At 45.2% G+C, this 140,058-nt stretch overlaps 4 protein-coding genes across 5 annotated transcripts; 3 read left to right on the top strand and 1 right to left on the bottom strand.

Moving 5' to 3' along the window:
- Positions 1-16,284: 16,284 nt before the first annotated feature.
- On the bottom strand, positions 16,285-19,116 carry Il5 (interleukin 5). Its single transcript, XM_075941821.1, has 4 exons — positions 18,979-19,116; positions 18,457-18,489; positions 16,461-16,589; positions 16,285-16,383 (listed from the first exon to the last, which is right to left on the bottom strand). The coding sequence occupies exons 1-4, from the start codon at positions 19,114-19,116 to the stop codon at positions 16,285-16,287; spliced, it is 399 nt and encodes a 132-aa protein (XP_075797936.1).
- Positions 19,117-33,565: 14,449 nt separating this feature from the next.
- Positions 33,566-92,140, top strand: Rad50 (RAD50 double strand break repair protein). Of its 2 annotated transcripts, XM_075992637.1 has the most exons (25): positions 33,566-33,969; positions 34,786-34,869; positions 39,258-39,409; positions 41,634-41,819; positions 42,258-42,462; positions 45,324-45,452; positions 45,677-45,842; positions 46,566-46,759; positions 47,456-47,662; positions 48,996-49,178; positions 50,794-50,951; positions 53,421-53,596; positions 54,653-54,890; positions 58,382-58,571; positions 59,212-59,338; positions 59,639-59,832; positions 61,450-61,560; positions 62,573-62,665; positions 62,739-62,852; positions 67,679-67,806; positions 69,700-69,924; positions 87,172-87,257; positions 87,772-87,914; positions 90,103-90,236; positions 91,674-92,140. In XM_075992637.1, exons 1-25 carry the CDS (start codon positions 33,841-33,843, stop codon positions 91,849-91,851), a joined length of 3,930 nt encoding a protein of 1,309 aa, XP_075848752.1. In that variant the 5' UTR covers positions 33,566-33,840; the 3' UTR covers positions 91,852-92,140. The 2 variants fall into 2 exon arrangements, with proteins under 2 accessions (XP_075848752.1, XP_075848753.1); XM_075992638.1 differs by lacking the exons at positions 53,421-53,596; positions 54,653-54,890 and having other exon boundaries at positions 33,568-33,969.
- Positions 92,141-108,496: 16,356 nt separating this feature from the next.
- Il13 (interleukin 13) lies at positions 108,497-111,094 on the top strand. The gene is made up of 4 exons (XM_075941822.1): positions 108,497-108,658; positions 109,966-110,019; positions 110,605-110,709; positions 110,996-111,094. The coding sequence occupies exons 1-4, from the start codon at positions 108,512-108,514 to the stop codon at positions 111,092-111,094; spliced, it is 405 nt and encodes a 134-aa protein (XP_075797937.1). The 5' UTR covers positions 108,497-108,511.
- Positions 111,095-128,065: 16,971 nt separating this feature from the next.
- Il4 (interleukin 4) lies at positions 128,066-134,749 on the top strand. The gene is made up of 4 exons (XM_075941823.1): positions 128,066-128,197; positions 128,461-128,511; positions 133,310-133,462; positions 134,639-134,749. The coding sequence occupies exons 1-4, from the start codon at positions 128,066-128,068 to the stop codon at positions 134,747-134,749; spliced, it is 447 nt and encodes a 148-aa protein (XP_075797938.1).
- Positions 134,750-140,058: the final 5,309 nt, after the last annotated feature.

Raw genomic sequence — 140,058 nt, forward strand, 5'->3', positions numbered from 1 at the left:
AAACTGCTCCGCTGGCCCTGCTAAGCACATCCAACTGAGCAGAACATTCTCAAGCCGCCACACCGGTGGTTCCAGGAGATCCTTTGTCTAACAACATAGAACAAATTGTTTCAATCAACTGAACTGCAACCTTCGAAACCTCAGTCTCCCCTGCTACCTCACCCCTGACACACCTACCTCTCACGTGATGTAATTAAATATAATGCCGAGGGCTAGGGAGTGTATGACCGGTGGTATACATGTGCGAAGCCCTGGGTTTAATACTGAACATCCAAAAAGATGCTACAGATAAAATATGAGATAGACAGAAAATCTGAGTACAGTGTGGCCTTTAGTTAAGTGGGGATGATACTCTAGTTGAATAATTCTGTTTAAATCTGAAATCATCCCAGAGTTTAAAAACTTTACTTAGGCCTGGAGAGATGGTTAAGAGCCTTGGCTGCTCTTCCAAAGGACCCGGGTTTCATTCTATTCTCAGCACCCACCCTTTGGCTCACTGTGGTCTATAAATCCCAATTCCAGGGGATCCAATGTCCTCTTCTGGCCTTCTATGGTACTAGGCATACAGACATACATGCAGACAAAAATATTCATATGAATAAAATAATAAAATTCTAGATATTTATTTAAGTGGGAAATGATGGTATATACCTGTAATCCCAGCATTTGGGAAGCAGGAAGAGTCAGATATTTTGACCAGCTGACATCGTGTTCAAGACCAGCGTGGATGACATGAGACCCTGCTTTGAGGAGGTGGGGGGCTCCTGGCTAGGCTTTCTCTAGAGCACATGCTGGGCTGAAATTCTGGGTCACAGGGTGCTTGCACCTGAAATGGTTGCTACTAGGAACTGGCTTTCAAAAGTACCAGTTTATTCCCTCGGGTGATGTGTCAGAATTCCTTTTATTTCACATCTGGGCAGATGGGTAGTATCTGACTTTTTGATTTCTTCCAGTCAGGTGGGTGGGAAGTGTTATCTCCCTGTGGTTTAATTTTGCATTTCCCTGGCAACTAACTCAGTGTGCATCTCTTCCTGTGTTTACTGACCATTTGCATTTCCTGTTCTGAGCAATGCTGACTCATGCCTTTTACTCTTTTTTTCTTCTTGAGTGGGTTATGTATCTTTTTTCTGATTAGTTAGGAGAACTTCGTGGTGATGCTTTCTGGAAACTGATCCATTGTCTTTAATATTTTTCCTAGCTTGTGGCACATCTTCACAAATACCAGACTGGATGATGTTGATGGGGTGATCTTTTCCTTCATAGTCTGAACTGGGAGGGCTTCCCCCTATTAATCCCTCCATGGGGTTGGACTGCCTGCTTCTCCAGCACTCTCAGCTCTCTTTAGCCTCTCCTTGGTCCTCGGAGGTAGACCTCAGTGGATAAAATTAATGAGTTCTTTTCCTTTTTAGACTCCTTGTTTATTTATTTAGTGTGTAAGCACTCTACATGTATATCTGCAAGCCAGAAGAAGGCATCATGGTAACCACCTATTATAGATGGTTGTAAGCCATGGTGGCTGGGAATTGAACTCAGGACCTCTGGAAGAGCAGCCAGGGCTCTTAACTGCTGAGCCATCTCTCCAGCCCCCTTAGATTCCTTTTTTAATTATGTTTACTTAGCCCGGTGTTGGAGGGCATGTGTGCCACAGCACACAACTGGAGGTCCACAGTTGGTTCTCCTGCTTTGCCATGTGGATAGGGGGGTCATCAGATTCAACAGCAAACACCTTTGTTCACTGAACCATTTCACAGCCCCGTTGTGGAAGAGTTCTTTGTCCATAGATTTGGCACTGGGTTGGCCAGCACTGAGCAGTGATTAAAGGGTGGGAGGAACATGGAGTCAGGATGCTTATCTTGACTCCTTCTTGTAAACCGAGACTGCTGTTTCGTTCCCGGCTGCCCAGACCCAAATAAGCACATAGAAACTATATTAATTATAACACTGCTTGGCCTATTAGCTCAGGATTCTTATTAACTAACTTTCACATCTTAAATTAACTCATTTCTATTAACCTATATATTACCTTAAGGCTGAGACTACCTGTAAGTTTCCAGGGTCTGTCTCCTTCAGCAGCTACATGGTATCTCTCTGACTCTGCCTACTCTCTCTCATCTCTTCCAGCCTGGCTATATTCTGCCCTGCCATAGGCCAAAGTAGCTTTATTCATTAACCAATAAAGACAACACATATACAGAAGGACATCCCACATCATCTCCCCTTTTCTATCTAAATAAAAAAGGTTTTAACTTTAACATAGTAAAATTACATGTACAAAACAGTTATCAAGCAAGAATTATAGTTACAATATTTAGTCCACATATATTTGGCAAAGTAAAGAAAATACTCTATCATCTAGCCTATCTTTGTGAGTCTTTTACATCTAGTTTATTCTTTATCATAACTAAGGAAAACTATAACTATAACTATCTTCAACTCTTCAAACACCTCAGAAGGATATATTACCTAAGTAAACAGGAAGTGCATTGTAAGCAACTTCCAAAGTTCTAGAATTGACAGAGACATCTTGCTGCCTAGATAGTCACCCAAAGTTCTTCTGTAATGTTGGGGCATCCATCTTCCGCCTACAGGCTCATAGTATTCAGATTTTTCCATAAAGCAGGAAATTTAAAGATTTGTTCTGCCTTGTAAGGACAAAGTTTATCAGTTGTTTTCTTCTATGTCCTGCAGAATGCCTGGCAGTTTCTTTTCTTTTCTTTTTTAAAGGGGATGTTTTGAGACAGGGTTTCTCTGTAGCTTTGAGGCCTGTCCTAGAACAAGTTCTTGTAGACCAGGCTGGCCTCCAACTCACAGAGATCTGTCTGCCTCTGCCTCCCAAGTGCTGGGATTAAAGGTGTGCGCCACCACTGCCCAGCCTGTCTGACAGTTTCTTCTGTGAAGCAGGAACCCTGAAGGACCATTCCATCTTTTGGAAGGTTTATCAATCATCACTTTTATGTGGGTCCTGCATGTCCAGTTCATATGGCATATCATTAAGCAGTCCAGGCAAGAGCAGTTTCTTGCCCAAATGTCTAGCCTTGTCACATTGAAGGCAAATTCCATAACGAGTTTCTTTAATGCTATCAACCTCTCTGAAGTAGATTGATGCTGCCAGGAGACGTGTCTCACTTTTCAGAAAAGTTTAAGTTCTTAAAACATAAATGCCATATTCTGTAGGTCTTTGAAGTGTTGATTATCTATCTAATTGAAATCTCTCTCTCTCTCTCTCTCTCTCTCTCTCTCTATCTATCTATCTATATATAAAACCTAACTAACATGACTAAAAGTTTGATTGTTATAAATGACTATCTATTAATCTGTATTTCTTAATTTTACATTATATTTTTTAATGAGCTGCACAAACATAATACCTTAAACAAGAGCAGAAATACATATACACAGTGTAACAAAATTGACCTTAGTTTGTATTAATAGACCAAGATCCATACCAATGTAAAGTATTCATTTATATCATATTCCCCAATATTATTTTTTTTAGAAATTCACCATGACCATTATGATATATAATTAACCCCTTTAAAATGAAAATAAACATTTATAAACAATCATTTTGGGAATTTGGGTATAGTTTTCTCCAAACTGCTTCCTGCTATTTGCTGGGTGAAGTATTTTTAGGGTTCATGGAGACCTTTCAGGGGATCTCCTTCCATCAAATCATATTAGCCTAGAAGGAATCTACAGGTTCTCTTCTTCTGTGGAAACAAAAACAGAACCTATTTTCCAAAGTAACATATCCTTAGACTCAAATTTTGAAGTCAAGATACCTTTAAAATGTATATGTTGGTTTAACTTAGCAATCCTAGAATCAAATGTTTCTCTGTAGTTACAGTCAAAAAATTCAAAGAAAACACAATAATATACATAATCCAAACTCTGTGTGTTTTCCATTTTTACGTAGCTTTTTTACTCTATTGTTTTTTAATATTTTCTTTACTCCTTTAATTTATATCTATACTCTTATTTTTTAAAACTATTTACCTTTTATAACTGTCTATACTCTTTTCCCTCTCATTCCCAAGCCTACATACATTTTTAAACACACTGTGACCCATTTATAGGTTCGTTTCTTTCTGAATCTGTCTTTATTGCCTATCTGTAATCATTTTCTGATCAGGAGCACTTTTTTTTAATATTTAAGGCTAAGCAGGCATGACTAGGACTAATTCCATGGCCCTGCCTGTTTGTTTCATCCTGTCCAAGCCACTGCTAGCCATGCTCACCACCCTAAATCCAGGGACACAGCAGGTCTATGTCACCATTAAGCAACTAGTAGCATGCTGCTCACAAACCCTATTTAAATGCTCAGCCTCCTGAAAGAGTCAGAGCTGTTCGTGCTGCCAGCATGAACCAGGAAGCCACCTCTCAAAGAAGCCACACAGTTTTTGCGGCTAATGCCAAGTCAGGACACCTTCTCTTAAAGGAGCCATGCCTCTGCTTGCCACTGGCAAACAGAGTCTATCTGGAAAAAAGATGCAGCTACCAAGAAGCTGCACTTGGCTCCCATTTTTGTGGGTCTAGAAGCCTTCTTGTTTTTCTTAACCCTTTTTTTAGGTCTAATGTGGATCCATGCCCCAGACTGTGGGTGTCATTTTGTAAACAGAGACTTCCCTTTTGTTCCTGGCTGCCCAGACCTGAATAATCACACAGAAACTATATTAATTATAACTGCTTGGCCTATTAGCTCAGGATTCTTATTAATCAACTCTTACATCTTAAATTAACCCATTTCTATTAATCTATGTATCACCGCAAAGCTGTGGTCTACTGGTAAGTATCTGATGTCTAACTCCTTTGGCAGCTACATGGTGTCTCTCTGACTCTACCTACTCTCTTTCTATATCTCTTCCAGCCTGGCTATATTCTACCCTGCCATAGGCAAAAACAGTTTTATTCATTAACCAATAAAAGCAACGCATATACAGAAGGATATCCCACATCACCTCCTCCTCCTCGTGAAGTCATTGCAGGCTGTCCAGGTGTCTTAATTGGAAGTCCCAGTATCACAAAGTGCCCCTCCATACATAACTCTCCATACCCCTGAGTCTCAGAAGTAAATGCCTCATCTGGTACCACTCCTGTGGCTACTAGCTCCAGACAGGTTTCTTTCCCTACATCCTGGTCTCATTTTTAGGAATTCCCTCATTAACTACTCTCTCAAGGTATTCTGTGAGATGGCTCGTCCCGATGTCAACTTGACGCAACCTAGAATCACCTGAAAAGGGAGCCTCAATGTGGAACCTTCCAGTGCCTGGCCTGTGGCCATGCTGACCTGGGGGTTGTCCTGATCATCTTCATTGATGTGGGAAGATGCAGCCTGAAAGTGTCAGCACAAGTTTTGAGCTCTCCACTGTAGACTGGAAGTTAGCTGAGTACTAAGCATGCATGCATTCATTTCTCTCTGCTCTTAAAAAAAATGGTTCTTTGAGAATTTCCAACAATGGTGTTTTGCTCATATTCAACCCTCCCCAAACTCATTTCAGATCCGCCCCTTTGCGTACCCACCTGATTTGTATTTGTTTTTTGTTTTGTTTTGATTTGCTCTTCAACCCATCAAGTCTAGTTTGTGCTGTCCATATACTCTTGGATATGTGGCCCTCCACTGACACATGGCCGACCCACCAGGGGCTACATTCTTGCAGAACACTGACTCTTCATCTCCCAACGCCTATCAGTTGCCAGTAGTTCCTCTGTTAGAGGTGGGACTTGGTGCGGATCAGCTCTCCATGCTGAAGGTTGGTCAGGCTTGGGTTTGCACAGGTCTAGTGCATACTGTCACAATTGCTGAGTTCATACGTAGCTGTCCTACTGTCTCTGTGCTTCCTTGGAATCACCCACTACCTCTGGGGCTTATGCTCCTTCCACTTCCTCTTCTGTAATGATCTCTGATCCTTGGGGAGGGATGTATGATATAGATGCCCCATGTAAGGCTGAGCATCCCACAGTCTCTCCTCTCTACACCTTGACCAGTTGTGGATCTCTGTGTTAATCTCCAACTATTGCCAATATAAGTTTCTGGAGAGCTGAGAGATGCATTGTATAGGAATAATGGTAAGTCATTAGGAGTCAGTTTAATGCTATGTTTGTGAATAGATGGGTCATAGTCCCTACTCTCATTCTGCTAAGTAGACAGTATTAACCTGGCCGTCTCTCCTCTTGACTGGATGTGGCATGACGAGTTATTCCTGTTGCCTTGACGTCTCTGCAGTGATGGACCGTAACCTGGACTGTGAAGGAAAATAAACCCTTTCTCCCATGGCTTCCTTTCGGTCAGCTCATTTTGTCACAGCAGAGGAAATGAAACTGAGACATCCAGTGTAAAGTTTCTAGTCGTGTCTTGCCAGGAATGCTCACCCAGAGGGCAACATGTGGGAGCTGTCTCTCTATCATGTGGGAACCCAGGATTGAACTTCGGTTATCAAGCTTGGTGGCCAGCCCCGGAGCCATATCACCAACCCCATCTCCCTCTTACTATGTCATCATTCTGGTGATTCTTCTTCTCTAGAAAACCCTGACACAGGAAGTAAGACTATAAAAGGACATCAGATGTCATCAGGGAATTTCAAGTAAAAGCCAGAGACCACTATACACTTATTGGAATGGCCCAGATCCCAAATCCTGCCAACACCAGATTCTGGTGACGATGTACACCAAGCAGAAACTCTCATTCGTTGCCGGTGTTGATGCAGTGTGGTGCAGGGAACGGTGGGCAGTTTCTTGCAGAACTAAGCAGGCTTTCATCAAACTCCACAGAGTGTGCTCTTTGTTTTCTATCCAAAGGAGGGGGAAATGTACATCGATTGAAAAACCTGTGTATGGATGTTCATAGAGGCCTCATTTATAATGTCCAAACCTGAAAGCAATCACAATGTCTGCTCAGTGGATGGATACCCGCCATGGGACATCCAGTCCACAGAATGTTAAGTTCAGTGTTTAAAAGGATACCTGCTCAACTATGTTCATAGCAGCGTCATTCATAATAGCCAGAACCTGGACACAACCTAGATGCCCCTCAACCGAAGAATGGATAAATAAAATGTGGTACATATATACAATAGAGTATTACATAGTTGTTAAGAAATAATAACTTCATGAAATTTGCAGGCAAATGGATGGAGCTAGAAAAAAATCATCCTGAGTGAGGTAACCCAGACCCAGAAAGACAAACATGGTGTGTACTCACTCATACGTGGACACTAGATGTAAAGCAAAGGATAACCAGGTTACAACCCACAGCTCCAGAGAAGCTAGGTAATGAGGACCCTAAGAGGGACTCATGGATCCCCCCTAGGAAGGGGAAATAGATGAGATCTGCGTAAACTGGGGGTAGGGGTGGTAGAGGGGAGGGATTGAGGATGAGAACATGAGGGAATGGGATGGTTGATTTAGGGGAGGGACAGAGTGGGGGAGCAATGAAAGAGAGATCTTGATAGCGGGAGCCACTATGGGGTTAGGCAGAAACCAGGTGCTAGGGAGATTTCCAGGAATCCACACGGATGACCCCAGCTAAGACTCCTAGCAATAGTGGAGAGGGCGCCTAAAGTGGCCTTCCCTGTAATCAGATTGGTGACTACCCCAACTGTAATCATAGAGTCTTCATCCAGTAACTGAGGGAAGCAGATGCAGAGATCCACTGGTAGTCCAGTCAAAGAGAGAGAGGAAGGATTATATGAGCAAGGCGGGGGCAGGAGGGAATCTGTCAAGATCATGAGGGGGAACTCCGCAGAGACAGCCAACCCAAGCTCGTGGGAATTCAACAGCTGGGGAGCCTGCATGGGACCGAGCTAAGCCCTCTGCATGTGGCTGATAGTTGTGTAGTTTAGTCTGTTTGAGAGGCCCCTGGCAAGGGGACCAGGATTTATCCCTGGTGCATGAACTGTCTTTGCCTTGCTCAGCCTTGATACCAGGGAGAGGGGCTTGGTCCTGCCTCGACTTAATGTGCCAGGCTTTGTTGACTCCCCATGGGAGGCCTTACACTTTTGGAGGAGCGGATGGGGGTTGGGGAAAAGATGGGGGTGGTGGGAGGAGGGGAGGGAAGAGGAACTGTGGTGGTATGTAAAATGAATAAAAAATTTTTAGGAAATGGCTGGGTGGTGGTGGCGCATGCCTTTAATCCCAGCACTCAGGAGGCAGAGGCAGGCGGATCTCTGTGAGTTTGAGGCCAGGCTGATCTACAGAGCTAGTTCCAGGACAGACCCCAAAGCTACAGAGAAACCCAGTCTCAAAAAACCAACCAACCAACCAACCAAATAAACAAAAACTAGACTAGGCCTGGGGCAAGGCCTCGCTATGTAAAGTGCCTGCCTGGAAAGCACGAGGAGCTGAGCACCTGAGCACCCACGTGTAAAAACCGGGCAAAGCTGGCACACATCTGTAACCTCAGTGCTGAGGGGACGGGGTTGGGGGAGGAGTAAGGGATTGCTGGGCAGCAAATGTTACACAATGGTGAGCTCCAATCAGTGAGTTTAGTGAGTGACCTTGACTCAAAAAGTAATTGAGGAGCAGTAGAGGAAGGCACTCAGTGTTGACCTCTGGCCCCTGCACACACACATGCATGCATGTACATATGCACACACTACACACAGAGAAGAAATAAGAGACACTGGAGATGTATCTCGGTGGTAGAATGCTGACCTAGCATGTTCAAGGTCTTGAGTTCTTTTTTTTTTAATATTTATTTATTATGTATACAATATTCTGTCTGCATGTATGTCTGCAGGCCAGAAGAGGGCACCAGACCTCATTACAGATGGTTGTGAGCCACCATGTGGTTGCTGGGAATTGAACTCAGGACCTTTGGAAGAGGAGGCAATGCTCTTAACCTCTGAGCCATCTCTCCAGCCCCAAGGTCTTGAGTTCTTATCCTGGGAAGGCAGGAGAGGGGACAAGGGGAGCAAGGTCAAGGCCAGTCTGGGCTATATAGAAAAACCCTGTCTAAACACACACACACACACACACACACACACAGCCCAAATATGAATCACTAGTGAAAAGGACCAACCTGACAAGTCTCTATGTGCATCATTCTGGAAACATTAAAGCTGTCAGCACAGTGCAATAGCGGTAGTTGTCAGTGCTTGGGGACAGGCAGGAATGAGTAGGCAGGGCACAGGAGGTTTCTGGGTCAGTGAAATGACTGGGTGTGATTACAGCAGTGGTAACCTGTTATTACACATTGTGGGTCTCTGGGTTTTGTGGGTCTCTCTACCCATGGAATGTGCACCACCCAAAGGGATGCAGTAAACCATGAACTTGGAGTGTTAATTATGGGCCAACGTTGGGTCAACAGTTGACAGTGGGCAGGAAAATACAACTATCAGGGCTGGGGAGAAGGCTTAGCTGTTAAGAGAGCTTGCTGATCATATAAAGACCCAAGTCTGTTTCCCAGCACCACATTGGGTGTTTCTACAACCACCCGTAACTCTAGCTCCTGGGAATCTGATGCCTCTTCTAGCCTCTGTTGGCACCTACACTTAAGCACGCATACCTTTACACAGACACATAACATATACATAAATACAAAAGAAAAATCTTGGGCCTGGAGAGATGACTCAGTGGTTAAGAAACCCTCTTAACCTTTTGCAGAGGACCTAGGTTTGATTCCTAGCACCCACATGGCAATTCTCAACTGTCCATAACTCAGGTTCTAAGGGGATCTGACACCCTCTCTGGCTTCTGTGGGCATCAGGTATGCATAACGTGGAGGCAAAGCACACATAAGAAATAAAATGCACATTTCAAAGAGACAGCTGTTCCAGAACAGGTAGAATGGTATACAAAAAGGCACAAAGGGATCTGGAGATGCAGCGTGGTTGATAGAGTGTTTGCCCAGCATGCCTGGAGCCCTGGGTTCAATTCCTAGCATGCCACGAACCAGGTGTGATGGTCTCAGAGGTCTCAGCGCTCAGAAGGTGGATCAATAATTCAAGGTTGCCCTTAGCTATATTAAGAATTCAAGGGCTAGAGAGATGATAGCTCAGTGGTTAAGAGCACTGGCTGCTCTTCCAGAGGTTTTGAGTTCAATTTCCAGCAACCACATGGTGGCTCACAACCATCTATAGTGGATTCTAATGTCCTCTTCTGGCCTGCAGGTGTACATGCGGAACATTCATACATAAAATATAAATAAATAAAATTTAAATAAAAAGAACTTGAGGCTAACCTGGGCTACATGAGAAGGTGTAAAAAAAGGCAGAGGTATGAAAATTCATGGAGTGTTCTAGAAAGTCATTATTCCTACTGAGCAGTAATTCTTCAATAACTATTTTCTACCTAGAATGTGTATTCATAGGTGATTTTCCATCAAAATTTTTTGAGAGATGTATTTTTAATTTATTTATTTATTATATATATGATATTCTGCCTACATGGATCCCTGTGGGACAGAAGAGGGCACCAGATCTCATTACAGATGGTTTTGAGCCACTATGTGGTTGCTAGGAATCGAACTTAGGACCTTTGGAAGAGCAGCCACTGCTCTTATCCTCTGAGCCATCTTCCCAGCCCCCTGAGAGATATATTTATCTTCCCCAAATATTACATTTTCTGAGACAAAGCTTCATGATGTAACTTAGGTTGGCCTCAAACTCACTGTGTAGCTCAGACTGACCTAAATTTCAGTCTTCCCTCTTCAGCCTCCTGATGCTGAAATTACAGGCATGTGCCATGTCTCCCATCTAATATTGCAAACTGTTGCTTCATTTCTTTAAATTCTTTTAGATTTATTTATTTTACGTGTATGAAATTCTTGCCTGTGTGTGCGCGCACCACATGCATTCCTGGTGCCTGCCAAAGACAGAAAATGTGGTGACCCAGTATGAGGAAGACATGTCTTACATTCTCAGAGACTGGGACTTTTGCTGGACCTCACAGCTGAAGTCACTTAAGACTTAAGTCTGCTAGCAGGGAATGGTGGCACACACCTTTAATCCCAGTACTTGAGAGGCAGAGGCAGGCAGATCTTTGAGTCTGACGATAGCCTGGTCTACAGAGGGAGTTCCAGGGCAACTAGGGCTACACAGAGAAGCCCTGTTTCAGGGAGAAAAACAAGACCGAATGAAGCCCTTTGTTAGGGACAGACACACAACGGATGCAGAGACAGATTCACAAGTCAGTCCTTAGGCAGGCACAGGTCAGACTCATGCAACAGACAGGAGATGGAAGATACAGAGATGAAGAAGCAGGGAATTTAACTCAGTACTCATTCTTGGTCACATGACTCCAAGGGGAAGCTCTTTCGTTTCTTTTATTAATGTGATCCTGATACTCCGTTGGTGACTCAGGGTTACTCACTAATGTGCTTAATCCTTGCAAGCAAACCGTTTTCTGGCAGCCTCCAACCTGGAGTTAGAGATGGCTGTGAGCCACGTGGACCGGAACTCAGGTCCTCTGTCGGCACGAGTGCTCTTAACCACTAAGCCATCACTTCAGACCCTGGTTTGTGTCTTTGAGATGGGTCTCTTCCTATATCTTAGGCTGCTTTGAACTTGAAGTCATCTTCCTATCTCAGCTTTCCAAGTGTGTACCGCCATGCCTAGCTAACAGTTCGCCTTTTTAAATAAAAGAATGAAGGCAGTCAATGGAGAAAACTTGCTATAGTTTGGACTTAAAATGTTCAACCAGAGGCCCAGGCTTACCCCAAACTGCGGTGCTATTAGAACACTTTGGGACTTTTCAAAGGCGGGAACTATGGAGGAAGTTGGATCACTGCAGGCTTGTCCTTGAAGAGGATTGTAGAATCTCACCCTTCTTTCTCTTTCTGTTTCCCTGCCACCATGAGGTAAACATGAGGTCCCGTGCACCGCTACAATGATGTGCCCCGCTACAGACCCAAACAGGGTCAATCAAGCAAGGGCTAATGCCTGCAAAACTGCGACCCTAAACAAACACTTCAGTTGTAAAGTTAGTTACCTCGGTATTTGTTACAGTAACAACAGAAAAACCAATCTCAAGTCTTTAGGTTCATCCTCAGTACAATCGCTCCTCTTGATAAGGCAGGCCTGTGACCCAGGTACCAGAAGCCTGAGACAGAAAGATGGCGATTTCAAGACCTGTCTGAACTACACAGTGAGTTCAAAGGTAGCCTGGGCAATTTAGTGTGACCATTGTCTTAAGAAATTAAAATAAGCAATAATAATTTCTTTATAATTTTATAAGAAATTTTTATAAAATTTTATAAAACAACTTATAAGACAGTCATAAAATAAGAAATTAAAAAGAGCCGGGTGGTGGTGGCGCACGCCTTTAATCCCAGCACTCGGGAGGCAGAGGCAGACAGAGGCAGGCGGACCTCTGTGAGTTCAAGGCCAGCCTGGTCTACAAGAGCTAGTTCCAGGACAGGCTCCAAAGCCACAGAGAAACCCTGTTTCGAAAAACTAAAAAAATATAAAGAAAGAAAGAAATTAAAAAAAGAGCTGGGAATATAGCTCAGTGATCGAAAGTGTCTGAGGTGTGCAAGGAAAAGCAAGCAAATACAGTTAATAGCACACCAGAATATTCTCTCTCTCTCTCTCTCTCTCTCTCTCTCTCTCTCTCTCTCTCTCTCTCTTTCTCTCTCTCTCTCTCTCTCTCTCACACACACACACACACACACACACACCTGGAGAGGTCCTGAATATCAACTAGAGTACATGTAGCATATTATATAAACAAAGCAACAACTACACTTGCTACTCATGACCAGGAAGCATTGCTTTAAGCATTACCTCTTTAATGGGGCATGGTGGTTCATGCTTATAATTCCAACAACTTGGCAGTCCAAGGCAGGAGAATCAGGAGTTTGAGACCAAGTCCAAAAAGTACCCTGGACCCTGCATACTAAAGTCGCACTGATGCAAGAGTAGCATGACTTTTTTGGAGGGGTGGTAACCAACAGTGGTTTCTGATCATATTGAAGGCACGCTCTACAGGGGAGAATGCATTGTTTGGCACTGTAACTCTAGTCAGAAGCCCATGGACCCCGGAAGTCATAGAACCTTCTGTTGTTTTACTAAATGGTCACGTTGTCAAACTGCCTTCTATGCTTGTATGTATGTTTCTACCACAGAGTAGTGTTGTTTTTATCTGTCATCGGAGAAGCTCTTTTGTTGTAGTAATGCAGAGTCCTAACTGCTCAATGTGCTGAGAATAAGTGGCTGTGTGTGTTCATCCCTGAATGAGACACCTGTAACACACACACACGCACACACACATCAAAGCTTAAGGAACAAGATGAAGGTATGTTCATCCCTAACAAGACACCTGTAACACACACACACACATGCACACACATCAAAGCTTAAGGAACAAGGTGAAGGTGTGTTCATCCCTAACAAGACACCTGTAACACACACACGTGCACACACACACACGCACACGCACACACACACAAAGCTTAAGGAACAAGATGAAGGTGTGTTCATCCCTAACGAGACACCTGTAACACACACACACACACACACACACACGCGCGCGCGCGTGTGCGCGCGCACAAAGCTTAAGGAACAAGATGAAAGAGGGGGCGGCAAGAATGTGGGCGCCGGAGACTGTGGAGGAGTACAGGGAAATGCTCTCTTCTGGATATGACACTGCCAGCGTCCTCGACCTCACAGCAGGACTGGGTTATCTGCACACCATCAAGCCAATCAGAGTTTCAGCATGAGTGAGGAGGGAAACTCGCAAGGCTCCTCTCCTAGCCGAGGGTCTGTTGGCGGCTGTTGGGGGAGGGAGAACAAATTTTCTTTGGGGATGTGGCCACTGGCAGGTGGCCCATACCTATAAGCACTGGGGCAGCACTAACAGGACTCAGCGAGTTAAAAAAGAAGAGGGGGAAGATTTGAAATTGGGAGGAGGACATGCGGGGGAGCCCAGCAGGAGTCTGAGCGGGAGTAGGTATGACCAAAATATATTACATAGAGGTATGAAATTCTCAAGGAAAAATATTATATTGAAAAATAAAATTGAACATGTAAGTAAGCATATAAATAAATATACCTTTATTTTATCACAATTTAAAAAGCCAAGTACATGCTTGAAAAAAAAATACTAAGGAGCTGGGAGTTACTTCCGTGGGTAAGGGTGCTTGCCGGGTAACCCTGAGGACCAGAGTTTGAGTCTCTAGCAACCGCATAAAAAGCCAGACATGGCCATGCCTGCCTGTAACAACAAAGGGGCTAACTGAGCAGAGACAGAGGGTTCACTGGGGCTTGCTGGCTGCCAGTCTAGCCAAAAATGGGAAACTCTATGCTCAGCAAGAGACTCTGTCTCAAAGGAAGGAGGTGGAGTGATGGAGAACAACACCCAGCATCTTTCTCCGGCCCCCACAGGCCCATGTACATACAACACGTATGCTCAGACATTTCGTGCTGTAAGAAATGGGATGAAGAGCTGGAGCTGAGATATAATACAAAAATGTTCCTATTTGAAAGAAAAGGAACAAGGTTCCTGGGCAGAGTTCACCATCATATGACCTGGGAAGGAGCTTGAACAGTATTAGGCCACAGAGGTTTTTATGCCCAGCAGTGACATGGGGACTCAGTAACTCTTGTAACTGGAATTGGGGAGACACAACACTCAGCTTTGCGGGGAGGGAGAACTTCCCCCCGGGCACAAAGCCATCAACAAAAACATTTCTAGTTTCCTTCGAGAACTGGGCTTGAAACTGATTAGCCAAATTCTCAGTAGTTGGAAGAAATTAAACTATGGGTTCCCAAACCTGCCCCATCTCAGGGTAAGCTTTAACACACATTTTAATTCCGAAGGACCCATATATATATTCTCTCTCTCTCTCTCTCTCTCTCTCTCTCTCTCTCTCTCTCTCTCTCTCTCTCTCTCTGAAAGCGGAGGCCAGACGTCAACCTCAGGTGTCCTTCCTCAGGATACCATCCACCTTGCTTTTTGAGACAGGATCTCTCATTGATCCAGAACTCACCAATTCATCTAGGTTGGAAGACTAGAGAGCCCCAGAGATGCGCCCATCTCTGCCTCCCAGAGCTGGGATTACACGCGTGCCCCCACCATACCCTCCTTTCTGCAGTGCGTGCACAGCGAGTACTTCACCAGCGGAGCCGTTTCCCCATTCGTTCATCCTCTCATTCATTCCTTTGCTCTTAAACTCACTCATCTAGTCATACAGTTTGCGCAGGGAGATCCAGGCTCAGTCCCAGCCCCTGTCCCAGCTCCTAATATCTCTACCAAGTCCTGCTGGGTCACTTCCACCTTTGGAACTCCCAGAAACTCTAAGGAGCTCGGGTGCTCAGCCAGCATGTCCTCAGACCCTCCTCTGAACATCATGCAGGGACACTGTATGCCTCCAGCATTAGAAAAGACAAGTAGCAAACTGGTTGAGAGTCGCACCTTTCGCTTTATTAGAATATCGCATAAATTGCAATAAATATTAACTTACTGAATCCTTAAACACATCATAAATAATATGGACATCTTACAGAATTAAATAAAAGCAAACATCTATTTTTCCTGGAGTAAACTAGAGGGAGACTTCTTCAGTGACCCAGAAGCCTGAATCACATCGCAAGCATTTGGTGCTTTCTGCTTGTGTGGGCTCCTAAAGTTGCAGTATACACAAAGCATTTACTTTGCTTCCAAAGTTCAGTTACACCGAAAAGCAAGGTCCAACATGTGGTTGGCTCTCATTCTCACTGCACTGAGATGGCCTTTTCCTTCTCCAGTATCTGGCTACTCCAGGCACAGAAGGACGATCCTGACACAATCGGGTTCATACATAAGAACATAAGAAAAGTTAACCTCATAAAAATTGGTAGTAGAAGTGGGGTTTCTGGAGACTGGAGAGAACAGCAGGGAGTTGAGGAGAGGCTGGTAATGGGCACCACCCTGAAGTTAGTCAGGAGCAGGAAGCCCTGGTGTGGTAGTCCCCACCAAGAGAGCTACCGTCTATCTCAGACGGCCAGGAGAAAGGATGTTGGAGTGTGGAGGGGTGTGATCCTCCTGCTTCTAAATGGATCAGAGTCACCCTTGACTATACACTGAGTCTCCAGAAAGGGGGGGAGGGCTAGGGAATGTAGCTCAGTTGAGCCCAGCCTGAACTACACCAGTTTCTGTTACACATATACGAGAAGAACGTTAAATATTTGGTTATATGCAAATGATCAGTATTTGAGAACATAGATAGGTTTAACTTGACTGCATGATGTAATTATGAGTGGAAACAGTGTGTGGTAACCCTTCAGTTTTCAATCTTGTGGCTTTTATGCATCAGTTTTAAAAAACTAACTGCAAATCAAATCTGAAGTCCCGTCTTCACGGAGTCCTGTCTCAGTCTTCCATTGTCCACTCCGTGCTCAGCACACCAAGAAACTCCTGCAGGTAATCCAAGAACTGCCGTGTTCTCCGCCTCTCCTCGCTACACTGCTCCTGTGAAAAGAACAGACTGTCATCAGCTCCTGGGGAAGCAGGTGCCGCCAGACCCGCAGGAATCCTGGGAAACTTACTTTCTGGCGGTCAATGTATTTCTTTATTAACGACAAGTTTTGGAATAGCGTTTCCACGGTACCGCCACGGACAGTCTGATTCTTCAGCATGTCTAGCCCCTGGAAGATTTCTCCAATGCACAGCTGGTGCTGAAAGAGGAAGGTTATCAAAAGCCAATGGAACAAGGTGAAGCACCAACTGTATCAGTCAGCCCACAAAGTACACATAGTTCAAAATATCATGCTATATGCAAGGAATGCTTGCAACTAAAATGCATCAGTGTTTTTTTTTTTTAAAAAGAGGAGATCATTGGAGACTTAGTGGGGTTTATCTGTGTCTGTAATCCCAGTATTCAGGAGGTGGAGGTAAGAGGGTCAAGACCAAGACTAGCCCCTGATACGCAGTTTGAGGACAACCAGTGCTGTTGGGTCTGTTTCAAAAAGAAAAATCAAAACCAAAGTTAGGCTTTGATCTGGAGAGATGGCTCAGTGGTTACGGTCATTGACTGCTCTTGCAGACGACCTGGGTTCAGTTCCTTGCACCCTTGTGGTGGCTCATAACCATCTGAGTCCTGGGACTAAAGGTGAGTGGCCCCATACCCAGCCCAATATTTCTTTTGAATTCCTAGAAAGGCTGGTGATTCCTTTCTATTTAGAATAATGAAACAATGTATTTTACACTAGAATAATATATATATATATATATACACACAAATGTATACAATATCATTACATAGTCATATTCATTTAACCATGTAGAAGTTACTAATAGAGGGATTCATTATACTTTTTATGTCTACCAATCATTGCCTAAGAATATAGCCCTCTGAGCTGGCGAGGTGGCTCAATGGTTAAGAGCACTTGATGCTCTTGCTGAGGACACAGGTTCAGTTCCCAGCACCCACGTGGTGACTCACAACCATCTGTAGTTCCAGTCCCAGGCCATCCGATGCCCAATTAGCTTTTGGGGGCACCAGACACATGTGTGGAACATATACATATATGCAGGCAAAATATTCATACACATAAAATAAAAATAAATAAAAGGAATCTAACCCTAAATTATATTTTTAAGTTATCTCTCAGAAAGATTTTAGAGTGGGCTGGGTCTGGAACTCACTGCCAGAGAGCTTATCCTGCACACAGGCCCTGGGCTGATCCTCAGTTATACGAATCAAGAAAAAGAAAATAAAGAAAGGCACTGGGGTGAAGAAAATAATAGGCAGAACCAAACAGAGCCTAGCAGGACCTCTTGCCAAGTGTGGAATCGGGCAGAGAATCTTTGATGTGAGGCTTAGTTAGCTGGAGGGCTGGCAGCTTCACTTGACCACATACATAACAGATTCTGCTAGCTCAAAGTCATTCCTGATATTGATTGGTTAATGGCTTTTGGGTGTCTCAGAGCCCAGGCTGGCCTCTGGCTTAACATCTGGCAGTGAATGACCTTGAACCTCTGGTCCTCCTGCTCCCATTTTCCACTTGCTGATATTACAGACATGCACTACCATGCCTAGTTTATGGGGTGCTGAAGAATGAACCCAAAGCTTTGTGTATATTAGACACTCTATTAATGGAGCTATATCTCCAACCCTCTCATGTTTGTTTGTTTGTTTGTTTTTGGTACAGGTTCTGGTTGTGTAATCCAGGTAGGTTTTGAATTTATATTGCCGAAGCTGGCCTCAGACCCGTGCTGCCCTTGCCTCGGCTCTCAAGTGCTGAGATTCTGTCCCCTTAGCCTTCATATTTATAAGCACATGCCTCCACATTCACCCATATAACAAATGTCAAAGGAAATCAGACAGTTTTAACTGAAAACAAACGATTAGCTAAATGTGGTGGCCCAGGCCTGTGGCCCAGCTACTTGTGCTGGGGCAAGAGGATCACTCGAACCCCGGAGCTTGGAAGCTGGCGAGATGCCCACCCAGATACAACACCACAAAGCAAGAAGCAAATGACTTGTAGATTAGTGTGTGGAGTGGACTTATTCATGCAATCATGGCGCTGAAACATAACTTACATTTTTATGAGTAGGAACAGGAAGCCTCACCGTCTGCAATAAAGAGAATATAAGGTCATTTCTAAAGCATTTGCGGCTGTTTTAATACCGCGCTTGCTCTGACACTCTAATCCCTTGTGCACTAACACACTCATAATTGCATTATGTATAGCAGATCTTTATGTGTGGGAATGAACTGCCATAAATTATTAATGCTTTTTTTTAAAAAAAAACTTTTTTGAGTTATGGTCTCACTGTGTAGCTCTGGCTGGCCCGGAACTTGCTGTGTAGACCAAGCTAGCCTTGAAATCACAAAGATCCACCTGCCTCTGCCTCTGAATGCTGGCATTAAAGGCAGCAGCCACCACACCCAGCTATTAAGCATTTTTAAGACCTCATAGAGGTGGGAGACAGAGGCAAGAGGATCTCCTAGGAACTGGGACAGCTTGGTCTACACAGCAAGTTTGAGGTCAGTCAGGGCTGCATAGCAAGACCCTATCTTGAAAAGCAAACCAAACCGCAGAAATAAAAGTCGTCCTTTACCTCATTGCTTGTTAGGAGAGCTCGGTGCATGGATAGTTGTATCAAGGTCTCTTTCACCACCGTGCTCATGGGAATCTCCATAGCGGTAGTCCAGACACAGGCGAGAGTTAGAACACTCCAGTGCAGAAGCACCCTCATGATTCTGAAGCCTTCAGCGTCGGCCTTTAGCAAAGGAAGAGTGCAGAGCAGGGCTGCATCCCCAAGCAATTTATTCTCTCTTTGAGGAAATGAATAATTTCTAACAATCAGATAGACGATGCCTAATAAAGGCAAGTAGCAAAACTCATTGTTTCCAATCCCTTCCTTGGGTCTTCAGAGAAAAATGCATTTTTTTCCTCATCCTAGTCAACATCTCTACCCCTACCCCTGTTTAAAAAGCATTTTTTATGTCAAAAGAAAATTAGTTTCTATGACCTTGATCCACACTGATAGGAATATTGGGAATGTCTCCCTGGGTGTGACGATGCACACCAGTGGGTGTGGGAGGTACAATCAGGAGGATCAGGAGATGAGGGGCATCCTTGGCTGCCCAGCAAATGTGAGGTCAGCCTGGAACACATGAGACCCTGTTTCAAGCCACCGAAGAGCAAAGGGGATCTTCTCAGTTGAACTAAACTCCACTGGCTGAAGCTGGAATTATCCGTGCTTCAGAACTGGAAATACTCTGGGGAAGACACTGATTAAAGAGTCCGGCGGAGTGAAGTTACACGGTGTAGGTTTTTGATCAACATTCTGTGTGTTCTCGATAACCAAAAGTCTAACTCAACCCGGGGGGAAGATAAGCAGAAGGCTTGTTGGTTCCTATAACAGACAGTGCAGGGCAGAGGCTCCTTCCTGTGCTGCTCTGGTGGCTCAAACTTGACCCAGTTTTTAAGCAACTCTCTGTGGGGGTCCCAGGGTGATATCAAGACTCCTGGCTTTCTCTCTCTTGTCGCATGCAGCAGGAAGAATCAAGCTTTGCTTTTCCTTTCCCTTCCTTCTTTCTTTCATGTGTGGTGTGGGTTTATTGTCCACTCCTGCAGTGTTTCCTGAGCACTGGAGGTCATGATCTAGATTCCCCCTTTGGGGAATGAGCATTCAACAGTCACTCATTCTCAGGTCCTTGACCAGTTATAAGTCTCTACAGTTATAACTGGCCACTTTAAAGAGAAGTGTCCCTGACCAGCCTGACTACGTGGCCCAAACTGTCCATGACCGTCTGCTCCTGGGGCCTCAGCCTCCCGAGCCCTGTGTCAGGCATGCCCCGCTGCCCCTACCTCCAGTGGTTCTTTTTCTCCTTGTTCAATCAAAACAATTCAGTCTAGGCTGCCCTCCCTGGTTTCAAGGTGCAGAGAAATCAAACTGGAACCGAGTTGAAAACTTTCTCCCAGCTGGCTAGCACTCATAGGACTGGGAAGTATTCTGTTGGCTCCGGAGGGAGAGTTGTATCAACAGTCTTACTGATGGGTCCTGTTTGCACAGGCCAACCGACCAAGCAAGTTGTACCCTCCGGCGTACCAGTGGTAAGCCTGTTACGAGCAACCGGTAGCTTAGTGAGTAGATTTGAGGCCCCTCTTCAGGAAGGAATGCACAGGAAGCCTGGTCTAAAGCTTCCAGCTGGGTGATAGGTCTGAGCAGGGAAAGTGGTGCTGTTGTTTTGTTAAATGGATATGATATACTTGTCAAATTGTCTTCTAAGGACCTATGCGTATCCCGTAGATCAGTGCTGCTGTCAGGCTGGTCAGGGACACTTCTCTTTAAGGTGGCCAGTTATAATTGTAGAGACCCATAACTGGTCAAGGCGCTGAGAATGAGTGACTGTTGAATGCTCATTCCCCAAAGGGGGAATCTAGATCATGACCTCCAGCGCTCAGGAAACACTGCAGGAATGGACAAGAAGGAATGGACAAAATGTGAGTGTTTGAGGAAGTGGTAGAAGCTGTGTGGAATGCTGATGTCTGGGCATTGTGTAGCTGTAGTGATCACCTGCACTAGATTGGGTACATCAACATCCTATCGTGGAGGAGAGAGAGGCTCCTGGGGCCGCACCTGAGGATGTAGACGCTGTTGCAGTTAAAGGTTGATGGGTCACGAAGAGCTGAGTTCTTCAGTGATATCGCATCTGGCAAGGTGCCTGTGATCCTATTAGTAGCCCTAAAGAAAGACTATCACCAGAAGGGAACCGGAAGACAGGAAGGAGTGTTGTTTGGAAAGGGGAGAGGATTGGGAACAAGGGAAATGGGGTAGGTTTGGCTGATGCATCATCTAAGTGTATAAAAATGTCATAATGGAATCCATTACTGTGTATAACTGATTAATGCTAACAGAAACATGGATTAAAAACAAAAAAACATTTCAGTCTCTAGCAAAACATGGTGCCTAAGATCTATAACCCTGGTATTTGGGAATTTGAAGCAGGAGGATTAGGATTTCAAGGCCAACCTCAGCTACATAGTGAATTTGAGCCTGCATAGGTTGCATGAGGCTCTGTCTAGAACCCAAAAGCGCAAAACTCAAATAACAATAGCATTCAAACAACCCAACCTCTGGAAAGAGGAGGGAACTAGTGGGAAGAAGGAAGGAGATGAGAAAGGAAGACGTACAGACGATCAAGAACATTATAAACATGTAAGAAAATATCACAACGAAACCCCTTATTTTATACAATTAACATCCAGCAATGAAATAAAGGGAGAAACTCGGAAAGGAGGGTCATGTGTTCACCATGGACCTGTGACTAAGCCTGTGGGATACACTGCTTGTCCTTCGTGGGCGAGAAGCAGACATCATCCCTCCCAAACCATACAGCTGAGCATCGTGGTAGCTCAGGTCCATTGTAAGAGGTTTGTAGATGCTGGGAAAGAAACAAATATATCACAAACAGCAACGTGTGGGCACATCGCCTCTCCTGTATGTCCCCCGAGACTGAGCAGTCCTTTCATATCGAGGGTTGGCTGTGCATGAATATGTGTCATCAGGGGAATCAGTCTTTTGATCCTTAGGCTTAGATCCGTAATCCCACAACCAAACACAAATTCTTTTTTTAAAAAAAAATAACTTATTTTTATTTTGTGTGTACTGGTGTGTTTCTGTGCCTAATCTTGGAATTATAGACAGGTGTGAGCTGCCATGTGGATGCTGGGAATCGAACCTGGGTCCCCTGGAAGAGCAACCGGTGCTCTTCACCACTGAGCCATCTCTCCAGCCAGCCACAAACACAAATTCTTAGGCAGGATCCTTTTTTAAAGCAGCATATAGCCATCTGTGCAGTGTGTGTGTGTGTGTGTGTGTGTGTGTGTGTGTGTGTGTTACATTTTCATGTATTTGGGCTCCTGGCTAGACGTGTCTGAGATGAACACTTGAGAGACATTTTCCTTGTGTTGTGGGAGAGATACTGGCTCACTTCATCAACCCTGTAAGCAGTGAAGTAGGGACCACAGTGGGCCTAAAATGATGATCTCAAAACCCAAGCTTAGCTCTCTCAGGCCCTGACTTTCCCCCAGAGGTTAAGAGACAATAATTTTATTTCCCTTCTGATGCCTTCTGACTGCACTGAGAAAGTGTGGGCTTAGATGAAGGCTTCTGGGGAATTGCCGAATAATTTGCAATTGTAGCAACTTCTACAAGCTTTCTGAGTGATTCAACCCCATGATACAGTTGCACAGGCTGTGGAGGGAGTAGCAGATTGAAAAGTCCACACGTTAGCCATAAAGTAAGCAGGGAAAACACAGCAACAGCTCACCCATAAAGTAAGCAGGGAAAACACAGCAACAGCTCACCGTTTCTAGGGAAGTTAATATTAGCTGGCTTTGAAAAGGATGACATGGGAAAGGCTATGTTTTCAAAATGAAGGTGATAAGGTCGACATTGAAGTGTGACACAGGTCATCTGTCCCAAGTGGACCCTCAGCTGCAGCTCAGCTATTGCCATATGACTTCCATGGGTTCATGTTTCCAGACACTCAGTTTTAAAAAGAAACTCAAGCTGGGTGGTGATGGCACACACCTTTAATCCCAGCACTCAGGAGTCAGAGACAGGCAGATCTCTGAGTTTGAGGCCAGCCTGATCTACAAGAGCTAGTTCCAGGACAGCCAGAGATGTTACACAGAGAACTCCTGTTCTCAAAAAACCAAAACGAACCAACCAACCAAGCAACAACAACAACAACAACAAAAATACCCCAAAAACCTAAAACCTCACTTACTGTGCAGATGCTGATTCCCTACTTAGAAAAAATATTTCCTGTTCAAAACTATATATTTTTTTTGTTCATTTGCTTGTTTGAGATATCCCAGACTGGTTGTGAGCTTGCTGTGTATTCCTTAAACTCCTGATCCCCGTCTCTGTCTGCTGAATGTTGAATGACAGGTGTGTGCTGCCTTGGGGGCTCAACACGTTATTTATTTATTTTTAATTGTAAAGAAATACACTGTAACTTGAAATGTTTCATCTTAGCTAGTAAGTATTGGGTCCAGAAGTATATGCAAAAACAAAAGCAAAACAAAACAGACTTGTCATCTTGCAAAACAGAAGAAACTCTGTATCTGTTGTCAGAAATCCTACCAGCCCCGCCAGTCACCCTTCTGCTTTCTGATTCCCCTGGCTCCACTACAGCCCGATCATACACTGTTGTCTTTGGTGACTTGTCTAGTGCATCTGACTTCAGTCCATCGGTGTTCTAGCACGTGTGAGAATTATCTGCCCTGCTAATTAACACTCCAATCCTGTTGCTTGTCCATCTTTCTGCTGATGGATGCTCACGTTTCTTCCCTCTTTTTTAAAAAAATTTATTTCATGTGCATACACCTGTGTGTGTGTGTGTGTGTGTGTGTGTGTGTGTGTGTGTGTGTGTCTGAATATGTGTTGTACACCACATATTTGCAGGTTCTCATAGAGCCTGGACAGGGATATCAGCTTCCTTGGAACTGGAATTACAGGAAGTTGTCATCTGCTTGACATGGGTGTTGGGAATTGAACCTGGGTCCTCTTTAAAAACAGCAAATGCTCTTAACCACTGAGCAATCTCTCCAGCCCCAGCCATCTCTCTGGCCCCCCTTCCCTCTCTTGACTGTTGTGTATGTACGTGTGTAAAATATTTTTCTTTTCTTTTTCAGATATAGGGTTTTGTGTATGCTACCCTGGCTTTCACCTCATTATGTAGCTAAGGATGATCTTGACCTGATCCTCCTGCCTCCATCCTCTAAGTGCTGGGATTACAGGTGGACATCACTGTACCACGTTCCTTCCCACCTCTCACCTCCCCTCTCTTTTCTTTTGAGATGGAGACTCTGGCACAATAGCTCAGACAGGCCTCAAACTCTCTATCTCTCAGCTTTAGCATCCCAATATCGGGAGTACAGATTACAAGTGTGCACCACCCCAGCTCAGAATCACATTTCTCAGAAAGCGATGTTATTAACTTTCCTCTGTGAGTTTAATCTCCTCAGTGTGATTGCAAGCTATCTTAGAGTAGGCAGAGTATTTATTGCCATTGCCTTGTGTGTGTCTATGTGTGTGTGTTTGTGTGCATGTTTGCGTGCATGGAGGTGTGTATGCTTGAGCATGCCAAGGTATATGGGTGGAGATCAGAGTAGAGCTTGTGGGAGGCAATTCTTTCCTTCTACCATGTGTGTTCAGGGAATAAACTCAGGTCATCAGGCTTGGTAGCAAGCACCCTAATAGGTGAGCCATCTCATATGGAGGTCAGAGGACGGCTTTCGGGAGTTGGTTCTCTCCTTCCGCCACATGCATCTCTGGGTTGAAAGTCAGGTCAGCAGACTGGGGGGTAAGCACACCTTAGGTCACTGGGCCATCTCACCAGCATCCAGTTTAATTATTTTAATCTCCTTTGTAGGACAATTTCAAACAAATTACCTAGGGACTCCATTCTCGAAGAGATGGCCGGTAAGCCTTTTCCTTAAGTGCTGATTTTTATTTATAAGATTGATATGAGAGCCAATGGTGGTGGCATATGCCTGTAAGTCTAGCAATTAGGAAGCCGAGGCAGGGAGATTTCTACAAAATTGAGGCCAGCCTAGGCTACCTTTTGAGTTCCAGGCCAAATAGGATATAAAATGTGACTCCGTCTTGCCCTGGGAAGGCAGAGGCTATACAGAAGTTTCTAGTCTAGCCTGGCCTACAGGAGACTCTACCTCAAAACACTAAGGGTCCCAAACCAAAATAAAGATTAGTCTAGAAAGATGAAGATAAGAGAAAAAACTACAGTGAAGAAATCTGATGAAGACAGCCTTGAGTGGGTAATGACCAGCCTGACAGTGATCAGTCATATTACAACACGAACCTTTGATATGACATGATAAGAGTGACATATTATCTCTGTGGTCTTCCTCCTCCAAACCATGACTTCTGCCTAACCATGAGCAAGATACCACACATACCCGAATGGAAAGACACAGTACCTGGCCAGTGCTCACCCAAAGCCATTAAGGTCATCATATACAAGGGCAGACTCAGACATGGTCACAGCCCGTGGCATCTGCGAGACACAGTGAGTGCTCGGGATGTGCTGCCCTGGTTCAGATCCAGGAAGGCAAGCAAAACAGCCTCCAGAAAACCCCTGAGTCCAGCAGTGTACAGTCTTGGTTCTCCTCTTGTGATGGATGAATGGACCCGTTTCCCAGGGCAGACCTGGATTCTCCACAATACCCTTATCGCTTTTCTGTAAACCTAAGACTGTTTTTTAAAGTCATATAAAAATAAATGCCAGTTGAAAAAGTTAATGAACATTTTTTACTTTTACTGCTAAAAAGATTATGTGGGCCAGTGAGCTGGCTCTGGAGGTAAAGACTCTTGCTGCCAAACATGACTTCTGTCCCTGGAATCCACACAGTGGAGGCAGAGTCTACTCTGAAGCTTGTCCTTTGACCTCCATACATGCAGCATGCCACATGCATGCCCACGTCCACACACACAACAGAAATAAATGAATAAATGGATTTTTTTAAAAAAGGAGGGGCCTAATGGCACAAACAAAATTAAATGCCAGGTAAGTGGGACACCATGGCGGGAGGACATAAGTTCAAGGTTTCCCTGGATTATTTAGTAGGGTACTGCCTCGAAATAAAAAGGAGGGCTGAGGGTCCGGCATGTAGTACACTCTTTTAATCTTAGCACTCTGGGGGCAGAAATAGTTGAAACTCTGAGCTGGACGCCAGCAGGGTCTGCATAGTGAGCTCCAGGCTAGCCAGGGCTACATCATAGATTCTGCTGTAGGCACTCAATATTACTGAATACATAGATGAACAAGCAGGCTCTTGATTGAAGATGGTATTAGTCAGACAAATTAGCATGAACGCTGTAGAGATTCTTAGCGTCTGTTGTCTACATTTGCGAGACTGAAACAAGAACAAGTTTGGGAAGAGTCTTGGCAAAAAGGCAAAGTCAAACTGTAAGGGTTGACTATCATAACCAAGCCAAGGGAAACTGAGAAAAATTTTAAAACCTGTGTTATTGACCCAAGCATGGTGGTGCAACCCGGAATCCTACCACTTGAGAAGTGGAGGCAGAGATTCAAGGCCAAATTCAGCCACAGAGTAAGGGTGAGTCCAACCTGAGCTATGTAAACTGTCTCAAAAACAAAGAAAAAAAATTCACAAAACAATCTATTTCATTTTTTGATGCAGGGTCTCACTGTGTAGTCCCGGCTGTTCTGGAACTTTATGTGTAGACCAGGCTGGCCTCAGTCTCACAGAGATCTGCTGCCTCTGCCTCCTGAGTGCTGGGTTAAAAGTGTTTACCACAACGTCCAGTTTATAATCTATATTATACATATAACCTACAGAAATAAATTACCAGTCAGTAATCTGAATCTTTAAGAGCTGGTGACTATACAAAAAGACAATGAATGCTATCATCATAATGACACTAAAAATTGAAATAGAAAGAACAGAGTTAATAGTCATTCAGCTGTGCATGTGTGTAGGAACACACATTTGAAAGGGCACACTCGAGGGTGGCATTCGTCCTTTCTACCCTAAGCCCTTTATCTCCTTTGATGGGTTATAGATTGGCAACGGTCTTTCAACAACTGTGGTTTTCACTATGATAGCATTTCAGGTCAGATGACTTTTCCAGGAGCTGATTCTAATCAATCAACTGGGCAGGATCCTCTGAAGTTTCTGCAGTGACAAAATGCAAATTGCCTCTTGACTCTATTTTAACCTTTAGCCTTCCATCCCTAAACCTAGCTTTAAGATGAGTGTGAGTGTGTGTGTGTGTGTGTGTGTGTGTGTGTGTGTGTGTGTGTGTGTGTGTGAGTGAGTGTGTGAGATGTTCCCTTGGCAGGAGCAAATATCAGTTTTTTGGTGATTTCCCCTCATCTTTACTAACTTATGGACAATTTAAGGGGTGGTTATCAATGAATATGTGAAGCTTATGTTAATCTTTCCTGCCTATTGTTTTTTGTTCATATTTCTGTGTCATTTTCTTAAGAGTTTAAAGCTCATCTCATATGATATGAAAGTAGTATCTCCATTTGCCTCACCATTTCCCAGCTTTCTGCTATTACACTTGCCTCCAGGATTTCACAGTCTTAAATAATTCCATCGGCAACCTCCTTGTAGAATTTGTGCTTGACAACTGTCTGTAACTCCACTCTAGCTGATCCAGCTCCCTCACGTGGACATACCTGCAGGCATAACACCAATGCACAGACAATAAAAATAAATCAATTCAAAAAGAATTCATGATTGTTTGTTTTGCTGTTTCTGTTTTTGAGTCATATATCCTAAGCTGGATATATGAGATAAACTCTCTAGGTAGCCAGGGTGTTTTGAGATGCGGCCTGGGATGGGCTGGAATTTGCTGTGTAGACCAGGTTGGCCTCAAACAAGCAGCAATCCTCTTGCCTCTGCCTCTGTTCCCCCCACCCTACCCCAGTGATAAAATCATGAGCATCCCTAGTCTATGCGTTCAGCTGTTTGTTTTGAGACAGAGTCTCCTTGTAAAACCCAGACTGACCTCCAACAGCAATCCTCCTGCCTCTGCTTCCCCAGTGTTACTTTTTTTTTTCTCGAGACAGGGTTTCTCTGTGTAGCCCTGGCTGTCCTGGAATTTGCTTTGTAGACCAAGCTGGCCTCAAACTCACAGAGATCTGTCTGCCTCTGCCTCCCGAGTGCTGGAATTAAAGGTGTGTGCCACCACCGCCCAGCTCAGTGTTAGTTTTAAAAGCATGTACTACCATGCCCTGCAATTCTTCGTAGAATTTAAAAAAACGAAAAAACAAAAAAACAGAAAAAACCCATTTCCTTATGCTGACGAGTGGATAAGATCATTTTCATAAGTGTTGATGCATTTTACCACATTGTCCTTTGAAAATATTCTGTGCACAAAGAAGAAATCTCTTATATCTTCAATGTTTTAAAATTTAGCATACAAGTAAAGTTGTCTTGGCTTTTTTGCACTAACACCCCAATAAACTTTGCCTCTATTCATTCTCCTCCCTTATGTTATTAATATTTCATAACCCATAAAGCATTTCCACAGAAATAGCTTTAATTCTGATATCAGCACTGAAAGAGAATCTTTTTTTAACTAACACTAGGATTTTGTTTTGTTCTCTTAAGACAAGACTACATTCAACCAATCTAGAATATGCAAAGAGTAAGTGAGACCCAAAACACAGAATGAGACAGGGAAAGTCCAAACGGACCAGAAGCCAGGGGATCTAATCTCAGACAAGCTAAACTCATCTATTAAAAGACACACAGCGTGAAACTGAATTAAAGTCATTTATCAGCTCTTTTCAAGGGATACACAACGCAAATGACAAATAAGACTGAGGAGATGTGAGCCAAGAGGGCTTGGTTCCCAGGATTGATGGAGACAACTGGCCAGTGAGCACAAGGATGCAGAGGTTCCGTGGACAGAAGACAGCATCTCCTGGGAGCTTGGGCTTTTATCGCACTCATTTTGGTCCAAGTAAGACAAAATATTTCCCCGAAGCACTCTGCTGAGAATTGGGGACTTGACTCATTGGTCCTTTGAGTCTTAATGTTTTGTTGTTGTTTTGTTTTCTCGCTTGTCCTAATCCCTCAGTCTTTCTTCTTAGATTTATAGTTTCTATTATCACAAGATGGAATTCTTTTTTGTAATGGAATGTAACTACCATGACATGTCCATTTTTTTTCAGTTACCTATTTTTTTTCTGAGGTGGTTTTTCAAAGTGTGTGTGTGTGTGTGTGTGTGTGTGTGTGTGGTGTGTGTGTGTGTTTGTGCATGCTTACATGAGGTTCACCCGCTGCTCTTCCGGGTACTAGAATGGACCAGAATTCAGTTCCTAGCACCCACATCAGGCACCCAACACACTCTTCAGTCCTACACACATTCACATACTCTCACATACATATAAGATTAATAAGATATTTTAAATAGCATGACACTGTCACTAACACATATGAACCTCAAAATTCATTTTTAAAAATTATAAACATTATCATCACATAAATATTACTTAATAAGCATTCTTGTCATCTAATTTCTAGTCTACATTTATAATTCCCCAAGTCCCTCCAAGTTCCTCACTTTTTGTTTTTTGAGACAAGGTCACACATTGTTTTAGTGTGTTTCTGTGGTTGGGTCAGAACTTGGAGTGATTTTCCTGCCTCAACTTCTCTAGAACAGGGATTACAGGCTCACAAGGCCTGGCTGATGTGGCTGTTGTTGCTGCTGCTCCTCCTCCTTTCTTCTTTTCTTTCTCTTCACCTCTCTTTCTCCTCCTTCTCCTTCTGAATTTAAGCATAAAGCCTGGTGTGGGTGGCATATACCTTTGAGCCTTGCACTTGGGAGGCAGAGGCAGATCACCCCTGAGTTTGAAGCTAGCCTGGTCTACATACTGAATTCCAGGCAGCCAGAATTACATGATGAGACCGTGTCATGAAATCACAACAGGAGAATTAAAATATAATTACTGCAATGGTCTGTCCTGTCCCTTTAAGAGAGAAGCCCTGCCCACTCCCCCCCCCCCAGGTCTGCTGAGACAGGCAGATTGTCCTTCAGCTTCCAGCCTGACTCTCTCTCTCTCTCTCTCTCTGAGGCAGCTTCTGCCTCTCTCTCTTCTCCCCACTTCTCCCCTTCCCCCTCCCCCTCTGTATCTCTCTCTCTCTCTCTCTGCCTTTCTCTTCATCCCCCTTCTCCCTCCCTTCCTCTCCCATTTTCTCTTCCCTTCCATAACCCACTAAATAAATATTCAACCTCACTCTGCATGGTGTGCCTATCTGTCTCTGCTTCTCACCCTCCACATGGCTCCCTGCCTGGGACTTGCTGCTCCTTGTGGCTCGCTGCCCGCTGCTGCCACTTGGGGGAATGGTGCCGTTTTATTTTTATCATAACAATTACATTATTTCTCCCTTGCCTTTCCTCCCTCTAACCCCTCTCCATGTACTGCTTCCCTGTTCTATCAAATTCCTGGCCTCTGTGTTGTTGTTCTTGAAGTCCTAGTCTCTGGCCTCCATCTTTGGAGGCCCCGTCCCTGTGAGCACCAAGCCTTGACCCCTCCCCAGAGGAGGGTCAAGACAGCAGCCAAAATCTTGACCTCCCCTAGTCTATTTACCACCCCACCCCCGTTGCTGTGTTTCAAGCTTCCCGGTCCCCTAGGGGCTACCTGTTGATTGCCTTGGCGGGCTACTTAGTCTAGGGTTAGTAGCCCGCCTGGCAGTTCAGTTATTCCAGGGTCACGGAGAGGCACTACCTGGAAGATATGGGCTAGGAGACAGGAAGAAGGCCATGCAAAGTTTGTCAGAGCCTCCGTTTATTACAGATGGGGTATAGCTTTATATAGAGTAAAGAGTTGGGGGATGGGCACAGGGTTCTGGGCTCTTGCCGCGTGGTTCACGTTGGTCACGTGGTTCTCGTTGATCACGTAGCCAGGTTACCTTCGGTCAGGTCACTGTAGGCCAAGAAGTCACGAGTCGACACACCTAGATCTTTAGATAGTTTGGAATGCGGGGTGGGTTCCGCTAACAGATAGCTCTCATTAACAGCCAATTTGGGTGTGGGGTAGGCTTTGATTCCTAACACAATTATGGGTGTGGGGTTCTCTGCCGACTCCCCAGGGTGATGGTTCCTGTAATGATTTTAGGAGGAAATTGGCTCCTGACAGCTACCCAAGAGCACAGGAATCCCATTAAACCTGGCTTGATTGAGATTTTTGAGTCGGCAGAGAGCTTGCATTAGGAAAATTCTTACATATATACACACACTCACACACACACCGAGTCCATTTATTGTTATTTGGACGAACATGATTTCAGGGCTAACCACTTGGTATTGGATATATTGGATAGCCAACTAGGGGCTTCTCTCCAGAAAAGACTATTTATTCTGCTCTCAGAGTCCTTATTTGCCTTCTAGGTCTTTATCCAGTTTCCCTCTTCCATGTTAGCATGTCTATTAATATTGGACTTGTTCGGGTCTTGTTTAGGCAGCCATATTGCTAAGGTATCACGTGTGAAGCTTCCCTGTGATTTCTAGGAGACATATCTCACAGGTGTCTTGGTCCTCTGGCTCTTACAATCTTTTTGTCCCCTTTTCTGAGGTGTTCCCCTGAGCCTTAGGTGCAGGAATTGTACTGTGGCTATATGAACTGGAGCTGGGCACTCAGGGCCAGAGCTTTTTGTTGTTGTTGTTTGTTTGTTTGTTTGTTTCTTGAGACAGGGTCTCTCTGTGTAGCTTTGGAGCCTGTCGTGGCACTCACTCTGTAGACCAGGCTGGCCTTGAACTCACGAAGATCCACCTGCCTCTGCCCCTCAAGTGCTGGGATTAAAAGTGTGTGCACCACCTCCCAGCAAGGCTTTTATTTATTCATTTATTATGAGACAATGTTTCACTCTTAGTTCAGGCTGATGGTTAGAGATGATCCTCCTGCCTCGGTCACTTAAGTGCTGGAATTACAGGCCTGAGCCTCCACAAGTGTAGTAATAAGAGCGGCGGGGCTGCGTCCCCAGCACCCTGGCCGCCTCACTAGCTTATACCCCGAAATAACAACACACAAATTGTATTCATTTAAACACTGCTTGGCCCTTTAGCTCTAGCCCTTACTGGCTAATTCTGATATCCCAATCAACCCATCTCTAATAATCTGTGAGCACTGGTCTTAGTAAGCACTGGTCTTACCGGGAAGATTCTAGCCTACGTCCATCCTGGGCCGGAGCTTCATCTCGCGTCCTCCCAGGAGAGGGGAGTATGGCGTCTCTCTGAGACGTCTGCTCCCGAGAGGAGAGCTGTCGAGTCTTAGCTCACTTCCTCTTCCTCCCAGCATTCTGTTCTGTTTACTCCTCCCACCTATGTTTTAACCTATGAGGGCCAAGCAATTTTTTTATTGCTTAACCAATGAAATCAATGGATTGATATACGACACTCCCACATCACACAAGCCCTTTCTTTTATTTTGAAAACAATCAATTCCTACCTTTCATAACAGCACCCAGTTTGGGGTCTACAGTAGCAGTCCCCAGACTTGTGTTTTGTCTTAAACATCCTTTTGCATTCTCAAACACTGCTGAGGGTAGAGGTGTACGTATATTATTGATAACTCAGTGACAAAGCTTAAAAAATCCACATATATGTATTTTATGTATGTTTTGCCTGCATGTATGTGCAGCCTGTCTATGCCTGGTACCCGGGGAGGTCAGAAGAGGGTATCAGAACCCCATGAACTGGAGTTACAGATGGTTGGGAGGCATCATGTGGGTGCTGCGAACTGAACCCAGGTCCTCTGCAAAGAGCAAGAGTTTTTAACTGCTGAGCCACAAAGCCTTTGCCCAGTACACAAAAGGCCCCTGCAAGGATCTCAGTACAAACCTTTAGTGTAAGCATTAACTGGCAATAGTACATTTTACTAGGAATTAAAACTGATTTATTCTAAAGCACAAATATATAGATACCGTCGGTTGTGATGGCATTACATGGGATCATGTGATCACGAGAAACTACTTGCCATTATTTGTGTCTGGGCAGCAGGGAAAAATGAACGAGCAGGGGCTGGAGAGATGGCTCAGTGGTTAAGAGCACTGACTGTTCTTCCAGAGGACCTGAGTTCAAGTCCCAGCCACCACATGGTGGCTCACAACCATCTGTAATAAGATCTGGCGCCCTCGTCTGGCCTGCAGGCATACGTGGAGGCAGACTATTGTATACATAATAAATAAATAAAATCTAAAAAAAAAATGAACAAGCAGTCTCTCTTTACAGAAAGTGACAGTGAAAATATAATTAAACAGTATTGTCGGTAACGCAGACGTCAAAACACTTCTCCAAATGCACCCAGCCCACCCCATTCTTGCAGTCTAGGGATCCAAGTGCCGGGAGAGTCAAGTCTTGGCCTTTTCCACTTAAAAAGTTACTCTTTCCAAACCAGACTGTAACACTCGAAAGGGTGAGGCAGGAGAGTCCCGAGTTCGAGGTCTCAACATGGCTCACAGAGAGCGCCTGTCTCAAAACACCAAAGCAAACCAAACAGTTAAGCCGAGAAATCAAAAAGGACCGCACAGCCTTTTAAGGAACCGCCCCGGGGAACCCTTCTAGAGAACCGTAGGCTTCCCACTTCCCGGCAGGCCCCGGGCGTGCGTGCGAGAGGCGTGGCCAAGGGCGCGCGCGTCCCACGTGACCCCAGGTCAAGCGGAGCGGGAATCTGCGAGCTTGCGGTTGCTGGTTCGCTTGGCTTTCTTCAGCCGTGGGTCTGCACCCCTGAACCGGCTCGAGCCCTCCGGGAAGGAAGCCGGCGAGACAGGAAGTGCTCCCTCTCGCAGCTCTCAGCGAGTGTTCCGAACTTTCCGGGCCTCCCGTGGCGTCCGCTTCCCGGCTTGCCCAGCTTCCGCCTGAGCTTAATCTTGCTCCTGGCACTCTGATACGAAACGTGGTGCAAACATGTCCAGGATCGAAAAGATGAGCATTCTGGGCGTGCGGAGTTTTGGGATAGAGGATAAAGATAAGCAAATTATCACTTTCTTCAGCCCCCTCACAATTTTGGTTGGACCCAATGGGGCGGGGAAGACGGTAAGTCCTGAGGCGAGGGGCCCAGAAGGTGCTTGGGGTGCCGTTTTGCATGGCGCGTGGACCTCAGCGACCCCGGAGCCGACTTGGTCCAGCCACTTTTGGGCTTGGCCCTTATTACCGTGGAAGGCCACCCGCGTCCGTGCTCTCCTGCCCCGCCCCCATGTTCCCGAAGCTTAGCTGTCACTCCGCGTTAGTTTTTCCCAACCTCCCACCCCCGCCCCCGCAAAGGTATAAAATGTGAGAAATACGTAACCTAGAGTTTCAAAGCATGTCTACTGGTAAAGAATAACGAATGAAAAATAAATGATTTAATGTCAAGATGAACTGAAGGAGTGAGCCTCAAACTGGAAAACTTTTGTTACCATGCTACTAAAAATTTGGGCTGTGCGTTGTGACACATACCTTTAATCCTAGATTGGCAGAGGCATGCCCATTTTTGTGAGTTGCAGGCTAGCCAGAAATGCCACGTTGGGTGTTGAAGGCCTGGGGGTGGACCTTTATATGGAAATGTGGGGTGAATGTCTATTATGTTCTTAACATCGTACGGCTGCAGCCAAGCATTGGTCTCCTGGAAGAAAGACCTAGTAAGGCGTTTATAACCACTGGCTGCATAAATGTGTATTTTGTTATTATTTTATTTGTTTATTTTGGAGACAGCATCCCCAAGTAGCTCAGGCTGACCTTGAACGCTTGATCTTTCCTGCCTTCGACCTAAGTGCTGGAATTGTAGGCGTGCATCACCACACCTGGATGTGAATTAATATTTGTCATAAACTTCTCTTTATGACTAAATAACAAAGTTTTCTATTTCTTTAGACCATCATTGAATGTCTAAAGTATATTTGTACTGGAGATTTCCCTCCTGGAACCAAAGGAAATACATTTGTTCATGATCCCAAGGTAATGGTGTTTATAAAGTTTCATATTTTAAAAAAATGAAATTTTTATGATTATAAAAGTACTAGTTGCTTTTTGGAGAGGACTTAACAATGGAAAGTATGAAGAGAGGAAGGTCATCTACGGTCTAAGCACCCCGTGATAACCATTGTTGGTGTTTTTAGTAATTTTTCTCCCTATGTATAATGTTTTGCAGAGCAGAGATCATAGTCCTGTGTAATGATGCATTCAGGTTTCCCCACTGAGCATTGCTGTACCGTGTGAGGTTACTAAAACACTATAGGACTGACACAGGGGTTCAGCTATGCAAGTCAGACTTGCGAAGGTGGAAGGAGGGAATGGATGCTGCAGAGTTGTCCTCTGACCTCTACACACGTGCCCACACACAAACATGCACATTTGCACATCACACACAAAGTAATAAAAAATACTAGTATTTAGGATGTGTTTTCAGTCTTTGTACTTTCTTTTTTTGCTGAAGTCTTCATTTAAAATTTGTGATACTGTGTAAATTGCGTTAATATTTGCGTTATTGTTTGCATTTCGATTGCTGTAGTTTTCCCCTTTATTCTACCTTGATGAAAATCTTAGTGAAGCTTTGCTTGAATTGCAGGATTTTTATTACTAGTGTGTATATAGGACATTGTGTTTGGCCTATATTCTTATTGCATATCTCTATATAACAAGAATATGAATTTATTTAGTCCCATTAAATCTCAATAAGTTAAAGGTTTATTCTTAAATTCCTTCTGTACTTGTAAAACCATGTCTTTGCGTGTTTATCAATACGCTTGCATATTTATATTTTAGTGTATCCCTAGAAGTTTTTTTATACAAGTTAGGTTAGTGGTGTGCTATACATGTTAATAACATAGACGCACTTGCTGTTTTTAGTTTCCATGAATACTCTGTTGAGTTTATAGGGTTATTGTTTGTTTACTTTAAGACAAAGTCCCACTGTATAGTCTTGGCTGACCTGAAACTAGCTACGGAACCAGACTGGCCTTGAATTTAACAGAGATAAACCTGCTTTTGCCTTCTGAATTAAGAACATGTGCCACTACTGCCAGGCCTAGTTTATTAAACCAACACCTGTTATTTAAGTTGTATCTTTAAATGCGACTTTAAACTTTAAGCCTGATATGCTGCCACATGCCATTAATCCAGTACTCTAGAAATGGAGGCAGAAGGATCAGGAGATTGAGTACAGATTGGGCTGCATGAGACCTTGTCTCAAATGAACAAAACATCCTAGACATTCCTGGGAATAAGGGAACCTCAATTGAGGAATTGCCTACATCAGATTGGGCTGTGAGCCTGTCTGTGGGGCATTTGTTTTTGATTGCTGATTGGTATGGGAGGGCCCAGCCCTTCCAGCCCATTGTGAGTAATACCATCCTCGGGCAGGTGAACCTGAGCTATGTAAGAAAGCCAATAAACAGCACTCCTCCATGGGCTCTGCTGCAGTTCCTGCCTCTAGATTCCTTGCTGTGGGAAGTGCTTCTGTATATATTTTGCTTTTATTGGTTAATGAATAAAGAATCTGCCTTGGCTGCAATGGGGTAGCTGGGAAGGGGGGAGAGACACGGGACAGGACTAAACTGAATGCTTGGAGAAAGAAGGCAGAGTCAGGAGATTCCATGGAGCCACCAGAGGGGAAAGATGCGAGCTGCCATCTGGAACCTTGCAGGTAGGCCACGGGCCTAATATAAAATAATAGAAATGGGTTAATTTAACATGGAAGAGCTTGCAAGGATATGCTATAGTGATTGGCCAAGCAGTGATTTAATTAATATACTTTCTGTGTGGTTATTTCGGGAGTCTGGGCGGCCGGCAAACAAACAAGCAGTCTGCTACTACAATTCCTAGCTTGAGCTCCTGCCCTGGCTTCCCGAGACAAAACTTGGAAACCAAAATACTTCCCCAAATTGGTTTTTGTCAGTGTTTTATCAAAACACTCCTAATGTGACTTTAAACTTTGATGTGACTAAAGATAATGCTGGAATTATGAAAGCATTTATGAATTTCATCTTGGAAATAGTCATACTGCTAGGAAGTACACTTTGACTGAGCCCTCTAAACTGACTGGCTGCTCAGACCTTCTCTTTCCTAAATTTATAATCTCCTCTGCATGGTTAATGCTTTTGACTTTTACTTTATTGATGGAGGGATCAGATGAAAATTCCTTCAGTTTTTAACAAAAATCTACCGAGCTACCCTACATTTGTGTCAATTCTGTTCATTGTGTTTAGTATAAATTATGACTAATTCCCTATACTTACCTGTACTCACATGGTTCTACCTCTGAAACTCCAGTTTAAGTAAATGATAGCATCGTCCACACTTTTTTTTCTATACCAAAACTTGTGTGTTGAGGCCAGGTAGTGGTGGCACACACCTTAAGTTCAGCACTCAGGAGGCAGAGGCAGGCAGATCTCTGTGAGTTCGAGGCCAGCTTGTTCTACAAACAGGTTCCAGGACAACCAGAGCTGTTACACACAAAGAAACCCTGTCTTGAAAAACCAGCCAAACAAAAAAAAACCTGTGGACTGGCCTGAATGAATCGGTTTCTTTGTCTTACCCCATTTCCAGTTCACAAGCCAGTCTTTGCTGCTCCTTAGAATGTATCCAGGGTTTTTCCTATCCATTCTGTACCACCAGCTGTGATTTGAGCTGTCAGTGATCCCCTAAGTTGTTTTCTTGCCTGCATTCTTGAAGTTCCAGACCATCCAGGGCTACATAGAGAGACCCAGTCTCAAAAACAGTCAAACAAGGCACAATTTTTTTTTCTTTTACAAAGCAAGCAACCCCTGTAAATATTTGTTCAAGAGGAAGAGAGTTGCTTAAAGTCTGGGGAAGATGGTTCCATTCAGTGTTAATACTGAGTGCAGAGTCCCTGAAATGGAAACACGCTGAGTGCTCAAAGACTCGGAGGAGCAAAGTGATGAAGGCAGACACAGAAAGCCAAGTCAGAATTAGAAGACACTAGGTTCAGTGGGGCCTCAGCTTCTTAAGGTGCGTGCTTCTCTGCTGACCTTTAGCCTCAGCCCAGCTCTTAACAGACATTTAGAGCTTTTGAGTAGAGAAAACATACAGTCTGAGCTATGTGTTAAAGGATCAGTCTGTTGCTGACAGAAGACTATAAATGGCAAAGGAAGGAGACAGACTGAGAGGCCTGTGATCATATTGGTGGCCTAGTTAAAGTAGTAAAAGTGTTGAGAGACAGATCTGGGGTGTGACCTGAGAATAGAACCAACATATTAGCTAGTGTTGTTGATAATAATATTGAGAGAAGCGGAAGCATAGCCTAAGGCTTTTTTCCTGAACAAGTTGTTAGTTAATTTTTCCAGCCAGGTGGTAGCTGAGCTTACCTTTGATCTAGCTCTCGGGAGGCAGAGGTAGGCAGATCCCTGTGAGTTCGAGGCCAGCCTATTCTACTAAGAGAGTTCCAGGACAGCCAAAGCTACACAGTGAGACCCTGTTTCAAAAACATAAAAGAGATCGTTTTGCCTTTTAATGTCATAGAAGTACTCAAAAAGGGAATTTGGGTGGGTCTGGTTTACATATATAAGTTTGAGATATTTGGTAGATTTCCAAAGTAAATATCCAGTTACCAAAAAAACCCAAAAAAACAAAAAACGAAAAAACCACGGAGCTGTTACGAGGAAAATTAGGAATTATTGATAGATACATAGTTGAGTACAGTTAATATCTCAGGCCTGAGGACATCAGGTAGGAAATGAATAAAAGAGAAGGGCCTGAAGCTAGAGCTCTAGAGTGTTTATAGACTGAGAAGAGGAAGTTGACAGTGAAGGAGCAGACCCTCAACTTCACTATGTTAACTGGTAGTGAAAGGGTGTTTGGATATATGGAGCCATTTGCTCCTCTTGACAAAGTCAACTTCAGTGGGCAGTAGCTAGAGAATTTTTCTTGTTCTTTTCTTTTTTTTGCTTTGTTTTTTTAAGATAGGGTTTCTCTGTTTATCCCTGGCTATCCTAGAATTTGCTTTGTAGACCAGGTTGGCCTTGAATCACAGAGATTCACCTGCCTTTGCCTTCTGAGTGCTGGGATTAAAGGCATGCTCCACCACTACCTGGCAAGAGTTTTTCTTGATAAGGGTTTTTTTTATTGGCTAGTGTTATTAGTGTCTATAAAGTGGGATATGCTAGTGTATAGACCAGTGAGTAGAGGGGAAATGAATACTGAACAAAAGAGGCAGCTAATTTTTTTTTTTTCATATTTTGAAAAAGTGTAAAAGTGGCTCATTTTGAGTGAGGCCTTCTAGTGGCTTCCCTCTCATTTTTGGATAAGCAAGATGTTAATGCTCTTTTCTTTCTTGATAGGGACATGCTGGTACTTCTTATGACTGTGTTTTTCTGTTACCATCAAAGGTTGCTCAAGAAACAGATGTGCGAGCCCAGATTCGCCTGCAGTTTCGAGATGTCAACGGAGAGCTGGTGGCTGTGCAGAGGTCTATGCTTTGTAGCCAGAAAAGCAAAAAAACAGAATTTAAAACCCTGGAAGGAGTCATTACTAGAAGGAAGTAGGTGCTCAGCTTGTTTTGGAGAGCTGCTCACATCCGTCTCCTGGCCCAGAAGCCCTTCTCTCACTACTGTTTTTTTTTGGAGAGTGTATTAATTTTCTTTCAGCAGGATTTTGTTTTCCTTTTTAAGATAAGGGCTTATACTGAAGCTCAGCCTGACCTGGAACTCTCTGTGTCACCCAGAGTGGCCTCAAACTCAAAAGGATGCTTCTGCCTCAGCCTTGTAAGTGCTGGGGTTATAGGCACACATCTCCACACCTGACCTCAGGCTTTATTTTTTAGAGTAATTTTGTAGTTACAGTGTAATTGAATACAGAGTAGAGCTCCCATCTATTCCATGCCTCTAAATGTACAGTCTCAGCCACTATTAACATTTAGGTTTTTTTGGTACTATTTATCTTGAAATAGAATGATTTTTTTTCGATTTCTTTTTACATTTTATATATAGTGTATGTGAATATTTTGCCTCCATGTATGCATGTATAGTAGGTTAGAAGAAAGCATCAGATCTCTTGGAGCTGGAGTTTTAGATGGTTGTGAGCCACCATGTTGGTGCTAGGAATTAAACCCAAGTCCTGTGCAAGAGCAGTGAATGCTCTAAACCACTGAGCTGTCTCTCCAGCCCAGAAATAGAATGATCTTGTTAAAGATTTATCGGTAATATTCCATTGCTTTATTATTGTCATGTATGAATGGTTGTTGTAATTGAGAGTGTATAACTGTCCAAGCACAGGTTGAAAAAATGCTATTTTCATGTACAGGGATAGGTGAGGCGAAAAGTCGACAAGTAGGGAAGACCAATAACTTATCCCTTTTGACCATTATCTGTGTGTTAGAGTTGATACTCCCTCTTAATGGGTATGGATTTGGAAGGTAGGCTTTATCAGAAAAGAATGGCAGAAGCTTGCTTTATATATCTGGGATTTGTTTTGTTTTATGAGATAAGGGTCTCATGTAATCTAGGTTGGTTTGAAACTTCCTATGTAGCCAAGGATGACTTGAACTCCTGGGCTTCCTGCTTCCACCTCCCAACAAGAGATTATAGGCTTGTCCTACTACATCTAGCACAGTTTGTGACAGCCCAGGCTGGCCTCAGACTCATAGTACTCTGCCTGCCTTAGCCTCCCTAATGGTAGGATTACAGATGTGAGCCACCACAGCCAGTCACATACCTGGATTTTTAAGTATGAATCAGTGTACTCCAGGTTTAGTGGCAAGATTCTTTGTCTCAGAAGAAAAGTGGAAATTGATTGAGAAAGACACCTGGCTTTGTCCTATGTCCACATAGACATTACACTCAAAAACAAACACATAGACCCAAAAAAGTCCTACTGTGTCTTTTAAAAATTCTTACCTTCTTTCTTACAGTACCTGATTTATATAACCTCATCTGTGAGCTTTTGACCATGAAGAGTTAGCTTTTTTTCCCCTTGTGTGTGTGTGTGTCTATTTCTGTGGTCTGTCTGCAGGTGTGCTTGTGTTTGAAGAAGCCAGAGTTCAGCCTTGGGTATGGTTCTTCCAGAGCCACTCACCTCTTCTTTTTTTTTTTGAGTCAGTCATTTATTGATCTGGAGCTTGCTAATTCAACTAGCCTGTGAGGCCCAGCCAGGAGTCCTATCTTTGCCTCCTCAGCACTGAGACTACAGGTGCATCCCACCACCTGAACTTTCTGTTACAATGTGCTCGGGATTGGACTCCAGCCTGATGCTTGGATGGCAAGCAGTTCACCAACTAATCCACCTTTGCTCCATGAGTTTTCTTAGCAGGAGGACCCTGTTTTAATGGACAGATAAAGTGTAAAGAATAGCATGTGTTGAAGATGTGGCTCAATTAGTATACAGTCTTCAGCTCGATGCCCAGAACCATATAGACTGGGTGTAGTGGCAGACCCTTGTAATCCTAGCACTTAGGGTTTGGGGGTAGTTAGATTGTTCTTAGCTACACACTGACTTTCAGGCCAGTCTCAGGTAGATGAGACCTCAAGAAAAGGGTTTATAAAATTAAACAGGCCAGGCAGTGGTGGCGCATGCCTTTAATCCCAGCACTCAGGAGGCAGAGGCAGGTGGATCTCTGAGTTTGAGGCCAGCCTGGTCTACGAGAGCTAGTTCCAAGACAAGCTCCAAAGCTACAGAGAAACCTTGTCTCGGTGGGGAGGGGGATTAAACAGAAGAGGAGGTACCTCCAAAGGTTGTTTCACTGATAGCCCTGATTCTCAACTTTGTAGGCATGGTGAAAATGTCAGTCTGAGCTCCAAATGTGCAGAAATCGACCGAGAAATGATAAGCTGCCTTGGGGTTTCCAAGGCTGTCCTAAATAATGTCATTTTCTGTCATCAAGAAGACTCCAACTGGCCCTTAAGTGAAGGAAAGGCCCTGAAGCAAAAGTTCGATGAGATTTTTTCTGCAACAAGGTTTGTAACTGTGGACTTTGTGGCTGTGGAATTATTTAGTCATGTTGTGTTTTGTGAGCTGTGCTTGATTCAGGTCCTCATGCCAAGTGCCTGTATTTCAGCGGAATTAGATCCCCAGTCTGGGTAGGCGCTCCTGTTGCTTCTATTGCCCAGGCTGCCCTCAAATTTTTGTACTCACCCCGCGTCTGGAGCTTTAGGTGCCACTGTGGCCACTTTGATGCTCTTTTATAAAAGAAAAAATTAAAAAGCATTGGCCATACTTCCTTTCATTTTCTTGCTGTGCATGTTTATCTGATAGAATAAATGTAATTTTTTTCACTTAGCATGATGTCATAACCATTTTCCAGGTTATTAACTCTAAATGTAATATTAATGTTTGCCTAATACTCTTGTAATTTACTCAACCAAAAATTTTACTTTTATTTCATATCTTCAAAGGTACATTAAAGCCTTAGAAACACTTCGACAGGTACGTCAGACACAAGGTCAGAAGGTAAAAGAGTGTCAAACAGAATTGAAATATCTGAAGCAAAATAAGGAGAAAGCTTGTGAGATTCGCGATCAGATCACTAGTAAGGAAGCCCAGTTAAGGTCTTCACAGGAAATTGTCAAGTCCTATGAGAATGAACTTGAGCCACTGAAGGTAACTGATGTTTTTCGTATGGGCAGATTAAAATTTTGTGTATTTGTGACATATAATATGATCTCATATGAGTATTTGCTGTAGGGATGGGTAAAGCCAGCTAACTAACATTGTGTTATGTCATATCTCTTCTTTGTGTTGGTAGGAGATCTTAAGATTTATTTTCTCAGCAGTTTACGCAACAGTTAGTTATGATTGTATTTTCCGTGGTGGCAATTGCTGTTACCTAGCATGCTAAGAAATCCCTCTCCCCCACTACGATATCATTTACCCTTAAGTACTTTTATTTATTTCTTTATTTTGGTTTTTCGAGACAGGGTTTCTCTGTATAGCCCTGACTCTCTTGGAACTCACTCTGTAGACCATGCTGGCCTTGAAATCAGGGATCCATTTCCCTCTGCTTCTCAAGTGCTGAGATTAAAGTTGTGTGCCACCATCTTTCAGCCTAAAGTACCTTTTATTTATTTTTATTTTAAGTATATCAGTGTTTTCCCTGCATGTATGTCTGTGCACTGTGTGCATGCAGTGCCGGTGGAGGCCAGAGTCACAGACATTATGAGTTGCTGTGTGAGTGGTGGGAATCAATCTGCTTTTACCTTCAAAGCCATATCTCTTTCCCCATTAAGCCCTGTATCTTTATATGGCCTTCTGGAGCGTGTATATGTCTTTAAAATTACCAGAAACTCAGTTCTGTCCAAAGTCTTAGGTCTGTGTTAGACAGTTAGTCATTCTTATTTATTTGTTTAGGTTTTTCCATACAGGCTTTTTCTGTGTAGCCCTGGCTGTCCTAGAACTCACTCTGTAGACCAGGGTGGCCTCTGCTGGCCTCCACCTGTCTCTGCTATCATGCCCAGCTTTAGACAGTTGGTCTTTAAATTTCCTGATGAGGTTGGATTTGAGAGCAAGTAGAACGTCATTGAGTGGTTGGCACTGGTCCTAGCTGTTAAGCACTGCTACAGCTAGCCGACTTTACAGTTGTTTTCTCTCTTTGGAGATTTTCAAATCGACAGGTCTTTGTAGAGAATTTTTGTAATTTTAAAGGTGTTCTTGACATTTGTACAAAATTTGGACTTCATCCATGACATATATACAAATTAGTGTACCTTTCTAGGCCCTGTTTGTTGTTGTTTAAGCAGCTTACAGATTAGCAGGTTTTTTTACCGCATTTCCATGCGTACGTGGCTTTCATTGTTCCTTCTTCCTACCCTCTTCTGGGTTTTAGTATTTATCTCTGAGATAGGATCTTAGCCTTTTGCCCAGGCTGACCTTAGGTAAACTCCTGGGCTAGGATCAAGGGATCCTTTTCCCTACCTCCTTTCCAGAGCCTGGATGAGGGCAGCAGCTGAAGGCTGTGGTTTATAAGAAAGGACTTCAGGAAATACATGCCTTTGGGAATATTTACCCAGCGCCTCCTATGTGTCAGATATCCATGCTTCAGTCTGCAAACTCAAGGAGGACTTGCATTCCAGTCTTACTTCCTGGTCTTGTCATATTGTCGGCCACGACAGACAGGTGTCCACCACCACGCCTGCTTCCAGCCTGGTCCGCAGCTTTGTCCAATTGCTCAAGTCTTCTGACTGTGCTGCTTAGCATGTGTTTTTCTAGTAGTGTCTGGAACACAGTAGGCTTTAATCAGTGATATGGCCATTATTATTTGTAAGATTACTTGTTCAGACCTTCCTCTTAGCTAACATTAAACATTTTGGGGATATAGGAGGCAGTAAAGGAAGTTCCTGCTTGTATGGTGATTACAGATTATCCATTAGTGTATAGAACATAAGATATATTACTGGCATGGTTTATTTTGCTCCTTATATTTTATGTGTGTGAGTATTTATGCCTGTATGTATATCTATGCAGCACATTTATGCCTGGTGCACTTGATGAGTGGAGGCAGAAAGATTGCGAATTTAAAGTCGTCTTGGCTACATAGTGAGTTTAAAACCAGTATGGGCTACATGAGATCCTGTGTAAACTAGAACAATGTGGCAAGGAGCGCTTCTTTGTCCTGGCTGCCCAGAACCAAAATAATCACACAGAAACTATTGTTTAAAACACTACTTGGCCTATTAGCTCTAGCTTCTTATTGGCTAACTCTTACATAATAATTTAACCCATCTCTATTAATCTCTGTATTGCCACGTGGCGGTGGCTTACCAATTCTATCTGGCTCCGGTAGGGCTACATGGCTTCTCTCTGACTCTACCCTTCTTTCTCCCAGCATTGTTTAGTTTTCCCTGCCTAACAACAAGAAGGGCTGGAGCTATAGCTCAGTGTTAAAATGCTTGCTTGTTATGTATGAAGCCCTAGGACCAAGCCTCAGCACTTCATCATTATCATCTCTAGACATTTGAGAATTCTGTTCTTAAAATATATCATTTCAGAGGCTAGATTGAAGGCTCAGCAGTTACAACGGCTCACTGTTTTTGTAGAAGATCCAAGTTCATTTCCCAACATTCATATCAAATAGCTCACAATTGCCTGTAACTCTAGCTCCAGGGAGTCTAACACCTGTCTGACATCCTTGGGATGTACACAAACACACACACATGTATACATAATAACAAATCACTTCTTGGTCTTTTGATTTGGAGAAAGTGTAGTATCTGTTCTTATCAGGGTAACAGAAATAGTTAAAATGTGGCATTTTACAGACTGTGGTTGTCATACTTTGGGAACAAATGACTCACGTGGGAGTTGATGAAAGCAGGGTATGGGCTTTATGGTGTTCTGAGCGCTTCACATAGAGTTAGCCCTAAATGGTGGTGTCTTAGTAAATGTTCCTTGCATAACTTACATCCATTTCTCAGTGATGGAAACCACAATGGAGTCATTCATGTAGAATTTCTCTTTATTTTCAGAATCGTCTGAAAGAAATTGAACACAACCTTTCTAAAATCATGAGACTTGACAATGAAATTAAAGCCTTGGATAGCCGAAAGAAACAAATGGAGAAAGATAACAGTGAATTAGAACAGAAAATGGAAAAGGTTTGTGGTCGTAAGTTTTGTTCTGTTTGAAAATCAAGGACTATCATAATGAATTGCATTGATAAGCCCTTTCATCTCCACATTTTGGGGAAAAAGTAAACCTGAATCTTGATGTTCGTGATACCTCTACTAAAATGGATATTGACTAAAATTTTATTTATATTTGATGTGTCAGGGTGGTTGTCATAGTAACACAGTACGCTGTCTGTTTTGGTTTGACACAGGTTTTTCAAGGGACAGACGAGCAACTGAATGACTTGTATCACAACCATCAGAGAACAGTGAGGGAGAAAGAAAGGCGCTTGGTAGACTGTCAGCGCGAACTGGAGAAGCTGAATAAAGAAGCCCGGCTCCTCAGCCAGGAAAGAGAGGAGCTGCTGGTGGAGCAGGGTGAGGCACAGACCTTCTAGCACATCCATTTCCTGCAGGAGTCTCCACAGCATTCAGTCTCAAAAGGCTGTTTGGTGGGCTTCATTTCTATAGTATTCTGAAATGTTAAAGTTGAGGACATAGGACACAGCACCCAAAACACGTGGTTGCTAGGGATAGTGGAGAGAAGGGACAGGAGAAGCTGGTGTACTTATGGCTACAGAACAAGAAGGTTCTTAAGGTGTTGAAACTGTTTAGTATCTGCACTGCTGTTTGGATATGTAAACTGACATGGGATAAAATTATATAGAATTTGGGCTTAGACGGTTCAGTGGTTAAGAGCACTTACTGCTCTTCCAGAGAACTTGAGTTTGGTTCTCAGCACCCACATTGTGTGGCTTACAGGCGCCTGTAATTCCGATTCCAAGGATCTAGGGCCCTCTTGTCTCCATGGGCACTCACACATAGACATAAACAGAAATTTTAAATCTTTTTTAAAAAGTTACATGAAACAGTGCATGCACACAAAAAAGTACAAATAACACTGGGGATTAAGATAGACCTAATAGGTTCAACAATGTCAGGCTACAGTTTAGACTTTATACAACAGTTTTACACTTTCATTAGAGCAAAGTGGGCAGAGATTTTTTTTACAAGTACATATGAATTTACTATTAAATTAAAAAAGTTAAAAAAAACAACTAAAAGGAGCTTTGTTGTTGTTTTTTTTTTTTTTAAATAAAGGTCGTCTACAACAACAGGCAGATCGCCATCAAGAGCATATTCGAGCCAGAGATTCATTAATCCAGTCTTTAGCAACACATCTTGAATTGGATGGTTTTGAGCATGGACCCTTTAGTGAAAGACAGATTACAAATTTTCATGAACTTGTGAGAGAGAAACAGGAAAGAGAAGCTAAAACTGCCAGCCAGCTCTTGGTAAATATCTTGAAATCCAGGTTCCCTAGGTGATTTGATAAACTTTTTGTTATTTGTTTGTTTTTTGAAACAGGGTTTCTCTGTGTAGTCCTGGCTGTCCTGGCACTCGCTCTGTAGATCAGGCTGGCCTCAAACTCAGAAATCCGCCTGCCTGTGCTGGAATTAAAGGTGTGTGCCACCACACCTGTGTAATTTGATAAACTTTTTTTTTTTTTTTTTTTTTTTTTGGTTTTTCGAGACAGGGTTTCTCTGTGGCTTTGGAGCCTGTCCTGGAACTAGCTCTTGTAGACCACGCTGGTCTTGAACTCACAGAGATCCGCCTGCCTCTGCCTCCCAAGTGCTGGGATTAAAGGCGTGCGCCACCACCGCCCGGCTTGATAAACTTTCTAAGTGAACCTGACTTTGTCATATTTTTAGGTGAATGTTTGGCTATTAAGTAGAAAAGAAAAGTTTTAGAAACATTTAATTAATTTATAAGGCTATAAATAGGATCAAAGTGTAGAGCTATGGTTTTTTAAGTAAAATTTATTTTTGAGGATAACTACAAAAACCTTGGCTCACAGTTACTGATGGTCACTTCTAGGCAGTGCTTTCAACAGTTTAGAAATTATTTCTTGTGTTTTTTATGTTACTTTAAAGGGAAGTTTCCTTAGTTGCTTAATGAAAGACTTACTAATGTGCGTTCTTGGCATTTAGAATGACCTTACAGAGAAAGAAACTTTGAAGCAGAAGCAGATTGATGAGATAAGGGACAAGAAGAGTGGATTGGGAAGAGTGATTGAGCTGAAAACAGAACTCCTCACCAAGAAACAGAGCGAGCTGAGGAACGTGAAGAATGAGCTTCAGCAGCTGGAGGGCTCATCGGACAGGATTCTGGAGCTGGACCAGGAGCTCACAAAAGCGGTAAGCTGTCCAAGTGATAGTCTCAGGTCTAAGAAACCTGGAATCTTCCATTCTGAAGTGCCTTCTATTGCTTGCCCTGGGATTGTGCCCCTTCAGTTAATAATCCACATAAATGAGATATTTAAATATCTTGGTCATCAGCTCTTTGATTCTCGAAACCGGTGGGTTAAAAATGAGGATCAGCATGAAAATTTTAAAAAATACTTGTGTTCAGACTTTTAAGCTTTAGATTCTCGAAATCGAAGTCTCCTTTGAGTGTGTTTGAGAGATGTATGCTCCAAACACAACCAAGTGAGGTAATTATTACAAGTCCTCGGTATTTGACCTGAGTTAAAAATTGGGTATTTTTTTTTTCAATTAGTTTCCACACTGAGATTTTATGTGATCAACTTGCTACTGCTTTTTCTATGGTAAACAAATTTACCTGGCCATTTTCATCACGAGTTTTGAATTTTCTTCCTTGCTTCTGTCCTCTCTGTCACATCTTCGTTTCTCTTCAGAGTAAACATCCTAATGCATGTCAGAGCTCTGGGTCCCACCTCCGTGACTTGAGTGAACTGCTGTTTCTGTGTAACTGCCACTGCAGTGTACATTTTTATCAGTTTGAAGTGTATCACAGTGTTGTCAGGATGGGGAAGTGCCAGTAAGGGGCCACATCACAATATCTGTGGTTTCTATATGCCAAGCAATGTAGTGAGCACCATGGGGACTTAATGAACACCTAAATGGTGACTAAGTTACTATCCCATCTTCATGGATATATTTATCCTAATTCTTTTCTTTTTTTAAAAGATTTATTTTTTTATGCATATATTTGTGTGGGTATGTGCAAGGGATTCCAGGTGCTGAAAGAGGCCAAAGGCTTTGGATCTGTAGCTGCAAGCTGCCTGACCTGGGTTTTGGGAATTGAACTCGGGTACTCTGGAAAAGGAGGATATGCTCTTAACCACCCAGCCATCTCTCTAGCCCCTCTTATATATTTTTTTTTCTAATTTTCATTTCTCCTTTCTGTTAGACCCTTCTGGGTTTATTTACTAATTTTCTGGCATTCCAGTTTATACAGTAACCTGAATAAGTGTTTTCCCAAAGCGTATTTAAGGTTTTTTTCCCTCTTTTGTAATTAGCAAAAAATAGTATTTTGATGCTCTTAGGAATGATTTTTGGTTTTAGTGGCAAAACTGAAGGTTTATTAAAAGAAAGAACACATCCTCCAAAAGTGGAAAGAGCTTCTTCAAAGCAGGTGACCCTGAGAAGTGATTTCCATTACACTCTGTCATTATCTTAATTCTGGGGCAAAATATGTAAATGTGCATGTGCTTCAATTATTGATTAGGAACGTGAACTAAGCAAGGCTGAGAAAAATAGCAATGTAGAAGCCCTAAAAGCAGAGGTAATAAGCCTCCAAAATGAGAAAGCTGACCTGGACAGAAGCTTGCGGAAACTGGACCAGGAGATGGAGCAGTTAAATCACCATACAACAACACTTACGCAGATGGAGATGCTGACCAAAAACAAAGTATGATTTTCCTTCTGTGTTCGCTATACTAATTGGTGTTTAAAATAGCTCATCTTCTGTAAAGTATTGATTTGGTATTGGCATTGTATTTTACAGGTTATAAGAATGGGCTTATAAAATAGACTTTTGTTTTTGTTTTTTGTTTTTTCAAGACAGGGTTTCTCTGTAGCTTTTAAAACCTGTCCTGAAACTCGCTCTGTAGACCAGGCTGGCCTTGCCTCCTGAGTGCTGGGATTAAAGGCGTGCGCCACCACTTCCTGGCTAAAATAGACTTTTAAATTAAAACTTTTGTTTTCCTTTTTAGTTGTTGTCACTGTTTTTTTGTTTGTTTGTTTTTTGGTTTTTCGAGACAGGGTTTCTCTGTGGTTTTGGAGCCTGTCCTGGAACTAGCTCTTGTAGACCAGGCTGGCCTCGAACTTCCAGAGATCCGCCTGCCTCTGCCTCCCGAGTGCTGGGATTAAAGGCGTGCGCCACCACTGCCCGGCTGGTTGTCACTGTTTTTGAGATGAGCTGTAGCCTGTCCTGTTGTCCTTGCTGGCCTCTGACTGTGGACTCAAGTGTTTCTCCTGCCTCAGCTTCCTAACTGGGAATATAAGCATATGCCATTGCCTATATATGTCTTAATAACAGAAAGCCCAGAAATACAAACACAAAAATGTGTTCATTGTTGGTAACTTTTAACATGCAGATGTTTAAAATTTTTATGACATTAGAGTTGTTGTTCTGGCTTAAAAAGACCATCCTGGGACCTGGGAGGTGCTTTGAAGGTAAAGACACTTGCTACCAAGTCTTCCCACCTGAATTTAATCCTGAAACTCACACAATAGAAGGAAAGAGCTGACTCCAGAGTTGTCTGCTCTCCACATGTGTGCATACAATTTTTTTAATTTTTATTTTTTTTAAAGATTTATTTATTTTGTTTACAGTATTCTGTCTGCATGTATGCCTGCAGGCCAGAAGAGGGCACCAGATCTCATTACAGATGGTTATGAGTCACCATATGGTTGCTGGGAACTGAACAGAGGACCTCTGGAAGAACAACCAGTGCTCTTAACCTCTGAGCCATCTCTCCAGCCCCCTACAATTTTTTTTCTTTTTAAAAAAGACAGTCATCACTCCAAGTCTTTTAGAAGTTTTGTATTTTCTGCTTGAATTTTTATACTTTTCATTTTTAAATCAGGAACCTTACTCATCCCAGAATTTATTTATTCAATTTAATTCATTTTAAAAATTGTATTTATTATTTAGTATGTGTTTCTGAACACACACTTGCTTTGTAACCCCCTGTTATGTTGCACACCTTTAACTCCAGCAGCAGAAGTAGACAGATCTCTGTGAGTTGCTGGTCAGCCTGGTCTACATAATGCGTTCCAGGCCAGTCAGCACTACTGAGGGATTCCCTGTCTCAAAAAAGATAAACAGCGTTTGAAGTTGGCTCTCTCCTTCCTTCATGTGGGTATCAGGAATGAACTCAGTTCCTCAGGCTTTTGTGCAAATGCTTTGACCTGCTGAGTCATTATGTCAATCCCCAGAATTATTTATGTTCTTAATAAAATGTGGAGATACAGGCTTGACTTTTTAAAGTTGATTTGCTTATTTTATATTTTCATTATAGACTGACAAAGATGAACAAATCAGAAAAATAAAGTCTAGGCACAGCAGTGAACTGACTTCACTGTTGGGGTATTTTCCTAACAAGAAACAGCTTGAAGACTGGCTTCATTCTAAATCCAAAGAAATCAATCAGACCAGGGACAGACTTGCCAACCTGAAGTGAGTTGCTAAAACATTGCCATTGATATAAATCTCCTTATTTCGTGCTTTTATTTTTAATTGTTTTCAACATTCATTATCATGGAATGATATATTCAGTTGACTTTCTTCTGGCAATTTAAATAAAGTATAATTGGAGTAGATGGGGCCTCTTGTCTCTTAAAACTGTAGAGAAGAATCGACACCTGAAAGTTGCATTCTGTCTCTGAACAGCACATTGCTGAGACTTCCACAGATGTTCCAGTAAGTGGTTGCTAGGTAACAGTATTTCTCATAAAATTTCTAGGGAGATAGTAGATTTAATTTTGGCTATATTAAGTTTATGGTGTTTCATTTTTTTGTTTGTTTGAACAGGGTCTTACAATGTAGCCCAGGCTGATCTCCAACTTGAGGTCCTCTGGCCTCAGCCTTGGAGTATTGGAATTATAAGGTATATATCACAGTGTCTGGCTCAAATTTGTATCTTTGAAAGAGTCTTTTAGTGAATAGAATATTTTAAGTTCAGGAAATTGCAAGTTGTTGCAGTTTGTTAGAAAGGATAATCAAAGTAATTGATATAAGTCATGTCACTTTGAAAGAATTGTACAAAAAAGGGGCAAGTAAGATGTCTCATAGGGTACCCTTACTGCCAAGTCTCAAGACCTCAGTTCTATCCCAGGGACCCACATGATAGGAGAAAACTGATTCCTGCAGATTGCCCTCTGACCTCACATGCATGCCCCCCACAATGACAATAGGGGGGTACAGCTAAATACTAGGAATAATCGCCATTGGCCAGCTAAGGAAAGGAAGCGAGCAGTGGAAGCAGTGGCTATTTGAGGAACCCAGATGAGCCAGCAGGAGTGGTGTCTGGGGTGCCCTGGGAAGATGTTTCCTTAAGGAGAGGTTAGCAGTATTTGGTGCTTCCTGGAGACTGGATAGTTTGAAGACTGCACTTGGGCTTTAGGTTATTTGTGTGATGGAAGCATCTTCTGTAGTCCTTTCTGTGCAGAGCTTGCAGTGACTCACAGTGGACAGTACTAAGTTCCATCTGTTCTGTTGTGTTTTTTCCCACTTGGTTTTAAAGAATATGGTGAATACAACACACAGAATTTCGAGACTCTTGTGCGTCATGACTTAGAAAGCTAAAATCTCCAACACATGAGCGTTGAGATTGGCTAGGATGATGATTAAGAGTTGAGATACTAATGAGTTGTATTAGTAAACAATTTTTTGTTGTTTGTTTTCGAGACAGGGTTTCTCTGTAGTTTTGGAGCTGGCCTGGAGCTGGCTCTTGTAGACCATGCTGGCCTCTAACTCACAGAGATCCACCTGCCTCTGCCTCCCAAGTTCTGGGCTTAAAGTTGTGCACCATCACCGCCCAGCTTAGTAAACAAAATTTTGATGACTGAGGGGAAATGAGTGAGCAGGGGCAAGGAGATGACAGCAACAAGAAAGGCAAGGCAGACATTTCGAGGCGAGTCAGGAGTGCTCTGAAGGAGACCTAGTGGAGGGGAAGTGCTCTGCTAATCTTTTCTGTGTCTCCTTAGAGCCAGCAGGTGGCTTCCACTTGCTCAGGCCTATAATCTAGAATCTAAGACCGTGAGCCCCAGAAATACAGCACAATTCTGCTTCTATACATTTATCTGGTATGGGTCCATGCTCAGGATTGGCAAATGGGTCGGTGTCCTAAAGGGAACATTCAACTAAAAGGTTCAATTAGAGCATTCAGCTTGTTCCTCTGACTTCTAAAGAAAGTGTGACTGGAGTGTAGCTCAGTGGTAGAGCATGCTTGAGGTCCTGAGTTCTATCTCCAGCACAAAACTATAAAAGATATAGGAAAGGATTAAGAAATGGCTCAGAGGTCCTGAATTCAATTCCCAGCAAACACATGGTGACTCACAACCATCTATAATGAGATCTGGTGCCCTCTTCTGGCATGCAGACACAGTACAGAGCACTGTACATAATAAATAAAGATTTATAAGGGCTAGAGAGATGGTTCAGTGGTTAAGAGCACTGCCTGTTCTCACAACCATCTACAGTGAGATCTGGTGCCCTCTTCTGGTCTGCCAGCATACATGCAGACAGAGCACTGTATATATAATACATAAATAAATCTTTAAAAATATATAGGTATTTGGTCATACCTAACTCTTTTAAATTTAGATTTTTTGCAAAATTTATTTTGTATCTCCTTTATCAAATTTTTCATATTTCTAGGAAGCTGGAGAGAGGGCTCAATGGTTAAGAGCACTGGTTGGTTGCTCTTGTATTGGACCTGGGTTTAGTACCCAGCATATACATGGTGGCTCACAACCACCTCTAACTCTAGTTCCAAGGCATTTGACACCCCTTTCTGACTTCTTTGGGTAGAAGGCATGTACATGGTGCACATGCATACATGGAGATAAAACATTAACACACATGAACTAAATCTAAAAAAAATTAAATTTTTTTCAAATATCCTACATTTGTTTTTATTTTTAGCAAAGAACTAGCTTCAGCTGAGCAGAATAAAAACCATACAAATAATGAGCTGAAGAAAAAAGAAGAACAGTTGTCCAGTTATGAATATAAGTTGTTTGATGTTTGTGGTAGCCAGGATTTTGAAAGTGATTTAGACCGGCTTAAAGAAGACATTGAAAAGTCCTCAAAACAGCGAGGTAAGTCGTCCCAGTTTCTATTTTCAAGGATCTTTGCCTTTTGGACATTCCACAGGTAACTGCTGAGGGTCAAATTATTTTTATTTGTGTGTATGCGCATGTGAGTTGGGTGTCCACAAAGGACAGAGGTGTCCGATCTCCCCTGGAGGTAGAGTTGCAAGTGACTGTGAGCTATCCAGGCTAGGTGCTAAAAGCTAACCGATCCTCTGTCAACGCACCAAGTGCTCTTAACTGCTGAGCCACCCCTAAGGCCCTAGGATAGATTTTATTTTATTTGTTTGTTTAGGTTTTTTGAGACAGAGTTTTCCTGTGTAGCCCTGGCTGTTCTGGAAATCACTTCGTAGACCAGGCTGATCTCTAACTCAGATCCTCCTGCCTCTGCCTCCTGAGTATTGGGACTAAAGGTGTGTACCACTACCACCACCTACTAGCAAGGACAGGAGATTTTATAACTTTGTTATGGATCCTGATTTGAGCTCATTCCTGACTGTGCAGCTCACTATGTGAGTTGTGGCTTTTGGGCTTACTGAATCAGATTTATCATCTATAAAACGAAAACAAAGCTATAAATCATGTAGGATGTTAAAAAGGAGTAAATGGGGGCTGGAGAGATGGCTCAGTGTTTGAGAGTACTGGCTGCTCTTCCAGAGGACCTGGGTTCAATTCCCAGCTCCCACATGGCATCTCACAACTGTCTGAAGATCCAGTTGCAGGGGATCTGACACCTTCACACCAATGCACATAAAATAAAGTTGAATAAACTATAAAAAGTATTTAAAAAAAAAAGTCAGATGCCATGTAGCTGCTGAAGGAGAGAAATGTAGGAACTTTACCAGTAGGCCACAGCCTATTGATACACAGATTAATAGAAATGAATTAATTTAAAAAATAAAAAGGAGTAAATGAAATTATGTGTGTAGGGAATGCCTGACACATAGAAAGATTTCAGTAAAATGTTATTATGCTTTTTGTATGATACCAAAAAATTGTAAGAAAAATGATTATATAAGATAATATATGTATGTCTGACTGGAGATTTTTTTATTTTTTAAATAGCCATGCTGGCAGGAGCCACAGCCGTTTACTCCCAGTTCATTACTCAGCTGACAGATGAAAACCAGTCCTGTTGCCCAGTCTGTCAGAGAGTGTTTCAGACAGAGGCTGAGTTACAAGAAGTCATCAATGACTTGCAGTCCAAGCTGAGGCTTGCTCCAGATAAGCTCAAGTCAACAGAATCAGAACTAAAAAAGAAAGAGCGGCGCCGTGATGAAATGCTTAGGCTTGTGCCCATGAGGTAAACCTAAAGTCATCATGGGGTTGGTGCAGCCTTTTCTCGGGGCGTGTCCTGAGACTTGGCTCAAGTCATAAGTTGTGACAGCTTTTCAACTGGTTACTGATGGCATTTTCCAAACCTCACAAACAAAATATGAAAAGTTCTTCCAAAAGATGACTTAAAAAGGTGTTTTTTTAAGTACGTGTGGGTATTATGCCTGCATATATGCATGTGCACCACATGTGTGCCTGGTGCCCACAGAAGCCAGAAGAGTGTATTAGATCCCCTCAGATTGGAGTTGCATACAGTTGTGAGCTGCCATGTGAGGGTTGGGAACTAAATCCTGGTCTTCTGGAATAGCAGCCAGTGCTCTTAACTGTCAGCTGTTCACAAACTGCTAAGTCATCTCTCCACCTCACGCCTCCTCCCCAAAAAAACCCAATTTTTTAAAATTATATTTTAGTTATTTGGTATGGGTATAGGTGTGCCTTGCCATTTGTGTGGTAGTCAGAGGACAACATTGGGAAGTCTGTTCAGACTTCCACTATGTGAGTCCTGGGGGTCAAACTTGATGGCACTTTTACCCACCAAGCAATCTCATCAGCCCCAAAAGACAACTTTAGAGTGTATTTTATGTTGTTCCCACTTTTGAAGAAGCACAGATTATTTCTGTTACTGTGTCTTTCATATATACTAGAAATTTAGGCAGTAGTCTGTTAAGTAAAATCTCATGAGGAAATACATGATTCCTATCCTGGTGTCTCCTAGAACATAGGGTTCAGAACCAGTAAGACACGTACACTGGAGCTGGTGGTCTAATCAAGAAGGCAGGCTCTCAGAATTAGACAGAGCTGGGCTTAATAGAAGCACTTGAAAATGGTGCAGACAGAAGTGCTAGTTCAGAAGAAAGGAGCCTGGGGGTGTAAGAATGAGATAAGCTTTTTGAAAACATGGCAGGAAAGGGGGTGTAAAGCCTTGAGAAGTTTGTGTGACTTAGTTATCAGGGCAATAATAGGGGAATTTGAACCATGTACAAACAAGAGAGGAACTTACCCTAGACTACATCCAAAATGTTATCTCAGGACTGAGGCATGATTTTTATGCCTGGTTCCCATAAGATGGAAAGATGGGGCTGTATTATATTCACACTTCCTGTAACTCCTGCTAGATGATAAGGAGCCACCCTAAAGTCTTGATTGTGTTTATTAATGTGTTGGATAGATCAGGTTGAGAAAAATCTCTGGAAGCTGAGAAGCCAGAATCTGTTGTCCAGAAAAACTACAGAAGAGTTTCAGGAAAATGAGGAAAGTCTAAGGAGATTGCTTTATGGCAGCCAGCTTCTAAAGTGGGCCCCATAGTCTCGGTGCTCATGTGTAGTTCCCTTTCATATGTGGCAGGATTGGTCTGTGTGAACTGAGAAAGGCCAGAAGTAGCTTTACCTGGTGGTTCATACCTGTAGTCACAACACTTCACAGATGAAGTCAGCAAAATTCAGGGTCATCCTCTTCTGCATAGGAAGGTCAGTGTCAAATTGGATTACAAGGGACTTGTCACAATCAATAAGAAAGACAGAAGTGATAGCCTCTCCTTGCAAGATTATGTTACCTAAGGTACCGTGGCTGCCAACCATTCTAGTCTGCCATGTTCACGTAGCTCTGTGGAGAAGTCTGCATGGTGGGGACTGGAGGCCTTCTTATTGAATAGTGAGTGTGGAAGCAGAATTTGTAGCAGTTGATCTTGAGATGACTATAGCCCTGACCAAATAGCTTGGCTCCACCTCCCTGAGAGACTGTGTCAGAAGCAGACCTCCTGATCCTCTTATCTGTGAGCAATAACTGGTACTCTTTTTTTAAAAGCTGCTTGGTTTGGGGGTACTTTATTATGCAACAATAGATAACTACTGTGTGTATTAAGAGAGAAAAAACAGACTGTTTGAGCCACAGAGGAGGTGATAAGAACATACAGCAGTAACTTGCGATTGAAAAGGAAGAATAAGGTAATATCTAGAAAAAAAGATCAAATAAAAGATAAAATTAAAGCTGATAGAAAATGCACACAGAAAACATGAAGTTGTTCTATCATACTGAAATATTTCAAATGGTGCAAGGTAACATGCTGCTATATTTCAGGGCTCCTGGCACAACTCCCCTTCTCAGAATAGCATTTCTTAATCATTACCATGTCCTGTGACTGGTTACTTTGCTGAATGAAGGATGGTCCATTTATTCTAGTCACGGCTGTGTCACTAAATAACAGGGTGGACCTACTGTCCTTCCTCATGGTTCTGTAGGATGGCTGTCATCTGAGTCTTGCAGGAACCAGCAGTCATCTTATGGTTTGCTGGTGCTGGACATTCAGGATGGCTGATCCTGACTGCTGGCCGGGAGCCCAGCAGAGGGATGTCATACAGCATGCTTTCACATGGCCTCTGCGTGTGTCCTGGGCTTTGGTAATCAAGTACAATTATACCAAGAGATGAGAAGCTGATGTTTTGTGAAGTCTCTCTCTCTTTCTCTCTCTCCCTCTTTGGCTTTTTGAGACAGGGTTTCTCTGTAGCTTTGGAGCCTGTCCTGGAACTAGCTCTTGTAAACCAGGTTGGCCTTGAACTCACAGAGATCTGTCTGCCACTGCCTCCTGAGTGCCGGGGGTAAAGGCGTATGCCACCACCACCCGGCATCTCTCATTTTTAAGGATTTATATTTCTGTTGTTTTTATTTCGGTATACATGTTGAGAGGGCGTATGCATACACCCATAGAGGCCAGAGGCATTGAATACCCTGGGAGCTGGAGTTACAGATATTTGTGAGCAGCCTGATGTGGGCGCTGGGAACTGAACTCAGCAACAGTGCTATTTCGTCAGTCTTCTCATCCCTGTTCTTAGGATCCTACACGGCATTTAGTTCTTTCCCCATAGGCGCCTACAGTCTCTGTGCAGCAACAGTGCGTTAGCCTTTGGTCTCTTTCATGGCCTTAAGGAACTTTTGATGAGTACAGTCGGTCAGTTTGTAAAAGATCTCTGCTTGGCAACATCCCCATAATAATACTGCAAAGTAGCAATGGCTACTAGCTTCAGTAGGCAGATGTTTAAAAAACAGGATATTCACCTATTTTAAGTGTATTTCTTGTAAGAGTTTTTCTTTTTTTAAAATACAAAGGAAAAAGTAAAGCCAGGTGGTGGTGGTGCGCACCTTTAATCCCAGCACTCAGAGGCAGGCGGATCTCTGTGAGTTCAAGGCCAGCCTGGTCTACAAGAGCTAGTTCCAGGACAGGCTCCAAAGCCACAGAGAAACCCTGTCTCGAGAAACCAAAACAGAAAGAAAAAAGTAGGCATTTTACAGTGGAAAAACATGCTAACACCACTATGATCAAGTGAATAAGGTAGACCTCACAAATAATAAACATGTTGACATCATTGTGCTACTGCAGGATGTCCTAGAAAGGGCCAGCATAATAACCTCACTTTCATTATGAAGAATGTCAGCTAGATTGATTTCATTGTGTTTTCTCTTAAGGGAAAGCATAATTGATTTGAAGGAGAAAGAAATACCAGGATTAAGAAACAAACTGCAGAGTGTCAACGGAGACATACAGAACCTGAAGACTGGCATAGAAGAACAGGAAACACTCTTGGGAACAATAATGCCTGAAGAAGAAAGTGCTAAAGTTTGCCTGACAGATGTTACAATTATGGAGAGGCTCCAGGTAAGCTTACTGCAGCTTAAAGTAGAAAAATTGACCTGTGGGGCTCGAATGTGAAACGTGAATGTGTTAGAAACAGTATCTGGAGCCCCGGGCAGTGGTGGTGGACTCTTAGTCACAGCACTGGAGATAGAGGCAGGCAGATCAAATTCCAGAAGAATCAGAGCTACACAGGGAAACTCTTCTCTTAAAACAAAAAAAAAAAAAAAATCAAAACAACAACAAAAAGCAGTAGCTGGGCATGATGGCGTACACCTTTAATCCCAGCACTGGGGAGGCAGAGGCAGGTGGATCTCTGTAAGTTCAGTACCAGCCTGGTCTACATAGCAAGTGCCAGGCCAGTCATGGCTACACAGTGAGGCGCACATTCTCTCTCTCTCTTTCTCTTTTTTTCCCTCCCTCCCTCTCTCCACAGTAACTAATTTTCAGGTACAGAAAACTGATTAACTGAACTGATTAACTGATTTGTATAAATCCTAGGTTTAAAGAATTTATAAACTATGGAAAGTGAGGCATAGTTCATTTACCTTATTTAAAGTACCAGACCTTAATTTCACTTTTTATCCTGTTAAACTTGGCTTTAAAAGGGCTTGAATCATGATAATGCAGTGAGTCTCTTAGAAGTAACTGTTTTGTTCTTAAGATGGAGCTGAAGGATGTTGAAAGGAAAATTGCACAGCAGGCAGCTAAGCTGCAAGGGGTAAACTTGGATCGAACTGTCCAACAGGTTAACCAGGAAAAACAGGAAAAACAACACAAAGTGGATACAGGTAATGAGCGCTCGCACCCCACAAAGACGTCGGTGCTGCCTCACACGCGTTCACTCTCCCGCTCCTTTCCAAGTGGCATTCCTGTTTCCTTGCCTTGTGCAACACACCTGGAATTGTAGAGTCTGATGAGCTGAGCTCTTTCCCAGTTGTGCCTGCCCTGTGACTGGGTGGGGATAGCGAGCGGGGCACTCTTGTTGCATGCTGGAGCCCACTGCATTTCAGCCTCTGAATTCTTTACACTGTAAGAACTCAGAGGGTGATAACAGTGCTTTCTGTACCCATCCATATGTTTCTGTTCAGTTTCCAGTAAGATTGAATTGAACCGTAAGCTTATACAGGACCAGCAGGAGCAAATTCAGTGCCTGAAAAGTAAAACAAATGAGCTGAAATCAGAGAAACTGCAGATATCCACGAATTTGCAACGTCGTCAGCAAATGGAGGAGCAGACTGTGGAATTGTCCACGGAAGTTCAGTCTTTATACAGAGAGATAAAGGTAGGAATGCACATACATGTTGTTTTGTAACTTAGTCCAGACACAAAATTCCCTATATTGGTGTGAAGAGATATAACTATGGTTATTGTGAGACTCAAATGAAAGTGTTATGATGATTTTTCATGTGTGGTGTTTTTTTGGGGGGTGGGGGGGGTTTCAAAGCAGGGTTCCTCTAACTTTGGAGCATGTCCTGGAACTAGCTCTTGTAGACCAGGCTGGCCTTGAACTCACAGGGATTCGCCTGCCTCTGCCTCCCAAGTGCTGGGATTAAAGGCGCGTGCCACCACTGCCCGACTTCATGTGATTTTTGAGTGGCAGAAAGATTTGGAAGAAAGAGTTGGGTCGTGTAAAGAAGAAGCAAGTATCTGGTTAGATAGCGAATTTTCATGTCATTGATACAACACTTGGAGACAAGAATTTATATGTAACTATAGCCAGCCACCATCTGACACATGAAAATTCGCTATCTAACCAGATACTTGCTTCTTCTTTACACGACCCATGACAGACACCCGTATGTTAGCACTGCTCCATTCAATCCCACATGTGGTTTCAGCCTGCTTGCCAGTACAGTGAATGGGCATGGGGTGCTGTGGGCCCTGGAGTGCACCCGCTGGCTTTATCTCAGTGCATCAAAGCAAGGTCCTAATCCCGGTTTTCATGATTACAGCTACTCATTCAGTAGGCACTACACATGTTACCCCATCTATTTAGCAGCGATTGCTATAAATGCTCCTTTATTTCTTAAATAATTCTGGATTAAATAATTTGGATTTATACTACAAAGTAGTATTACCTTGCACTAGTCTTAACTGGTTATAAATGATTTTTACTTAAAACATTGAGTATCTCCCAGCCCTGTTGAGATAGATAACAAAGATTTCAGAATACCCATGGCTGTCCAGAGGAAGCAAGGTTGATGGTCAGAAAGGTCTTCTGGTGGGAAGGTCCTTGGCTCTCCACCACACCACCACCTCCCTGCATGAGAAAACACACCAGTGTTGAAGTCACAAATGTCTGTGTCTTCCTTGTAACATGCTTTAAGAGTTCAAGGTTCATTTTTTGAACTGTGGTGATCATGTGTGCATGTTCAACGCAATGTCACAAGGGACTCTGATTTGTACAATAGTTTGTCATCTGAAAGCCCCCTTTCTTCCAGAAAAGGTGTGGGCACGCCACCGTCAGTCGGTGTGCTGTTACAGCCATGAAGATAACTGCTTAGCTGCTTTACACTGAACAAACCTTCCTCGTCTTCGATCACATAGAGCTGACATAGTTCCCTATTGGACTCTTGAAGATCCATGCATAAGCTATATGGGATAATTGGAATCATGGCTAGATGAAAAATGTAGTCATTTTGGTAGTCATTTCTGGAGTTGGGCTAGGTTAGACTCTTGGCTACTACATTTACTTTTGTGACCTTGAACAAGTTACTGTTTGTTTGCTTCTCTGAAGCACGTGGGTAAAAATATCAGTGCCATCTTCACAACCCTGTCAAGACATGCAAATAAGTTAAACCCTGACACCCGGGATGTGTTTTACTGAGGCTGTGGAGCCTGGCATCTGAAATAAGGTAATGAAGTGTTGTATGACTGGTCTGGCTTTGTGTGTGCTCAGGATGCTAAAGAGCAAATAAACCCTTTGGAGACAGCACTGGAAAAGTTCCAGCAGGAAAAAGAAGAATTAATCCACAGAAAACATACAAGTAACAAAATGGCTCAGGATAAAGTAAGTTCTTGTTTACATATTTTGCTTACCCAATGCCTGTGTTAACCATTTATAGCACTATTATTTTACATAAATAACTAGATAAGGTAAATAGTAGTTTCAGGTTTGTGATACTATTTCTGTTTTTGGAATGCTGGACATTAAACTCAGGGCCTTGTGAATGCTAGAGTAGCACACTTATCACCAAGCTACATCCCTCACCCTCATGACGAGTGTGTGTTTGTGTGTTTGCGCATGCATAGTTGAGGGGGGCATCCACGTGAGTATTCTGGTGTGCATGCTCATGCATGTATGCACAGAACAGAGCTGGGAGTCTTCTTCTGTCACTCTCCAGCTTGTTTCCTTGAGGCAGTCTCTTACTGAACCTGAGCCTCACTGGAGCTGCCTGGTGAGCGTCCAGGATCTGCTGTCCTCCATCCCATCCCACCCCCCAATGCTGAGGTTACAAGCACACACAGCCATGCCCAGTTGTTTTTGTTGGTTTTTTTTTTTTTTTCACATGGTTGCTGGGAATTTGAAGTCGGGTCCTCAGGCAAGTATAGCAAGTACTCTTACCTACTGAGCCATGTTATAATTTTGGATTTAGAAAATTCTTGAGAAAAGATTCAACTTACCAGCACTCAGGAGGCAGAGGCAGGCAGATCTTTGTGAGTTCGAGGCCAGTCCTCTAGGGTATAGTTCACCTACCAGGAGCTCCATCCTTAGAGAAAACTGACTGCCTCTGGCTTCTGATTTCCAAACCAGTGTTCCATTATGCTGTCTTACTGACCCCCTTTATCAGATCCTGGTGATTTTTTAAATTATTTATTTACTTGCTTGTTTTCTTGAGGCAGAGTCTCAGTATGTAGCCTGGGCACTTGATACGTAGACCAAGCTGGCCTTGGAGTCATAGTGATTCTCCCTCCCAAGTACTAGGATTTCGGACATGTGCTACTATTCCTAACTCATCTTGTGTATAATTTGTTTTGGTTTTGTGTGTACGTGTATAAATTTAATAAATGTCTTCCCGCAGATCAATGATATCAAAGAGAAGGTTAAAAATATTAATGGTTACATGAAAGACATAGAGAATTATATTCAAGATGGAAAAGATGACTATAAAAAGGTAATTTAGAACAAAATTATTATTTGTTTGTTTTTATTTTCGTGCACTCAATGAATCTTTTTTTCTTTTTTAGCAAAAGGAAACCGAACTTAATGAAGTTGTAGCTCAACTAAATGACTGTGACAAACAAAAAGAAAAGATAAATAAAGAAATGGGAACCATGAGGCAAGATATTGACACACAGAAGGTAGGGCTTTCTGCTACTATAGCACAGCACTGTTTCTGCAGTAAGTTTTTTATAATAGAAAATAAATTAGATGGAAATGCAAATGGGGAAAATACATTTTTTTCTTCTTCCTTTTTTTTTTTTGTGTTGTTTCTTTTTTGCTTTCTCTTTTGATTTTTTTTTTTTGAGACAGGGTTTCTCTTTGTAGCCCTGACTGTCATGGAACTCACTCTGTAGACCAGGCTGGCCTTGAACTCACAGAGATTCGCCTGCCTCTGCCTCCTAAGTGCTAGGATTAAAGGCATGCACCACCACCACCTGGCTCATTTTTATTTTCAACAAAGGGCTCTCAGTAGTAAAAGTTTAAACATATAAAAGGCCAGGCATGATGGAACAAGCCTTTAGTTCTAGCACTCAGAAGGGAGAGGCAGTTGGATCTGTGTGAGTTGCAGCTACGTAGTGAGATCCTGTCTTTTTAAAACAAAACAAAGATAAAGATAAAAAATTAAATACCCCCTCCTATGTCCAGTCTTCTTCCTAAATGTTGCTACTATTATATTCTTATTTGATCTTAAATATGTGTTTTATTTCTGTATCAGTCTGTATATCAGATGGATAAGTGTAGGTTTATATGTGTATTTATACTTAAGTTTATATGTATATCTTACATTTGAATTGTTTTCTGTCTTTTCAGCTAATATATTTTGATCTTACATATTAACTCACAGGCTTTTGTTTTTTTAAAGTTTTAGACAGGTCTCATTATGTAAGCTAGGCATAGGGCCTTAGTTCCTTATCTATAAGGAAAATATAATGTTCATTTTAGAGTTGATATATGTCATTTTCTCTATTAAAATTAATTTCTACAGTAAGATTAGATTGAGATGTTATCTTTGCCAGTAGCCAAAGCCTTTAATCCCAGTGGAGGCAGAGGCAGTTGGATTTCTAAGCCTGCCTGGTCTATAGAGCCAGAGCAAGGACAGGACAGTCAGGTTTCTTCTACACAGAGAAGAAACCCTGTCTCAAAAAACAAAAACAAAACCCTTACCTTTTAAGGATTAGCCTGTTTGTTTCTTTGAAACAAAGTCTTACAGTCCAGGCTGACCTATAACCAGTTGTATTGCTGGGCACCTTGAACTCCTGACATCCCCCCATCTCCTCCCACCTCCCCCATCCCCTATCTTCATATCCCAAGTCCAACGATAATAGGTACACACAATCACTCCCAGGCATTTCAAAAATGAAATATCAGTACAAGGCTTATCTGCCTGACCTAATACATATATCTGGAATGTCTGCCTGCGGGGTGAGCCTTCCAGTTGGCTGGGAGACTGGATAGGACAGAAAAGGATGTCATCTGTGTCTCTTGAGCTAAGATACATTATATATGTATGTGCATGAGAATGTATATGCCTGCCAGGACCAGAAGAAGACTTTAGATTCATTGGATCTGGAGTTACAGATGGTTGTGAGCTAATCAGTATGGGTGCCAGGAACCAAACTCCATCCTCTCCAAGAGCAGCTAGTGTTCTTAACTGCTAGACCATCTTTCCAGCTTTTTAGGACACACTCTTATGCTCTTGGACATCAGAACTCCAGGCTCTTTGGCTAGAGATGTAGCACACAGGGGGCTTGGATCTGATCTCTAGCACTGCATAAACTGCATGATGTCACTCACTGTAATTCCTGCACTAGAGTGGTAGAAGCGGGAGAAAGAAAGAGTCCAGAATTTAGACTAGTGACCCTCAGGCTTGTCACTGAGCTGTGTTTCTGGCATCCTGGAATTGTTGAGTTTGCAGACCACTGGTAATGAGTTTCATTACCCTCTATAATGGGGTCAACTGTCCCAACGAATCCCCCCATCTGTGTCCTATGGGCTCTGTCTCTCTGGAAGTCACCATGGCCAACTGTGTGCATTGCTGTATCAGCTGAACTCTGTGGCTGGGAACTCACCGATTTATGTGCTAGTTTAAGTCCAGTCAAGTTTTATCTTAAGTAATTTGAGGGGCTGGAGAGATGGCTTAGTGGTTAAGAGCACTGGCTGCTCTTCCAGAGATCCTGAGTACAATTCCTAGCAACCACATGGTGGCTCACAACCATCTGTCATGAGAGCCGGTGCCCTCTTCAGGCAGAACACTGTATACATACTAAATAAATCTTGGGTAAGGGGAGTAATTTGAAATCTGCCTCCCTTTTTTCAGTGAAGGCATATATATGAAGGGGGAAGTAGAGCCGGTATTACTGGTGAGCAGCAAGCATAGCGGCACACACTTAGAATCACAGTGCTGGGGAGGCAGTAAATGGCTGTGCCTAGTGCTCACTGGTGAGTTTCAGTGTCCCTGAGAGACCATGCCTCAAAAATAAGCAAACAAAAAATACTGAAGTAGTATAGTGAGGAGTGACACTCAAGGTTTTCTTGGCTGCCACACATACATAGAGATGTTTGTGACGCACACCCAAAAACCATCAAATAAACAACCATCAAATAGAGCCTAACAAAGATGAACTTTTGAGTGTTAACCTATTTTTTTCCCTTTCTTTATCTTATTCTTTATATTTTGTGAGCTACAATTAGAATTCCAAAGGAAAATTGGACCCCACAGCTTTTTACAACCAGTTACTGAGCCAAATACTGTTCTGACTTCGCCTTCAGAATAACACTTTACAGTAGGTGGCATTATCACCATAATTCACACAAACTAAAGTAAGACTGGAAGGTAACCTAAAAGAAATACTTGTCTGATGATTGTGTGCTGTCAGATTGGGAATGTTGCATAAGAATCAGTCTTAACTACAGTGTGTGATGGCCCTTTATATAGCGCCCTTACATGCTATCATGAAAATCAGTTCAAATGTTAGATCACACCAGATGAAAGCAGCCTTTCCATGTTCCTAATAAGGATAAAAGCTCGATTCTCCATGGCAAGGCTTCAGCGAGCACAGCTGTCTTCAGTGTGTCTTGCGTTGCCTCAGCCACTGACCCTTCACAGCCATGTCACCTTGGCTACTTTTAGCTGTTTATAGTAATGCCTTTCATGAGTTTGCACAATGGTAGCCTTCACTTTTCCCTTTCTTCTCTGACTGACCTTGAACTCACAGAAATGCTCTTGCCTCTGCCTCCCAAGTGCTGTGATTAAAGGCGTGCACTACCACACTCAGTTTTACCATTCTTCTTAATAATTTTTTTAAAAGCCGGGCGGTGGTGGCGCATGCCTTTAATCCCAGCACTCGGGAGGCAGAGGCACGTGGATCTCTATGAGTTCGAGGCCAGCCTGGTCTACAAGAGCTAGTTCCAGGACAGGCTACAAAGCTACAGAGAAACCCTGTCTCGAAATAATAATAATAATAATTTTTTAAAAACTAAAAATAGTGTTTCTTGGGAGCACAGTTTGATTTGAACCTTTAGCACATGAGAGAAAGCCTTGTCTCCTACCACCCAGATACTTCACAGTTGGAAGCAAGGTAGTGTCAAAACTTTTCCCTCCTACTCCTACAGCACTGAGTTTCTGCAAGACTTTTTCCCCTAAATTCCAGTGTCGGCTTCTAAATTGTCTCCTAATGTGTGTCTCTTGTAATTCATTGTAATCACTAGGAAAACTATCAAGGTAGTTGTTTCTCATTCTTGCCAGGTAACGGAATGTCTTTTTAAGGATTAAGACCACTCAGCATCAACAGCCAGTTTCTCTTTCTCTCTCTCTTTCTTTTTTCCTTTTTCTTTCTTTCTTTTTTTTCTCTCTCTCTCTCTTTCTTTTTTTTCTTTCTCTTGTTTTTTCTTTTTGAGACAGGGTTTCTCTGTGTAACTGCTCTGGCTTTCCTGCTCTGTAGCCCTGGGTGGCCTTAAACTCACAGAGATCCATCTGCCTGTCTCTGCCTTCCAAGTACTGGGACTAAAGGTGTGCACCACCTAGCCACAGCCTGTTTCTTACTATTGCAGGTCAACAGGCAGAAACATCTCAGATTCACAGCTATGTGTTACTTCCCACTCCCTTGTGAGATTATGGGTAAAGTAATCCTCATTCAAAGTGCTTGGCCTTACCAGTGTTTTCCATCTTGTATTTCTTTATATCTTTTAATAATTGCATAGACTCTATACCAGTTGAGCATCCCTAACTTAAAAATCTGAAATTCTGCCAAACCCATTGAGGATTCTGGATGTTCAGAGTAGGAACACTCAACTTGTATTTGCCAGCCTGGAGGCAGAGATTGTGTCTGACACATACTCTAAAGTGTCTAATAGTCTGGACATGCGTGAGGAGACGAGTAAGACTAGGGAGTAACGTAGGGAAGACTTCAACAGTTTATATTGACCTCTTGATTTGTTAAGGTTTTATTTTTATGCCATAGGGACATAAATATTATACATGTTAATGAAGTCTTATACTCTAGATCAGCAGGCTATATAGCAGGGTTCCTGGGGAAGATGATTAAGGTTGTAGGCATGAAATATGTCTGGGCCTGATGTGGTGATACACACCTTTATCCCAGCAGTTTAAGACAAGAAGAAAATAACATCTGGTTAATTTTTCCATTATCCATTTTGTGTATATAAAATGATCACGTTTAATGACTTTTTACCAAATATATCAGTATTTTATAAATAAGTACACAAAAATACACGCTCTATTCAGTTATTAAGAGGCTCACCTCTGCCGAAGAAGAGCTCTTGCATCATAGTCATGAAGGGGCAGTGCAGGCTGCTCTCTCCTTCCGGCCCCTCCTGTCCCACTGGCTGAGTCTCCTTTTGGTCAGTTTAACATGATTGTAGAGAAGGCAGTATTATCACTGTCTGTCTGCACGTGCCTGTTAGCTTGTTTATTTTTGTTAACTAATCCAGTGTTTATGTCTAGATACAAGAAAGGTGGCTACAGGATAACCTTACACTAAGGAAAAGAAGAGAGGAACTAAAAGAAGTTGAAGAAGAAAGAAAACAACATTTGAAGGAGATGGGACAAATGCAAGTTTTACAAATGAAAAAGTATGTTTCAGTAAATAGTGTTTATTGTTTATTTTTGAGGTCTCCTTAAACAGCCCAAGCTGGTCCCAAACTCATGGTGTTCCTGCCTCTACCACTCAAGAGCTAAAATTACGTGCATGATCACTGTACTCAACACAAAATAGTGTTTTTGTTTCAGTGAAGGTCTTTACTGTTATGAGTATAAAGAAACCAGGAGCTGGAGAGATGGCTTAGTAGTTAAGAATACTGGCTGCTCTTCCAGGAGACCCAGGTTAGATTCCCAGGACCCATTTATCTACAATGGAGCGTCCTCCCATATCCTTTCCCCCAATATTATGTTCTTTCTCTTTCAAAAAAAATTTTTTTTTTGAAACCCACACACATACACACAAGAAAATAAAAACAAACAAAAGACCAGTAAGTTAAAAAATACCAAACCAAAATGAAACAAAAAACCCACCAAAGCTAGGCCGTGGTGGCACTGATCTTTAATCCCAGTAACCGCGAGGCAGAGGCAGGTGGATTTCTGTGAGTTCTGGGACAGCCTGGTCTACATAAAGAGACCCTATTTCAAAACCACAGCAACAACAGAAAACCGTGAAGTTCTTTTGGCTTGGCCAGCTACTCCTGGGCATGGAGGCCTGCCCTAGAATATGGCTGATGTCCCCAGTGACACTCCATTGTAGAAAACGGATTCTCCTGTTTTCGGCTGGTATTTATTGCAAATAGCTTCTGGTTAGGAGTGGAACTTGGTGTCCATTTAATTTTCTCAGGGCTAGGACCTCATCTCAACTCAGATTTTCTTTTTAATTTATTTATTTTATGAATATTTTGCCCACGTGTATGTATGTGTGCCACATTCATATAGTGCGTGTAGAGGCGAATAGATGGTGTTGGATTCCCTGGAACTGGTGTTAGGTGATTGTGAGCCACTATGTGGAGTCCTGGGAGTTAAACCCGGATCCTCTGAACTGCTGAGCCATCTCTCCAGCCCAAGATAGATTTTTTTAAAAAAAAAAAAATACTTTTGTGATTAAACTTAGCAATTTTTAAAGACAGGTTCTCACTGACTGTCCCCTGACTGTCCTGGAACTCACTCTATGGACCTGACAGGCCTTGAATTCACAGAGCTCCACCTACTTTTACCTCCCATGTGTGAGATTTAAGGTGTACACGACCATACCTGGCTGAGCATGCTTCAGACTGCATAATTTATCTATTCCTTAACAAATCTTCCTTACTAGGAAATGGCAGAACCATCAACCAAATTAGATAAACTATATATGATGTCCATAGACTTGTGAGCAATATCTAGCCCAGAACATGTGCTTAACAAGTAAGTAAATGAAGAAATTTAAGGCATATATTAAATTCTGTATAATCTACCAGGGCACTAGAAAATTTTGAGTACTTTTTGGTCAGAATTGTGATTTTTATACTTTTACAACAGAAACAATTTTTAATGCATTTTACTGTAGAAAATGACTAGTTTATTGCAGATAAAATTGTACTGTGTCTTTGACACTTTGACATGTGTAAGTAAAACTGATTGAAACCTGTTACCAGGAACTTCTCATTGTTGGCAGTTGTTGCCTCCTTAGTTCTTTCTAATGCAGAAGTGTGTGATTTTGTTGCGTGAATCCCCAGAAGTGCTTTACATTGTCAGCATCTAAAACCCAGGGGCTGTTATGATGCTCACGTGTTATGAGGATTCTTTAGCACGTAAAAATTAACTTCTTCAGAAACCTAAATACTGCAGAAGTTTGAAAGGAAAAGAACTAGCTCAAAAGCCTTAGGAAGCCCGGAGCCTCTGCTGTGTGCTCATCATCGAGAATGACACCTGTCTTAGGGACTTTCTGCTTAGGTTGCCAAAAGCTGAACAGTGGTTCTCACTAATCATTTCCCCTTTTCTAGTGAGCATCAGAAGTTGGAAGAGAACATAGACACTATAAAACGAAACCACAGTTTGGCATTGGGGCGGCAGAAGGGCTATGAAGAAGAAATTCTTCACTTTAAGAAGGAGCTCCGAGAACCTCAGTTTCGGGATGCCGAGGAGAAGTATAGAGAAATGATGATTGTCATGAGAACCACAGAGCTGGTGAACAAAGACCTGGACATCTACTACAAGACTCTCGACCAGTAAGTCCTCGGTGCTTGTGCTCACTGCAGTGATAGCAGGTGGCGCACTGTGGTCGTCTTTTTTCCTGTTTTTGTCTTTTCAGTATATGACATTTCATATATGCCATGGAATGAAAAATACTTCAGCATCCTCCCCTAGCCAGTCCAGGAACTTCACTGTTTACTACGGACTGGCATCCACTTAGATGCTCTCCCATTTCAGTCTTCAGCATCTACTCCCTATCTCAGGAACAAAGATGTTTGCTTTCTCTGCTCTTAAAAACCAGGTTTAATACACGTGTATTGTGTTCAAGCTTTTAAAAGTGGCATCCCATTTCAGGTACTCTTCCAGGAGTTGCTGTTTTGGTTTTGTCCATTTTGATATGGCTGTAGTTCATCCATGCTCTCGTGTACAGAATCCTGCCATGAATCACTGCTGTGCCCATCTCCCAAACTCTATGACTTTTTCTGACAAAGAGATAGACTAACGCTATATATATGGCAATGAGTTGTAGGATATGCTTGACTTTTACAGAATGCTGTATTTCTTTTTTATGGTTTTACTAGCCCAATATGGTGACTCAGTTGCCTATAATCCCAGTAGGTAACAGGCTGTAGCAAGTGAATTTATGAGTTTAATGTAATGGGTTTAAAATGAGAAACAGTTGTGACCCTTGTGGACAGTCCTCTCATTTATTTTTTATTATTTATTAATTTTTTTAAGAATAGAGTATTTTTTGGGCCGGGCAGTGGTGGCGCACACCTTTAATCTCAGCACTCGGGAGGCAGAGGCAGGCAGATCTCTGAGTTCGAGGCCAACCTGGTCTACAAGAGCTAGTTCCAGGACAGGTCCCAAAGCTACAGAGAAACCCTGTCTCAAAAAACAAAACAAAAACAAAAAAAATAGAGTATTTTTGTAGCCGGACTTTAATCCCAGCATTCATTAGGCTGAGGTAGATGGATCTCTGAGTTTGAGGCCAGCCTGGCCTCCAAAGTGAGTTTCAGGACAGCCAGGACTACACAGAGAAACCGTTTCTACCTTAACTCCCATCCCCCTCAAAAAAAAAAAGTATTTAAAATTGTTTTTGGTTTTGGTTTTTCAAGACAGGGTTAATCATGCATATTAATGGAGTCAGTATGATAATTTCCACATATGTATATGATATGCATGGGTTAGATCTCCTCTAGTTATGAGTGCTCTAGTTTCAGGATTTAGTGGAGAGCTGATCTCTCATTCCTGACTAGCCCGGAACTTTGATATGTAGACCAGGCTGTCCCTGCCTCTCTGCCTTCCAAGGTCTGGGATTAAATGCATGCGCTACCACACCCAGCCTCTTCAGGACACTTGGACTTTCTACCGACTTTCTACCGCTATCACCTGGGAGTGAGATAGCTGGTCAGTCTATCTCTTGGTGTGTTTGGGGGTTTATTTTTAAACATAAGTATTCCTGTTGTATATTTATAAGAGGGGTGTATGTGTGTGTGTGTACAGGAGCCATAGCACCTCTGGAGGTCAGAGAACAACTTTGTGGAGTGGTTCTCGCCTGTCTTTGCACAGGTTCCTCTGACTGAGTGCAGGTCATCAGGCTTGTGCAGGAAGTGTGTGATCCACTGAGCTGTCTTGCTAGCCCTATCTTTGGAGGGAGCGTTGTTTTTGGTTTTGCTTGTTCTAAGGCTGACCTTAGACTAACAGAATTGACTTTTAGGATTAAAGGTGTGGGTGTCTTTTGGAGAATCTTCAAACTGATCTCCTCCTGCATCCTAGTCAGCACTTGTTTTATGGGAGTCATTCTAACCGGAGTGAGCCGGTCTCTCACATGTGGACCATGTGTGTTCTAACCGGAGTGAGCTGGTCTCTCACATGTGGACCGTGTGTGTTCTAACCGGAGTGAGCGGTTTCTCACATGTGGACCGTGTGTGTTCTAACCGGAGTGAGCCGGTCTCTCACATGTGGACCATGTGTGTTCTAACCGGAGTGAGCTGGTCTCTCACATGTGGACTGTGTGTGTTCTAACCAGAGTGAGCCGGTCTCTCACATGTGGACCGTGTGTGTTTCACTAATGGCAAATGATAGCAGTGTGTTTTCATGTCTGCTGATCATTTGTATTTTGAGAGGTACGTATGTAGCTCATTTGCCCCTTCTTTAGTTTATTGAATCACTCATTTTTGTTGTTGTTGTTGTTTGTTTGAGACAGGTTTTTCTGTGCAGCCCTGACTATTCTGGAATTCACTACGTAAATTCAGGATGACCTTGAACTCCGAACTCTGCCTTCCTCTTCCTCCTGAGTGCTGGGGTTAAAGCTGTGTATCCCCACCACTCAGCAGACTACTCATTTTTAAGTTCTGCATATGTTCTGGATGTTTACCCTGCCAGGTGAATGGGTAACATCATTTTTTCCCATTCCGTAGACTCTTTATTGATTCTTTCCTTTGCTGGGCAGCAGCTTTATGATTTGATGTAATTTTTGTCTACTTTTGTTTTTGTTCTTAGTACTTTTAGTATCTTGTCCCAAAAAACAAACCCTTGCCTTTTGCAGAGTTGTAAAGCAATGCTCCTTGTGCTTCCTTCTGCAGTCTGAGTTTCAGGTGTTAAATGTTTTCTGTTGTTGATTATGGTATGTAGGAAGAGACAGGTCTAGTTCGTACTCTGCATCTAGAGTCCCAGCTTTCCCTGTCCTTTGCCCACTGTCTGTTGTTAGCACCGTCATTGAAGACCAGCTAACAGTAGAGACATGTATTACATTCCTAGACTCTCTGTTCCATTTTACTGATCTGGTATCTATCTCTCTTGTCACTTCTGTGCTATTCAGATTGCTGTAGCTTTTAGACTATTCTCTGTTGTCCTTTTTGTTCAAGATTGCTTTGACTACTTGGGTTTTGTCTGCTTGGTTCCTCATTTTATAGGTCCATATTAATCGAGGACTTTTTCCCTAGTTATCTGAAGGATGTCTTTGATACTTTGCTATGAATTGCACTAAATCTGTGTGTCAGTGGAAAAGCAAGGGGATAATTCAACAATACTTATGCCTAGTCTATGAATATGAACATGGGCTGTCTTTCTACTCTTGTGTTCTCTTTGAGTTCTGTTGTTGTTATTTATAGTGTTTCATAGTGATCACTCTCCTCTTTATTTAAAAATATGCCCAGGTTTTTGTTTCTATAGCTGTTGTAAATGAGGTTGTTTTTATATAATTTGTAGTTAATATATGAAAAACTGATATGTCGATACTTTTGATGATACTCTGTGATATTGTCAACCTGACTGCATTTAGAAGCATCTTGGAATCTTGGAGCCTGGGTGTGGTGGCTCATGCCTTTAATCGCAGATTTTGGAGGCAGTCACATCTCTGTGAGTTTGAGGCAGCCAGGTATATATAGACTCTATCTTTAAAAAAAAAAAGGCTATCTTAGTTCAGTCCCCAGAATCTTGATGGTTGAAAGGTAGCACCAACTCCTGTAAGTTATCCTCCACATACTCTGTGGCATAGGCAGGCAAGCAAGCTAGCATGTGTACATGTACATGTGTATACACACACACACTAACAAGAATACAAACACAAATACAAAGAAGCACCTAGATTGGTAAAGCACACCAGTGTGTCTGTGAGGGTATTTCTACAGGCAGCTAGATATCAAGGCTCTATTCTAATAGACATTTGTTTAATCCATTTAAAATTTGAAGCCAGAAATAATAGTGCACTCTCTTGATCCCAGTACTTAAGAGGTGGAGGCAGGAGGATCAGCTCCAGCCACATAGTGACTTAAGGCTACCCTAAGCTTCAAGAGACATTGACTCAAGAATGTTTGGGGTAAGTTGTTGGGAAGTGGTAGAACTCAAGGCCTTCCTGAAGGAAATGGGTCACTAAGAGCCTGCCTTGGAAGACAGTGTCTGAGCCTGGCCTCTTCTCATTACTTTTCTTTGCTGCCTGACTACCATGAAGTGAATTAGCTTCTTCATGCCTTGCCTCTGTGTTTCTGCCTTGCCACGGACTTGACAAACCATGGAGTCAGCTGACCATGGAGTGAAACTGGGCCAAATAATCACCTCTCCCTTGAGTTTTTTATCTCAGGGATTTGATCACAACAGAAACTTACTAAACAATCTTGTCTGCCACATCTCTAATTAAAATCTAATTAAGGGGGCTGGTGAGATGGCTCAAGGGGCTGGCGAGATGGTTCAGAGGATACGAGCACTGGCTGCTCTTCCAGAGGTCCTGAGTTCAATTCCCAGCAACCACATGGTGAATCATAACCATCTGTAATGAGATCTGGTGCCCTCTTCTGGCCCGCAGGGATACATGCAGGCAGAATATTGGATATATAATAAATAAATCTTTTTTAAAAAATCTAATTAAGGCTTTGAAACAGACCAACTATTAGAGAGCTCTTGCCCATAGACTATGTTCATTTGTCTGCTTCCGAGTAATTCTCTGTCCTCCCCGCTACTTCCTGTATGCCTTTGGAGGGTGTTGTGTTCTTCTGCTTGTTTTGTTTAGTTCTTTAACAACAGGTGCTGTGGATCTAGTAGCCCTCGCACCAACTTTCAATGTGCAGTAAGAACAGGATTCTGCTGGCAAGGGTGTTGAAACAGTTCAGGACAGATTGTCAATAAGAAGCTACCATGTGGATTACAGTCAAAGATACCATGGAAAGTAAAACTGGGAACGACTTAGCAGGGTAGACGTTCTCTGAAAGTTGAAAAATTTGGTCTTCACCAGGCCTGCCAAACCTATAACACATAGCTAAAAGTACTGTCTCTGGAAAAAGAATTTTAACCTTGTTGTATTAGGTAACTGTTTACCACATCTTTATAGATGTTTCCTCATCTATAAAATGGGGATTAAAAAAATATATACTAACATTCACTATAGAGATAGTTACAGGACAAACTCTAAGACAATGTAGAATTAATCCAGCTTCCACGGCATTTTCCTTTCTCCTGTCCTTCCCTTCCCTTCCTCTTTTGTGTGTGTGTGTGTGTGTGTGTGTGTGTGTGTGTGTGTGTGTGTGTGTGTTTAGAGACAGGATTTCACACATACTCAGGTTTTCTTGAATCTTCCACTATGTTGCCCAGGAATTTATACTAGTCTTCCTTCCTGGATCTCTCAAGACCCAAAGAATTCTGGGTCTGAGCCATTCCTGGCTCTGTGCTCCCTCCAGTGTTGAAGTTCCTAAACTCTCTGTTCTCTACTGACTTCAGGAACTAACTCTGAGCTAGGCTGTGGTGGCTCACGTCTTTAATCTCAGCACTCAGATGGCAGAGGCAGGCAGATCTGTATGAGTTCGAGGCCAGCCTGGTCTACAAGAGCTAGTTCCAGGACAGGCTCCAAAGCTACAGAGAAACCCTGTCCTGAAACACACACACACACACACACACACACACACACACACACACACACACACAAAAAAAAAATTAACTCTGTTAAGGAAACATAGGTTTCCATTGCTATATTTCAGTATTTTTGGAGATTAAATGTCCCAACGTTGGAAGCTTTGCAGAGGAGAGACCAAATTCTAAGTATTTACTATGTTGGCCATAATCAAATTTTTTTTGTTCATCTGTAAAAGACAGAGTATCACATACTGTGTTTACTAGAGAGATTAAGCAGCTTGCCCAAGATTACCCAAGTAACTAGCAGAGATAAGATTAGACTTCAGAAACGGGGACTTTCTATTCTGGTATTGTCAAGCTGCTACCATGATAGCCCTTTTAAAACCTTTAAAGGAAAAGCCTGCACTTACATAATTTGTAGTTGTAGATATGTTTATATTGTATAAATGTGGCCCTAACTCAACTTTCTAATAGCCATGATACTTGACTAAGTTTGCTTTATTTTATAACTCCTTAGGTGGATGTTTATATGAAATACAAAATTGTCATTTATATTAAGCTTTTGTTTGCTGATATAGATATACTTTATCTGACTATATGGTCTAGATAAAGTATATACAAATAAAGAAACAAATTAAGAAAAAGAAGCAGCTGGGTGTAGTGGCACACACTTTAATCCCAGCACTTAGGAGGCAGAGGCAGCTGGATCGCTGTGAGTTCGAGAAAAAAAAAAAGGCAAGAAAATAGCAAGTAATGGTGGGTACTACTGTGAAAATGAACAGTGTAGTAACTGAGGGAGCAAGGTGTGCACGGTGGGGAGACACAGCCGTGCCAGGTGCACAGTAGTGAGTACTATAGCCCCAAGAGCAGGAGAAGCAGGACATCTGGTGAAGCAGATGACAGGCTAAGAATGCTGTGCTAAATAGCCCTGGTGAACAGTTTGGTTCCTGAAAGTCCATTGCAAAGCATGACAGTCATACTGCCTGGTGTGTGGAGAATGGATTATAATACTTAGGATCAGAAGCTACAAGGCCAGTGAGAAAAGACTGACATGGTGACCAAAGAGATAGCAGTGGAAGACTTGAGTGTAGCCATGGAAGCGGGGAACAGCGATAACCGGTGGAGCTGAGGGAAGAGAAAGCTTGAGGAGTGCGTCTGTATATTCTCACTTATGCAGCAGGCTCTCAGGGAACAAGGTACTATTCCTGAAACATGCATGGTTTGGGAGAGGAAAGGAAGAGTTCTGTGCTGGGTACTTTAATGCTTGTGTAGACTTCCAAATAAAGAATTCAATCAGGGAGTTAAATGCAGAATCCAGGGTCTAGAGCATGCTTGTGGCTTTTGTTGCATATGGAAAGGGTGTAACTACAGAGAAGGGTACAGAGACTAGTTTACAAGTGAATCAGAAGCCGGTGCAGTGGGCAAGTTTGTTGCAAGGGAGAGGGACGCTTGTTCATCCTGGCTGCCCAGCTAGCTTAGCCCCAAAATAACCACACAGAAATTGTATTAATTAAAACACTGCTTGGCCATTAGCTCTAACTTCTTATTGGCTAACTCTTACATATTAGTTTGACCCATCTCCATTAATCTGTGTATCGCCATATGGCAGTGGTTTACCCGAGATTCTAACCAGCTACCGTCTCAGGCGGAGGACCCTTGGCTTCTCTGACCCTGCCCTTATTCCTCCCAGCATTCAGTTCTGTTTTCCCCACCTACCTAAGTTTTGTTCTATCAAAAGGCCAAGGCAGTTTCTTTATTCATTAACCAATGAAAGTAACACATATTATTACACCACAAATTGTTAAAGGTTGCTGTAACTTGCAGCCCAAGTGAAGCAAACATTACAAGAGTCATTAACTCCTAAGATGTTGAATAAGAGTAAGACAAGCTGAAAGGTGACCTTGAGTTTGACAGATTGGAGGTTTATGACTGGAAAGCCAACAGTTGAAACTAAAGTCTAGTTGTAGTTGAGTGAGGAGAAAATGATAGGGGAGAGATGGCGATAGCATCCTAAGTAAAGAGAACTTAGGATCACATCTAGAGGAACTGGGTGGGAGGGTCTGCTGTGAATCCAGTCCTTGCCTACAGTATGTGGCTCACAGACCTGGGCTTTGTGTGTGTTAACTGTTAGACTACTCTGTCCAGAAGCCCTCTGGCCATCACTCAGTGAGGCGCCATGTGGTTACACATACATTAAAAAGGTCCTAGAAGACTGCCATAACCTGTCCTGTCCCTAAACTGCTGAGTCAGCCAGCGGAATAGATGCCTTGGTAGGTTTGCCAAGCTGTCTGGCCTGGGGAAAACAGGGCATTTCCGCAGAGGAACGTGAGGTATTGCACTGAGTATGCCAGGAGGATCTGGGAGCTCTATGAAGCCAGCCAGGAGTGGGCGGAGGTGAGGAGATGCAGGGGTGCCTTCCTTCTATAAATTTAGCTGCTTCAGAAGCAAAGCCAGACTGTTCAGTAAGGTCTTTTATCTACTCATCAGATGTAGTCTTCTAAATACGAAAAGTAGTAGTAAAATTTCCTCCAAATGGAGTCTGGGGGTTTGTCCTGCAAACAGAGGAGATCTCAAGATTTATGTTGTGATCCCTAAGTTTGCCTCTTCCCCCTGCCAAAAAAAAGGATTGAGAATGCTGTCGATGTCATTGCTGCACAGTGGTCTATTTAAGGTAACACAGGAAACTAGCAGTGCATTTTCGAGAAGAGCTGATTAGCATCTGTTATTAGTAATCATCTGGAGCAGCAGTCAGCAGAGGCTTTGGCAGAAACACTGGTCATTAGTAGGAAACATGCATGGCTTAGGATGTGCGGCCCCACACACAGCACCACAGTTTGGTTTTTTGTCTTTTCATTTTTCGAGACGGATTTCTCAGTAGGTTTGGAGCCTGTCCTGGAACTAGCTCTTGTAGAACAGGCTGGTCTCGAACTCACAGAGATCTGCCTGGCAAGTGCTGGGATTGAAGGCCTGTGCCACCACCATCCATCCACAGCACCACAGTTTAAATGAAACTGGGATAAGTCACTTGCCCAAAATGCTGTTTGGTATTCTGTTTCCCAAATGTGAAACAGTGTGTGTTATATCATATTGCTTCTGAGACTCATGAAGCATACAACTCCCATAGCATTGTATCTGAGGCAGCCAACTCCCTGCCAGGGCTGTAGAGAGCACGGGTCTGGGCCTTCAAGGGGAGCTCTGGTTAAGAACTTTATTCAGGACTCATCCTGCTCTGACCACAGTGCACTATGGTTTCATACAGTAGCATCCTGTAAGGGATTGATTACAAACCCAAAGATAGCCAATGGCATTTCACATCTACTGCAGGGTCGTTGTTTTGTTCATCTTGTGATAATGGTTAAACCATTGCCTAATGTTAAGAGCTGATTTAGGAGACTGGAAATGAGTTTAATAAAGTCATAATAATTTTAACTTGGAAAAAAGTCACTTAAATTTTCCAAATTAAGAATTTTGAGTTCAGCAAGAAGAAATTCTAATTCATTTGGAACATGGTACTCACAACACTGTTTCTGTTGGGCAGGAGGACTTCTGCTGCCCAAATGTAAGGAGGCAGGAAGTTCTCCTGGTATGGAGTTCTGGGGCAGTAGGAATATTAGTCTGCATTAAAAAAAGCTAATCATGGAGGCTGGAGAGACAGCTCAGCAGTTAAGAGCATGTGTTGCTCCTGCAGAACTGAGTTCAGTTCCCTGCACCCATATCAGGAGACTTAGAGGGGATCCTATGCATCTGGGCTCCTTGGGCACCTACACTCATGTACATATGCTCACACAACATATACACATAATTAAACATAAAAAGTATTTTTAAGGCTAATAAAGCCTTGCCAGTTTTTGGCAACCCATGTATCAAGTTTAGCACAGTTTTAAATGCAAAGATGAAAATAGTGTATTTTGGAAAATGCCTTTAAAAGTACCTTTTTTTCAAGCTCAGTTTTCATGCTTCCAGATGAGAATAATAATTACAAAAAAAGTCCATATGTATTGGTCTTTCTAGTTATTAGTCAGAGAGCTTGAGGTATGGAGAAATCTGGGTCAGGGCTTGCCTTTGTTTGTATACTTGCTATTTTGAGCAGTAATCCAGATTTTGCATTGATTGCTTGTCTTCTTTGCTTGAATCCTGTACATGGTTTGAGGAGGGAAGGAAGCAAGAAGTGAATAGGCCTTGAGGGAGGAGAAACTTGGGCCTCGTAGATGCTGCTGCTCTAACCTCTCAGGCCCCTGGTTTTTCATGGCTGCATCTTAAGCATTTGATTCTGTGCTATTGGTCAGATGCTGAGGTGGAAAGTAGCCTTTAAAGCAACAGCAGGAGGCCTGGTGTGCGGCTCCACTTGTGGCATCAGGCTGGAAGCTGTGTGTGCTAGTGAAGAGGGTAACTCGGGCTCTCCAAAGCCTCTTGTTGAAAGAGCAAGTGTGGAGGCAGGTGGCTGGCTTTTCCCTGCTGGGGTAGAAGCTCTGGAGCAGAGGTGCTGGAGTGGCAGGCAGTGCAGCCCTGGCACCTAAAGTCTGCCTTTGTGAAGAAGCAGAGGGTGTGTGCAAGAACAGCTCCACACACTACATTGACACCTCTGAGGTTGGTTCGTTTTCTCCTTTAATTATTTTTTAGAACAGTTTAAGGTCTGTAACAAAACTGAGCAGAAAGAAAGTACAGAGATTTCTTACATCCCAACAACGCCCATCCAGGCACAGCTGCGTCCACCATCTGCTTCCTCCTCTGGAGCTAGCAGCGAGCCTGTGTTGATGGCACTGGCATCAGAGTGTGGTGTGCGTCCATTCACAGTTGATGCTGTACATTCTGCAGCGGGAACGGTGTTTAAGATATGCCTCCTGCCACAGTAGCTTCATTAGCACAAGACGTGGCTTTGTGGCCACATGACGCTGCCTTTCAAATGGGAACATCTGTAATTTGGAAGATCATATTCTAAGTCTCAGGACCACCAGAATTACCATTCATCATCACAAAATGCAGTTGAGTACTGGAGAATTCTTAAGGAATTCTTTTCAAGCTGTTAGTGAATATTTAATTATAAGACTAAGTTTATAAGTTGTTGTTTTCTTAGATCTTAGCAATTCTTATCTTTTGAGAACCGATTTTTACGAGAAAAAGCATGCTGATTCGCATGTGTTATTGTGAATTTAGTTGATAGACAGCACTCTAGACCACAGCAGGACTATATATTTGCCAGACAACCACTGTCCTCAACTGTCTGAAAAGCCTGTGACATTTAAATTGTTGCCTTAGGAGAAATCATAGATTTTTAGGGTCATCCTTTTATTTGTTTTAGGAATAGGGTTTCATGTATGCTGTAACCCTGGCTGGCCTCCAACTTGCTGTATGGCCAAGGCTGGTCTTGAACTGATTCTCATATTTCCACCACACCCTCCATGCCAGGATTACAGACACACACTACAACTCTTGGCTTTATGCAGTGCTGGCAATCACACCCAGGGTTTTGTGCATGGTAAGCAAGTACTCTTCCATGGAGCCACATCCCCAGTTCCTTTGGGTCATTCTTTATACCTAATTTTGAGTACCTGGAACAAGTGCTGGAGAGAGTGGTGTGACTCAGGCCATTTACAGCTTCAGTTTGCACTGACTGCTTCAGAGCGGCTTCCCTTCCATCAGCTTGAGCCTGTCACTCACGGGCTACTGTGGGGCCATGCCCACTCTGCTCTCTCATCTCAGTCTCACCCCTGCATGCCCCGTTGTTTCTCTGCTAGGTTAATAAGTGGTTCCTGTTGTCATAATAGGAAAGACTTCCATCCTTGTCTTTCCCATTTGATCCCACCGTGCCTCTCACCAAGCTGAACACTTTTTGTTCTCTTAACACCCACTTTTCCTGTGTTGTTTCTCCTCCTTGGAATGTTCCCTTAACCTTTCCCAAGTGGACGTGATTGTTCCTCCCTTCAGTCCATATTATCGGGACCGCATGTGTTACAGGGAATTTGTGCTTCTCCATACTTCACATCTACAAGTCACAGAACACATGTCAGGACAGGCTAGGATTCACCTGGTGATATTGCCTAATACTCAACAAGGTGCTCCTGCATCTCTAACCCCGGTGTAGCCCTAGCTGTCCTGGAGCTGCCTCTGCCTCCAAAGTTCTGGGATTAGAGGGATGCACCACTGCCTGGCTCACTCTGTTCTTTTATTTCCCACGTAACTGTAATTCTTTTGTGTTAATAGAGGTGTGTCCTTTAGTACTTTTAATGTCTGTATAATTCATAAAATATTTTGCCTATTTCAACCTTTGACATTAGGAAGCTTTAAGATTTGGTCACCACTGATAGTGCTGTATGTATGTCTTTGTATGCTAATGCAGATATACCAGAAAGATAACTTCTTAGAAATGAAGCTACTAGGTCAGAGGGTATGATCATCTTTAACTTGTTAGTGCTAGATTGGCTCCCAAAAGCACTTATAAAGCATGTGTTTCCACTTGTAGTGTATGAACATAACCATCTCCATGTCTGTGTCATCAGGACCCATTGCTGCATGGAAATGCCCTGGTTAAAATTGACACTTGTCTATCATTTTAGTATCTGATTCATCACACGCCCGTCCACTGTCTTCATGGCATTTCTTCATAGTTCTGTGCCTTATTCAGAGCTTCTCAGTCCAGAGACTACAGAAATACTTCTCTTCTGGATATTCTCCAGTGGTCTTCCTGACCAGCCTCCTGAATAGCAGGTGTGTGTGTGAGAGAGAGACAGACACACATGTGTCACAGTACTCACGCAGAGGTCACTTGGTGTGTCAGACCTTGCTTTGATGCAGGGTCTCTCTCTCTTTTTTTTTTTCTTTCCAACAGGGTTTCTCTGTAGCTTTGGAGCCTGTCCTGGAACTAGCTCTTGTAGACCAGGCTGGCCTCAAACTCAGAGATCTGCCTGCCTCTCCCTCCCGAGTGCTGGGATTAAAGGTGCGCACCACCAACACCCGGCTAATGTTGCAGGGTCTCTTAAGTATAGCCGGCCCCTGAGCTTCCAGGGACTAGGCTGTCTTCATTCCCCCTCTCTCTGTACTGAACTTACAGGCACACGCTCCTGCATCCAGGTTTTCTGTGGGCTCTGGGAATCTGAACTCAGAGCCTCACACTCAGCCTGGAAGAGCTTCACTCACTGAGACAGCTTCCCGCTTTAACTCTCAGTCATTTGAATTTTATTTTGGAGTTTCACACAAAGTCATGATGCTATTTTTTTCTCCTTTCCAACAGTATTGAAATTTTTCCAATTGATTTGAAATGTCAGTTTTATTGTCAAGTTTTATTTTATTCTAGATTTTCTTCTGTGTCCACCAACTTTTTAATATCTCTTCCTGTCTCAGTACCAGTTTTATTTTTGTGTTTTCTCTTTCAGAATTTTAGAGTCTGTGTACAGATTTCACTGAATTCTCTGTTTAAATCCTTCCAGGGTGTTTTTGCTTTGGTTGCTTCTATTCATGGAGCACTTGGGAAGAATCTGTCCTTGCAACAAGGATTCTGCCGCTGTGGTTCCTTTAGCATGTGTCTCCTGTTCGGTGATTTCTTTTTGTCCTATTGAAAAGTTTATGGCTTTTTTCTTTAGTGCTGGATATTAATTTCTTCCTACATATTTTATACTTTTATTGCCATTGTTAATAGGGTGTGTGTGTGTGTGTGTGTGTGTGTGTGTGTGTATGTGTGTGTGTGTGTGTGTGTGTGTGAGAGAGAGAGAGAGAGAGAGAGAGAGAGAGAGAGAGAGAAAACACGCATCTGTCCATTTCTTTTTTCTTGAGACAAGGTCTCTCTATGTAGCCTTATTTTTTGGAAGAGGGTTTCGGGGCCCATCACTTCAGCTGGTGGTCATTGAACTTGAGAGGTTCCTCCTATATACCTCTCCCCAGTGGCATGAGCCACTGTATCTGGCTTTTTTTTTTCTTTTTTTTTTTTTTTTTTTTGGTTTTTTTGAGATAGGGTTTCTCTGTGGTTTTGGAGCCTGTCCTGGAACTAGCTATGTAGACCAGCTCTGTAGACCAGGCTGGTCTCGAACTCACAGAAATCCGCCTGCCTCTGCCTCCCGAGTGCTGGGATTAAAGGTGTGCGCCACCACCGCCCAGCTGTATCTGGCTTTTTATGAGAGTTTCTGGGGTTCTGGAATTAAGACTTTTGGTGACTGGCACATCTCTCCCACTATAGGGCCCTCCCTTCACCCCCACCGTTGTCTTTCCTAACAGTGTTAGAAACCAGATAGTAATACTGTATAAATTGTTTGTTTTGCGATAGGTCTCACTATGTATGTGGCCTTGACTGGCCAAGAGCTCATTAATTGCTACAGCCTGGCCACAAACTCACAGAGATCCGCCTGCTTCAGCCTCCCGAGGACTGGGATTAAACACCTGTACACTATATCTAGGCTCACGTCTGGTTAACTTGAAAATGTTAATATTTCAGTTGTTTTTCTTGAGTTTTTAGGTATCCAGTCAAACCCTAGTACAGAAACAATGATAGGTTCTCTTCTATTGTTCATCATTTTCTTCTTTCTCCCATATTTTACCAAGCCACTGTTCCACAGCCCTGTGTTTGGTAGCATCTTTCTTGGTTATTGTGGAGAAAATGCTGTGTCTGTCTTAGATTGTATTTGCTGTTGTTGCTGTAGATGCTGAGACGTTTTGTAAAAGGAAATTTTTTTCCATTTGTCTCATAATTATGTGTGATTTTGACCAAAACTCAGTGTTACACCAGATGCTTCTTTTATCCCCTGGCTCAGCATAAATTCTAATTGTTCTTAATAATAAAAACCCAGAATCAGATATTAGGGGGTGAAAAGTGAGAGATCAGAGAAGCAGTTCAGGCAGGCACTACAGAGACCTTTTACCTCTACCAATGCTCAGACCAAAGAGGCAATCCCAGACTGCTACAGACTGCACCTCAGACTTCATCCTCAGACTGCATTGAGCTCCTGTCTCCTTCCGCCTTATATTCCTCTATCAGCCCAGCCATATCACTCCTGTTTCTTCTACCTCCCTAGTGCTGGGGTTAAAGGTGTGGGATCTCAAGTGCTGGGATCACCTTTGTGTGAGTTCTGTTTCTCTTTGAAACAGATTTAATCTTCTGTTGCCCAGGGTGGCCTTGAACTAACAGAGAACTGCCTCTGTCTCCTGGGATTAGAGGTGTGTGCCGCCACTCCCTGGTCCCTAGTGATTTAGCTCTGCACTCTAATCTTAAAGCAAGCTTTATTTGTTAAAACATAAAATATCACTACAGGTTTTTTTGTTGTTGTTGGGGTTTTTGTTGTTGTTTTTTTGAGGGGGGGTTGTTTTTCGAGACAGGGTTTCTCTGTAGCTTTGGTGCCTGTCCTGGAGCTAGCTCTTGTAGACCAGGCTGGCCTCGAACTCACAGAGATCCACCTGCCTCTGCCTCCTGAGTGCTGGGATTAAAGGCATATGCCACCACTGCCCAGCTTGTTTTTGATCTTTTGAGACAGGGTTACTCCGTTTTAGATTTTTCAAGGCAGAATTTCTCTACGTAGCCCTGGTTGTCCTGGAACTCATCTTGTAGACCAGGCAGGCCTCAGACTAACAGATTCACCTTCTGGGATTAAAGGCTTGCACCACGACTCCCCCGCCCCCCCCCCCCCCACTCATCTGTTTTTCTTTAGTCTGGTATGCAGTAAGTTACCTTGGACAGCTTTATTCCTGTTGTGCTCTTCTTGCTTTCTAGGGACAAATACCAGTCGGTAGTAACCTGAGATGGTATGCTTACCCAAGATGTGCTTAACCCTGGGTTCTATACCCAGCAGTTATGTGTTCTGTTCAATGCCCTTAAACTAAACTCAGTTTTATTTAGGATGCTGATTTCTGTCATGATAGGCAAAACAGGCCCAAAAGTTTTTGCCCTCTATTCAGTCTCTCCCTACTTCATAATATTTTGTATACCCAGAAGGTGGGTACACCTCGAGGATTTGATAATACTCAGAAAACTGTCTTGTCTGCTCACAGCCTTAAAAAACTATCCTAAACAAAGTATCCTAGCCACTTTCTGTATCCCAGGCAAATTTCCATAGGATCTGTTGTGTAGTAACTGGGGGTTGGAGAGATAATGTGTGACTTTGCGCGTGGGTTGTCTTTCAGAAGGTGACGCTCATTATGTCGGTGCTACTCCCTCAGGTGGGCTACTACTCACCTTTGTCATCCCCAGAGGTTGCCTGATGTGCTGTAACTCCCAGAGACAGATCTTAGCTGCTGGGCCAGCCCGTAGTAGCCGGAGTCAGCTCTCTGTGACACCCTGAGCGGACTGGAGTTGTGGACTGGAGCTCTCTCCCACCGTTGTGGGTCTCAGCAGAGACTGCACAGTCCTTCCCCACCTGGTGTATGTTCTCCATTCACGTGCTCTTTATGTTAGTTATCAATTTGAAAAAATAACATTTTTAAGAAGTCTTTTATAAAATTAGGATCATAGTGTATAGAGCTATGAAAAGGTAGTCTTCACACGATTGGTCCCCAGAACATTCTGTGAGGTAGTTTTTGTTGTGGTTTTCCTTTTTGAAGAAAATGATAGCTGGTTTGTCTACTCTCTGAAACAAGCATAAAATGCTAGGCTGAGGTGAGCATGAATTAGAAAATGGAGACTTGGTGAAGCAGTGTTTTTCCAGGCTTTACTACTTCAGCAGCTCCCCATCTGATATTTAGACGTATTTATGTTGAGTCATTTCTTTCTCTGTAGCTGATGATCAGAAGATCACAAAATGATTGTACAGAGGCAGTGGCATTACGTTTAGTTTCTTTTTTTGTATATATCAGATAAGAGGCCTGCAAGTGGAAGGGAGTCCGCTCACATCCTTGCATGGTGGTAGCCGTGAAACTTGCCTTCTTACCGTGGCAGAGACTTTTGTGCTGATGGTCCTGCCTCCACATTTGAGGTAGCTGGAGCACACATGGCATTCAACTTTAACAGGCAGCTCTGGCTTTCACAAACATGTCGTTCAGTGTCTAGAGACTGCTGCTTTACAAGAGAATTGGGAGTAAGGGCATTCCTGTGGAGGGCAGCATACTAGGCTAGGACTTGTGACGGAATAAAGGGTCAGGCTTCTAAGTAAGTTATCCTTTTGAGCCAACGCTGCCTTTGGGTAGATAAAATTCTCACTGATCTGAGGAATAAAAGAACATAAAGGGCTGGCTTTTGACATTTCTAGAAGGAGTTGGGCGATGGTGGTGCATGCCTTTAGTCCCAGCTCTCAGGAGGCAGAGGCAGGTGGATCTCTGACTCCAAGGCCAGCCCAGTCTACAGGACAGCCCAGGGCTATGTGGAGACCCTGTCTCCAAAAAATAAAAATTTAAAAAACTTTAACAGGGCCAGACAACAATTTTAGACTTGCTTCTGCTGTGTACCAAGGGCTCCTGGCTTAGCTGCGCCCTCAGCTTTAGCACATCATGGGTGGGTCTTCTCTACAGCAGCCTACTGCAGGTGCCGGGGAAGCTGCCTCTCCAGTGTGCTCTCAGGGCCTAAGAAAGAAGCCTGTTAGAGACGACTTTTCTGAAAGTTTTTTGGGGTTTGTTTTGAGATAGGGTCTCACTGTGTAGCTTTGGGTAACTTGGTGTGTAGATCAAGTTGACCTCAAATTTATGGATATCTGCCTGCCTCTGCCTCCTGAGTGCTGGGATTAAAGGTGTGGGCTGCCACACTCAACTCTGCAGTTTCTGAGCACTTAAAGAAGTACTTGGATCCCACAGTAAAAACGGAGCCGTGTGAGGACTTGGGCCTGGCATATGCCTAGCAGTCTAGTACCAGGAAAGTCTAGCACTTTTCATATTCAGCTTTTATAATTGAAAGTACTGGGGCAATGATGCTTTTATTATTATTACTGTATTACATATTTATACAATTTAGCATAAACTGTTACACCACTCTCCTATCTTTCATATAAATAGTATATATTGTACCAAGTAAAAGTGGCTTCCTTTTCCAGAGCAATAATGAAATTTCACAGTATGAAAATGGAAGAAATCAACAAAATTATTCGTGATCTTTGGCGGAGTACCTATCGTGGACAAGGTAATTAATATGGTGTGTCCCAAATGCTTGTTCCAAAGCTCTGTCCACAGCTTCTCTTGTGTGACCTTACCATGCCAGCATTACCTTCTCAAACCCCTTCCTGAGCATTTAAGATTTTTCTAAGAATTCTTATCTTTGCAATATCTTATAACAAAAAGAAAACGCAAAGTTTCTGTTCCAAAGCCCTGTAGGACTCATATTGTCTGTAGCAGACACAATGAGCTGATGACATAATGGTTTCTGTGAAAGCGCAGATAGGGATAGGCCCAAATGTGATAAGAAAAGTACCCAAAGGAAACTTAGAAAAGGAGCTGGGCCCAGGCTGGGGGCGGGCCATCCAGGCTGCATCTTGGTAGACCACGTGGCTCCTAAGTCCTCCTGGCCAGATAGCTTGCAAGGCAGCCAATGCGTTCAAAGCCTCAGACTCACTGTTGTCCCCAGACTTTGTGAACAATTTATATAAGTAACAGAGGTGCAGTGTGGGTCCTCTAAAATACTCTGCTTTCTGTATCAGATATTGAATACATAGAAATTCGATCAGATGCTGATGAAAACGTGTCTGCTTCTGACAAAAGGCGGAATTACAACTACCGAGTGGTGATGCTGAAGGGGGACACAGCCTTGGACATGCGGGGACGATGTAGTGCTGGACAGAAGGCAGGTATCTCATCAACCTATGGAGCCAGCTAAAGAACTAAAGATAGGCCCCATGTTGTGGAAGGTTTAAGTGAAGGAGAAGCTCCTTACACCTTCCTTGTCACCTTGTGAAGTAGACAGACACAGCTATATCATGACCCCATCCTGCTGCTTGCTAATATGCCCTGTAGTGCTCTGAAGACAACAAGAAAAAGGGTCAGAGTTACTCAGACCCATTTCACTTCAACAGCACTCCTTCTCAGAGAAAGGGCCCCCAAAGATGCATTCTGGTATCAAAATGGGCAGGAACATCTCAAAATTAATAGTAAGTATACTGCCAGTCATAAATAATACTAGCAGGGGGAGCGATGTGGACCAGTTGGTAGAGTGCTTGCCCCTCACCACTACCAAAACATGCCTATCATCCCAGCACTAGGGGGGTGGAGGCAAGAGAATCAGAAGTTCAAAGTCATCCTTGGCTATAGACTGAGTTTGAGGCCAGCCTGAGCTACACAAGACCCTATCTCAAATGGACAAAGAACACTTGCAAACTAGACCCTGAGTTAAACCAAATGAGGGATTCTGATCTGTGTCGTTGAGAATATAGCCTCTGCACAGGACTGACTCCCCATCACCAGCACCTCACGTAGCCTTTGTGCTGGACTCTAGACCAATGGCTACATCAGGCCAGTGGCCCTACACGAGGCTCCTGGAGGAGGTAGGTTTGTTTGTAGCACTGGGGAAATCAGAATGAGAAATGTTTCAATAAGGCTGGAACGTGAGACCTGCATCCCAGAACAGCGGGAGGTCCTGAGTGTTGATTTTGTTAACCATACAGAAGAGCGCAGATTCTGAGCCTTCATAGTAAGGCAGATTTTTCATAAAATTTCACAAACTTAGGAAAGGATGTCACATTAGTCACATAGTTATCCCAGTTATTGCTAGTCCAGACAGCTAACACCAATTTCAGACAATGCAGATTACTATCACAGTCATAGTCTGAAGAAATGACTAGTTTGTAATCTATAAACAGTATCCCTGCTTTCTTGTTTGGCAATGTGTAATATTCATTATAAGTGAGTTTGAAACATGGTCTCTGAGCAAAAAGACAGTTTCCTGTAGCTGCTCTTAGATTGTGAAAACTGGCAGTACTTTCTTCCTAGTGGAGGGAGAGGTGTCTGAATGGTTTGGTGGTTGTGGGCCAACCAGCAGCCTGCATGTACGTGGGTGCTGCTAGACTGGCAGGAAGGAAGTATCTGTCCCCCAAAGGGGCACCCGGCTTCTGCAATCTGCTGGCCTGCCCTGGACATCAGAAGGAAGGTGTGCACTGCCCTAGCTCAGAAGCCCAGGACTTCAGCAGGCCCTGAGAGTAGCACTCACACAAAAGCATTCTGCCCTCCCAGGACAGTCTGAGTAGCAGCTGTGTTCCTAGGACACAGCCCTGAGAAGACTAGGACCAAGCCTGAGGGTTTGGATGTTTGATTTTTAGTCCATGAATGGACTCAGTGGCCTCCTAGAGGTAAGTACAAATAGAGCTGTGCTCTATTAAGTTTCTTTCTCATTGTCACAGTTACAAAAACATACTCTTCAGTGTGATGTAGAACACACTGCCTGGTTTCTCTTTTGAGCCAGAGTCCCTGTGAGGCTCAGGAAAATGTAATGTTTTCCAACAAGTTTCATCACTGAGAAGCGATAAGGGTCAAATCAGAAAGTCTTAGGGTTAAGTGTGATGACACCTTTTAGTCCCAGTGCTCAGAAGGCAGAGGCAGGCAGGTCTCTCAGAGTTTGGTGCCAACCTGGACTACATAGTGAGTTCCAGGTGAATCTTGGACTTGTATTGATAAATTGTAATGCATCGCCCCTTAGCCTGTGATGTCAGTTTTTGATAGCACTGTAATGCTGGCAGGGCTTCCTCAGTGTTTCATGTCAGTGCAGATGATAGGCTGAGAGACTGTAGCTGATGGCCCACCTTTCAGAAAAGCAGTGGTCTCCACTGAACTGTCCCTAACATCGGTGACCTCTGACCTTTCCCACCTTCTACTACCCTCTTGTTTTTGGTGACAGTTTTCCTGTGTAGCTTGGGTTGGCCTAAAACTCAGATATCCACCTGCTTTTGCCTCTTGATTGCTGGGAACAAAGGTGCAGCCACCCTGCTCAGTTCGTTTCACCATCCCCTTCTAAAGAAGTCTGCTGTGCAACTTTTCTCCAGGTGCTAGCCTCTCTCATTATCCGCTTGGCGCTGGCTGAAACCTTCTGTCTGAACTGTGGCATCCTTGCCTTGGATGAGCCGACGACAAATCTTGACCGAGAGAACATTGAATCTCTTGCACATGCTTTGGTTGAGTAAGTATTTCAAGTTCAGGGCAGATTGCAATTTTTTTCTAACTACCAATAGCAGAGCTGGGTGTAGTGGTGCACACCTTTAATTCCAGCACTTGAAGGCAGAGGCAGGCAGATGTCTGTGAGTTCAGGGCCAGCCTTGTCACATTGTGAATTCCAGGCTAGTCAGTGAGACGCCATTAAAGAAAAGAATCCAGTTGAGACTAGGCTTTGCACTTTGCCTTTTAATAGTAATTCTCCAGATTTTCTTGAAAAGGAACTAACATCTTCGGAGAGATGGCTCAGGGGATAAGAACACTGACTGTTCTTCCAGAGGACCAGGGTTCAATTCCCAGCACCCACATGACAGCTCACAGCTGTCTCTAACTCCAGTTCCAGGGGATCTGACACCCTCACATACATGCAAACAAAACACCAATGTATGTAAAATAAGAGTATTGAGATAGGCATGTTCTGCCTCTCCACAGGTGTTCATAGGGCAGGTAAGGGTGAGCAGTTCTGGGCTTCCTCTAGGTTTCCTGTGAATGCCCCCGTGGCAAGCACAGGAGTCCATATGTGCCCTGGCCAGACACTTAGAACTGGTGGTAGTGGAGCTAGGACTGTCTGTCACATGGTTACTGTGGAGGATGAGAGAGTTTATGGAAGAAGCATCCTGGTAAGTAAGTAGATGACAGAGGCTAAATTGTAGTTCTTGTGTGCTCCATTCCCTGACGTCAGAGCCACCCCAGAACTCTTGACAGCACAGGTATCTCCTCCAGCCAGCTCTTCATAGTTCTGGGGGACCAGCAAGGAAGGAGGGGGTTGTAGTATCAAAACATGAAGTGCATCCAGCCCCAGGCAGGTGATAAACAAGTGTGAGTTAAAACTCTTGTTGCATCTCACTCAGAGCTGATACCTCAGCTGCTGATGAGCAAAAATGTCCCCAGTACACCCACTCAGGCCTCTGTGTGTCACAGCACTGATGCATCTAGTGACTGGTGGTGGCAGAATTCTAAGTAGACGCAGCTCTTCAGAAGGCAGTGTTATTCCCCTACATGTTGTCTGCATGAATTACTTTTAGACTTTCAGAGAAGTCTAGCAGCAGCTCAGGAGAGTCTAGGCGGAGGAGCAAGCTGGGCTCTTTTGGCTGTGAATAGTTTAGCCTTTCCTAGAAGACTTTCTCCTGCATGATTAGGATCTTGGGGAACTGGTCCAAATTCTTGACCTGGTTCTTGGCCAGATGGGTGGGTCATGAGGCTATGCATCCCTGCATCCCACTGTGTGGGAAGGAGATAGGCTCCTACCTGCCTACGTTGAAGGCCCCAGCCCTCCCCCATTTCCTGCAGGGCAGCCAAAGGCCCTGTCGCTTGTGGCACAGGAAAAGCTTGGTTGGCACACAGCTATTCTTTTTCCAGTGGTTTTTCCAAATATAAAAATGGTGTTCTCAATGTATTGTTTCAGGATCATAAAAAGTCGCTCGCAGCAGCGTAACTTCCAGCTTCTGGTAATCACTCATGATGAAGATTTTGTGGAGCTCTTAGGGCGATCTGAATACGTGGAGAAATTCTACAGGGTGAGGAAGAACATGGACCAGTGCTCGGAGATTGTGACATGCAGCATTAACTCCCTGGTTCACTAATGTGTTTTGGTAGGGAAGTAAGTCACATGAGGGGGTTGAGGCTGTCTCTATACTGAAGACTGAACTGATGCCTGACCCAGTCCCCGCAGTCCTAGCAACCTCCTCGTTCTGCTCAGCCTTTCATCCTCCTGCCAACTAAAGGCCATCCAGATGAACGACACTTCTCAAAGCAGGGCTGACTTGGTGGGGGATTGTTGCCTTGGTGATTTATGGCGTAGGCATTTAAAAACGTTAGTATTTCTCTGAAGCTTTGAATGAGAAATAATGACTGACTCCGCTTTAACATGAATCCATGTGTGCAAACTGTCTATCTGAGCCTGTGTCTCCCCAACTAAAACTGTGGTCATTGCGTGGTGGCTGGCTGTGGGGCAGAAGCAGAGGTGACCATCTGATAGAATAAATACCCAGTTCCCTCCGTGCAGCTGCCAGAGGAAACTCCCCACTCCTGCCGGGCCCATCATGCAGAGGCCTGCCACTCTTCTGTCATGTGTATCCACTTGACATGGCCACTAATCCCAACTGCTCTTCACAGCAGGTTCCCATGTGGGTGGGAAGCTAGGCTTGCCCACAGTGGGGGCCCTCTCCCCATGAACAGGCAAGGGCAAACCTCATTTTCACTCCAGAGGCCGATCCTGCTGAAGTCCAGTACACATTTCCATGGAATTTCCAGCTGAAGCCTTCTGTGGATATTCTCTGTAGACAGGGTACATCAAAGTCCCATGCTTGCAGCGGTCCAGTTCTGTCACTGAGCTGCTCAGGCCCGCTCTGCGCCGTCTGCAGATCTCTAGAACAGGGTCATTTCTTCCACACAACCTTTTCCGTCAAGTATATAAAACAGATGCATAAATAAAATGTAACTGAAAACAGATAAAGAAAACTAGTTTAAAACAATTCATTGGTGGGGGCTGGAGAGATGGCTCAGAGGTTAAGAGCATTGCCTGCTCTTCCAAAGGTCCTGAGTTCAATTCCCAGCAACCACATGGTGGCTCACAACCATCTGTAATGAGGTCTGGTGCCCTCTCCTGACCTGCAGGCACACACACAGACAGAACATTGTATACATAATAAATATTTTTTAAAAAAACAATTCATTGGTAAATATATATATATATGTATATATATACACACATACATACATACACAGCTTTATCATTTATTAAAGAAAAAAGCAAATATTGTATACTAATGGCATGGATGTACTTGTTTGTTTTGCATATGGAAATAGTTAAGTCTTGATGGAATATTTGATACTTCAGAAGGACATAAAACATCTTTAACTTTTGTTTTTCGAGACAGTATTTCTCTGTGTAGCTTTGGAGCCTGTCCTGGCACTCTACCTGTTCTGTAGACCAGGTTGGCCTTGAACTCAGAGATCCGCCTGCCTCTGCTCCCAAGTGCTAGGATTAAAGGCATGCGCCACCACTACCCGGCCATCTTCAGCATTTTGATGGTCGATTGGTAGTGTGATTTTATAATCAATTTTCAAAGTTGCTTCACATAGCCAGGTGTGATCTCCTAGCAGAGGCAGGAAGGTCTCTGAATTCAAGGCCAGCTGTATATTCAAAGCAAGACCTTGTCTCAGAAAACAAACACTTTTCACAGATACAGGTATAAAATGCAGGGGAATGTTTATATCCATTCTTAACATTTTTGGAAATTCTGTCGCTCCCAAACCAAAATTCATTTACTGTGAAAAAGGGCCTCCAATCCAGGCTGATCTTGAACTTGGTGTAGCCAGGGATGGCCTCGAGCTTCTGATCCTCTGCCTTCCAAGTGCTTAGATTACAATGTGCGTGCACTGATCCTGGTTTATGTGGTGCTGGGGATTGAACTCAGGGTTTCACGCATGCATGCTAAGCAAACACTCTAATGATTGATTACTCTATGAAACTCAACAACTCACTTCCTGAAGTCCAGAAGAGCACTCCGATTCTAGTTGCATGCTCCACTAATCGCTGACCCAGAATGTCTATCCCAAGAACACAAGAGGGCTCAGAAAATCAGCCTGCCTTTTGCCACCCTAGGAAAGTCAGAGGCAGATGCACTGGGCATCTTCTTGTCATGAAGATGGAATTTAAAGACAATGGCATATAATAGAACACAAACCAGGTGGCGCCTGCCAGTAAGCTGTAGGAGCCCTGTCTGCAGTGATTAGGAAAAGGCAATAGCTGGATGTGGTGGTGCACACCTTTAATCCCAGTGCTAAGGAGGGAGAGGTAGGCAGGTCTCTGAGTTCAAGGTATAAATAGTTCCAGGACAACCAGGATTAGGGAGAGAGAAACCCTGTCTTAAAAGAAAAAAGGCAGTACAAGCCGAGTATGAAATGAGAAGCAGCCCAGTTTCAGATCTGGTAGGCACACACAGGACACCGCTTCCCTTTCAGCCGCTTTGAGAGCTGCTTTCACTCAGCCCCCATACTAGCAAGCTTTGAAGTGGGATAGTAGGTGCCTTTCTCGTCACTGCTTTTAGCCATTTTTCACTAAATGCTGCCCTTCCCCACGCATGTGACAAACAGGCATCACAGTGGGGCAGAGTACCTGGGCTTAAATCCCAACACCTCCGTTTGCTGACTGAGGAGCCCTGGGGAAGGTGGTCCCTGGCCTCTGTCACTCACCTGTGAAAGGTGGGGAATGACGCCTGCATTGTAGGGTCATTCCAGGATAAATTATTTCATGTTTGTAAGTACACATAGCACAAATAGGCAGTGTCAGCTGTGCATTGGCATGGAAGTCCTCGTCCATCAGTCTGGTCTTGCAGAGTTTGGCCGTCTGTCCTAGTTCCTGTTTATTGTTGGGATAAAACACAACCAACTTGGAAAAGAAAGGGTCTATTTGACTTACCATTTAGAGTCACAGCCTGTCATCAAGAAGCTGGAACAGGAACTCAAGACAGGAGCTGAGGCAGAGGCACAGAGGAACAAACACTGCTTACCAGCTTGTGCCCATGGCTTGTTCAGTTTGCTTTCCCTGCCAGGGATGGCACCACCCACAGTGAGTTGGATTCTTACACATCAATCATCAGTCAAGAAAATGCCTCTCACAGACTTGCCCATGGGCCAATCTGAAGGAGGCAGTTCCTCAACTGAGGACCCCTCCTGATGGTTGGTTTGTATTGCGGGGAGGGAACCAACAGGCACAATAGATACCTTGTCACTATTAAGCTATAACTTTTTTTTATTCCTACACTCTCACAATAATATCACAATATAAATCAGTCCAACTTTTTAAAAGTTGCACCGCCCTGGTATCTCCAGCAAGCTGGAGTCTCCACCTGCAAGTGAGGCTACCTTCACAGGCCTCTTTGCAGATGCTCTAACTCTCAGCCTTGGCATTTCTCCGTTACCCTCATGCCTTCAAAACCAATGACACGCGCGAGTCTTACACATCACCAAATTTGGCCGCAGGGGTTGGGGATTAGCTCAGTGATAAGAGTGCTTGCCTAGCAAGCATAACAGGCCCTGGGTTTGGTCCTCAGGTCGGGAGGTGGGGGGGGGGGGGCAAAGAAATAACAAAAAGGACCAAAAAGAAAAGGAGGCCGGGCAGTGGTGGCACACACCTTTAATCCCACCTTTAATCGGGAGGCAGAGGCAGGTGAATCCCTGAGTTCAAGGCCAGCCTGGTCTACAAGAGCTAGTTCCAGGACAGCTGGGACTGTTACACGGGGAAACCCTGTCTTGAAAAACCAAAAAATAAATAAAATGAAGAAAAAGAAAACAAGGTAACCAAATTTGACTGCCAACTTGAGGCCCTCTCTGAATCACAGTTGAACCCAGAAGATTTTGCTTCAATGATGTTGGCTTTTTATTCATCACAGCCAGTTCTTCAGCCTCAGCTGACCTGGAACAACAGATTCTTAATTCACAGTTTCACATGAACAGCCTCAGTAGTCTGCTTCCATTGTCTGCACTGTTTGACATTTCCACTTTCCAAACTCTTAGCCCACTAAAGCTGCACACTCAACGGATTTTTCCAGCCCAAAGTCCCAGATGCCAGCACAGTGCTCTCTAAAGCGGCACGGTTCTGTCACAGAAACACTACACCCTCAGTGCCCGTCTCTGTCTTAGCTTGCTCTGCTGCTGCTGTGCTAAAACACTAACCAAAACCAACTTTAGGAAGGAAGGGGTTTTGGCTTGCCTTTCCACGTCACTGTCCATCATCAGGGGAAACTGAGCAGGGGCTCGAGGCACGAACCAGAGGCAAGAACTAAACAGACCGTGGAAGAGTGCTGCTTACTGGCTTGTGCCGTTTGCTTCCTTACACTACCTAGGACCGCCTGCCCAGTGGCGGCACGACCCACGTGGGCTGGACTCTCCCATGTCCATCATCCAGAAAATGCACCATAAGCCAATCTGATGGAGGCACAGCCTCAACAGAGGCTCTCTCTTCCAGGCGCCTGGTGACTTCAGTTTGTATAAAGTTGACAAAAGAGACAAAACAGTACCACCCCCCTGCTCAGTGAAGATTTTAGCCTCCAGTTAAGTGAGTGCCCTGAGACCCCAGGGGTCCTAGATCCTACTGCGGTGGTCTTCCATTGATTCTACCGTCATCCCATCTTTCCTTCCCCCTTTACAGCTTATACTCCATGGTCCCACTGCCATGGCTCCTAGCTGTGTTGCCTGTCCCCCATGCCCATTGTCCCCTGGCTGCCTAGCCTAGGTAAGCCCAGCTATCCCCCAACATCTGATCCCTTTGCTATTTGTTCCCTAGACCTGCTGTTGCTGGCTTCAACCTGTCTGCAACTCCTTTCTCCACTCCTTTCTCCCCTGGTTTCATCAAGCCTCCTAACTTTAGAATTAAGTCTCTTGGGTTGTGTTCCCCCACCCGATCCTGAAACTGTTTCAGGTGAAAGTCAGCCAGGGTAGGGAGCCACCTGGTAAACCAGCTGCCACAGTGGACAGTGGGAGCTTGATCCCACAGAGACTGAGGTGTAAACTGAAGAGGGGGAGTTGGCTGTGTGGATCCCCAGAGCTGCAGCCACAGTTAAAAGCTACAAACAAGCCTAACTGGGCAGCAGCAGGCACAAGGCAGATCCTCCCATGTGGGCAGGCCCAGGACCCCTGCTAGAGTGGCCTATATGCTGAGGAGCCTCAGTATTGTCTGCAGTCCAGATCTCTTCTGAACTGACTCACCCAGCAGCCTGCGGACAGCTGGACATCCAGACACACTCAGCTATCTAACGAACATCTGAAACTTAAAACAACCCAGGCCACTTCTCCAGAAACTCCAAATGATGATAATACATTCTTCCAATTCCTCCCGCAACTCCCGCACCCTCACTTTAACTCACCGTTCACATCCATTCCTCAGCTTAAAGCTCAACTTTAGAAGGGATCCGGAGGACCACCACCATGGTTCAACAGGTGGAGGTGTCTGCTGCTGGGTCCCGGGCCCCATGTGGGAGAAAGAGAAAACCAACTCCCACAAGTTAGTTTTGAAAAACAATTAATTTTAAAATGTTTTAAAAAGTCCTCTAGAGCCGGGCACCTTTAATGCCATCCCTTGGGAGGCAGAGGCAGGCAGATCTTTGAGTTCAAGGCCAGCCTGCTTACAGAGTAAGTTTCAGGACAGCCAAGGCTATGCAGAGAAACCCTATCTCGAAAAACAAAACCAAAAGAGTAATCTAGGCTCTGGCCATGTCTTGCCATTGTCAAAGCCAGGAGTGCTCTGGTTCAGGCATCAGCCTCTCTAACCTGGATGGTTTGAGGAACCACCTAGCTGTCACATTGACTGAGCCCGGCTCAGTTCTGTTCTCACAGAAGTGTGCCTCAGCTCTGAGACTGGCTTGTATGCAAATGCCCTGAACTGGCAGCAGTTGTAGCTCCATAAGCGCATCGTGAACTGAAAATAGAAGTCAGAGAGGCAACAATTACCCCTGCTCCACCGGGTGTCCTGGTCAGCCACACAGCGAAGGCTGTTTCCACATCTAGACATGCAGCTGAGTGGGCTCAGGGCCCCTGCCCAGCGTTGTAACGTTTATAGCATGGCTGGGCTTAGGAAAACTTCAGAATCGAGATTAGAAGTCGTCTCTAGGGCCAGTGAGATGGCTCAGTGGGCAAAGGCGCTTGTCAACAAGCCTGACAACCTGAGTTCGATCCCTGAGATCCACATAAAGGAAGATGGGGAGAACCAACTCCACAGTGTCATCCTTTGAGCTCTACATGGGCACATGCATGTGCATGCACACACAGTAAGTATGTAAAAATAAAATCTAAAAAGAACGGCTTCTACTTTACATACTCATGGTGCTTCTGCATGATCAGTAAGTCAGAAAATTATAAAACCTAAGTCAGTGCTCAGCTATGTAAGCGAAAGCCAAACACACTGCAGATAGAACAGCCTATAACGTGCAATGATGCTAAGCTGGGAGTTAAAAGGCTGGGGGTGGAGCTCGCTCAGTAGAATGCTACGTAGCATTCATAGAGTCCTGGGTTCCATCCTCAACACCATAAATAAACCAGGCATGACAGTGTGTGCATGCCTGTATTCTAAGTACTCAGGTGGTGGAGGTAAGATCAGAAATTCAAAGGCAGAGCCAGGCAGTGGTGGCACACACCTTTAATCCCAGCACTCAGGAGGCAGAGACAGGTGAATTTCTTTGAGTCTGAGGCCAGCCTGGTCTACAGAGTGAGTTCCAGGATAAACCCTAAGCTACAGAGAAACCCTGTCTCAAAAAACAAATTCAAAGTCAGCCTTAGCTACCCAGCTCTAGGGCAGCCTGGAATACATGAGACTCTGCCTCAGAATAAATAGTTAAGCGTGTCACACAAAGTAGGGCCCAGGGCTGATGTCTTCCTGAGTGATGCCTGACTGACATTTAGAGTAATTCAGCATTTTAAACCGCTTCTGAAGAACAGGAAAGGAGAGAGGAATATAGCCAAGTTCATTCTACAAGGTCAGTATTACACTGATAGCAGCCAGGAAACTAGAAAGCAATCACTCTTGTTATTGTTATAGGGTGTCCAACAGTAAAGGTGTCGCCAGGACTTTGCCTGTGGCATTGCACCTCAATCGATCCTCTTCCCCTGTGTTCCCTGCCCCGGGGAGGGTCCCCTTCCTTCCCTGCCACTCCCTTCTGCTTTCTTACCTCACAGATTCCATTACCCTTTCTTCTCCTCCAGAGCAGCATCTTATGAAAACAGGCTAGCAAGCCAAATATCTAATACACACGCACGTACGCACACACGCACCAGAAGCATGGTAGCCAAAGATGATGCAGGTATACTGAACCACATCAGTGCAGTGCAGGACTCAGTCAGTCGAGCAGAAAGGGAATGTGTACCACAGAGAGACACCAGCGAATCATCTACATGGTAGGAGGTGATAGCCCAAGTAGATAGAGAACTCTTACAATGCAGCAAATTCTTAAGTCAAGTTTTACTTTCTGGGTGGGGTGTTTCCTTTCTATATGTCTGTACACCATGTCCATGTGGTGCCCATGGAGACCAGGAGAAGGCACTGGATCTACCGGCACTAAACTTACAGACCATTGCAATCCTTACGGGTGCTGGGTCCTCTGCAAGACCACCTAGTGTTTTTAACTGCTTAGCCATCTCTAGCCTCCACAATGTGGCAATTCCTAAAAACCGATTTCAAAATGGGCAAAGAACTTGAATATGTATTTGTCAAGAGAAGTGGGGGAGGGGATAAAAACCAGGCATGGTGCTTCATACCTGTAATACCAACACTTGGAAGATAGGAACAACAGGATCGGTAGTAACTCAGGGCCAGCCTGGCATACATAGTAACTTAAAGGGCAGGCTGGACTACAGGAGACCCTGTCTAAATAAATAGGCAAATAGCCAGGCAGTGGTGTATGCCTTTAATCCCAGCACTTGGGAGGCAGAAGCAGATGGATCTTTGTGAGTTCGAGGCCAGCCTGGTCTATAAGACTTAGTTTCACGACAGGCTCCAAGGCTACAGAGAAACCCTGTCTCGAAAAACCAACCAACCAAACAAACAAACAAAACCCAAATAGGCAAATAAACCCACAAGTGATTTTTCAGCATCCTTAAATACTAGAAAAGTGCAAATCTCTAGAGAGATGGCTCAGTGGTTAGCAGCACTAGCTGCCCTTCCAAAGGACCCAGGTTTGATTCCCAGCACCCACATGCAGGCTCACAACTGTATGTAACTCCAGTTTCATGAGACCTGATGCCTTCTTCTGACCTCTATAGGAACCAGGTATGCAAGGTGTCCATCCATATATGAAGGCAAAGCCACAACACAACACTTTCAGAGCTATTAGGATGACTGCTAACTCTGTCTCTGTCTCCCCCCACACACACACACACACAGTGGGTGAAATTTAGAGAGTGTAGATCCCCATGTACTATTAGTGGAATGTGAAACCTTTAAACCATTTAAACACTATTCTATTTGCAATTATATGTGTGTGCACATGTTTGTGTGTGGGTATGTGCATGTGTGTGTGCACGTTTGTATGTGGGTATGTGCATGTGTGTGCACATGTTTGTGTGTGAGTATGTGCATGTGTGTGTGCACATGTTTGTGTGTGGGTATGTGCACATGAGTGCAGTTCACTTAGAAGAGGCCAGAGGTGTCAGACCCTCTGGAGCTGGAGTTATAGGCAGAAATTCTTAGGAATTATATTCTAGAGGCTAGAGAGATGGCTTAATTGTTAAGAACCTGTACTGCTCTTCTAGACCTAAATTCAGTTCCCAGCACCCACATGGCACCTCACAACTACTTGTAACTCCAGCCCCAGGGGATCTGAAACCCCTCTAGCCCCCAGGCATGTGGCACACACAGAGAGACACATAAATACAAATAATTTTGATTAGCATAGGATTCATCAGTTCCATTTCTGGAATATACCCAAAGCAACTGAAATCGCTCTATGATCTATGATTGGCACAGCAGCCAAGAGGCAGCAGACCACACACTCACAAGGTCTTCATATTGTGAAATATTAGCCCTACAAGGAAGGAAGTTCTGATGCACACAGCAGCATGGATGAGCCTTGGGGACAATAAGCCAAGCACAAAACCAGTTGCAAGAGGAAAACTACCAAACTGGTCCGTATGCACGAGGTACCTAAAACAGTCAAGTTTGTAGAGATCGGAGTCACAGTGATCTCAGGGCCTGGGCAAGGTGAGATCTGGAAAGCGCAGGCTCTGTTTCTGAGGATGGAGAGGTCTGGGCTTCAGCTGCGCAGAGCACGCTTAGCAATCCTGAGTTCAACACATAAAAATGGGAGCATTATTAGCCAGGCAACTGTGGCTCGTGCCTTTAATCCCAGGGTGGCGGAGACAGATGGATCTCTGAGTTCCAGGACAGCCAGGGCCACACAGAAAAATCCTGTCTCATAAAGCCAAAACTGAATAAATAATGGGAGAAGGTTGGGTTTATATGTTTGCTGCCACGGTTTAATGGAAGCGCAGTGGAGAGGCAGATGAGTCCAGTCAGTGTGGCTCAGTGTGCCTGCATCCTAGCTCTGTCGGCTGAGGGGCTAAAGTGTGGTGCCGTGCTGGCGATGATGCACAGAGTGCTGCCCCTTCATCTCAGAGCACCCCTTCAAGGAAACGAGCCAGGCACCTTGAAGAAGCTGATTCGGGACAGAGGGGAAAGAAGATAGCCTCAAACTCACGGTTCTTCACTCAAATCTGAGTGCTGAGGTTACAGGTGTGGCTCCTACCTGGCTTGCTGCTGGGAAATTAAAATAATTTTCAACAAAGAGCATTCAATTTATCCAAAATCATCATCACCATCACAGGACCTCTCTGTGAGTGGTGGCACACATCTTTGATTCTAGTGCACCAGGGGTAGATAGAAGGCAGGTGGTTCTCTGTTGAGTTCAAGGCCAGCCAGAGTTCCACAGTGAGACTTTGTCTCAAACAAACAAACAAACAAACCAAAAAAAAGGCGGGGGGGGGGACCTAACCTTCAATAATTCCTAACACTGGGACAGGGGCTGGAGCATGGCTCAGTTGGAAAAGTACTTGCTCTGCAAACGTAAGGACTAGAGTTCAGATCCACAGCATCCACATCAAACACTGGCCGCAGCCCTGTGTGCCCATAATCAAGCACTGGGGAGGCGGAAGCAGGACTATCTCAGGGGCTAGCTGGAAGCCATCCTAGGGAGTCAGCCCAGGTTCAGTAAGGAAGCCCTCCCAGAGAAAACTAAGGTGGAGATTGCTTGAAGACTCCTGGCATCAACCTCTGGCCTCCATCCCTCCACTCACAACTGTGAGCTCAAGTGCACTCAGACACCACTATACAAACAGGCAAACCTCACACACACACACAGCCACACACACACACAGCCACACACACACACACACAGCCACACACACACACACACAGACACACACACACACACAGACACACACACACAGACACACACACACAGACACAGCCACACACAGCCACAGCCACACACAGCACAGCCACACACAGCCACAGCCACACACAGCCACACACACACAGCCACACACACACACAGACAGCCACACATACACAGCCACACAGCCACAGACACACAGCCACACACAGACACACACAGACACACAGACACACACAGACACACACAGACACACACAGACACACACAGACACACACAGACACACACAGCCACAGCCACACACACACACAGCCACAGCCACACACACACAGCCCCCCCCCACAGCCACACACACACACAGCCACACACACAGCCCCCCCCACAGCCCCCCCCACACACACAGCCATACACACAGCCATACACACAGCCCCCCCCACAGCCACACACACACACAGCCACACACACACAGCCACACATATACACAGCCACACACACACAGCCACACATATACACAGCCACACACACACAGCCACACATATACACAGCCACACACACACAGCCACACATATACACAGACACACACACACAGCCACACATATACACAGACACACACACACAGCCACACATATACACAGCCACACACACACACAGCCACACATATACACAGCCACACACACACACAGCCACACACACACAAACAGCCACACACACACAGCCACACACACACACAGCCATACACACACACAGCCCCCCCACAGCCCCCACACATACACAGCCACACACACACACAGCCCCCCCACAGCCACACACATACACAGCCACACACACACACAGCCACACACACACACAGCCACACACACACACAGCCACACACACACAGCCACACACACACACACAGCCACACACACACACACACACACACACAGCCACACACATACACAGCCACACACACACACAGCCACACACACACACAGCCACACACACACACAGCCACACACACACAGCCACACACACACACACAGCCACACACACACACACAGCCACACACACACACAGCCACACACACACAGCCACACACACACACACAGCCACACACACACACAGCCACACACACACAGCCCCCCCACAGCCCCCCCCCACAGCCACACACACAGCCATACACACACACACACAGCCCCCCCCACAGCCCCCACACATACACAGCCACACACACACACTTGCGGGAAAAAGCAATTGGAACCAGTAATGAATGCTTACCTACACTCCAAGGGAAACCTTTAACACAACAAAACAAAAGAGGACTGGAGTGCAGCTCGGTGGCAGAGTGCGTCCCTGGCACGAGAAAGGCCTTTGGTTCAAGTGCCAATACTAGCAAACAAGCACACAATAGTGGAGGAAATAAAGACTTAGTTGATAAAGTATGGAGAAGGAAATGAACGATTCACAAATTCTTGGATTGCCAAGAAAAAAGAACATGGTAGTCCCACACCTCCCCCTAGTCCCAAAGAATAAAATACTCTTGGAATTAAAAAAAAAGTAAAGCTATGGAGATATACCAACAGAGGGAAATTTATCCAATGGAAAAAAAAAGTTGAAGATGAGACTCCAAGAAGCAGAAAACAAAGAAAATCCATAACAGCTCCAATGAGTAAAGTCTCCCTGCTCCCATTGTGTGTGTGTGTGTGTGCGCGCGCGTGCACATGCGTGTTGTGTATGTGTGTTTATATGCTCACATAATTGTTCTATGTGCCTTGTGAAGGACAAAAGAAGAAGAAAGGAGGGCTTGGTCAGTTTTGGTCAGAGGTCTTTGGATATCTATCCAGCAGGTAAAATCGGCCACCCCAAAGCACATCACTGGAAATAGGAGCATGAAGACTAAGAAAATCCATCCACTTTCCCAATAAGGCTGAGAGAAGACATAAGCTCAAAAGGACTTGGGCTCTGTAGCCTCAGACAAACCTTTAAAATTCTGAAAGAAACTGTTTCCCATCTAAAATGTTTTGCTTGGCTAAACTGTGTACTTATCTGAGATTAAAATAAAGCTATATAGATACACACGTTCTCAAAGGCTTTACAGCTTGCACGCCTTTCATTAGAAAGCTCTCAGGAGGAGCTTGGGAGATGGCTCAATGTGAGTTAAATGCTTGCCCTGCGAGCACAAGGGCCCAGGTTCGGATCCTCCACATCCACATGTAAAGGCTGGCATCGTGGAGCACACCCATAGCCCCGGGTTTACTGGCCAGCCAGACTGGCTGAAACAAGCCCCCGTTTCAGTGAGAGACCCCGTCTCAAAGAAATAATAGCAAGTGATAGGAGTAGATATCCATAGTCAAGCGGCTTGTGTGTTCACATACGTACAGACAGAGAAGAGCACGCACGCACGCACGCGCGCGCACACACACACACACACACACACACGCACACACTAGATAACAAAAGACAAAACCAAGAAGAATGTTCAGCCTGCTTCGAGCCTCCCACGGTGTCCACATGTACTGTACATGGCATGGCTCCTCCATTAAAAATATGCACAACTTCTATGATTTTGTATATCCGCTAAAATTACCTGTTTAAAAAAACACAACCTAAAAGAAAGTTACTACAGGTATCTCCTTGAGAAAGAGGAGAAGCTGGGAACAAGGATTAGGAGAGCACGGGGTGGGGGTGGGGTGCAAACAGCAAACTCCCTGTGCCCAGGTGGTCTGGAAGGTTAGAGGGAGCAGTTCCCAATCAGGGCCGTAGGAGACTCCTGAGAAGGAGAATTTAGGCTTAAATCACTGAGAGAAAAACAAAACAAAACAGAAAAAACTACCTGGTTCCCCACACCTAGAATCCCATCATTCAGGGAAGAGGCAGGAGGATGGCACTGAGTTTGAGGCCAACTAGGTCTACACAGGGAGACCTTGACTCCAAAAACACATAGTAACGACAACAACAAACTCTGTAGTACCCAACATTTCTATACTACTTACAAAATCTGGAGGTCCACTGCCACAGTTTAGCAGATACCAACAGAAGAGGTGTTCTCGGCTCACAGACAGGTAGCACCCCACTTCTCCAAGCAGGGTGCGGGGAGCCAGACCCTCCAGTACACCGTGGGCGGAGTGGGAAGCTGGAAGCCCTGGTTTAGGGACCTGGCCTTTTGCTCTGAGGATAATGGACTCTCTTCCTGTGTGCTGTGCAGACACCCTTAAAGGCTAAGCCAAACCGGCTCACTTGAAAGTGTGGGAGACCCTGTTGAGAACCAAGAGCCACACCGCCCCACATCTTTTCTGAAATTCCTGGCAAGTAAAACTTCCATAAAAATCAAATAAACAGTTGTACTTACCAAAACAACGACCACAGTCACACCAGCAGTCGCTTCTCCCAATCTGTCACCTACTCCTTGCAAAAGAGACCCAGAGCCTGGAGCAATCCAGAAAGAGTAAAACTGGTCCTGACACTCCCGCTGGTACCAAAGCAAGCAGAGGGGCAGGCCGGAACCTACCCCTACCAAGTTACTTCTGGAAAGCCGTAAACTGCCCAGCTGCAGCCCATGGGTCTGAGTGCCCCCAAGCACGGGCCACGCTCTGTAAATTGGTTTCTCATGGTGTAAATGGGTAATTGAACCCGGCTGGATATGAAGCCCAGTCCTGGCATTTATCCCAGCCCTCCAAAGACAGAGGCAAAATTGCCACAACTTCAAGGCCATCTTGGTCTAAAACCGTCTGATATCGTGGTCTACAAAGTTCACACTCAAGAACAGCAATGAAGTTACAGACACGTAGCTTGTTTGTTTGTTTGTTTATTGATTTCTTTGTGTGGCCCTGGTTGTCCTGTATCTCTTCTGCAGACCATGCTGGCCTCGAACTCAGAGAACTCAGAGATCGGCCTGCCTCTGTCTCCCAGCGGCTGGGATAAAACCTGGGCCACCACGGCTCAGCTTTTTTGATTTCTGTTTTTTGAGACAATGTCTAGTTTTGCAGCGCTGGCTGGTCTGGAGTTTTGGCAAGCGTATCCAACTTGCAGCTATGAAAGCAGTCAAGCACACATCTTTAAACTGACTGAAACATGAAAATTTAAAATAAAACAAGTGTCGGGCGGTGGTGGTGCATGCCTTTAATCCCAGCGTTTTGGAGGCAGAGGTGGGAGAATTTCTAGATTCGAGGCCAGCCTGGTCTACATAGTGAGTTCCAGGACAGTCAGGGCTACACAGAGAAACCCTGCCTGCGGGGGGGGGGGGGGGGGGGGGAAGAAAAAACAAGAAAGTTCTCAGTTCTCCTTCACTGCAGCAGGCCTGGGGGCAGTGGCCCCTCTCCTGGTGGTGGTGGCAGGGGCAGGCTCAGGCGCTCGATGTTCCAGGGTGCGCAAGGGCCCTGGGACCCTGGTCCAGCCGGGCCGGTTCTGCTTCGCACGGGGGAATGGGGGTGGTGGCCTCTTCCCCGCGGGGCAGCTCTTGGCCGCGCCTTCCCGGAGACCACGGAGGAGGCGGCGCGCGTCCCCTTATCGACCCCATCCATCTCCCGTTACATAAGGCTGCGTCGCTATCTCCGCGGGCCATCGCCGCGCCAGCGCGCCTTCTCCCACGCGCGGGTGCGCCTCCCGCTGCTCCCCGCAAGCCTTCTGCGTGTCTTAAGGGGGCAAGGACGCGTTGACTCATTCATGCACCACCTAAGGTGTTTCCCCTAGCCTTCCCCCACCGAGGAGACCTCTAAGGGATCTGCCACCCACCCTGCCCTCCAGATTAAGAAACTGAAGCCTCATAGGGGTCACGAGTCTAGGCAAAACACTCCCAAGTCCTATGGTGTGTCCAGATTGAGAAACTGAGGCCCTACAGGGGTCACTTGTCTAGGAAAAGCACTCCCAAGTCCTGTGGGACCGCCAGGGGTAGAGGCAGGTTTACAGCTCCTTGGTCTGTAGACAGGCGGGGGAAACCTCCACTGTGGACAGGGAGCTGCCAGTGCTGTTCCCAATGAGAAGAGAGCTGAGCCAGGCTGCCTGGTGCAGGAGTGAGGGCCCCAGAGTCCCTTGAGGACCCTTGTGAGAAGATGGAGTCTGGCTGAGGGAAAGAAATGGGTGGGGAAAGAGTCTAAGGAAGAATAGAGGGGCATGAAGGGGCCGCTGGTGGCCTAAGGGAGGAAGTGGGTGAAGGTGCATCTTGACATCACTACGCAATAAGCAAATGCTGCGGCCTCTGCAGAGGGTGGGTAGCTGAGAACGAGGAAAGAGTAGGGAAAAGGCCATGTGCTGGCACCCCTGCCTCTGAGGGCTGCCTGCAGGAGACAGCCCAGGAGCTGCTGCCCTTTGATCATCCTGAACGTTCTGGGAAACCTGAGGCCCTGGAGGGTCAGTCCTGCTTCTGCGGAGACTGGGAGGCAAGTGTGGGGTCCACAGTCTCTGCCATATCAGCCCTGTCAAGCTCTCTGACTTGGGCAGGAGTGCTGAGCAGCCTGCCCACCCAGGCGAGCTCTAGTGTCCCAGCAGAATGTCCAAGGGAGAGTGCCCATCGGCAGGGTTAGCAACACAACAATTTTACAGTTGAAAGGTCAGGGGAGCCGGACGGTGGTAGCAAACGCCATTAATCCCAGCACTCAGAGGGAGGCAGAGGCAAGTGGATCTCTGTGAGTTCGAGACCAGCCTGGTCTACAAGAGCTAGTTCCAGGACAGACTCCAAAGGTACAGAGAAACCCTGTCTTGAAAAAAAAAAGAGAGAGAGAGAAAAAGAAAGGCCAGGGGAATACCTGAGCTGACTGCATCTCATTCTGAGCTTCTACAATCCCTCCTATTTGTGAAGTTCAGGAGCCGCAGGGTGGGCAGGAGTGAATTTTCCTTACTCTCTTAGTCCTGTTCGAATCCTGTACCCTTTGATGATTTATGAGATATGCTCGTTGAAATTAAGAAGGGAGGAAAGGAGACAAAGAGAAGAAAACGTTCCCTATTCTCACAGTAGACTGATATTGCCACATGCCCAGAGGCTGCCAGGTACTAAATTCCCCAAAGGGGTCAGTATTGGACTGGCTGCCCAGGAGCCTAGGGTGGCCATCAGGTAGAAATACTGGGGCGGAAGTCAGCTTTCTAATACCCACCCGGGAAACAAGCGACCACTATCTTGGAAACTCTGCCCCAGACCGCTCTCAATCAATCCACTACATCAGACTCTAGACGACACTGGATTTTCCAAAAAAGCAAAAAAAAAAAAAAAAAAAATCAAGATGAGTAAAGATGTGGTTTTTAGATAATGCCCAACAAAGCAGCGACCAGGGGTGAGGCGTCACCCCTTGGGCCTATAAAAGCTGCTGCAACAGGCTAAGGCCACAAGCCACCAGCTTAGGTCAGCGTACGCTTCTTCGGCTCCTCGCTTCTCTTGTTGGCTCTGGGCTTCATGGCGCTCTGGTTGACGGCAGTCCTGGCTCTCGCCTGCCTTGGTGGTCTCGCTGCCCCAGCCCCGGGGCAGCGACACTCGGCTCCTTCCATTGCACCCCTCAGGGAGCTTATTGAGGAGTTGATCAACATCACACAAGACCAGAGGGTGAGTAACACACACACCCCCCTCCCTGGAGCACGTCGTGAGCAGGCTGAGTCTGGCCCTGTGTGTATGACTGAGGAACCCCCAGTCCCCAGGCTCAAAAGTGAGGGAGAAGAGAAGCTAGCCTGGGGAGGAGGCAGCAGTGTGGCCAGTAAATTGTCCCCTAAAAGAAAGACCTTTACAAGTGAGCAGGTTTATGCCAAGAAAACCTGGTGAAGAGAGGTTTGTAGCTGGGAAACCGGACAGCTCTCAGACTCTCACAGTCTAGGGGCAGTCATGGCGACAGGGAAGGATTGGGATGTGGATCCAGAGCTTGCAAAGAGTGATCAAAGAATGGTGAGCAAAAGAGAGTGCCAGGGGATCCTTAAAATTCTGGGATGGCTAGTCATCGTCAGGGGCCTGCAGGAGGAAGGGAGGGAGTGGGGCCGAGGGATGACAGCTTTAGCTCTGGAAGGCTGATTACTGTGGTTTCCAGAAGCTGTCCCTGTTTAACCAAAGTGGAGGACTTTCTCAAAATGGCGGGGCCATGGCTAACAAATGGACCTTGAAGTAGTTGGCAGGGTCACTAGGGGCCTGGTCAACACAGGGGAAAGCAGGACAGGACATCTCCCAATGAGGTTTCCTACGCCATGACCCAGTCATGATGTCCCAGTCATGATGTCCCAGTCATGATGTTCCAGGCATGATGTCCCAGTCATAATGTCCCAGTCATGATGTTCCAGGCATGATGTCAAGCAGTTGGATGGGACTTGTAGCATCAATTTCCTCCCTATACCATCTCTGCTTGCACTGCCTGGTGTTATGCTGTGTTGTCCCTGCTGGTACCTCTACAGGCAGGCACAGTGGCTTCATTTGGCAAGGTTCAGGGAAGTTAATGTCAGAGTCTAGACTCAAGCCTTGCAAGAATCGTATGAACCTTTGTGTGTGTCTAACATAGCACCCCACTCAGAGAACAAACTAGGGATGCATTGGACTCCTACTGCCACAGGTCTGACTTGACCAGGCCAGCAGCAGCTGCTCCCATCCCTCTACCTGACCCCACTCTGACCTTCTCAATAGACCCCCTTGCTCTTGCCCAGACTGTGGCAAGCTTCAAAGAAGCCATTGTCCCTGCCAGTAGCCGCTCAATGTTCCTCTCTCAGCTCCAGGACTCTAACCCTGCCCCCAGCCCCTCCTGTTGAGTAGACATTGGAGCTCAGGGTGTTGGGTGATTGTCAGGCCTGACTCTATGCTACACTAGGGGTACTTGTGGACCTGGTCTGGCTGGGGCAGGCCCGTGACTCTTGCTCATGGTGTCTTTCCTTCCTCAGGCTCCCCTGTGCAATGGCAGCATGGTATGGAGCGTGGACCTGAGAGCTGGCGGGGTAAGGAGCCTGGGCTTCAGGGATGTGGTGGCGGCTGGAGGCCTGGGGTTTCTTTCCTCTATTCCTGCTGCTGGGGCTTTGCAAGCAACATTCAGAGCAAGACATGCCTGGACTATCAGGATTTGAGAGGTTGAGGCAGGAGGATTACCATAAGGAATATTACTATATAGGAAGTTCCAGGCTGGCCTGGGCTGCAGAGTGAGAGCCTGCCCCACAGAAATCAACAGTCAAAGCACACTCTAGCTCAGTGGTTCTCAGCCTTCCTGATGCTGCGACCCTTTGATACAGCTTCTCATGTAGTGGCGACCCCCAGCCAGAACATTATTTTCATTGATATTCCATAACTGTAACTTTGCTACTGTTGTGAGTCATAATGTAAATATCTGATATGTAGGCTATCTGATATGCAGGCTATCTGATGTGGGACCCCAAAGGGGTTGTGACCCAGAGGCGGAGGACCACCTCTAGAGGAGCTCCCCACTCACTCCTCAGAATCTAGGCTCCTCCTGCCCCTATACCCGTCTGGCCAGCCAACTGCTTTCCTGTAACCTGAGCCAGCCCAACACCTGCCCTCTTCTCCCACAGTTCTGTGCAGCCCTGGATTCCCTGACCAACATCTCCAGTTGCAGACCCATCTACAAGACCCAGAGGATACTGAATGGACTCTGTACCCGGAAGGCCTCAGTGGGGGTAAGGTTTGCTCCACCGCGGCACCCACTCCTGTTAGCCTGCTGAGCACCCCACGGATATGTCGCCCCAGGAGCGGGTCCACTATGGCAGCAGGGTCCCGGATTTAGGGACTTACAGGTCCTGGGCTCAAGGGCTCCCAACTTTTACCTGAGCCACACTTGTAAAGCAGAGACAAAAACAGAACCCATCTGGCAGGGACTTTTGGGAACATTGTTTGGCACAGCCCCTTGGAAAGTCCCTGACCTTGGCGTCCTGCTAACGGGTGGGCCTCTCTGCTGTTTTACAGGTTTCCAACCTTCCAGACACCAAAATCGAACTGGCCCAGTTTATAACAAAACTGCTTAACTACTCAAGGCAATGTTATCGCCACCACAGCAAATCCTGAAGACAGAAAAGCACAGACGCAGGCCCTGGGCGCCACGGTTGTGGAGCCATCGCTCTTGCTCAAAGCAGACCTTTCTTGGGGAGGCCGGGAGGAGGGCTGGGGATGGATGAGATTGGTTTAGCTTTGGCCTCTGGCTGCCTGCCTAGTGCCAGGGGGCTTAGCCTGGCAACCTCCTCTGTCCCCCCATCCCTGTGCCTGTGACCCTGCTTCATCCAGGCCAACTGAGGCAGAGAGCAACTTGGACACATTTCTTCTTGATCTTATTTATTATGGTTGTATGTTATTTAAATGAGTCTGTCAGTATTGGGGTGGGGGAATGGTTTGCTGCCTATGTCCCCAGTGGGCTCTGGGGTCCCTGGCAATAATCACTGTATACACAATTCTGCTACCTCGCTGGGGCCTCCAGGTCTCACCTCAGGCTGGGGACAGAAGGGAAGGCCAGAGCCACACTCCTGTCTGCCAGCAGGCAGCAACCAGCCCTCAGTCATAAAGTAACTTATTGTTTTATCCTTATATTTAAAATATTAAATAGGTTAGCAAAGAGTTAATAATATATGGAAGAAATGTCTGTTACACTTAAGGTGATGTGTGGGGAGTGGGGGCAAGGGTTGTCATTGAACCTGTTTTTTCATTGACTGTCAAACTAGAAACCAGAAATAAAGATGGTGACAGATAGCCCTGTCTGTTTTTGCTGTCTCTTTTGATCCTTGGGGATGCTGACCTGTGTGGGCTCCAAACTGAGGAGCTCAGTGTGAGACAGGCTCCTCAAAGGAGGTAGGGGGGATAAAGGGAAAGACCTAGGCTGAAAGCAAACCCTCTGGGCTGGAGGGGAGGGGAAGTAGAAGGTACCCTCCTTGTCTACTGTTGGTGAACAGGGGGAGCTTGGGCCAGGAAGTTAGGGTTCAAGGGGGATGTCTAGAGCAGGCAGGGGACCTCTTGGGTATCTCCTGATGACTGGCCAGCTGTGTCTACACCACCCACACAGTCTCAGGTCTCCCTTGCCACAGGGGGAGTCACAGAAGAGTCTGAGACGCGGTGAGGGCAGGAGGCTCGCCCAAGGCACATGCTGAGAGGGAACAACGCCCACACCGCCTCTCTTCAAAAGCCGCCGGCATAAATTCATGGCTCTTCTCTACTATACCGTCTGCTTGGATGCCCACTGTTGAAAGGGCATTCACTACTTACATTAGCAGTTGGTTCAAATTGAACCATTACAGTTGGTTCAATTTCTGGACCCCACTCATTGCCGCTTTGTAAGCCAGGATGAATCAGTTGACATGTGGGGGACTAGGAAGATAGACAAGGGCATAGAAGATGGCACACCAGGGCAGGGGGACTGTCTTCCGCTTGCTGGCCCAGAAGCTGGAGTGGTGAGAGTACCTGCATCAGGAAGCCCTGGCTAACACGATGTCTGCCAGCATCCTTGAGAGATGCTACCCAGAGCAGAAAGAGGCCTAGAAGGGCAGGGTACCTTGGCAGCAGGTGGGAAGTGGGGTTGAGACCACTCAGACTCTGACAGACAGGCAGGCAGGCAGGCAGGCACCCTCCTGGGGCAGGCTGGAACCGGTGCTCACGACACGTCAGCCACGCAATACCAGAAGACATGGCAGGAGCTCAGCCAACTCTTGGGGAGTTAGTGTTCCCTTCTTGCTTCACTGCCAACAAAGGAAAGAGGGGAAGAGGCCAAGCAGCGGCACTGGGAATCGGCCACCCTGGAAGAGAGGGAGAGAATCCCTGCAGAGGGTGTGGGATGTGTGCAGCAGGGCAGGACTGGCTCCCAGTAGTGCCAAAGGGATCACGTTTGCTGAGGACCATCTGTGGCTGGCACAGTACCAGCCACCTAGACCAGGGACTGCAAGACACAGTAACAGACAGAACTTACAAAGGTGTGTGTGTCCGGGGGATGTTCTCCTCCATCCTCCCTGCTGGGGTACTGCTGGAAAGTCAGGGGTGAGCAATGATCTTGGCCTCCTTCTCCACCCATGACCTAGAATAAAAAGATAGATGGATTGTTTTGTTTTGTTGGTTTTTTTTTTTGAGACATGGTTTCTCTGTTAGCCCTGGCTGTCCTGGAAAAAACTCTGTGGACCAGGCTGGCCTCGAACTCAGAGATTCACCAGCCTCTGCCTCTCAAGTGCTGGGATCAAAGGTGTGTGCCATCAAAACCATCTTGGTTGATTGTTTAAGAAAAGGGTGGTGTATACAAATGTGTATAAATGTGTATGTATGTATGAATGTGCATGTGTACACATGTATATGATGTGTGTGTGACTATGCATGTATATGTTTATGTGTGTATTACTGTGTATGCGTGTGTGTGTGTGTGTGTGTGTGTGTGTGTGTGTGTGTAAAACTAGAAGTCAACCCTGGGTGTTGTTCCTCAGGAGTAATCTACCTTGGTATTTTTGTTTGCTTTATTTTTGGTTTTTCAAGACAGGGTTCCCCTGTGTAGCTTTGACTGTCCCGAAACTCACTTTGTAGACCAGGTTGGCCTTGAACTCACAGAGATCCTCCTGCCTCTGCTTCCTGAGTGCTGTGATTAAAGGTGTGTACCACCATCGCTAGCTGAACCTTGTTTTTCTATATAGGTCTCTCACTCACTGGTCTAGAACTGGCCTGTTAGGCTATCTATGCTGGCTGGTCAACAATCCCCAGAGATACTCCAGTCTCTGTCTCCCAGAGTTGAAGTTACAAGTGTGCCCCATCCCTTTTTCTCGTGCTTCCAAGGCAAATGATTTACCCACTGACCCATCTCCCCAGGCCCCAAGAATGATGATTTTTCTGTGCATTCTCTCATCAATATAGTTTCATCTTTACTCTGGTCCTCTCTACCTGACCAAGGTGTCACCTGTCTGGAGGTAAAAACACTTGCTGTGCAATCCTGATGACCTAAATTCCACCTCTGGAACTTGTGTAGAAGGTCTGACACTGTGGTAGCACCCGTAACCCCAGGACTCTTACAGTAATATGGGAGGTGAAGACAGGAGAATTGCCCAGAAGCTCATGGGTCTGCTAACTCCCAAAAAAGACAGAATGACAGGGCGGGAGAGATGGTTCTGGGGTTAAGATCTTCCAGCAGCCCCAGGTTCAATTCCTAGCCCCCACTCACACAGTAGCTTACAACCAACTGTAACTCCAGTATCAGGAGATCTAATGCCCTCTTCTGGCCTCCATGGGCACTGCACACACACAAGCCCTTATCACATAAAATAGAAAAATAAAATCTCGGTAGGGGATGGTGACGCACACCTTTAATCCCAGCATTTGGGAGGCAGAGGCAGGTGGGTCTCTGTGAGCTCGAGGCCAGCCTGATCTACAGAGCAAGTTCCAGGACAGGCTCCAAAGCTACACAGAAAAACTCTGTCTTGAAAATACACAACAAACAAACAAACAAAATGAAAAACCTCAAAAAAAAATTAGGTTTAAAGAAAGAACCAAAAAATTGTTCTTTGACCTCCATGTACACAGTGGCACAGGTACACTGCAGGTAAAAATGTGTGTTCACACACACACACACACACACACACACCAATCTCTTTCTCTCTCTCTCTTCTTTCTCTCCTCCCTCCCTCTCTCTGCTCTCTCCCCTGTCTCTCTCTCTCTCTCTCTCTCTCTCTCTCTGCCTCTCTCTCTCTGCCTCTCTCTCTCTGCGTCTTTCTCACTCTCTCCCTCTCTTTTCCTCCTCCCCCTCCTTCTCTCTCTCACTCTCTCTTTCCTTTCTCCCCTTCCCTCCTTCTCTTCTCTCTATTTCTCTCACTTTCTCCCTTTCTTCTCTCTCTCTCTCTCTCTCTCTCTCTCTCTCTCTCTCTCTCTCTCTCTCTCTCTCTCTCTCTCTCTCTCTCCCCTATCCTCTCTCTCTTCCATGCCTTTTCTGGCCACCAGGGGTCCACAGCTAGCTGCATCCTCAACCACCACAGCCCAAATCCTTTACACAGGACTGTCTGCCTCAGACAGGGGCAGACCTGTGGTCCTTAATAGGCACACTGGACCCTTCAGGAACAAAGGAGACATACATTGCCACAGAATGAAGCTGGCATAGCTGACGGCAAGGAGGTGGCCCAGTCAGGAACAAGAGAAGGAGGAAGAAGCAGGAGAAATGTAAGTTTGAAAACATCACCTCGAGGCCCTCCAGGGACCATGGCACTCCTGGAAAGCTGCTAGGAGCTTTCTCCCATACATAAGGGCATTTCTCAGCAGTGCCCAGAGACAGGGTCACTGAGAAGAGGTAAAGGCCCCTGAAGAGTGGGGGAGGCAGAGCTGGTCAGGGTATGGGGTGAGTGGCCCCTCAGCTTCCCAGGCTCAGGAGGTTTCACTGAAGGAGGGAGGGAGGGACAGGGGCTCAGATGAGAAGTGAGACATGCACTCTGTTTCCGCTGAACTCAACAGTAAGCACTTGTACCACTCAGGCAAGGTGTTGAAAACAGTCACATCAAGGGCTTCTCTGGGGCCAGTCCCTGAGGTGTTCAGGACAAAGAGGAGCCAGGCAAAGGATGAGTCTGTCTGTCCCCTAGCGCTGAGGGCAGCTAGGAGGATGGGCTGGTCCAGCCACCGGCTGTCACATCTATACTGCAGTCAGCTGGTCAGTGGAGGCCAACCTCAGCTAGCCCTGCTTTTTCTCCCTGCTGAGATGGTGGTAGGTGCTGCTGGCCGCGTGTCTTGGCTGGGGGCGCCCTGGTCGTATGGTCCCATGCTTTAAGCTGTGTCCACAGTCACCCCTCCCCCACACTGCCCTCCCTTACTCTGAAAACTAAAAGTCACCAGGCCTCACTATCTTCATTCATTTCTCAGCTCCACCCAAAAGTGACAGAGTGCATGGCTTACAACGAACTTTCTCAGATCAACTGATTTCTCGGCAGCCAGGGAGGCCCCCCCATGACGTAACGAAGCCGTTCAAAATCCCAGAACCAATTTTCTACTTACGACCTCACTTTCTGTTGCTCTCTCTCTCCCTTCCTCTCCACAGTGCCATGGCGAGTGGAAAGTGATCCCCTCACGGAGTGACTGCCGAAGAAATGCCGCCCCCAGTCCTGCCCTGCCTGGGCTGTTGTGTGGTCAGAGGTGACGCAGGCACCCAAATTAAATATAGCAGATCTCGTCATCTTTGCTCTGAGCACCGCAATGGACCAGTGCGTGGGGGCTGCGCAGTTCTTCCTGAAACCCTCCTGGGGAAACAGCCAGGCTGTCCCCTACTGGACTGGCCACCTAGACCCATAGGCCTGTGACCCCTGACCCTACTCAGGCTCACACTGGAGGAGTTCAAGAGACATGGAGGAAGATAAAGCAGCTTGCTTGCCTGTTCTCTCACATCTGCTAAATATCTCTTTATCATGAGTATCCATCCATTCCCTGGGGGGGGGGGGGGCAGGGGCAAAGACACATCTCGTATAGAAAACAGAACATTGCTGAGGTTCCTGGAAGGGACAAGTCAGGACTGGGGCTGGAGAAGAAACTAATAGCATCCTGGTCCCCTAAACTCTCTCAGGAGGGGATCATGTCTGGGAAGGCATGGCTGCAGCCTGGCCAGATGAGCCATCTGCTCTCCTGGGCCTCCAGGCCTTCAGATCCATGTTGGGTAGTGAAGGCACAGAAGGGAAGTGTGCCAGGGGGCGCTCATCTCCCTGAGTCTGCCGCTGAAGTGACACCAAAGTCCTGAGGACCCAGGAGAGCACTGCTGGCTTCAACGACCTTCCTTTCTCTCTTGAGAACTCTTCAACAGACAGTTGTCCACACATGTGACTGCTGTTTTTTCTTCCCTCTTCTCTTGTGCCCATGCTTTGGTGGTATCCCCTCTGTGTCTGTGATCATGGTCTTTTGATCTAGACCTTTTGAGGACGTAGGTATACATGTAGCCAAGGGTTCAGGGCAAGGACTTCAGGATTAAATTAACTCTGACTTCAAGTTCCATGGTGTCCCTGATTACAGAAATTGTTACTTGGGCCAAGTCTCAGGTTTCACGCTAAAGCAAGTTCCACCCACCTGCCCATCCATCCAACCATTTATCCATCCATCCATCCACCCACCCATCATCCATCCATCCATCCATTTAAACACCCATCCACCCATTCAACAATCCAACCATCCAACCATATATCTAACACCTATCCATCTGTCCATCTATCCACCCATCAATCCACTCATTTATCCCATCTTATCATCCATCCATTCATCCATCTGTCCATCCATCTGTCTGTCCATCTATCCATCTACCCACTCAGTCACCCACCCATCCATCCACCTATCCCATCCAACCACCCAACCATCCATCTGTCCATCCATCCATTCATCCACCCACCCACCTACACAGCCAATTAGCTAGCCATCTACCTACCCATCCATCCATCCATCCATCCATCCATCCATATATCCGTCCAACTGTCCATCCATCCAACCATTTATCCACCCAATCATCCATCCATCTATCCATCCATCTACCCACCCATCCATCTACCCATCTGTCTGTCCATCCATCCAGTCAGCAAGGGTTCACCACAGTCTTCCCACTGAGATGGTTCCTGAGCACAGCAAGGGTCAAATCTAGGGAGACAACAGAGCAGACAGCACAGAGGTAGCTCTGAAGCCTCAGAGAGAAGCCCAGCAACAGGAGTACAGAAATCCAAGAGCGCCTCACTCATGAAATAGCATGAAAACAGAGGTCTGACTGGACAGAGCTCATGTGAGGAAAACTCTTTGCATTAGGAGGAGAAAGGCAGCAGGTGGGGATACTGTAAGGGCCCAGGTCTCAACCAGACACAGCTGAGGCCTAACTCGGGCACTCTGGAGGTGAGGTAGGAGGATCAGGAGTTTGAGGGCTGTGAGAAAGAGCTCCAGGCCAGGCCATATCTTATTGATAGAGGTTTCTGTCCCACCTGGTCCTACAGCCATTCAGTCCCAAAGAAACACACAGAGGTCTACAGTAATCATAAAACTGGTTGGCCTATTAGCTCAGGCTTCTTATTAATTCTTATACCCTACATTAGCCCATAATTCTTGTCTGTGATAGACACATGGCTTGGTACCTTTTATCAGCAAGGCATTCTCATCTTGCTTCCTCTGTATCTGGATGATGACTGCAGACTGAACCTTTCTTCTTCCCAGAATTCTCCTAGTCTGGTTGCCCCACCTATACTTCCTGTCTGGCTACTGGCCAATCAGCATTTTATTAAACCAGTACAACTGATAAACCTTTACAGAGGACAAGACCATTGTCCCACAGCAATATCTGATTCAAGTTTTTGGGGCTTTGTTTTGTTTGGTTTGGTTTTGGTGTTTGTATGTTTGAGATAGGGTTTCTCTGTGTAGTTCTGGTTGTCCTGGAACTTGCTTTGTAGAGAAGGCTGGCCTGAAACACACAGATCCACCTGCCTCTATCCCCCAAATGCTGGGATCAAAGGTGTACGCATCAATGGCCTGGCCTGACCCAGGGTTATTTGTTTTTCTAATTCAGGTTTTAATAGAGCCATTCTGGTAGCTGTGCAAAGTGGGGGCACGAGGGCGGGGCTAGGAAGACTGCTTACCCAGCTCCTGTAGAGACCCGGGTGGGAAAGGTAGGCAGAATATCAGCAGAGGAGCAAGAGATGATCTAATTCTGGAGAGGCATGTTGTGTGAGCAATATGTGTGCAAACTACAGTTATGCTCAATATTATACAAAGTAAACATTCATAAAATATGTACTGCACGTTACTACAAACATATGGCTTTTTGTTTGTTTGCTTTTCAAGACAGGGTTTCTCTGTGTAGCTTTGGAGCCTGTCCTGGAATTCGCTCTGTAGACAAGACTGGGCTCGAACTCACAGAGATCTGCCTGCTTTTGCCTCCTGAGTGCTGGGAGTAAAGGCGTGTGTCACTACCACCTGACTCATAAATATGGTTTTTATGATTTTCTACTTGTGTGTGGGGTGGACACCTTCTGGGGAGCTGAACTCAGGTTCCCATGTCTACTCAGCAAACTCTCTTACCCTTGAGACATCTTCCCAGCCTCGTATATTTAAATTTATTATCCATACACACTTTTCTGCAGAGCCAGAGGTGAAACTCAGGGCTTTACAAATTAACCGAGTGTTCTACCACGGAGCTACACCTCTGAGCCTCATATCCATGTTTTGTTTCTGGTGTCTGTTTGGTTTTCTGAGACAAGATACTCCTGGCTGTCCTAGAGTTTGCTGTGTAGACCAAGCTGGCCTTGAACTCTAAGAGATCCTCCTGCCTTTGCTGCCCAAGTATTGGTATTAAAGCATGAGCCATGTTTTAATGTCCAGGACCCCATATCAGTTTTTTTTTAATCTTTAACTTTTAAAAAGTTATGTATGTAATGTGTGTGTGTGCATTGCCCCCAGGAGGCCAGAAGTGGGCATCTGATCCCGTGGGGCTGGAGTTACTTACAGGTGGTTGTAAGTTACCTGATGTGGGTGCTGGGAACCTAACTGGGTCCTCTGCAAGCACAGTACATGCTCTTAACTACTGAGTCACCTCTGAGTCACCAACTGTTGAGCCACCTCTCCACCCTTGAAGAAATTTATTATAATCTGAGTGGTGGTGGCACACACCTTTAATTCCAGCACTTGGGAGGCAGAGGCAGGTGGATCTCTGTGAGTCTGAGGCCAGCCTGGTCTATGGAGCCAGCTCTACAGAGTTCTAGGACAGCCAGGGCTACACAGAGGAACACATAGAAAATTTCAAATACTTACAAAAGTGCTGCTCTAGTGGCGATTACCAGCCTCAGTGGTTAGCGTGTGGGCACCATGTTGGTCTCATCTCGGTTCTCCTTACTCCCCTGTTGACAATGACCAATCCAGGTGTGAGCAGGGGCTGGGCTGGGCTGGGCCGGACACAGCAGGTGAAGTCTGTGTGTCCTGTGCGTGAGGAGCCTGAGCTCAGGTGTACCCCATCTAAGCTGAATTAAAGACGCCGTGTGCCTCCCTGAAGCCTGAGCCTGGCACAGCCTGCCCTCCCTCGTGTGAGGCCACGCCACAGCGTCTATGCCATCTAAGTCCTTCCATTCTACCTCTGTCCCCATTGCACTGGGCAGCCACCGTGCTGCCGTCACCATTTTATCAGTTCCTCGCTCTTATCTCCCATCACCTTCCACTGGCCATGATGACCGTGACCCCTCACTTCTGCTTCTTGGGACTGGGCTTCTGACCCTGCCTGTGCAGGACTCCTAGCCAGGTCCCTACCCCTCTTCCGGCATCACTGGAAGGTCACTAGTGGGTCACTTCTTTTTTTTGTTTTGTTTTTCAAGACAAGGTTTCTCTGTAGCTTTGGAGCCTGTCCTGGAACTCCCTTTGTAGACCAGGCTGGCCTCAAACTCACAGAGATCCTCCTGCCTCTGCCTTCCAAGAAGTGGGTCACTTCTTATCCCCACATGTTTCTCAACCCAGTAGAAGTCTGTCGATGAAAACTCCCCCGTCAGCAGAGCCACAGAGGCCCCTCAGCTTAGCATTGCCGACCTCTGACCCTATCTTGCACCTTCTAGCTGTCCTCTCCCAGAAGGACAGAAACCCAGGTCACCTACAGCTGTCTCCTCACTCATGCCAAAGTTCAAGTGATGTTGCCATCACGGCTGCGGCATGACCACAGCTGGGTTTCGGGGTTATTTTAGGTTTCTTTTCATATGTGTTTATGCGTGTGCTTTTCTCCTGCTGTGCCAGGTACCTTATTACCACATACATAGTTTTCCCACACCCTACTCTACTGTCAGCCTGGCTTCACTAGGACACCCAGACAGAATAACTTTCCTAAAGTCACTCAGAAAGTCATCTGGAGCTGGATTCAGAGGAGGCTGATTTGAGTCTTTCTTAGATATGTGTGCATATACATGTATGTGCATCCATGTGTGTGTATAGATGTATGTACATATGCATGTGTGTACAGAAGTATGTGCATATGCATGTGTGTATAGAAGTGTGTGCATACGCATGTGTGTACAGATGTGCGCATATGCATGTGTGTACAGAAGTATATGCATATGCATGTGTGTATAGATGTGTGTATATGCATGTGTGTATAGATGCATGTGCATATGCATGTGTGTATAGATGCATGTGCATATGCGTGTGTATAGATGCATGTGCATATGCATGTGTGTATAGATGTGTGTGCATATGCATTGTGTAGATGTGCGCATATGCATGTGTGTACAGAAGTATATGCATATGCATGTGTGTATAGATGTGTGTATATGCATGTGTGTATAGATGCATGTGCATATGCATGTGTGTATAGATGCATGTGCATATGCATGTGTGTATAGATGTGTGTGCATATGCATTGTGTAGATGTGTGTATATGCATGTGTGTACAGATGTGTGTATATGCATGTGTGTACAGAAGTATTGCATATGCATGTGTGTACAGAAGTATATGCATATGCATGTGTGTATAGATGCGTGTGCATATGCATGTGTGTATAGAAGTATGTGCATATGCATGTGTATCTAGATGTGTGCATATGCATGTGTGTATGGATTTGTGCATATGCCTGTATGTATATAAATATGTGTGGAAGTCAGAGGGCAGCTTGCAGAGAGCCAGTTTCCATCTGTGTGGGCCCTGGGGATTAAACTCAGGTCATCAGACTTTGATCCACTGAGTCATCTCACTAGCCCCCAACTCTGGGTCTTTTTTTGTTTCTCTGGTTTTTGTTTTTCAAGACAGGGTTTCTCTGCACCCACCTCCCTTTACTGAATGAAGTGCCCATGGCAAGATAGAACCAGCTTCCTCTGCTAGGCAGGTCTATAAATCTCTGGGAGTTGAAGAGTCGACACTCCAACTCTTCAGAAACAAGCCCAGGGGCCCAAAGACTTAAAAGGAGATACATACAGGAGGGACAGGTGTAGACAACGTCCAGGTGACAAAGCTCGAATGTCCAGACTTGAGTATTATAAAGAGTACTACAGTCATTCACCCAATCAAAATATGATCAATTATAAGGCACCCTGACTCAGAGCCCACTGTGTCCTGGGTGCTTATCTAAATACCTGAACTTAGTACTCAGGACAACCTCAAAAACCAAGTACAGCTCTTCAATTTGGGGATCGTGGCTGAGGGTATGCCCAAAGCCACAGGCGAAGACACAGAGCAGCCAGCCCAGAGTCTTCCTTCTTAGCCACATCCCTTGTGGCAACCTCTTCATGGGGTGACAGGGGCTAAGCCCTTTCCATGGCTCCCTGACTGCCCACAGGAGCCCTGGAGGGAGGAGGCATGCAGCTTCCTCTCCCCTTTGTGGAAACTGAGGCCCAGAGTTAACACTCTCCCATGGTCACAGTCACGAGGAGCTGCCTGCTGGACTCCACACTCGGGTGCACGTACTGCTCTTGGCTGACATAAAGGGGAGGAGAAGGTCTGTGACAGTCACCTGCCTGGCCTGTTCAGCCGCTGCTCACAACTCCTGCAGGCTGCTGCCTTCCACTCTCCCTCGTCCCAGACAGGACAAGCACCAGCTTTTCCCACTTCGTCAGCTCCATTCACAGCCACCTGTCACCGTCGGGTGACTTTGGGAAGACTTGCTGGTGTCTGAGAAGTTCACCCTCTTCCCTCTGGCCTCATCCAAACACTGAATCAAGCTAGACAAAAGAAAGGAACTTCGCTCCTGAGTGGAGAGTTCCCACATGTATACTTTCTGACTCCCTGTCCTTCCCACATGGCCACAGCAGCCGAGTGCTCAGAGGGACCCCGTGGGATCCATCCAGCTCTCTCCTAACCCTCCTAGTGTCCTAGTGTGTCCCTTAGCAGGGTTCTTCCAGTCCTGGAGGATAAGCTCCTGCTGGGTCCCGTTTTCCCAATGCCCTACCCCTGCTCACCTGCAAGTTCAACCTCAGCCAAGCTCCTCAACCCAAGCAGAACAACTGCTTGTCCTAGAGATAACCCGCCAAATGCTCTTCTCAAGAACCCCACTCTTGGGCTGGAAAGATTGCTCAATGGTTAACATTGCCTGTTCTTCCAAAGGTCCTGAGTTCAATTCCCGGCAACCACATGGTGGCTCACAACCATCTGTAATGAGGTCTAGTGCCCTCTTCTGGCCTGCAGACATACAGACAGAATATTGTATACATAATAAATAAATATTAAAAAAAAAACACTCTTGGCTGGCGGTGGTGGTGCACGCCTTTAATCCCAGCACTGGGAGGCAGAGGCAGATCTCAGTGCATTCAAGGCCAGCCTGGTCTACAAAGTGAGTTCCAGGACAGCGTGGACTGATACAAAGAGAAACCCTGTCTAGAAAAACAAAACATAAAACAAAAAGAACCCCACCCTTTTGTGACAGCTCCTGGGTTAAGAGCACTCGCTGCTCTTCCAGAGGACCCTGGTTCAGTTCCTGGCGCCAGCAAGGAGGCTCACAACTATCTGTAATTTCGGTTCCAGGGGTTCCAACACCCTCTTCAAGTTCCAACAAGCACCAGGCATGCATTTCATACACACAGGAAAGCAAAATACTCAGACGCGTAAAACATAAAAATGATTCTAAAAACAAAATGAAGGAGAGATGACCCCACCTCCATCTGCACAGTGGAGAATCAACCTAAGAGCTGCCAGGACACTCAGCAGGGATAGGTCTGCTGCCGTGAGGCTGAGTGTAAGTAAGCCTTAGGACACACAGAGAAGTGGGAGGGAGAAAACCAATGCTGAGCAATAATTCATTTATTTGGTTGGGCTTCTCTGAGACAGGGTTTCTCTGTGTGTCCTGGCTGTCCTGGCCTGGAACTCAGAGATCCTGCCTCTACCACTGAGAGCTGGGGTTAAAGGCCTGTGCCAACACTTCCTGGAATTTTTTCTTTCTTTTTTTTTTATTTTTTATTTATTTGGTTTTTCGAGACAGGGTTTCTCTGTAGCTTTGGAGCCTGTCCTGGAACTAGTGTCCTGGAACTAGCTGGACTCGAACTCACAGAGATCCATCCACCTGCCTCTGCCTCCCGAGTGCTGGGATTAAAGGCGTGCCCCAGCACCGCCTGGCTGCCTGGCATTTCTTTATTTTATTTTTTAATGGATCTCCTTCCATATTTCTTTAGTACTTCAGGAACATGTCGCTGTGTCCAGCTTAACAACAGGTACATTTTAACCAATGGGTGTGGTGGTGGCTCATACCGATAATCCCAATGCTTGGGAGGTAGAAGCAGGAGAATCTCCATGAATCTGAGGCCAGCCTTACCTACATGACTTCCAAGCTAGCCTGGGCTTCAGGGTGAGCCCTTTAAACATTTTTATTTTAAAAATTAAAAAGAAAAATAAAAAGAAAGAAGGGAGGAAGGGAAGAAGGAAGGCAGGCTTATGTACTATAAACATATTCAATTTTTATTAATTAAATAAAAATAATGGGAAAGTAATCCAACAGTAACAACTGTAGCAACATATGTTTCCTGACTTCTTCTAGAAGTCACGACAAGTGGTGGCCCGTACGGGGAACCTCCAAACCTCTCTCCGTGGAGCTCAGAACTTGCTGCAGTCAGGGGGTGCACCGGACATTCCTCAGGTAAAGATTGAGGAACTGTGACAAAAAGCGGGTTTTCCGCTCTCGCCTGTGGAAGAAGGGAGAGCGGGGTAGCAGAGCCACGACAAGAGTGGACGGCTCAAAGTGAAACTAAAGGAAAGAATGGGATTTTAGAATGGGTGCTTCAACATCACACCTGATTTTTCTGGCTCTTAACGAGCTGTTACGGAGCACATTGGAGAGGTTTTTGGTTGAATGTGACACAATTGCCTCTTGGTTTGCCGTCTCTGGCAATCCTAATGTGTCATCCTGGGACAAGCTTGGTAGAGATCTGGATTTTGCCTCCGAACAAGGTACGCTAAGGAAGGGAGTTAGATTCATGTGATTTGAATTACTGAGACCTCCTGAGTTTGCAGTGGAGTATGATCAGCTGCGGCTCCAAAGCCAGGGAGCTCCGGGCAGTGAGCACTGAGGGTCTGTGAAGCACGCAAACACCCGGGACCTGCCTCAGGACAAGGCCCCTTGGCTTGGACCTCTGTCCCAGCCCGGGGCAACTGGCCAGGATGGGATCTGCCCCATCCCAAAGGGGTTGGGGCTGCGCGCCTCCACCTTCCAGCTTGGTGGGGAGGTGGAGTCTCTGCCTCTCCCCACGTCCCAGTGCGGCTGGAAAATGACAGTAAATTGCAGTAAATTCTACACGCAAGAATGCAGCATCCCCACTCAGCAGGAAGTAGCCAGACAAATTGACAACACCCAAATTCCCTAACCAACAGTCTCTCCTACAGCTGCTCTGAGCACAAGACCTTCAGGAGTTCCTGATGGCAGGAGAGTGGTTTCTGGTGGGTTTGGCTGGGGCATGGCTATTCTCTATATAATCTGCCCCTGAACACAATAAAGGGGGCATTCTTGGGGACTGAGGTGGGCAGATAAGGGTCAGAAATTCACTTTTTCCCCCTGATGTGGTGGGTTCAGAAAAATACCTTCAAAGCATGTTCCAGCAAAGATAGTCAACTCAAAAGTGGGTTAATGGTAGTTAACCAAAGCATAGATTTGGTTCAAGAACAGATAGATGTCCTCTGGCAATTGGCTCAGCTTGGCTGTGAATGGAAATTTCCTGGGCTGTGCGTTACCAGTATTCAATATGAAAAATTTACTCTTGCAGCTAATTTATCTAAAGAATTGTCTAGATATCTTTTAGGTCATTGGTCTGGTGAATTCGAACAACTGGAAAAGCTGCGAGTGGCGATTGCGACTGCAGATTCCACACGCATGGATACCAGCCTGGCAGAAGGACTATCCTCCTGGATCACTACAGCCATGGATCATCTCAAGGAGTGGGCGGGAATAGGAGCCCTAACAGGCTTAATGGTGCTTGCCTCCCTGGTATGCCTATGGTGCACTTGTCACATAAGGGTTTCACAGCATTGCAATGCAGTTATGATCATTCAGGCCTTCACGGCCATTGAAGCAGGACAGTCTCCTCAAGCTTGGTTATCTATATTTGAGCACAGGATGCGAGGCTTGTGCACTGCACTTGAGGTCAGAGAAGTCAAACTCAAGAAGAGCAAGTCTGATTGCATGTGGGTTGGTGTCTAACTCCCACCTCTGTAAAAAGACACCGGACAGGTCTAGTGTTCTCTGAGTGGATGACACCTGGACAGACACTAGTACATGTTCCATTTTTAACAGGGATCAGACCTCTACTCTTGCCTGTTGCTTTACAAAACAAAAAGGGGGAACTGTAGAGAGCTGCGTGGAGCTGCACCTGATGGCAATAATCAACTCCTGGTGTGGCTAGGGCCTGACTGCTTGCATATGTGTGGACCTATGGGCAGTGCCCACCTGGCAATCCAGGGTTGGCGGCCCAGGCCTATTTAAGGGCTGGGAGAGGCTTGCCCGGGGAGAGAGGGAGAGAGAGAGAGAGAGAGAGAAAACGCATTGTTAAAAAGGTCCTGAATAAAACTGCTGCAAGAAGAGCTCCGGTGTCGCATCATCCTTGCTGGACGAGGCGGTCGTGACAGCAAAGAGACCTTCACTTGTAGGCACACTACAGGGTCAGTGTGTTTACTGCTGGTGTGGGGCCATGGGCCCCTCACCAGGGCCCAGACTCATTAGATTAAGACAGCTGGGGAAGTGGGGAGACTCAGCTGGCTGTTTTCTGATTAGCTGGGACATGTTTAAGTTTCCTGAAAAGCAGCCAGCCATTCTCGGGCCAGTGAGATGGCTTAGTAGGGAAAGGCTCCCGCTGCCAAGCCAGCAAACCGGAATTCACTTCCCAGGACCCTGCATAGTGGAAGGAAAGAACTGATTGCCCCCCCAGGCCACCCTCTGACCTGCACACTCACGCTATATAGGATGCACAGATACGCACACACACAAAATAAATGCTTAATCTGTAAAACTTTCTTTTTTGAGACAGGGTGTCTCTCTGTTTAAATCTTTTATTTTTGTTTTTATTTCTTAAACTTTTTTATTTTTTTCCTTTTTTAAATTTTTTAAAATTTATTTATTATGTATATAGTGTTCTGGGCACCAGATCGCATTATAGATGGTTGTGAGCCATCATGTAGTTGCTGGGAATTGAACTCAGGACCTCCAGAACAGCAGTCAGTTCTCTTAACCTCTGAGCTATCTCTCCAGCCCAACATTTTTATTTTTAACAATCATTGACTTTTAATTTTGTTTTAATTTAAAGTTATAGATGCTTGTGAGCCGCCGTGTAGGTGCTGGGAATTGAACCCAGGTCCTCTGGAAGAGCAGTCAGTGCTCTTAATTATTGAGCCATCTCTGTACCTCCTTAAAACATTTTTTTTTTAAAGCAACCGTTTCTTAAGCTTCTACCTCGGGAGAGGTAACTGTCAATCTTCCCCAGGACCTCCGTATTTGTAAAGATCTCATGGTCCTGCTAGTCCTAAACAAGGCCCTACTTGATGTCACCTGTCTGTCTCCAAAGACCTCAAACTTTTAAGACCAGCTGGACTAGAACAGAAGTTCTGCCTCCGTCATCCCCCTATCAGCAAAGAACCCAGAGTCAGCCTTCCCAAGACACCAGAGTTTCCAAGGTGCCCCCAGAGCAGGAAGCAGCCAAACCCAGATGCCACGCACGCCAGACTTTCTTGATATTACTATGTCTTTTCCCCAGGACGGCACCAGCACGCTTGGACACCTGCGACCTCTTCCTTCTGTGCAAAAGCAAAGCCAGTGGCAACCCCACGCTGATAAGATAAGTCTACAGGGCCGAGGATGGTGTAATTTCCTATGCTGAAACTTTGTAGATTTTTTTTTAAGGGTTTCGTTTTCCAATTGGTCTGATTTCACAGGAAAATTTACCTGTTTTCTCTGAGGCATTTTTTCTCCTGGAAGAGAGGTGCTGATTGGCCCAAAATAACTGACAATCTGGTGTAACAAAAATTTCCAACGTAAACTCATTTTCCCTTGGTTTCAGCAATTTTAACACTATATATAGAGATATCTCTGTCAGAATTGCATTGTTAGCGTCGCTTGATAAACTTAATTGTCGCCCATCACTGACAGTGGAGATCTATTGATGGGTCTCAGCCCCCAGGGAGTTGCTATCTTGCTCTGCCTTCTAGCATGTACTGGGAACTCTACCCACGGATGCAACGGCAGAGCCTTGAAAGAGAGCATCCACATTTTGAACCAGGTCACAGAAAAAGGGGTGAGTATCTATCTGGCACCATCTCCCCAGACGATCAGGTGATACTGCCGGTGGTTCTAGGCTAGTAGAACCGAGTTGATAGAGAAGCCAGTGGCTGGTGGTTGAGGCAGGACTAAGGACATAGCCAGACTTCAGGAGATCCTGCTACTTCCAACTGCGAGGCAGCAGGGAGTTTCCTTGGGGTAGGGGAGTGAGAGGCGTTTGGATGATTTCTCTGTCCTGCTTGGATTTAACGCTCATCTTTTCATCTTGTCTGTGTCAAGACGCCATGCACCGACAGAATGAACGTATCAGACATCCTGACAGCAAGAAACGTGAGTGGAGGCATGGGGTCTGCTTCGGCATCTGTGGGAGGTGGGAGAGGAGGGTTTCCCACAAGTCTGAATGAGAAACTTCGGTGACAGAAAACTGGCAGGCCCAACGAGGGACTTTTAGACACCGAGGAGGCTCTTACTCCAGTGTAGTTTGCAGTTTCGGGTTTGACTAGACTTCGAAAGCGTCATAGAACGAGTGGATGTGTCTTCCTAAGTCAGGGTGCAGGAGTGCTAGAGCCCTACCCAGGCTTCGGCGAATCTATAACCTAGGAGGCTCACAACTGTGTCTGTTGAGAATCCTCTCTCCCTCCCTCCTTACCTCCCTCCCTCTCTCTCTTTCTCTCTTCTCTCTCTCCCTCCCTCTCTCCTCTCTCTCCCTCCCTCTCTCTCCCTCCCTCTCTTTTTCTCTCTCCCTCCCTCTCTTTCTCTCTCTCCCTCCCTCCCTTTCTCTCTCTCCCTCCCTCCCTCTTTCTCCCTCCCTCCCTTTCTCTCTCTCTCTCTCTCTCTCTCTCTCTCTCTCTCCCTGTCTTTCTCCTCTCTCTCTCTCTCTCTCTCTCTCTCTCTCTCTCTCTCTCTCTCTCTCTCCTCTCTCTCCCTCCTCTCTCTCTCTCTTTCTCTCTCTCTCCCTTTCTTTGGCCCATGCATTTCTGAAAAACCAAATACTCTCAAAAACAGATATGGAGATTACAGGCTGAGAAGGCTTTCGCTTTGTCTAAGAGACTTCCTACGGTACCACTAGATCTCCTCTTTCTCAGCCTGGTCACCTAACAGCCAGCTGGGAAGGTGGCCCTCAGTGTGGATTCTCAGCTCACTCTGCCCCACCCCAGTGCCCCTCAGCCTAGTCTGGAACTGCCTGCTGGCTGGAGTCTGACCATCCCGGCTCTGCTTGGGCATCTAGCTCCCCTTTCTGCCTCCCGCACTGCCTCCCCCCAACCCCTCCATCTGTAGTGGGAGGGGACAGATGTGACAGCTGATAGTGCATTTTCTCTGACAAACACATGACTGGCTACCTCCATATCAATAGCTCTGTGCTCTTCAGTTCCTGTTTTCATGGAAACACACAAGTGAGAATGAAAGCCCCAAAGCCTTGATTTACCAGTGGTCTCCCTACTGCCTGCTTCCCACGTGTGCCGAACGGGGGCGAGGTCGGGAGTGCAGCTCTGGGTAGTCAGGGTCACAGGCCAGCACCCAGGCCTGATTTACATGAGGACACTTTGTCTGGATGATCTCATTTTATTCAAGATTACTCCAGGATGTTTCTGAAGGACAAATGTACATGTATGTATATATGTAAACATTCACATGCATACATGTGTGATCTACATGTCTATTATCTATATATGTGTGTGTGCATATATATCTCATTGTTTAGTAGCTATGTAAGTATTTATTGATTCTCTGAGTCCTTCCAGCCAGGAGCCAAATCTACTGTCCTGTTCTAGCAAAGCCCAGGGCAGGGACCGGCTCCTGCGAACTGGACCTAAAGGGAGTGCCAGGCCTGGCTGTGAGAACCTTTGGTTTTGGCTGCGGTTCTGCCATTCCCTGGGCATCTGGCTTTTGGCAGATCTTCATATATGTCTCACCATCCACATGTGGAGACACAAAGGTTGATTCTGAACATCATATGAGGGTGGAGGCTAGTTCTAGGAATTTAGCTGAAAGTGTTTGTGTGACCAAGTGCACAGCCCTGCTGCAGGGAAGCGACAAGTCTAAGGAAGACCGTCAGCCTGCCGGCCGAGCCTCCATGGCTCCAAGCCTGGGGCTACTCATTGTAGGCCGCCTCTAGACCACTGTGTGCCCCCCCCTGCTCCCACCCCTACTCCACGCTGCCTTTGCTCTTCCTCAGTCTGCCCCACACTTACGTGTGCTTGAAAACAAGCCTTCCCTGACTTCTGTTGCACGCTCGTCTCATGGGCTCCCCCAAATGCTTCAGTGCCTTCCCTGACTTCTGTCGCACGCCCGTCTCATGGGCTCCCTCCAAATCCTCAGGCCTCCTGGTTTTGTTCCCCTTCCTTCTATTTTTGTCTGTCCCCCGAAGACTCGGCCTTGCTTACTTTCAGAGTGTGGTATTTCTGATCAGGGGAAGGTTATTCTCTAGAGTCCACAAAATCGGTTTGAGGGGGACTATTTCTTTGGGGTTCCCAAAGAGACTACCTTTCTAAAATCTGTAATTTAACTTTTGGGGGGATCAAAGCTCACAGCCTCTTTAAGATGGGCAACACGCAGCTGACGGTAGGGAGACCACTCTAGAAAGATCCCTGGTGTCACAGACAACTCTGGCTTCAACACTGACAGTGGTCACCTGGGGAAAAGCAAGAGACAAGCACCAAGCTGGCTGTTCTGTGAAGGGCCTCTGGGTGGCCCATCAGCAGCTGGGGTATTTTTGTTTTGTTTTGCCTTTTTTTTTTTTTTTGTAGCTTTGGTGCCTGTCCTGAAACTAGCTCTTCTAGACCAGGCTGGCCTTGAACTCACAGAGATCTGCCTGCCTCTGCCTCCCGAGGGCTGGGATTAAAGGTGTGCGCCACCACTGCCCCGCTGAGTATTTCTTCTTTACAAAGTAAAATTAAAGACAGAAGCCCTTGAGATGCTTGGAAGGTGTGTGTGTATTCAAGCATGTGTGTGTTCACATACATGCATGTGGATGCATGTAGTGGCACCCTCTATAGTGTTGCTTTTTCATTTTTTAAAAGACAGATTCTCATTGGCCTGGAGCTTGGCAAGTAGGCTAGACTGGCTGCCCCCTGAACCTCAGGGATCCTCCTGTCCCTGGCTCTCTAGCCCCGGGATGACTTAAGCTACACTACCACATCCAGTCTTTTAAAAAGTGCATGGGTTCTGAGGACTGAACCAGGGCCCTCACAGTTGCCAGGCTCTCTAGCCACTGGGCCATCTCCTCCCTTCCCACTTGTTTGCTTTAAAGGGTTACCTCATCTAAAGCACTGGCTGATTAGATCTGGGCCCAGCTAGAGATAAAGGAAAGCAATAGGGATAGGATTCGATTTTCTTGGGCCTAACCAAGGCTGGTGGAGACCTGGTGGGGACCCTGAAACAGTTGCTGCCACAGAAGACGCCTCCTTGGTAGCCGTTTCCTGCCATTCTTGTGAGCCACAGACTCACTTGTGGTAAGGAGCGAGGTGCAAGGCTGGCTGCCTGTCACAGTGTGTTCCCTGAGCCGCAGCTACACCTGCCAGGCAGGACTTTCTCCTGCAAACACACACAATAGGCAGGTGGGGTGGTGTGTCATCTTTGGTGGCAAAATTGATGGAACTAAAACTCGAAGGTCCCTGGCTAAGCCGCCTTTGAGACCAGCTCTTTTGAAGTTGCCCCCACTTGCGTAGTCTCTTTCCATTTTGAATTTAGTTATTTTTAGAGACTACATACTGATGAGCCGGTGTGGTGGCGCATGCCTTTAAATCCCAGCACAGGAGGAAGAGGCAGATGGATCTCTGTGAGTTCTAGGCCAGCCAGGAGTGCACAGTGAGATCCTGTCTCAAACCCAACAAGACTCTAGTAAGATATTTGGTATTTTCTTTTTCTTTTTTTTTAAAGGATTTATTTATGTATTATATATACAATGGTCTGCCTGCATGTGTCCCTGCAGACAGAAGTTGGCACCAGATCTTATTACCGGTGGTTGTGAGCCACCATATGGTTGCTGGGAATTGAACTCAGGACCTCTGGAAGAGCAGTCAATGCTCTTAAACACTAAGCCATCTCTCCAGCCCCGGTATTTTCTTTTTCTATATTGGAGACTGAACCTGGCCCTCACACACACTAGGCAAGTACCCTGCCACTGAGTTCATCCCCATTCCTGATATTTACCCAAAAATTACCAGTAGAAGGGTTACCTTTGGCTAGTGGGATAAGTGAATTCATTTTTGTTAAGTATACCATAATAGTCAGGAAAAAATTAGGCAACCGTGAGAAGTGAAAACAGCTAGAAGCTGCCTGGGCAGTGCATCGCCTGGTGTCCTCAGGGTACATCCTGGCTCAGTGGGCTGAGAGTGGGCCATGAGAGTCACTGCCAGGCTCCTGGTGATGTGGGGTAGCCAGGGTTGAGCACACATCACGGCATAGGTAGTAGCAGTTTCTCTCAGTGGGGTACAAACACTGACTCACGCTGACACTCTCCATGATCTGTGCGAGCTTCAGGGGAAGCCAGAGCCCATCCTGTCCCCAGGTTTCCCACTGGTGCCTTCTGTCTTCTGAGACCCGAGTCCTTGGGAAGAGCCGGGAGCTCTTATGTCTACCAATGACAAACAAAGGCTCCTCTCAGAAGCCCCAACCAAGGCCCAGGACAATGGCACCCTCTCCTAGAAGCCCTTCCCGGCCACCGACTGGGTTCCTATCTCTGGCTTTCTGGGGGACATGCCTTAGCCCTCCATCGAGACTATAAGCATGTACAGATACTGCTTTCTCCTTGGGTAGGGCCATGTGCTCCCAGCAGGCATTCGGCCATCAGCAAACATGGAGGTCTCCAGGACCATGGAGGAACAAGAGCCACAGCTGGCTAAGAGCTCATGCGGGCACCTTGGGCAGACAGGAGAGCCCACAGGGTAGAAAGATGGGGACTGAGGAAGTGGATGGGTCCTCCACACTCTGCCATTGACCTAGGTGGGTGACTTTACTGAAGGAACCCTTTCAATGAAACCCTCCATGGAAAAGAACCTGGGAAATTCTGCAGAAATACTTGCATAGAGATCCCGAGCTTAGCAGACCCACCCCTGGGGTAGGAAAATCTCCCGCTCAAATTCCAAGCTAAGCAGCCAACAGCTTCCTGTATCATTTCCCTTGGCAGAACACCACGGAGAGGGAACTTATGTGCAAGACTTTCAAGGTGCTTCACAAGTTCTATATCCCACATGAGACTCTGTGCTTGGCAAACAATCCCAGGCTTCTCAAAGACCTGAAAAGACTCATCAGGAACATCCACGGCCTGTCTCCATCGCCGGTAAGCAGGGCAGGACAACAGCTCACAAAAGACCTGGTGCTGTGGGAACAGCGTGAAAGACCAGCAGACAGAGAGCTCTTGGCTCTCATGGAATGTTCTAGTGAAGTGGTTAGAAGAGATAAGCAGCAAGACAATGCCCAGTTGTGTTCGTGCTATGAAGAAAGACATAGGGATAAACAGAGTGGGTGGCTGGGGAGGGGGCTGATTCTCTGAGCAGATATTTGAATTAAGTAAGGAAGCCGGCTATGAGATTAACGGACAAATGCCCGGATGAAACGCATGTGTTCTAGTGTGGCTGCATCAGAGTTAGGGAAGCAGGTTTAAGCCAGGCGGTGGTGGCACACGCCTTTAATCCCAGCACTAGGGAGGCAGAGGCAGGGAGACCTCTGAATTTGAGGCCAGACTGATCTACAGAGTGAGTTCCAGGACAGTCAGGGCTACACAGAGAAACCCTGTCTCCAAAAACAAAACAAAAACAAAGAAGTAGGTTTAGCAGCTAGGCTCATACAAGTCTTTGGATGTGGTCCCAGGGATGGAGGGAAGCAGCTAGAATTGCCGTCAGGATGGAGCCCAGGTGTGCTCCAAGTGATACTTGTTCACACTGGTCCCTGGGTGGAGGGGGACAGGTAAGCAAGTGGAGAAGAAGATAGCCCGATGAAGGGCCATTGTCACACGGCCAGGACAGGGATAACGGTGATAGTCACTGATGGATAAACTCAGCACTGCCACCTCACAGTCCCTAAGGGAGGGGACTGGAGCTTTCGTGAGCAAGGTGGCTGGTCCAAGCTACGTAACGATGGTGGCACTGATACCCAAACTGCAGCATCAGCATGGAGAGGGTTCCTAGACTCCGTATTACGTCACTGTCCCACTCTGAAATGCACCTGCTGGAGGGGTAGGGGGTGACAGCACAGCCAGGTCTGAGCCTGCGTGTTCTGCTCCCCCCTCCAGCATCCCAGAGGCTGTGGTGCCAGGAAGGCAGATCAGTAGTGACCATAGCGCATACCAAAAAGCAGGCCAGATCTTGCTGGCTTCATGAAAGTCAAACTCAGGCTGAGATAGTCTGGAAGCCCTGGTCTGAACATTGTTTTGGAGGACACCAGAGTAGGCTTGACCGAACATGCAGGCCTGACAGGGAGACCTGATGTACTCACACGATGAACGTTTCTTTTGTAGAGAAACTGCACTGTGAATGAGTCCACGCACACAACACTGACAGACTTCTTGGGAAGCCTAAAAAGGATCATGCAAAGGAATTACTGGCTGTGTGGGAGCTCCAAGTCTTAACTTATAAATTTTTAATGGTTTTATTTTTAATATTTATATATTTATAATTAATAAAATATGTATAATCTAACAGCGGTGACAATTAACAGCACTTCATTTGGCAATGAGGTCATAGTTCATACTGTTACAGAAGCTGATTTAATTGACAGCCGCTACAGTTTGTGTGAGGACACCACAGAAAGCCTGCTTCCTTCTCAAGGAGTCTCCACTCGTGTCAAGGACATAATATACAAAATCATTAAAGGATAGCAGTGGGGTGGGGGCGGGAGGAGGCTGAAGGGATGGCTTAGCAGATAAGAGCACTGACTACTCTTCCAGAGGACCAGGGTTCAGTTCCCAGCACTCACATGGCAGCTCACATGGTCTGTAACTCCAAGATTGGACACACACACAGACAGACATGCAGGCAAAACACCAATACACATGAAATAAAAATAAATAATTTAGAAAGGAGGCTGGAGAGATGGTCCATTGGCTGAGAGTATTTGTTGCTCTTCCAGAGGACCCAGGTTCCATCTCCAGCACCCATATGGGGCCTTAAAAGAGTAACTATAGCCCCAGGGGATCCGATGCCCTCATCTGGCCTCCTATTGGAGGCATGCATGTGGTACACAGACTATATGTATGTAGACAAAATACCCATACACATAAAAACAAAATAAAATAAAATAGCCAGGTGGTGGTGGCACATGCCTTTAATCCCAGCACTCAGGAGGCAGAGGCAGGCAGATCTCTGTAGGTTCAATGCCAGACTGGTCTACAAGAGCTGGTTCCAGGATAGGCTCCAAAGCTACAGAGAAACCCTGTCTCAAAAAAACCAAATAAATAAATTAAATAAATAAATAAATAATAAGATAAGTATAGAATAGCCAGGGAGATGAATCCGTAGGTAGGAAAGAATTGACTCCATGGGATTATCCTCTGAACCCTACACACTCAAACCCCCTACCTCCCACATACAAACCCCCTACTCCCCCAACGCTCACACACTCAACCCCCCTACCACACACACACACACACTCAACCCCCCTACCACACACACATACACTCAGCCCCCCTAACACACACATACACTCAACCCCCCTACGACACACACATACTCTCAACCCCCCTAACACACACACACACTCTCACACACTAAGTAAATAAAACAGCAGAAACAAAGAGGCATGGCACACACTCCACCTTCCAGAGGAGGAATCACTGAGACAGCAGAGCCTGCAGCTGACGAAACAAGAACCAGAAATTTAAAAAAAAAATTTTTTTAAAGGGCAGGGAATTGGTAGCGCATACCTACAATCCAGTCTCAGGCAGGCCAGCATGGATCCCTAGAACCCACATCAAAGCAGGAGAAAAAGCTCTGCAAAGTTGCCCTTTGACCTCCACACGTGCATCTTATGTACACAATCATAACAAAGAAAAACAGGAGACCTCTGTGTCTTCTGTGAGCCTGTGGCCAGCCTGGCCTATACAGGAGCTGCAGGCCAGCCAGAGTTACAAAGTGAAACTCTGTTGTAAGAAAAGAAAACTAAAAGTTACTGGGCAGAAGTGGCCCAGTGGTTAGAGCACTTGCTACTCTTGAATAGGGACCAAGTTGGCTCCCAGCACCCACAATGTGGATCACAATTACCTAACTCCAGGGGATCTGACACCTCTGGCCTCTGCGGGCACTGAACTCATAAACACACATCCACATGCACGCACACACATTTACACGTAATTTAATAGAATCAAAGTATATTTTTTAAAAGAATGTGAGTTATGACCAACATGAATAAATGAGATTTTGCCTCAACTCTGCACCCTCCAAAAACATGAAATAAGTCTTAATTTTTCAATAAGGAAATAAACATGTAACATCTAAAGCTGATAATTGAGAAAATTGTTGTAGTCATGATTGAGGGCTGGAGAGATGACTCAGTGGTTAAGAGTGCTGACTCCTTTTCCAAAGGACCCGGGTTCAAGTCCCAGCACCACATGGGGACTCGCAACTGTCCAAACTCCAGTTTCAGGGCATCTGATGCCTTTCTGACCTCTGTCGGCACTACATGCAGAACACAGAAAGGCACGAGAGCCATACATTCACACACACATAAAATAAGAATGAACAAATCTCAAAAAAATTTAGAGATTAGTCCTGAGTTGGTGACGGCTGTAAGAGAGCCACAGGGCGAACGACCTTGCTCCCATGTGGAGCTTTCTTTATAGAAAGTGAAGAAAAGTAAAGAACGAGTTAGGAGATCTTGGAATTTATGATGACGGCCACCGGAAGAATAAAAACAAGGGAAAGATGGACGGGTGATCGGGCTAAGGAGGGATGAAGCAGAGCTGGAGTGACTATTGGCAGTCAGTGTACTAAGTCTGTGCCTCTGTGTGTATGTGTGTGTGTATGCACACGCGTGTGCACGCACCCTGTCCCTGTGCATAAGAGACAACACTGTGTTTCATTCTGCTGACCCAGGTTTGATTCCTAGCACACGTGTGGCGGTGCACACCTATCTGAAATTTCAGTTCTAAGGGACTCACAGGCATCGCCTCCTTCACATTGTGCCCACATACATGAAGACAAAACACGCGTAAAATCAGAATAAAATGTGTGTGTGTGCATACACATACACAAACACACACACTTCTTTTTTTCAAGACAAGGTTTCTCTGTGTAACAGCCCTGGCTGTCTTGGAACTCACTCTGGACTCGAACTCACAGAGATCCACCTGCCTCTGCCTCTTGAGTGCTGGGATTAAAGGTGTGTGCACCACCACCTGGTAAAATATATTTTTCAAAAGAGCAAGGGTTATGTCTTAATAACACTTATTTTAAAGGAAGCAAGAGGAGAGAAACTAGCTAAGGCCCTGGCATCCAACTCGCCCCTGGGAAGATACTCTGTGAAGGAAGAGGAGTCTAGTAACAGTGACTTGGCACTCTTTTGGCCCTCAGTCACACGCATGTGACGACAATTAACACCAGCACTAAAATCACACCAAAAATACATACCAACTTTTTAACCCCTTCAAAATAAGGGGAAACAAATCAAAAGCCTAAAATCTCACCCTGACCACAGTCAGTTTCACCCTGCCCACATAAAATACCAGTGTGCCAAGGGCAATAAACGCTTCTAAGGCCAATTGGGGAAGATGCACAGTGACAATTTTAATTTCCTTACTCCTTTGATTGAAACTCATTTGCATGCGCTACCTAACGTGAGCTGTGCCTGACACAGGATATGAGTTGTGGGTTTGCACTTGGTATATGAGGCCAGGATGATAAAGGAAAGGCTGTCAAAAAGAAAGACTTATATCAGACCACAGGGCACACACCGGCTCTAGGTCAGTCGATCACACAGGGAGCTCAGACGGTCAGGGCATACTAACATTCTTGCTTGCATTTGAACAGAGGGGCTGGACTCTGGATCCTCTGATGGGACCAAGAGAAGAGGAGAACACAGGCTAAGGACAGACATAAAACACACGCGAGGAGAAACTTCAGGATTAAGTGCAAGTCTTGGGGCTTGTGATCGGAGCAGTTACGGAGGCTACCTAGCCACAGCCAGCGCCTGCTCGGTGGACTGTACCTTGTCACTGACAGCGAAGATGGTACCATCGGCTCTCTCCCATTGTCCCTATCCTCACGGCTTTGCCCTCAACCACTGGATAGGTTATCTCTAACTGGCACTTGGCAATGGGTAATCAGTACCTAGTGGATAAATGCCTAACAAAACCATATAGCTGTGTCTTGTGTGCAACACTTTTGGGGGTGCATTAAGAAATGTTGGCCTCTAATAAGAATGCCATGGGATGTGCCAGTCAAGACGGCCCAGCTTAAACACCTGAGTTTGGTCCCAGGATCAACATGGTAGGAGGAGAGAACTGACTTCCACAAGCTGTCCTCTGGCCGCCACAGGTGCTGTTGCATACACGTGTCCCTAACTGCTCATGCACACACATGCACACATGCAAACAAATAAACGTAATCTAAAAAATGGTCCAGGGATTCTTTTTTTTTGGTTTTTTGAGACAGGGTTTCTCTGTAGCTTTGGTGCCTGTCCCGGAACTAGCTCTTGTAGACCAGGCTGGCCTCGAACTCCCAGAGATCTGCCTGCCTCTGCCTCCCGAGTGCTGGGATTAAAGGCGTGCGTCACCACCGCCTGGCTCCTGGGATTCTTTTTGCTCTCTTTGCACCATTGCCTGTGACCTTGGTTTTTCTTTGTCTGCCTGCACCTGTCCTCTCAGGTGGCATCCCGCAGTATCAAGATCCTCCAAGGATGGGGCAGCTCAAAGCAAAATGCAGCAGCCAGCTTCCTTGTGGAAGAGGCGTGTTGTGCTCCTTCAACACACAGGTCAGGGGCTCAGCTCTATCAATCTTCATCCAGGGCAGGTAGGGGCTGTCTTGCATCTTGGGGCCGATGTCTTGTTAACTTGCAGGGTTAATTTATTCAACACAAGATAGGGTTCCACTCCTGGGCACTGTAGTTCCTTAAGTAACTGTCATGGCTGACATCTCTTGAACTGGCCTCTCTTAAAAAAGAAAAGAAAGGTTTAAGAGTCCACCTCCTGCTGTACTAGGGATTGAACCCAGGGCCTTGTGCACAGTAGAGTACCCCCAGCCCTCTTGGTCTCCCACCCTGAGACCATTATATTCCCACCTTAGCTCTCCAGACTGCCTCTGTGTGGGTGTGTGTACGCATACACACAAGTACATATGGGCATGTGACTTTACATTGCAATGTGAAGGCCAGACAATTGCATGTGTCTTTCTCAATCACTATCTTTCTTTTTCTGAATGTGCGTGCGCATGCGAGTGTGTGAGTGCATGCCCGTATGTATGCATTTAAGTGGGTGTGAGTGGATGCCTGTGTGTACCTGTGCGGCATGGCATACATGCTGAAGAACAGTCAGTCCTCTCTCCCTCCTTTAGGTCAGTACCAGACACTGACCTCAGGCTGTTAGGTTTGCACAGCAAACCCCTTTGCCCTCTGAACCATCGCCCGGACTATCTTGCTTCTTGAAACAGGATCTTACTTAACCTGGAGCTCACCCTATAGGGTAGATTGGCTGGCTAGCGAGTGCCCCAGATCCACCTGTCTCCACCTAGCTCTGGGCAGGTTTGAGCTGCTATACCTGGCATCTGTGTAGGTGCTGGTGATGGGAACTCAGGTCGGCATGCCTACTCCGTAAGTGTCCTTACCCACTGAGCCATCTCCCCGGTCCCAAGGTACGCTTACCCAGGACACTTAGACACTACTGTGGGAACTGATGTGGAGGTGCCCAAAGAACTAAACACAGGTCTCCCGCGTGCTTCAGTTACTATG

Source organism: Microtus pennsylvanicus, chromosome 11 (assembly GCF_037038515.1).
Source record: "Microtus pennsylvanicus isolate mMicPen1 chromosome 11, mMicPen1.hap1, whole genome shotgun sequence".
Classification (NCBI taxonomy): domain Eukaryota; kingdom Metazoa; phylum Chordata; class Mammalia; order Rodentia; family Cricetidae; genus Microtus; species Microtus pennsylvanicus.

What these genes read in the sequence shown, in the direction of transcription:
- Il5 (XM_075941821.1), bottom strand. Translation starts at nt 19,116, where the DNA reads ATGAGGGTGCTTCTGCACTGGAGTGTTCTAACTCTCGCCTGTGTCTGG. An exon ending in CTCTCCTAACAAGCAATGAG is followed by an intron (nt 18,490 to 18,978) that starts GTAAAGGACGAC and finishes TCTTTATTGCAG; the next exon opens with ACGGTGAGGCTTCCTGTTCC. An exon ending in CTGTTCCTACTCATAAAAAT is followed by an intron (nt 16,590 to 18,456) that starts GTAAGTTATGTT and finishes TTCCTCTTTCAG; the next exon opens with CACCAGCTGTGCATTGGAGA.
- Rad50 (XM_075992637.1), top strand. Translation starts at nt 33,841, where the DNA reads ATGTCCAGGATCGAAAAGATGAGCATTCTGGGCGTGCGGAGTTTTGGG. An exon ending in GGAGCTGCTGGTGGAGCAGG is followed by an intron (nt 45,843 to 46,565) that starts GTGAGGCACAGA and finishes TTTTAAATAAAG; the next exon opens with GTCGTCTACAACAACAGGCA. An exon ending in AAAGTCCTCAAAACAGCGAG is followed by an intron (nt 53,597 to 54,652) that starts GTAAGTCGTCCC and finishes TTTTTTAAATAG; the next exon opens with CCATGCTGGCAGGAGCCACA.
- Il13 (XM_075941822.1), top strand. Translation starts at nt 108,512, where the DNA reads ATGGCGCTCTGGTTGACGGCAGTCCTGGCTCTCGCCTGCCTTGGTGGT. An exon ending in ACATCACACAAGACCAGAGG is followed by an intron (nt 108,659 to 109,965) that starts GTGAGTAACACA and finishes TTCCTTCCTCAG; the next exon opens with GCTCCCCTGTGCAATGGCAG. An exon ending in CCCGGAAGGCCTCAGTGGGG is followed by an intron (nt 110,710 to 110,995) that starts GTAAGGTTTGCT and finishes GCTGTTTTACAG; the next exon opens with GTTTCCAACCTTCCAGACAC.
- Il4 (XM_075941823.1), top strand. Translation starts at nt 128,066, where the DNA reads ATGGGTCTCAGCCCCCAGGGAGTTGCTATCTTGCTCTGCCTTCTAGCA. An exon ending in ACCAGGTCACAGAAAAAGGG is followed by an intron (nt 128,198 to 128,460) that starts GTGAGTATCTAT and finishes GTCTGTGTCAAG; the next exon opens with ACGCCATGCACCGACAGAAT. An exon ending in ACATCCTGACAGCAAGAAAC is followed by an intron (nt 128,512 to 133,309) that starts GTGAGTGGAGGC and finishes TTCCCTTGGCAG; the next exon opens with AACACCACGGAGAGGGAACT.